The sequence below is a fragment of the Salarias fasciatus genome, chromosome 16, assembly GCF_902148845.1.
Source record: "Salarias fasciatus chromosome 16, fSalaFa1.1, whole genome shotgun sequence".
Lineage (NCBI taxonomy): Eukaryota > Metazoa > Chordata > Actinopteri > Blenniiformes > Blenniidae > Salarias > Salarias fasciatus.
Window position 1 is genome coordinate 32,891,502 of NC_043760.1, and position 141,458 is coordinate 33,032,959.

Genomic DNA, 141,458 nt, shown 5'->3' on the forward strand with positions numbered 1-141,458 from the left:
CGCTGAGGAGGCGTCCTCCCGGGGAGCAGCGGAGGAGATGACGGGCCACACCGTGGAGGACATACCTGGTGAGAGCGCCGCACATAGCAAACGTGCAGCACCGCGTATTTATTATTATTAGTTTATTTTCCGTCCTGTGGGCCGTTTGTCGGTAAGTTGTTTCTATTCCTGTCCGCCCGGTAAACCGCCTGAGACCTGGCGGCAGGTTGCGGTGGATTTATCCCGGTAAGTCAGAAAGCTGCAGCAGGAGAGAGGCGGCGCAGATCGGACAGTCCGTGGTTCTGCATGGAGTGTCTGTCCAGGAGACATCGCACTGTTTTCATGAGGAAACGTGTTTATGATAATGTTTTTTGCCCCCCCCCCCAAGAAAAAAAAACTGCAATGTTTTATTTATTCTTTTATTTTGGTTTTTGGCGTATCTCTTTCTATCTCTGTGGTAGTTTTGCATTTTGTGTGCTTAATTTCTTAAACAGGCTTGTGTAAATTTTTGTTTGGATGTATTTTGGATTATTTTTATGTCCTTGTATTTTCATTTTGTACTTCTTTGCATGCAGTGATTTAAAATAGCCATGATGTTCCTCATTATACTATATTTGCATTTTATAGTGTCTCTACTGCAAATGTGTTTGTTTGCTATTGTTACATATCTTTCAAGTGATTTCATATTTTTGTGCCTGTTTTGCGTCTTTGTTGTGCCAGTACATATGTTTTTGTTGTAATTTCAGACCTTTGTGTAGTTGTTGTTTTTGTGACTTTTTTTTTAATTCTACTGGATGCATGATTGTAAATTGCATGGTTGTGTTTGACATTTCTAAGTTTTCAGTAAATTGTCAATCTTTGATTTTTGAAATGAATTAGATTTTTTATTTTTTATTTAGTGTTATTAAAAAGTTGTACAAATTCTGACATGTTAATCCGTCTAAATATCTCCTTGTTGTTGTTTTGTGCATCTTTTCGGTCAATATTGAGTCATTTCTTGTTGGTTTAATCTGTGGTTGTTTTGAGGGTTGATTTGTCTCGTTTTCTGTTGTTTGCGACTTGTTGAGGTTGCTTCGTGCCATGTTGGGGCTCCGTTGCTCCAGAAACTGTGGCTGAATGCAGATGAATGTCTCTGCTGTTTGCAGATACAGGAGCCGTCTTCACGTTCGGGAGGAGCAGCTTTGCCCTGAATGTGCCAAGCAAATTCTGGCTGAAGAATGACCGTCCAGGGCAGATTTCCTGCGGGGCAGAGCACACTGCCGTCGTCACAGGTACACACGTCATGAAGGCTCAGGCAGAGAAGGTGAAAGCAAACGTGAGAATCCAACTTTCAGTTTCTGTCGTGGTTCTACAGAAAACGGGCGGCTGGTCGTGTTTGGTAGTAATACACACGGCCAACTGGGACTGGGATTCAAACCGGCCACCAGCAAACCCGCTTCTGTTAAAGGTAAAGTATTCCACTGCTCACAAGGCTGCAATTAATGCTTTAGTATTTGTTTATTGTCATTCATGATAAAAAAAATTGCATAATTTGTGTTTAGCTCAAATGAATTAACACTATTGATTAATGTTCTGTGAATTTATAAATCAACTCACTAAATCCTTTTGTTTTCAGCCTTCAGGTCTGAGAAAGTGAAGCTGGTGGCTTGTGGGAGAGATCACACAATAATTTGCACATGTAAGATTAAATGAAAAAACCGAATCAAACCGTCAGTGTTATGAGCAGAGGTCCCCACTCTTGTTGTTTTTCTTGCATTTGCTTTTGCGTGCTTGCAGATGGAGGCGGTGTGTACGGCGCGGGCAGTAACCGGGACGGCCAGCTGGGTCTGGGCCACTGCAGCAGCACCTCGTCCTTTCACCCGCTGCGCCCTTTCTGTGGCCGGACCCCCATCAAAATGCTCTCTGCAGGATGCAGCACCTCGGCCGCCTTAACGGGTCTGAGCCCAGACGGCGTCACGGGATCGTCTGCTCATCAGCGTCCTGCAGCCGGGGTCACGGCTGTGTTTTGTGTGTGTGTGTGTGTGTGTGTGTGTGTGTGTGTAGAGGATGGTCGGCTGTTCATGTGGGGAGACAACTCGGCGGGCCAGATTGGTTTAGGAGGCGAGGGCTTCGCGGCAGAACCCAGACAGGTGGACGTTGGCGAGGCGGTGACGTGGGTCTCCTGTGGGTATCGCCACTCGGCTCTGGTCACAGGTACGACGCCGGAGGCAGCGCTGGTGTTGATTCAGTCGCTCTCCAGACGCCGCTCATGTCTGGCACTCTGTTGGCTCTGCTCCAGCGACGGGCCACCTCTACACATTCGGAGAGAGTGCGAATGGAAGACTCGGTCTCCGGGAGGAGCAGCTGTCTCTTCACAGGGTCCCTCAGCAGGTGCAGGGCATTGTGGGTCGTGTCAGCCGGGTGTGCTGCGGAGGGGCGCACACCGTGGCGCTCACTGGTACGCCACCTGCATGAGAACAGTGAAGTTTCTCCAAGCGGAGAGATGAAACCTCGGAAACCTTTTGCCGTTGTGCTTCTGCATGTCAGTGAGCCTGTGTGCCTCTCCGCTCCAGGCTCAGACCTGTACACGTTCGGCAGGGGTCAGTACGGCCAGCTGGGCCACGGGACCTTCCTGTTTGAGGTTGATTCGCCAAAAGCCCTGGAGCACTTTGGCGACGGCAGCGTCAGGCATGTGGCGTGTGGAGAGAACCACACGGCCGTGATCACACGTAAGCAGCCGTGGTCGTTCATTACATCCATTTCACAAACCTGTCTCCATTTCTTTATTTATTTTGACCTTTGTTGGTTTGTTTGTTAAACTCGGCTGATTCAACATGGCTGTCATGCTTGTTTGGGCAGAAGGTTAAAGCTGGAAGCTCCTGGTAGAAAGTGACTGACGTCCAGCCTGTGTCTGACGGCGGCTGCTCTTCCTCCAGACGGCGGACTGCTCTACACCTTTGGAGACGGACGTCATGGAAAACTGGGGTTCGGAGAGGAAAACTTCATCAACCAGTTCAGCCCGACGCTCTGCACTCGTTTTCTCCAGTACGACGTTCAGGCAGTGAGTGAATCTAATCTCTCTCACTTCCAACACCTGAAGACCTTCTGTATCAGCCTGTCTTGTTTGTGCCCTAACATGCGGCCGGTAAGCGTTTTCCTCTCGGTTTTCCTCAGGTGTCCTGCGGCGGTCACCACATGCTGGTCGTGGCTGCACCCCGACGTCCACACAGTGGGGACGTGGTGCCGGAGAAAGACGTCCTGATCACAGACCGTCTCTTAGAGCCGGGGCTCTCAGAACTGCTCTGGAGGGAAACTTTGATCGATCCGTCTTCACTGGTCTCAGCTGTTTCTGCTCGAGCTCGCCGCAGAGAAAAAGTAAGAAAGTTTTTCGTTTCAACAGACGGCAGCTGCGTGCAGTCAGACTTCAGAGAGCGGCGTTTCCTTCAGTCTTTATGCCATCAACCAGCTTTGGTCTCAGTTTCTGCAAAAATGAAATATTAAAAATGACAAATCATTTGCAGCCAGAAATAATACTTTCATCTTTTTTTTATTTATCTCTGATTGTGAAAAGTGTCTAACAGCAAAGAACATTTCAAAGGTTTTAAAATCTCATCATGAAAATAATTAATTCTAATTAGGATCTATTGAAGCTTTTCAACATCAAGCCTCAACAAACGGAAAAATAACAAGAGAACTCTGAAGGACGCTCCTCCTCACGAACCTGTGCCGTGAAAACCGTCTTTGAGCTGCATGCAGCTGAGCAACCAGAAAATAGTCCTAGAATATTTACCTGTGCTGCTCGGTGTACCTTCCATGCTTTTATATAAACACACACACATACGTTATGTCATTGATGGGTCCCGAAGCAAAAGCCCTTAATCCCCAAATACACAGGCCGTGCTGGGAGGAGCCAGATCAAACCAGTGTGAAAACTCGCTTTACTGCCGTCCTTGCATAAAAGAAAACGACTGGATTGCTTCTAAATGACAATAGAGATTGTGAAGATTGTGAACGTCAGCTTCTGGTTACACTTATTTAACGATCATTACACATTTTGTAATGTTTTTTTGGGAAATGCTTTCTGGTGCATATGCAGATGTTATTGTATTGTGATTATCAATCTTGCATTAACTTATTTTTTATAATGTTTTGAACCTGAAGTTTAAAATGTATCTTGTGAAGCACCAGGATAATGCAGCGTTTCTGGTTTGTCGTCAGTTCACGTCTGTCATCGTGGGACATCCTCAGCTAAAATATTTGTGTCATTTTCACAGTTAACCTTACTTTTCATCCCTAACCTGCTTCTCTAACCTCAGGCCAGCACTGCTCCAGATGTTTTCCTTCTTTTTAATTGGCTCTGAGTTGCCTGTAGGTGTGTGTCACTGTCTGGATGGGTTCTTGTAATCACTGTCAAGCTCCACTAGAGGGCAGTGTTACACCGGCCCACCGGATCCCTCACTCCTGAGTGAACGGATCTCCATCGTCCAGCTCCCTGAGGTCGTTTTTCTTCTGTTTTCCAGGAGAGCGCCGTGCAGCTCTTCAGGGAGGCGTTTCAGAGTCTCCCACGTCTTCACTCCGACTTCCTCAGCACCTCGTGGCAAACGTCCAGAAACGTCCTGACCCCCAAAAGCCTCTCCAAGGACGTTTCTGTCGCTTCGTCGTCCCCCAGACCACGATCAGAGGCAACAGCGAGTCCGCTTCTCTCCCCCAGATCGCGCTCCATATCCCCTCAGAGCCCTGCGTTATCCTCTAAGCCACCGAGTCCGCGGTCACTGTCATCCAGCCGCCTCAGTAAAGCCTCCGCTACTTCCTCAAAGTCCAGTTTCAAAGAGGTGCCTTCTCCTCTGCTGTCACCTAAATCTGTCCCATTGTCTACTAAGAAGACGGCAAAGAGGAGAGCACATCAAGTATCAACCTCCCAAAAGGCCTTAAGTGACAAAGTATGGTCTTCTTTGGCCCCTGAAAAGCCCCGCAGCCCAGCCGGACCCCCCACTCCCGTCCTCGCAGAGAGGACGGATGCCGAGTCACCGCAGTCAGGTATTCTGAACGCGAGGCTCTTTATATGCGACTAATGTTGCGTACTTTGTCTGATGAATCTTTTTCTCTCAGGGCCACAAACGCCTCAGAAACACACCGAGTCTGTGGCTGAAGATGTGGAGGAGAAAGCACTGGAGCCTGACACGGTGAGGCCGCTGATTCTAAATGCTCCTGACGCTGCATTTTCAGCCAGATGAAGTAGATCAATACAGTATATCACCCGCAGAGCCACAAACTGTGAGTCACTTCAGTGTTATTTTCCCCCAGCTGGCGTCTTCCTTGTGGTCTAGATTTGGCACTTCGGGGCAGGAAGCAGTAATGTTGAACACTCGCTAAGTTTTCCAGGAAATGTGCATACCTCAGCACACACACTGTATGTGTGTGTGTGTGTGTGTGTGTGTGTGTGTGTGTGTGTGTGTGTGTGTGTGTGTGTGTGTGTGTGTGTGTGTGTGTGTGTGCATACAGTTTCCACGCCGAGTCAAAGTATGAAAGGGAATCTAGTGCTTTAATCTCTCAACTTCAAACATTGGACATGTCCTTTCTCTCTGCAGTGTTGCTCAGGAATCTCTCCCAGGCAGATTTAGATATTTGGAGAGCTTCTATCAATACACAAATGAGTTTGGACTCCAGCCTCCTGACACACAAACACACAAATACAAACGCTCATGCAGCGCTTGGGAAGAGTTGGCAGGAAGCTTTCCACATCTCATCAGTGTTTCCACAGCCAGCGATGAAGCAAGCTGTGGATCAACCTCCTGCGTTTCTGTGTGTGACGGATGAATGCAACATGTGTGGCGCAGCAGCTCTGTGTGTTCCAGTGTGACTCTGGGAGTGTGTGTCGTCGTGTGTGAGCCTCCAGTGTTCGACTGTCAGTGAAAAAAAACTTCAGCCAGGCTCATGGCGAAGAATGTTAATTAGTTATTGAACTTGTATTTACTGCTGCCAGAAACGCTGCTGTGCGATTAAATAACACCTCACTGACCTGCAATTAACCGCCATCTGCTGATATCGCAGAAAGATAGGGGTTGCTCGTGTTTCCTCTGTGATTCTCCTCCTTAAACTAACATCCAGACTGTAGCCATGTTATAAATTTCTTTAAAGGGGCCATTGTACCATATGTCTTGTAATATTATTAGTACAGCGTGACAACAACAGGCGTCTGTTCGACACCCGAGTCTTTAATTTTAGATGTTTTACTGTTACGATTCACATATAAACCCTGTTTGTTTCACTCCTTATGTTTATAAAACCAACCTTTTGTGTTCCTCTTACCATCAGTTTGTGTTTCGTTTGATTAGAGTTCATACAGTTGAACTATGTTTCGTAGCTTTTTTTTTAAGTTATCAATATGTGGTCTCGGAGGTGCGGCACAGTTCAGCACCACGTCTCCCTCTGTGCTCCACATGCTGCAGACATAAACAGACAAACTGAGTGGAATAATTGCAGATCCATCCCCTGTCGTATATCATTGTTTGGGGTTACTCCAGCAGCTGTCCCTCGCTCTGGATGCCGCATAATTATGATGTCTGTCTGCTCTCCGTTTCGCAGGAGGCTTATGTTGTTCAAATGGAAGGATGATCTCTCTCCCACACAGTGGATCAGAGCCACTGCACAGCACAACAACAAGAACAGTATCGATCTGATATTAAATAGGGCTCTCTTAGATCAGCTAAAACTTATCAACAAAAAGTGGCACATGAAACTCCCTGCATATGTGTTTCTAATTCTCTCTTTGGGTTGTTTAAAGTGTTACAAGAACAACTATACAGTATATATGGAGACACCGATTTAAGCTCTGCTGCTGTGACTGTGTGACGTTCTTTTTTACAGCGTAGTGCTATCCAGTATTTGACCTTCTTCCCTCTATTTTCATCGCGCTGTTTGACTAAATCTGTTTGATTTATTACAGGAAAAGAAAAAGGGCAGACGGACCAGGACCAAGCAGGCAGAGACCTTTTCAGAACAGTTCAGTGGGACGACAGACCAAATCTCTCTTCAGGCCTTACCCAGAAAGCTCCTGAAGGGCTCCGGCTCCTTCAGCACACAGGTTTCTCCACTGAGAAATACTAAGAAGAGCCACAAAGTCACATCTGAAGGCAAAGAAAACATCACCGAGGGGCCCAAAACAATCCAAACTCCAAAACACAAAAAGAATCTTTCTTATTTTAAGCTATCGAAGCATGACAACAACAAGCTGTCACAGTATGATCCAGAAACACAAGCGTCTGTCCAGAAGAGTGCTGATGCACAGCCGAGCCCGACGGATGTCAACAAAAAGGCAGAGGAAAATAATATTAACCTAGAAAACATGATGGACATGGTGGGTAGTCCAAAAGGAGAATCAGTGAAAACACCGACCTCACGCCAAAGGTCTCCTATTATTACAGTTACCAGAGGAAATGAGACGTCTCATTCGATATCCGCTGAAGATTCTGCTAAAGAAGATGAAGCAGATGAGAGTGAGAGCAGCGATATCAACCCTGCGGAGGCCAGGATGCAACAGGAGACAGAGCGAGTCAAATCAGCTGTAATGAAGGATCTGCACAAGTCTAAATCACACAAAGGTCAAAGCACAGCAGAGGATGTTAAATCAAAAACCGCCCCTGCCAACGCGCCTTCGAAAGACAGAAAGAAATCTCCGAGTGTGAAATCGACCCCAGTGAGAAGTAAAGGGACGTCTCCAGAGCTCACGCCGGACAGAGACAGAAGTGCAGCGAACACTCCTGTGAAAGGTCGAGACAAAGACGAGGATGAGGAGAACAGACTTATCCTCAACAAGAACAAAGGTGCAAAACACAAGAGTGGAAGCAGAGATATGCACAAGTCAAAAGCAACGGACACGATGAAGGCGAGAGAATCTGACGAAGAACTGAAAACAAAATCAAAAGCCGAGGGAGGAGGAGGAGACGAAGATAAAGGAGTTGATGCTGCGGTTCAGGACAACAGGAAGGCAGATTTAAAGAACAAGGCGGCTGATCGGTGTAGCCCTTCTTCACCGCAGCAGGAACCACAACCTCAACTTATGATGGACCCCACTTTGTCACGAGACCCAGTGAGAGCAGTCAGTTTACTGAGATCGCCACAGAGATCTGAACATGTTGGGACTGGATTGAGCATCTCTGAAACAACAAACGTGGAGAACCTTCAGAGAACAAGTGAGGAGAAGTCAAAGTCGGGGGCGATGCTGAGCACCGCGGCGTGCGCTCTTCCTGCTGTGGGGATGGCGGCTGCAGCCATGGAGGCGCTGCGTGATGCCGTGACGAGCGAGGGCGGTCTGCAGTCTGACGCTGACGGGGCTTCACCTGCACCACCTCAAAGAGCGGCAAGACCAAGGCAGTTCAGAAAGCAGAGCGCTGTCACGCTGTCTTCCTCCTCCTCGGCGCCGTCACGTCCCTCATCAGCGGAGGCATCAAACGAATTCCAAGAGAGCGCAAAGAAAGAAGCTCAAATCAGCATCCAGTCAGAGTCAGACCCGGAGAAGCAAGGCAGCGATACCACTCAGGATCCGTCAGAACGGGAGGCAGCGAGAAGTGTCACGTCAGAGCAGATCAGAGAGGAAGACATGAAGGCTCATTCACAGGAAGAGGGAGAAACCCTCGATGCTTCTGAAGAGGATGTGGATAACAGGGGAGATCAAACAGATGCTGAGGATGAGGAGCGAACAAGGGCTGATGAAGAAGAGAGTGAAAGTGATGTGAAAGGTGAGGAGAGTGAAAAGAGGAGTGAGAAAGATGAGAATGTGAGTGTTTCTGGAGAGGGTGAGGAAGAGGAAGAAAATGAGTCAGTGGAAGAAGAGGGTGAGGAGGGAGGGAACATTCAAAAAGAAGATGAAGAGGAGGATCAAAGTGACGCTGAGGAGGAGGAAGGAGAAAGCAGTAAGGAAGCAAGTGAAGAGGAGAGTGGTTCTGCCATAAGTGAAACAGAGGAGGGAGAAAGTGAATCAGGTGAAGAGGAGAACAATGAAGAGGAAGGAAGTGAGGTGAAGGATGAAGAAGAGGAAGGAAGTGAGCTGAAGGATGAAGAAGAGGAAGGAAGTGAGGATGAAGAAGAGGAAGGAAGTGAGGTGAAGGATGAAGAAGAGGAAGGAAGTGAGGTGAAGGATGAAGAAGAGGAAGGAAGTGAGGTGAAGGATGAAGAAGAGGAAAGTTCTGCTGGATCAAAGAGTGCTGACAGCAAAAGCGAGGAAGAGGAGGACGAGCAGGGAAGTGATACTTCTGAGTCTGAAAACAGTACTAGCAATGATGATGATGATGATGAAGAAGAGTCAGAAGAGAGTGAGAATGAAGAAGAGAGTGAGGCTCATGAAAAGGGGGGCGAGCAAGATGATGAAAGTGAAGAAGAGGAAAAAAGTGAGGAAGAAGAGGAATCCACAGAAGATGAGGAGGAAGCTGCAGAGAGCGATGACAAGGAAAGTAGTGATGAGGAAGAGGAGGAGGAGGAGGAGGGCGGCACGGGAGATGAAGATGAAGACCAAGATGCCGAGGAAGAGAGTGAAGAAGACGAGGCTGAGGAAGATTCTGAAGAAGACGAAGGGGAAGATGATGAGGATGAAGGGGAAGAACAGGAGGCTGAGGAAGATAAAGAAGAGGAAGAGAATGAAGAAGAGGAGGCTGAGGAAGATGATGAAGAGGGCGAGGACGAAGATGAAGAGGAGGGAAATGAAGAGGAGGAGGCTGAGGAGGATGACGAAGACAAAGGGGAGGAAAATGATGAAGAGGAGGAAGAAGGTGAAGAGGAGGAAAATGAAGAAGAGGAGGCTGAGGAAGATGAAGAGGAAGAGGAGGAGGAAGGGGGTGCGGAGGAAGATGAAGATTCAAAAGTTCAAAAGCAACAAAAACAGGCACGAACTGAAAGCAGTGAAGATGAGGAAGATGAGGAAGAGGAAGTCAGTGATGAAGAAGAGGAAAGTAAGGAAAACACTGAGGAGGAAGAGGAGGAGGAAGAGGAGAAGGTCAGGCCGGACAGAGCAGCGCAGCAGAGCAGGCAGAAGGCTGCTCTGGACGCCGCTCCCACGCCGGCGCCGAGGACCAAGCCGCGGCCGGCGGGTCGGAGCCGGGCCGGCGGACCGCAGCAGTTCTGGAACGACGTGCTGCCGCAGTACCTGGACCTGCAGTGAGGAGACGCCCACAGCTGGGACGCCTGAACCAAACGCTGACGCTGTCTCAGCTCACACTGTCTGAGCACAAACCAAAACACACACTCCGATAGTTCAGCGTTTCTGCTTCGACAGTTTCCCCCAGACGACTCCCTGCAGGACGCCAGCAGCTCGGGGTTGGTCGAGGTTGTTGACGATCGCTCAGGCAAACTCAAACAGATTTTCCTACTTGTAGTTGGAGTTCATGCAAGAGACATGGCTTCCAACACATGATATTATGTTCATGTTCACAATGTGTTTATTTATTTTAAATGAAGAGGAAAAAGCGCTGGTCCTGTTTGAGAGGCTGGTTGTGTCCATGACCACAGGTCTCTGACACCGTGTCTCTGGATTCGTCCCATTGTGGCCCTGGAGCCTCTGAAGTGATAGATTCATTTGAAATTAGTGTGTTTTTGCTCTCTGTGAACCGCTGAAGGAACAGCGGCGTCCTGTGAGGCTAAACGCCGCTCTGCGTCCAGCGGCCTCGTCCCTCTGCTGGACGCTGAGTGAAAGCTGTGTCTTAGAAGTTTGTCTTTCTTCACTGGAGACTTTCATCTGCCGTCACTGAAAACTGCTCTCAGAGGAATGAAAAGAAAAGCAAAACAGGAAAATTAGAGACCCAGCAGCGAAACTTCAAAGTTAAACTCCCTGCAAATCTCCAGCAGTCAGTGGAGTTCTGGGAGGCTGGCTGTTGGTTTATTACAACACGCCAAATCTCTCACTTTGTTCCAAGGTTCTCCAGAATATGTGATTGTTTATTCAGATCAGAGTGGGCTTCAGAGGATTTTTACTGTTTCCATTTTAAATCTGCAGAAACGCTGTTTGAGCGAGAAGAATCAGGTTTTCGGGTTCTCGCTTCATGGCTTGATAGAAGTAATGATTACTCCAGCCAGGGTGTAATCGGAGCACATGGTCGTTATGGTGAAGGTGTTTGTTACCCATACATAAGTGCCTCCTTTAATACTTTCTCAAAAACATGGGAAAACCCATCATTTCAGTTTGAATTCCTCAGCATCCCAGGATAAAGTTGATACGTTGCAGTAGTTCGAGATAAACCGTTCAGAGTTTCAGAGACTCCAGCTCCTTCTATTTGGCCGTTGGTATTTGATACAGTCACAAACAGAGCTGCTTCCTTTCAGATAAGAGCAGGTATTACCATCAGGAAGCCGAAGAATTATTTAAAACCAGGGGTGTGACCTTCCTGGGACTCGATAGAAAAGGCTTAACTGAGGCCCATCTTCGTGTCACTTGTTTTTTCTTTCACATGACCCTCAGTTATTTAAAGAATCCCAGCTGATTCTGTCAGTGTCATTATCTCCTTGTTTCAGCTGCAATAATGGGAAACTGGCCTGTAATTAAGGTGATTTAAGCCCGAGAAACTGTAGCATGGTCTACTGCATTGGGTTCAAAGGTCACGGATGTGTGCGTGCGTGATTGGCTCTCTTCACAGTGACAACATTCCTGCAGTAATTACACAGTGCACCACTGCTTCGTGTTTGTGCTGTAGGACTTTTCTCGAACAGGAACAATACTTTCTAATGCCAAGTCTGGCATTTCATGAGAAGATCAGCCAGATGTAACCACCAGTTCAACCAAGTATGTCGACTCTTAACTCTCAGAGTGCGATCCCTCCCCTGATTCAGGCCAGTGCAGATGGAGTGTGTTTCCCGTCGTGACCTGAGAGGGGTCATCTCAGCCCGAGTGGGCCTCAGCGCTCGGCTGGACAGACGTGTGATTACAGCTCTGGAAGTGGCTTCGCCGCACGCTTCCCATCGAGACGAGGAGCAACTTCAACACCTCCGTGTGGCCCCGCCTCCTCGCGCTCGGCACCAGGTCTGGAACCAGACCTCAGCCAGTCTCTCAACACCTCTCTATGTTCCTCTGGGTTGGGAAACACTGCATTAATTAAATATAAGGAGTGAATCTAATGCAAATGTCAAGCCTGAAAAAAAAAAAAACAGACTGATTTCTATGTTTGTTTCTACTTTAGGAAGCAAAATCCTGGATGTTGATCATAGAGTTATCGTGGAGGTTTTCATCCGACAGTGTTGCTAGGAAACAGCTCACATGCATAAAATGTCCACGGCATTAACAAAGTAAACTTAAGCCCATGTTATACCACTGTTGTCCCTGCAGCTTTTTCTTAGTGGTGTGTGTGTGTGTGTGTGTGTGTGTGTGTGTGTGTGTGTGTGTGTGTGTGTGTGTATGTGTGTGTATGTGTGTGTGTGTGCAGCAGAAGGTCAGTGATGCAGGACCTGGTGGTCCTGGAGGGCCGCAGTCCTCCGTCTCTTCCTGCTTTAACTCACCTGAATTGAATGAATGAAAATGTCATAATGAAGCAGTAACAGCGAGCCACTCCCACTGTCACCACGTGTCAAGGCAGAGCAGTCCCGGCCTCGCAGGACTCACCTCAAGGTTAGAAATGAAAACCTGCATCGACCCGACACCGGAGTGAAATGACATCCTGATGATTCCCACCACAGGCGACTTTAATCACTTCACTGTGAGTTTTTCTGCAGTGGCTGAAACTCATTCTTCTTCCAAAAAACAGTAATAATAGGGGAGATTTTTTCATCATAACATGTAATCAACCAACAGGCACTCTAGTCTCACAACAGTAAAACCCTGGCTGGAGTCCAGGCTTGGGGTCCTCCCACAGTCCAGAAACACATTTGAGTTTAATTGGTGGCTCTAAATTGCCGTAGCTGTTAAGTGTATGTTTTTAGAAGCGTCTTGTCCTGTGATGGACAAACAGCCTGCTACCTATTTGCTATTTGTTATCTTGAACTGGATAAAGCAGTTTAGATGGATGTTTTTTTGGAAGCAGTGAAGCAGAGGTTCATGCTGCAGCCTTACATGGAGCTCACAAGTACAACAGTTAAACAGCTACTTTAGAATTCCACTACTAACACATACACCAGGATTTTCTTTATATAGTTAAAGGGGCTGTATCCTGCTTTTTTAGCTCGTCCAAACCCTAGAAATGGCATTAACATGGTAATAGTTTATTTTTGGCGCTAAGGAAAAGTCATTTTGTGTGAAATAAAAGATTTTCTGGGGCTAATTCTGAAACCCGGAAGAGAAAACGCTCTGTTTCACTGAAATCCCGCCTCTCCCCCTGTGGACTTTGACTGACAGCTACTTCAACCAATCAGAGCTTCAAAACAAATACGCTAGCTAGCTTTAGCTCTTTAGCTCTAGCTTCTCCACACGCGAAAACGTCTTTTCCTGTGAGAAACTCACCAAGCGCAGACCCTTCAGACCCTCCAGACCCTCCAGACCCTTCAGACCCTCCAGACCCTCCAGACCCTTCAGACCCTCCAGACCCTCCAGACCCTTCAGACCCTCCAGACCCTCCAGACCCTTCAGACCCTCCAGACCCTCCAGACCCTCCAGACCCTTCAGACCCTCCAGACCCTCCAGACCCTCCAGACCCTTCAGACCCTCCAGACCCTCCAGACCCTTCAGACCCTCCAGACCCTCCAGACCCTCCAGACCCTTCAGACCCTCCAGACCCTTCAGACCCTCCAGACCCTCCAGACCCTTCAGACCCTCCAGACCCTTCAGACCCTCCAGACCCTCCAGACCCTTCAGACCCTCCAGACCCTTCAGACCCTTCAGACCCTTCAGACTCTTGCTCTTGCTTGATTGTTGCTTTCAGACGATGGTTAAAGTTTATCTCCGTAATCAGAGTTAGAAAAAATCCGCAACGCTGATTGCCGAGGGCCTGCGGGAGGGAGGGGGGCTCAGAGGAGCCATCTTCACCGTGTGACGTCAACGGGGGAAACAGAGCGTTTTCACGGTGTGGGAGGGGCTGCCTCTCTGAGCAGCAGGAACACCAGGAAAGCTTAAACACACAGGCACCAAGGAAAAAAATGTTTGGGGTGTTTTTGGTGAGAACATAACTATATAACAAGGTTTAAACATACAAACAGTGAATTTTGCATGATACAGCCACTTTAAAATAGGCCCAGTGTTCCTTTGACAGAATCTTAAATGTGAATTTGGGCCATTGTTTGTGCCATTATTTATGATAATTAATCACAATTAATTTACAGAAATTGTAGAATCAACAGCCATAGAAATCAGTGATGAATTGACTGAAGTTTCTTGTAATTCTTCATAAACACAGTTGGAGAGGTTTTTTTCCTCAGTTAACTGAAGCATTAGGCCAAAGCTGCTGATTTCATAGTTTTTGTCTCCTGGGGTAGGAGCTCCTCGTTTATCCTGAACTCTCTAAATCCTCTTGACATAAAGGTCCTCCTGTAAGCATCATGTCCCGTCAAGCAGTGATGAGGAACAGTCATGTCCTACTTATCTGATTTTATCAGAAGGGAAGCTCAAGTGAAAGCTTTGATTAATACAATTGACTTTCGCAAGAAAAAAAACCACCAAAAAAAGAAAAACACATGAGAATATGACCAGCAGAGTTTCATCCCAAAGTTAAAGGTGCATTAAGGAGTTTTACAACCTTAAAAATACTTATTTTCCACCATAAATATGTTACACATTTTTAATGATGTGTCCAATGTGCCCTGACATATTCATTACCAGTACCTCTAACAGCGCTAAATTGTCACTTGAAAGTCACAGTGCCGGTCCGGCACCAGAATTTTTTTGGGGAGAATTTGAAAGGAATGACGTAATGCACGCTCCGGCTTGTTCAGTTTCGCTTTGTCCGCCATTACTCCGCCAGATGCTTAGTGAGCAACAACTGAGCAGGATCTTCCAGAAAGTCAGAACAGACTGGCTTCTAGCACTGCCACAGCTCCACACAGACTCCACCAGGGAGAAGAAACCTAAATCTTACTTGAGCGCTACTAAACGAGCGAAGACGGAGTCCCCCTCTTCCGTGCACGCGAGCCACAGGGACGAGTTTTTCACTAAGCTGCATTACGCCCAAGGCCTGCAGGGGGCGCTGTTTCGCATAAAACGTGTAAACTCCTTAAGGCACCTTTAAAGTCTTTGGTTGGGCTGCAGCTATCACTCATTTTACTAATAACGTATTTTTCTGGCAATTTATTAAATGTGTGAGGTACGTAAAGCACCGATTAGATAAAGAACCTGATTAGAGTAATATAGAATATGCCTACGTCTTGCTGGCCACAGTGTCCTGCCGTCTCGCTACACTGACTGCTCAAACACTCTGTGCCCACTTTGAATTTTTCCATAGAACAGGAAAGGCCGTTCAACCCTATCAAATCCTTAATGAATCCAACGATAAGAGGCCTTCTACCTCCCCGTCACTGGACAGCTGTATGATGTTCAGAAATCTTCTAATGTTGTTAGAGGAACAACTTCCTTTAATAAAGCCTCTAAAAATTAATAAAACCCAAAATGTGATGAGTGATCAATAATATAACAAGATGTGGAACCCAAAACATGGAATCTTTTTACCTAAAATGTAACTAATTACATCTTGGGTTTGTTATTACATTATGAGAAGTCTGACATCTAACGGTCAGGCACAGGTGAAGACATCAGGAACAGCAATCTACACGAGGAGACGGAGACGCACAAACATCAGAAACGCCGACAGGACAAAACTTACTTGTGATGCAACGACTTTTCAAAATGGCTTACAGATAGGATGCCCAGATCCAAGTGTTCTCGATAAAGTTTGACAAACCGAGCAGTTTAAATCTGTAGTATTAATAACTTTACTGGGGAACTGATCTACATGATGAAAGAATGGATTTGATCTGAATTCAATTTTCCAGAAAACGTCCTACATTCACTTCAGTAAAAACACCGTAAGTGCAGACAAAGCTATGTTTTCTATTCCAGTAGTAGTAGACCAGTGTTTAGTAGGTCGTTCCAGGAGTTTCCACTCTATTTGAACTCTTGAAAACTGTTCTTTTTTGTCAACCCTCACAAAATCTTTCAAGTTGATGGTTCACTCTACATTCAGTCAGTAAAAACAACATATATAACATGAGAATAACACCCTGAGGGATATGCTGCTTCATGGTGGTGCTGCAGGAGAAGAGCAATCCAACAAGAGTCTTATTTAGATTGAAACCATAAAGTTTCAGGGATTTTGCTGCACTAAATTCAAACATGAAAAAAAAATCTAAATGCAATAATTGGCAATGAAACTTCATTGGAACAGTAGTTGCTATAAAATGTTAGGGATAGAATTTACTTAGTATTCGAATTCTATTGCAACAACCTGATTCAGTGAACTTGGAACCCTTCTGTGTGTTTTCTCCAGAGGCTCCAAATTTTATTTTATTTTTTTTAAATATGTCCCAAAACATGGTGACTTGAAAATTGCTTCACACCCTAAAAAATGAATGGTAAAATTTTTACCCACCACTGGGTAAAAAGCAGGGGCGGATCTAGGTTTCTAGGAGATCAGGGGCTTAGCCCTGAGGGTGCAGATGCTGATTTATTTTTTCCGGCATTTTTTGTGCCACGCATACTAAACTATCTTTATCTATTTTTTTTAACATCAACTTACCACCAATTGAAAGCTGAGAAAGGCACAGAGAACACTTAAAAATCAGACCCTTTAATGATTCAAACGTCTCACCACCAGCAGCCTTGAAGTCATTGTTTTATGCCTCATGTACACTGAAAGAAAAAAATCTAAAATACAAAAGTTATTCAGACTGATCATAAACTAAAGAAATAAAACACCTTACAGTATTTCCTTACTGCAGGCTATCTGTGATGCTGGCTGGCAGCTCTGCTGTCCTTTACTGCTCTGTTCTTCAACCCTGTCCTCAAATCCTGTCTTCAACCCTCCTGTCTCTTCTCTCTTGCTTTCTCTGCATTTTTATGACTTCCTGTTCATTTCCCCCTCACTCTTTCACTCCGTCCTCTCTTCTGTCTCTGTTACTCTTTAAATACAATATTTCAGAGCTGCTCTCATGTCTTGTCATGCCTTTTTTTAATGTTAAATGTGGGTCATCTCCTGTCTTCCTCTTCACTCACACATGAACCAAAATAGATAAAAATATTTAGAAATAAAACCTATGAAACATACTGATATATTGAGTTTAAATGTTTGAAATGTTTCTTGATGAGATTAGAAAATTCTCCCTCTTCTTTAAATAAATGAACTGTTTTAAACTCCCTTGGATTAGCTGAAAAATACATCATTAATAACTGTTGATTGAACCACTCAAAAGTGTACATATTAGCTACAATTAGGACAAGCTTAAACATCTGCAGTAGTACAGTAAAATAATCCAAAAACTTAATGGCAAAGCACTGACAGGGAGCACTTTCCTGCACAATGAATACTTTAATCATTTTGTTCGTAATACTTTTCATTCATATTTCATAAAGGCTTTTTAGTCTAATCCTGAAATGGAACATTGATCTAGCTGTCTTTCATTTTCAGTGCGGTTGTGTTGTTGGTATTAGCTGATAATACTGATAACCAGCCAGCAGAATCAGTCAGTTTCACAAACCGGGAACATCAGTCTGTGTTGCAGCAGCTGCTGCTGGTGGCGACGTCCGCTTTTTGAAAAAGCTTCAGATATCCATTACCTGAGTCGACTCTGGTCAGCAGAAGAATCAAGGAGCAGCGACTAGCACGCATAGACGTGAAGGCTTCTTCTTCTGGACAGGCGGCAGACTGCTGGCTGCTCTCCAGCGCATGCTGCCACTCTCTGGTGAATTCCAGTACTGCACATTATACTCAGATTAGCTCGGATCCGCGATCCGGGGCTCTTGACAAAACATCCGGGGCTTGAGCCCAAGTAGCCACCCCCTAGATCCGCATATGGTAAAAAACAACCCAGATTGGGTTATTTTTTAACCCAACAGTTAATCAACATTGAACCAGCCCAACAGTGGTTATTTTTACCCAACAAAATGGGCTGGTCTTTTTAACCCAACAGATGGGTTCACGGATTTAAAGGTATACTGGAGGATTCTCCACCGATTTCATACAACATGGCCGATTTGCCATTTTTGGAGCGCTGCCATACGCGACTCCCTCCATTAGGACTGTGGGAGCGCGCACGTCAGCCGCATGTCACTTTGTTTACATCCGCGCAGCTGGAGCATCGTCTTTCCGCATAGGATTTTAAAACACATTTGTAATCATGTCGGACTCTTCTTCCAATCATACATAAGAATACGATCCGTAAAGTAGTTTCTTACGTGTTTATGCAACCGAAACACATTTGAATGGGATAATAAGCATGTTACCTGTCCAGCAGAAACTTCCCCACGTCGTGATCAGTCCTAAACCCCGTTTGTGCTTTGAATGTCCGCCACCTCGTAAAGGAATCTCCGAGTAAAACACGCGTTTTGTCCTTCTTTTGTATGGCCTTTCTTCTATCCTCCGGGAACTTCGTTTGGAGACCCGTTTTATCCGATAATATGAGGAGAGGGGGAGGGAGGGAGAGGGAGGGAGGGAGGGGGGGTGCTCATGCTTCAACTCGCAGACCGGGAGCGAACGCGCACACAGGCCGTGAGGGGGGGGGGGGCTTGTGGCTGCCGGGACGGAACACACTGGCCGTTCAGGAAACCTCCCGAACCTCCCAATGGCCACCCCGCCCCTGTTCGGAGGTGTTCGCGGGAGGAACAAGCCGCTTCTGCGGCTTCTGCTTCTGCGATGGTCGCTCCACTGCATGTCACTTCCTAAACAATGCTCTGTGTATGCGCGGCTCGAAACAAGCGCGCACACAGAGGCGGCGACTCGACATGATACGTCATCACGCAAACGCGTTCCCACATTGACTGGCATTATGACTGCCCAATCACGAGTTGGAACCATACCATTCTGATTGGTTCTAAGGATCCTCCAGTATACCTTTAATCCAATCATTGGGTCAAATCAGTTTTAGTCCGGGTCGATTCTACCTTATGATTGGGTTGAATATTGTGCTCATTTTTAACCCAAATGTTGCATCAAATCAATTTCAGCCCTGGGTCAATTTTACCATGTATACTGGTTGAATGTGCCCAAATTCTGGGTCAAATTAACTACAAATTCAACTAAACTCACTCAAACAAGTTTTTCTGTGGATGACATGCCATGATGACATGCTGATTTACATTACATATCTAATTCACAGGACATGACGTCGCACAGTCATGTGAATTAGATATTTAATGTAAATAAGCACAACCCTGCACTGCATCAGAGAGCCAGAGGAACACTTCTGTTCTGTGTTGCAGAGAGAGAAGAATGAAGTGACACTCGGACCCGTTGACAACCCAGCAGTGATCAAAACGACCCATATGCTGAGTTTAAAAATCTATGAGGGGGGACCCAAAAGTTCCTGGAATTTAACTTTTTGTTTCTGACATTTCAAAATAAAACATCACTGTCGCCTTCAAAATAATCTCCATCCGCATTAATGCAGCGCTCCAGCCGTGTCTCCCACTTCACCAATGTGTCGTGACACCCGTGCGTAATTGAGTCATTCTGGGCCGTCTGCGATTTTTCTGTCACCTCCTCCACATCTGCAAACCGCTGTCCCTTCAGCTCCTTCTTCAACTTGGGGAACAAGAAAAAGTCACTGGAGGCTTCATCTGGAGAATCAGGCGGATGGGAGAGGAGATTCATCTCATTCTTCTCCAGAAACTGCGTGAGGCGCAGCGCCGTGTCCGCTGGCGCTCTGTGGTGGTGGATCAACCGGCTCCACTCCGCCACGACGCTCTGCTTCCTCCTCACATCCTCACGGAGCGTCTGAGGACTTCCTGTAGTAGTCCTGGTTTACAGTCTGACCTGGAGGGACAGACTCGCTGTGGACGAGACCCTGGACAGCCAAGAAGCAGCTCAGCATTGTTTTCACGGCTGAGCGGACCTGACGCGCCGACATCTGGCCCTTCTCAGACCCCCGGACCACTCATGGACCTGAGTCTTCCCCAGAGCAGCATCCTTGTAGGCTTGCTGCAACAAGCTGAGTGTTTCTGCTGCTGTTTTTCCAGCAAAAAGCAGAATTTAATGTTTGCGCTGCTCTGGCTTCACAGTCAATGTCGCCATTTTGGAAAAATCGCAGACCTCCTCTGCACTCTGTTGCTATAAATAGCGGCTGACAGACATCAGTGTAACTCTGGGAGCTCAGATTTTTCACAGACATGCACGAGGCTTACCTGTAACACATCTGACGGCCAGAAGTCGAAACTCATTATTATTAGTATTTTATGACCAAATTCCGGGAACTTTTGGGTACCCCCTCGTATGTTGGGTCTGATGGACTCTAACCCAACACAAGAGTTGCAACAAATAACTCCAAACGGATTCTAATAGCCCAAACTGGGTTACTGATTTTATAACCCAGCGATTGGGTTAACAAAACAACCCAACATTTTTTCGTGTGCAGGTGTGAATGTCGTGCATGTAAGCCTCTGCTGGACGGTGAGGGGACACCCTCATCCTGGCTTCCTCAGCTCCAGTCCCGTTCTGACTTTGGATGAAACGGTTTAGAAGCTTGTCTCTTGGTATCCACAGTTCTCTGCTCCTGCAAACCAACTCAGATGATTTGGAGTTGTTGTGTGTAGCCACTGTTCTGCTCTCCAGTGATCTGGCTGGGTCTTATGATAGACGAATATTTAAACTTCGAATGTGAATTTCTGAAAAAAATTAGTTCAGAAGTTTAGGTTTTTAGGAGGTAATCTGTGCTTTTGTTTGGAATTACACCCAGAATGTGCAGTGTGCGTGAGGAAAAGCAGTCCTGTGCGCCCTGCCTGCGTGTGACCGTTTTACGCGCAGGGTCCCCCGGCCGGCGGCCGGCCTGCCTGCAGAGGAGAATCCTCCCTTGTTTCTGGAGCGAGAGGCGGGCCTTTCGGAAAAGCAGGAATGCGCTGGAAGTTTTCCTGCTGAAAAAGCTCCCCTTCACATGCTGAGCTGCGTCCGTCCCGCGTCCCGACATGGACATGTGGCCGCTGGTGCTCCTGTTCGTCCAGCTCTGCTCCTGCTCCGGGCACGAAGGTAAGGACGCTCACCGGGGCTGAAACCTCACGGGGGGAGACGCACATCGTCCGGTGTGGCGGGGGAGGGCTTGAAGGGCTTCCTGGAGGATTTCTCCCGCTCCGCGGTGTTTGAGGTCTCTGCGCCCCGCAGGCGCGCGCCTGGTGAACCGCGGTGTGTTTACGTGGAGGGGGGCGTGAAGCGGGGGGAGGCCAGTGCGCGTCTGGGGGACGTTTCTCTGCTGCTGCTGCTGCTGCTGCTGCTCTGCACGCAAACTTTCAACTTCTTCTTACTGTCTTTCCTTTCCTTTTCTTTTTTTACCCGTGCGTCCACGCCAGGCTGCCGCAGGGGGACACTTCTGTCCTCAGCTGAAATGTGAACACAGGACATTCAAACGTTTGATTGCAAACAAATACGTTGTGTTTTCACCTCGTGTTGAGTGAAAAGTGGCTTGTTTCCCATGATCGCGCCCTTGAGAGTGGCAGGCTGCATCCAGGGGACACTAATGGATGTTTTATCTGCTTTCCTCCAAACAGCCATCCCACAATGACAGTGATTGTTGCAGCGTGAGAAAACAGACAGTGCAGCCTGCAGCGAAGACTTGAAGTGACTTCAAAGCTCCTGACTGGATGGAAGAATATTATATGTGCGCGTGTGTGTAGTTAGAATGGCTTCGTGCCTGCAGACGGTCGGTGATCATACAGGCTGAAACATGAACGCAGGGCTGCACAGCAGATTCACGCTGACAAACCTAAAAATGCTTGTCAGACTCCGGTCTGTACTCGCGTGCGTTTTACGAGCAGTTTATTTTACAAGGGCCTGTTTGTCTTCGGTCCAGTGGTCAATTAGCTGCTCTGATGGTTGAGTGTGAGTTCTCTACAGGAAGTGGCAGCTCTCCAAAGTGAAATGCTTGAGATTTGTTGAGTTAAAGGACCTGCTTCTGCCCTTCTTGGCTTGTCGTTTAGAGGTTGTTTATATAGTTTGCTGGTTTGGCCCATGCTCTACTTTTAATACTATTTCGAGCAAAATTGTTTTAACAGCCTGATCACATTTTCCATGATGAAAGTCTTCTGGCAGTGTGAGTCCGGGAGGAAGATTCTCTTCAAGCGAGGAATCTCCTGGGAAAAGGCCAGCAAGTGTCTTCTATGAAAAACTCTGCTTGCAGAAAAAGGAGGGAACTCTTTATGGTTTGACCAAACTAACACCGGAAGAGCTGACCAGAAAAACATTCACTTGAGATCGACGGCATGCAGACAGGAACAGGAAGATCGATGTTTTAAAGCTCCGTACAGGCCGATGCTGATGTTACACCCATCCAGTGTATCGCTGTCTGGAGGACTGAGCTTCTCCTCCTACAGTCAACAGGAGTTTGGTGAAATTGTAACAGATTTGGATAATGCTAATGCTAACAGTTAGCTCAGTGAATAAAACAGCAGCTGGTCAGATGTCGTCCTCCATTCATACTCATCCACCTATCCATATACGCCTTAATTAGCTTATTGAGGGTAAAATGTGTTTTCTAAGTGTTATTAAGTGTTGTAATATAACGGGATAGGCTACAGGCTTCACTGCGCCTTGTTGTCATGCTGTTAATGAAGATAGAGCCAAAGAACTTTGCAGCTGGGGCTCACAAATCGTTGATGTGTTGGAAAGCAGCGGCAGGCGTGTTAAAAACAATGTAAATTAGATTGAAGTCATTACCACCACTAAAGGAAATGACGCTGGTGTGTAATCAGGGTCTGTTTAGTTGAGAGATAAAGGAATTACATGTCATTTTGCGGTCCTGTTTTTGTTAGCCTGCAGCCGTGCGTCAGCATCGACAGCTCCCTCCTAATGGCAGTCAGCGCCGCGGCTCCACATTAGACACATAATTGTAGTATTAATCTGCGTGGGCTGTCGGGAAGGCCCGCTCCTGCAGCTCCGCCACTATTAAGGCTGCGAACTTGTTTGAAGTGCGAGACGCAGACAGGAAGACGGCGCTGGCTGCCGATCCTCTTCTCATCGCGCTGACAGGTTTATTCGATGCGAGTGCAGAGGCGCTTCAATCCCACATACCTGCCTGGGAACTCTTTGGATATGCAGAACGTTCGTCAACAAGCACAAACAAGTCAGTTAATCCAGCTCCGGAGCTGCGATGTCAGGAGGTGCAGAGTCAGGCAGACCTGGGCCGACTGCAGGCAGCAGGGTCATTAACAGCTCCAGCTGCTCTGGGTTCATTAATGAGATTTAATCTGGCTGTGCATACCGCGAGCTGGTTAAATTTCCACAAGCTTGTTTGACAAATATCAGTCGGTTAAACCAATTTGTGTTTTATTCAAGGCTGCTTAACTGTCATGCAGCCTCCTGCCATCAGTTGGCGCTACAGAAAAAGACAAAAAAACAGCTTTATCAGCTCAACTTTATTTATAGAGCACATTTAAAGACGGCTTAGCTGCGCCAAAGTGCTTCACATAGTGCTAGAGAGCTTTATAGTCGCTCCAATATTGTGAAACCAGACTGAACTCAGCTATCTGCTTAGAAACCTGATGCTGCTCACCACACCTGAAAACGCAGTCTCAGGTCAACAGGACACTTTGAATCTGAATATACAGTGTGAAATTTATTAATGTTAATGTGAAGTTAACAGGGCATAAACAGTATTTAGTCTTGCTGCTTTCATAATGTCGACGCCAAAGATCAAGACAGAAGCAAACAAGCGAAACAAAACATATAAAAACAAAAGAATGCTTTTTTTCTCTCTTTCTTCTGTCCACAGTTTTAAATTGTGCTAAACGTAGACTATAGTTAAGCTAAGCTTTTGGGACATTATGCCTGAAAATGATGCGCACTTCTACTTTCATACCTGTGTAATTTTTGCTTTCATTTGTCGTGTAATTTGTGTCTGTGGAATAAAGTTGCAAAGCACTAATTTGAGCAAAATGAGGCAAGTGGGTTGATGAAATAATGCAACAAAGCAAAGCAACAGAGCCTGCTTTCATCGAGATTTAAAACATTGTCTTCACCACTGTTTGAAACTGTGGTTATAGATTTTCACGCTGATTTGCGGAGTGGAGGTTCTTTCTCAGCGGCGTGTGGGGAGGCATGAACTGTTTTACGGTCCGATTTCAGTACATGAACCCAGTAGAACAGCTGAAATTCAGTCAGCAGTCGGCACACTGACTGCTGAGTGTGTTTCTATTGTATTCTGACACACATCTGGCGCATTAGCTTTGCATCCACCCAGAGAAACAGCTGTGTGTATCACAATTCTGCTGTGGCCATTAACATTGTTTAATGTCCCTTAATATGTACATAAAAAAAAAGATGTCAGGAAAAGCTAAATAAAACTTAATCATTGGTTCTGTTTGAAGTCTTTTGTTTTAAAAATATTAATAATGAAAATCAATTTGGAAAATAGAAATTCAGTATGTTTGATGAAGAGACCTTGTGACTTTTGTCTCATGCTGTAATCAAAACAAACGACAGGATACTTTTGCTCTGCACTGCCCCCTTCAGCACGGCAGTGGTACTGACGGATTCACTTCCTGCCTTCTCAAGGCAGTTTTATGGCCAATCGGCAATAAAATCTTCTTTAGACACATCATGACACACATTACCTCTCCTATGCAAACTGGAGGTTTTGATAAAAGTGTCTACAAACATTGTGCTGATGAGGAACAGAAAGGATTCAGGAGATAACCCTTCACAGTCTGAGGTGAAGCGATAACTTTTCCGCAAAAAGAAGAAACCAAAAGAAACCAGCGAATCGACTGTGACGTAAAACGAAAGCACGCCTTGCAGCGGACACCTTCCAGAGAGATCACAAGTCATTCCAGGTGTTAAGGCTATTTGTGTACATACAATTCTATACTAGGAGTCTGAGATGGCTGCGCACACACACACACACCAACACACACTCATACCTGTAATTAGTTTTCCGTACCTTTCCCCGCCTGCCTCCCTCGCCCCATTTATAAGCAGACAGTAAAGTTTTCCCATCAGACGGCTAAATGTGACTCACTCAGTATGTGGGTTTGCTCTGTAAGGCCGCGCTGTGGATCTGACAGCCCAAACCTCAAAGGTTGTCGAGTGTGTGTGTGTGTGTGTGTTGTGATGACTCGCAGCAGTTTGATCCAGACAGTCTTTATTGAACTGACAGAGCCCTGGTGAGGAATGGGGGGCAGTAGTTCTGGGAGATTTGCCGGCTGCTGCCTGAAACTGAAGGAGGGCGGGACACTCCTCCCTTGTGGGTCCTGAACAGAGGACACATTCACACCGGGGTTCATAACATCCCCGAGCCAAGGAGGAATACCCTTCCCCCGACTTTAACCCTTTCCCTGTGCCGGGTTTCTCTGAAGTTTATTACCTCCAGACCTTCTTTCTTCCCTTCTTTCCTGAAACAATCCTCCTGCTCATCGCGATTGGCCTCGCGCTCGCCCGTCACTGCTGCCACTCAGCGGCGTCTTGGGAAACACTGCAGCCATCGCAGCGCTCCAGCTCCACACATCTTCCTCTCACTTTGAAAATACTTCAACTGTGCTCCGTCCGAACACAGCGGGGGGCAGCGGAATGAATCTCTCTGTGTTAAGCAGATTGATTTTTCCAGCACAGCTGAAAACAATTGGACCTTCTGAGATTTCTCTCCGCATGCCTTCTGTCCGAGAGATCCAGCTCACCCCCACCCGAGAAAAGCTCAGCAATGTCTTCAAACTTGGTCCTGAAGCTGTTCCACAGCCGCAGAGGTCAGCTCAGGACGAAGCTTTCCAACACTGCCTAACTACTAACGTAGATCGAGCTTTTCTTGGTATTAGTTTGTTCTTTTTCTTTCCTCCCCCCCCCCGCAGGGTCAGGACAGTATGCCTACGGAGACGATGAAGACTGGTATTCTCGTAGATACAAAGGTAACTACACTTATTGTTGTCTGGAGTGCACACACACACACACACACACACACACACACACACACACACACACACACTGTGATCTAATTCAAACAAACCAAATGGGAATTTTGTAAGAACATTGTAAATCAGATCCGTATGATTTCCTTCAGTTGGGTTTATTAACATCAGTCGTCTCTTGGCAAACTCACTGCTGAAGGCTCAGCGTTTCATAAATGTGGGTTTTTGGGTCACTATTTATGCCGGATTGTCTTGAGCTTTATAGAGCAGTAGCTTTATACTTAAAGGTGCATTAAGGAGTTTTTCAACTTTAAAAATACTTATTTTCCACCATAAATATGTTACAAGTATTCAATGATGTGTACAATGTGCCCTGACATATTCATTGTAAGTACCTCTAACAGCGCTAAATTGTCTCTTGAAAGTTGCAGTGCCGGTCCGGCACCAGAAATTTTTTGGGGAGAATTTGAGAGGAATGACGTAATGCGCCTCCCACTGGCCTGACTTCCTTAGGTTTCGTTTTGTCCGCCATTACTCCGCCAGATGCTTAGTGAGCAACAACTGAGCAGTATTGAGGAAGGAGCTTCCAGAAAGTAAGAACAGACCAGCTTCTAGCGCTGCCTCAGCTCCAGCACAGACCCACCAGGTAGAAGAAACTTAAATTTTACTCGAGCGCTACTAAAAGAGTGAGGAAGGAGTTCCCCTCTTCCGTGCACGTACATGGACACAAGCCACATGCACGAGTGTTTCACTAAGCTGCAGTTAAGCCCAAGGCCTGCAGGGGCCGCTGTTTCGCATAAAACATGCAACCTCCTTAAAGGCCAACTCCGGTTTTTTGACACCTGGACCTTATTTCTAGGTGAGTCATGCTCATATACTCACTCAGACAAACATCGTGCAGCTCGGAGTCCTCCAGAAGTTATTTAGATCCAACAGATTTTAGCAGGGGCCACGGCAAGGGAGCTTCAGCGCGGGACATAATCTCTGCAAAATCGCTCATTTCGGCTATATTTCTTCATCCATCGCCAGTGTTATCATAAAGTCAGCTCGTCTACTGTCTTCAGGCCTCTCTGCTGGGGAGAGGAGCTCTAACGTTCCCATCTGAGCTAATTGTGGCTAAGTTAGCGAAAACTGTCAGCTGACCCACCTGAAGATGGTAGAAAGTAAATCTTAAATTAACTTTTATTTTCATATTTTAAAATCCTATCTGGTCCGTGACGTAAATATTGATAGCTGCTGTGTTTAAGGACCTTGTTTCAGTTGAGGACTTAGTTGGTTGACTCTTAAATATTTTCTCCAGTAGATTAGTAAGCACATAACATTTTAAATAAGAACCTAAATTGATTGTGAAAACTACTAATTTTGGATAAATGTATTTTTAAATTTTCTGTGCGTCTTCAGGAAGGCGTAATTAGAAGCCAGTCTCTTGAGCCGCTTTTATAAACTGACATGGTTTGGTCAAAGGAGCTTCCAGCTTTGAATTCGGGGTCAGTTAGACACCGAACATTACTGCACTGGCCAAACCACACTCTCTTCTTGTGTAAGAGCTCAAATGTAATATAATTTTCTCTTGCTCAGCGGTTGTGGAAACTTCTGCCAACACACACATGCACAGAGAGAGAGAGAGAGAGAGAGAGTGAGAGAGAGAGAGAGAGAGAGAGAGAGAGAGAGAGAGAGAGAGAGAGAGAGAGAGAGAGAGATGGCTGTATGATGAATGCTCATTCTAACTCCAACTGGAAATGAGCCTGAGCTGGTGTGCATCCGGCTCTTTGTGTGTGTGTGTGTGTGTGTGTGTGTGTGTGTGTGTGTGTGTGTGTGTGTGTGATGACCCACACACGGTCGAGTGTTCGTCCTGAGCCGACAGGTTTTGATTTCACTGTGTGGGAGTTCGAGCCCTTGGCCCCTCAGACCTGGAATCACTGGAGGAAGTTTCACACAAACCGTCTGGCTTCCAGAGAAGATACTTTCAGTGTCGAACCCCTTCTTAGTTCTTGCCATCTTGATCACTTCCTCCATCAAGGCGTCAACTTCCTGGTATCACATCTGATCACTTCAGATCAAACACAAGCAAACTGAAATGGCGGGGTTTCCCAGCAGATCGTGAAGCTGTGACTGCCGTCAAGCACCCAGGGCTTCGTGGCATCGGTGTTCCGATGGAGGAAGTTATCTAACATGTTGGAAATTTACAGCAATAAAAAAAAACAAAAACAATCGAGGAGCTGATTGCTCATAAAGTTAAATTATAATCCACAACATATAAAATATGGAGTCCGCAAACAAAAGTCACGAGGAGCCAGCTGAGGAAATGCTTCTTTTCACATTACCAGCACCTTTCCAAATATGGTGGAAACAGATCCAGTCAAAAACCACACAGGCTTGTGCTTAATAAATGGTGTGTGTTATTTTACATGTCAGTCAGACTTGTTCTGATTGAACCAGTTTTTATGGAACTGTGTAGTGACCAGGCCCCAAATGTTCAGTTGCTCCTCAATATCTCCCACCCGCAGACTGATGCCAGGATAAAGGAATAACGGCAGTTTGTTATGGCTGCTCAGTGTATTTCGACTCTTTGACATTCATATGGGAAAATGCTTTGCTTATGCAATAATTCAGAAGTGTGCAGTCCTTTAAAATGTGACAGTTGTTTTATTTAGCAGCTGTTGGAGGTTTTCTTCCTTTAGGATCGTCACTAACTTGTTTTGAACAAACTGAATCTTGAAACAATTGACTGGAGCAACAGAAATGAGCGTCTATAATTAGTTGCACTTTTTGTCTGGGTAATGAGTTTTACGCTCTGTAACACACGCACACACACACACACACACACAAAGTGCTCCCTGCATATTAAAATCGTTCTTTCCCCAAGTGAAGATATCTTGGTCTCCTCCTGAGACGCAGTGGGAGAATGGCGAGTTGCAGATAAGGTAATGAGAAATCCCCGGTATCTGCCTGGACGCGAGGCGACCGGTGGGTTTTTCTTTTGCATTTTGACTCTAATAAAGGCAGCCTCTCTCACTTTACCTTCAGGTAAGTGTTTATCGAGCGTCTCCCGCTTTGAGGCCGCACCGTAGCAACAGGTAACGGACTCCATGCTGCAGCCGAAAGGTCAGTGTGTTCTGTGTCTCCGGCCGGCAGGCACCCCGTGGTGCGCGCCCATCAAGGTGAAGCATGGCGACGTGAGCTGCCGCACACCCAGAGGGGAGCACTTCAGGAACGTGATGGGCACCCGCTGCAAGATCCGCTGCAAGCAGGGCTACGAGGTGCAGAGCCCGGAGGTGGTGTGCATGGCCAGCAAGCACTGGTCCTCCAACTACGCCTGCAGGGGTGAGCAGCGCACGGAGAGACGCCGCCGCTACACGCTGTTTAACCATCAAACAAGCACTTTGTTTTCATGCACTCTGACCTCTCCAGACCCTCCGCGGTGGCTCAGGTTAAGAGTTCGTGTAGACAGTTGTGCAAATGGAAAAACAAAAGAAACTCTTGTATCAACGTGGTTTTATGGTGTGTGTGTGAGCGCGCTAACCCAGACCTCTTCCCCTCACAGAGATCCGTTGTCCCAAGCTCGACATGCCCATAAACGGCGGCTACAAGTGCTCAGATGGCTCCTACTTCAACTCCCGCTGCGAGTTCTTCTGCTCCCCCGGGTTCAGCCTGAAGGGCCACAAGACGGCGACCTGCCAGCACAACAAGGCCTGGAGCATCGGGCTGCCCACGTGTGTCGGTGAGACTCCGTCTAAACTCTCACTGAAGACCCGGGCCTGCAGACCACTTGGAACTGATTAGTAGCTTCAGGCTGTCGGCTTCTGTAGCCGTTGAATCCGCCAGTGGAAACACGAGATGAATATTGTTGTCAGCAGTTGAAGGATTTTCCTAAAGCTGCTGTTTGTGGCCTAAAGTCTAGTGTGCTCCTGCTTTGAAGGACACGCTGCGAGGTTTGGCCTTGGTGACGTGTTTCTGTGCTTTCAGATCTGATTGTTGATTTTATTTTATTTAGATAACACCCAATGCATCTTAGCTACCTCACATAAAATACAGAGAAAAAAAGGAATAATTCCAAATGAGCAGCTCTGGTTTTAGCACTCTGGTAGAAGGAGGAATATATCATGTCAACTGTGCTTCATAAACAATGAATAGAATGAAATCCATGACTGTTTTCTCTCTGCAGACATCGAACCTCCCAAAATCAAGTGTCCTAATGTGAAGGACAAATGGGCGGAGCCAGGAAAGCTGACAGCGAGGGTGACCTGGGACACGCCGGAGGGCGTGGACACGGCAGACGGCATCCTCACCGAGTCAGTCTCAGCCCACTTCAGCATGCCGGGCCTCGAAACACAGAGAAATATGAGTGTTTTGTTTTTCAGCGTCATTCTGAAAGGAAAACCCCCGAAGTCAGACTTCCCAGAGGGCCTCCACAAGATGTCCTACACCGTGTTCGACCGCGCCGGCAACAAAGGCTCCTGCCGTTTCTCCGTCAGAGTACGAGGTGAGCCTGTGAAAGCTGAGCGAGAGGGTTTTTATCACCGCCGTGGAGCTGGCTGTTTGGTAATGCTTCATCTCATGAGGTTGTTTTTCAAGAAAGTTCCTGGGACTACAGGAAGAATAGAGACAGAGTTTAACTGACTGACTGCTTCATCTGTCCTGTATCTGTACCTGCTTTAACCAGTACAGGGCCGGCTTCATCACGGTCCTGCTCAATGCTCTGTTTATAATAAGGGATTTCTGGGAAACTGTGTTGCTTCTGTCTTGGATGTCCTAATAGAGAAAGTTATCAGACATCACCAAGCACTTTAAAGCTGTAGTGCGTAACTTTAAATGTCTCTGAATGACCGTTTTAGCCAGGCCACTGCTAGTGGAGATGACAGAATGCAGATGAAGCCGATCGCCTCCTCTAACATGTCGTAGGATTTTTCAATATATAGAATTCTTGCTTTGCTTGTCGACCGGCGACATTCCTGCACTGGCGCGCAGGAAATTACGCATTTTACGTCACAACAAGAAGGGAGGGGGAGGCCTCCCCCCCTTTCTTTTCCAGCAGGAAACACTGTAGTGTGTAACACTTAATTTTTCATCAAGAAGCAGCTACTGGAGACCAATGGACAAGAAATGATTTCTGCTGACGACCACTGGGTCTTTTCATCCTCTGACCTGTCGGTTACAGACCAGCAGGCACCTTGTCTCCCATTTGTAATAAGCTGTTTGCGTTTCTGTGGCAAAAAAAAGAAAACAATAATTACCTCTTCAGAAGAGTCCATCTTTATTTCACCAGCTGTCCTTATTCACACAGAATAAAAACCGCTTCCAGCGGTGATTCGCGCTGTGGAAACGCGAATCACCGTGGCAGGTTGGGGGAAGAGGGGGAGGGGGGACACCGGGGACACCGGGGCGTTCGTCATGTGGAAGCGCCGCTTTATTGTTGTAAGAACACAGAATTCCGCCAGAGGGCGACCGAAGTTACGCACTGTAGCTTTAAGTCTGAACTTGGAGGAGAGAAAAAGTGAAAAATCGAACACCTGAGATGATCTGTCACAAAGTCAGAATTTGAAGTCCATGTAGAATATCTTAGGAAGAAAAAGAACAATACCAGCAGCGTTTCTGCTGAGGACGCCGCCAGTTGCCTCTCATGTGTGTCTCCCTGCATGCAGTGCGCCGCTGCAGCCCTCTCTTTCCTCCCGACAACGGCTACATGAAGTGCAACGGCGACGGGGACAACTACGGCGCCACCTGCGATTTCACCTGCACCGGCGGCTTCGAGCTGCAGGGCAGCGCCGCCCGGGTCTGCCAGTACGGCCTCACCTGGTCCGGCTCCGACACCACCTGCACAGGTACCAGCGTCGCTCGCTCTCGGCCGCGCTCATGCTGCTCAGTCGACGTGACGTCTGGGAGGACTGACGCAGCTCTTTGGCCTGGCCGTGCGCTCCTTGTCTGTGCAGCCATGAACATCAACGTGGGAGTGCGCACGGCCGCCGCGCTGCTGGATCAGTTCTACGAGAAGCGACGGCTCCTCATCATCTCAGCGCCGACCGCCGCCAATCACAACTACCGCTTCCAGATGACGAACCTGCAGGTGAGCTGGAGGGATGGAGGGAGGGGAGGAGGGGTGGGGGGGAGGCGTCCCCCGCTGTCTGCTCCCATGATGCTCAGGACGAGCGTCTCGGCTGCCTAAACGGGACAAACCGATGAGATGAGCAGGAAGCGTCACGGCGGTGAAGAGACGGCCGTCACACCGGCTCCGATGAAGCTATTCTGGGCTGCATGTTTTCACAGAGCGTCGGGAAACATTAAGTCTGAGCTGCTTTAAACTCCTGACCTCTGACCTCTCAGAGTGAACAACATGACGGATCAGTTCTTCAGTCTGTCCCGTTATTATTGATCATTTTTAAACTCTGCTCTTTAGATTTTGTGTGAATCAGATTCACTTTTTGAAACATTTCTAACTTCTCTCAAATATTAGAATCTGCTGCTGTTATGATTCCAGAGGAATTCAACTGGAGTGTTGGTTTTGTAAAAATGTTTTCAATCAAATAAAGAATTTGATCAAGACTCCCTCTGTAAAATAACACATATCTTAATAATTCAGTGACATGTATGATTATGGATCATTAAAAAACAGTTCTCATTATAATATTCTAATTATAATATTTTCCCATTTTAATTACTTGAAAAAAGTTGAAAATTTCAGATATTACTTATAAATTTAACTTGAAATGATAATATTTCATAATGTACTGATCCAAAAGGAATCTCAGTGACAGTTAAACACTTTTCTACTAAAACTACTTGTCCTAAACATTGAGGCAATGAAAAAGTGGCAGAATTATTGTGAGAATTAACTTGTCACAAGTATTTTTTATCATGCAGACTTTAAATGTTTATAGAATTGAAATGTCTGCTGAAATGTCTTGCTTTTCTTTTCTTTTTCTCCAGTGTGTTTTTTTTTCTTTTTCAAAGTCTCCTAAATGACCTTTCCATAGTAATTATTTCCTGGCTTTTATATGGACACCTCCCCGGTGTAAACAGCCTGTCTCCTGTGTTTATAGGATTGAAGGAAGCTGCACAAATCTCCCTCTGTTACTTTATTTTCTGAATTTATTGAGTGAAAATAGATGTAGATATGAAATATTCACTGGGCAGCAGTCACATGTATTGGCAGAATTAAGATGAAATGAGGATGATCACCGGGTGCTGCTGGTGGCAGGCCTGGTTTTCCTTCTTGGCTCCATCGATCGATTCTGTCAGTCTGAATCTTTTTTACAAATCCAGAGTGAGACGATTCAAACTGAGGCTGTGAATTAATGATTTGAAGTCCTCCTCGTATGTCGACAAAGCTCAGATCATTTGAACATAGGAGAGAAAGTGACGACGGGTGAGGAAGATACAAACGCTGAACCTGAACACTAAAAACTGATGGAATTATTTATGAAAACGGACTCAAACATGTTCAGGACAACATGTCTCCTAAGGAACGTCTGATACCTTCTCAGTTCTAACTAATGATGTGAAATAATATGCAGTTTACAATCTATAACATTGAGCTGAGGAATTTAAGGATCGATAGTTTATTTTCCACTGTGATACTGACAATATGTGCACATAACAGTTACACACTTAGAATAAAAGCTCTGTGATTTAAAACGCTATGCGGGAAGATACTCAGCCGTCTGCTCTCTCAAAGCCAGACTTTCTGAAAAGAAAGGAAAAGGTTAACTGCTTCCTCGTCTGTGGTTAGGCGAGTAAGAATCCCATTGGATCCCTAAAATTATTCAAGACATTTAAATATGACTTTTATGTCAGGATGTTAAAATGTCTCAGGTCCATCGTTCCGCAGGAGCAGCAGTAACAAGAGATTTACTTCACTTTTATTTCATAACATTGTGACTGTTTCCTTCAGTTTTGGTGGTAATAAATGTTAAATATGCACATTAAATACATGCAGATTCTTGAAAAAAGGATGTTTTAGCTCACATTGGTGTAATGACACCTGAGCACTATTTGAAGTGGAATGTGAGAAGAATTTATGTGAAGCAGCAATAGGCACAGCAGCTTTCTTTTCATTTACATCTTTCACAGAATATGTTGTGCTTATTTTATTCTGTGTGCACAATGAAAGTCACCGGCAGAGCGGCGGATTCCCGTCTCTCACCGTGTCTCGTCCCTACAGCACGCCCAGTGCGGCCTGGACCTCAGACACATGACGGTCATCGAGCTGGTCGGGACGTATCCTGCCCAGGTCGGCCGGATCCGGCACAGACTGCTGCCCCCGGGCCTGGCTCTGCAGCTCCGGTACACACACACACACACACACACACACACACACACACACACTCCCAGAAACACGTGTTGATCGCAGCAGAAACAAGTGAAAACGGGGGAAGGCCCTCCTGACGGGCCGCTCTGCTCTCCAGGCTGCTCCTCCAGATCCCCCAGCGCTCTTTCCAGATGGTTCTGCTGGACAAGCAGGGCATCGACAAGCAGCGCTACCCGTTCCCCATCACCGCCGCCGAGCTGTTCACCACCGTCGACACCTTCCCCCTCCGCAAGGACGAGATGGTGCTGCAGCAGCAGGCGGGCCAGACCTGCCAGTCGTGAACGCCCGGCGGCCATCTTTGATCCGTTTCCTCGTCCTTCAGCTGACCAGCGACAAGGCCGCCTCAGATCCCCCGTTTGTGACTCCACGCCTCATCCACACTCCTGCGTTAAGTCATTGTGTGTGTGTGTGTGTGTGTGTGTGTGTGTGTGTGTGTGTGTGTGTGTGTGTGGCGTTGCTGATCTGAGGCCGATCTAACTGAAATGGGTCACTCATTACAGTCACATTGATTCCTGTGTCTTGTCTCTCTCTCTTTATATATTTTATATGATTGTCTCACAGCAGAAATACGTCTCACTGTTTTCTACAACAAACTGTTTTTACTGTATGAACTGGAAAACTTTCTCGCCTGTCTGATATTTATGTCTCACTCCTTGGGTGCGTGTGTGTGTGCGCGTGTGTGTGTGATGAACAGAGCATCTGTACGTCTACGTCTGAATTCACAAACACTGATTAAAGCTGTGCAGTGCGGAGGAAGGTGTGTGTGTGTGGTGTGTGTCCCTGATGAGGACGGACTGAAGCGGATGAACATTCACAGCACAAAACCTCCTCATGGAGGTAATTTAATATAAATGATCATTTTCTTTCAAGAAAAACCTGTCCTTGCGTCTGGTGGGAAGGCAGCGCAGCGCTCGGGGGAGCAAAGGATCCTGTGAAGGACTGAGACGATCCGCTGGCTGCAGCGCTCCTCCGTCCAGCGGAGGAGGATTTCCAGCATCGTCCAGAATCCCCGAGCGAGCGTCCTCTGCCGCGTCTCCACGCAGTCCACACTCTATGAAGCCACTGAGACAACTTTTCTGACAGCCTTCCCCGGGCGCCGCTCGTATCAGACAGTAGAGGCTCTGACCCTCGGTAGATATATTTCATGAAGGACGGAGCTGCAAGCAGCAGTGTGGAAAGGATCAACGATCATATAGAAGACCGTTTGAAAAGATACGACTGAAACAGTCTGGGTACTGGAGTACTGGAGGCCAAAAAATAGGTAAAGAAACCCCCCCCGTGTGATCACGGCTCTCTTCTCCCACCACAACAAAAACAAAGTCGACATCCAGTCTATGGAAAGATGTGTTTATTTCAAAATATTCTCGTTACACATTTGGGACAAAATATGCTTGAAAAATGTGATATTGATGCTTTGAAACCAGACACAACAGAGAAAGTACATGCTGCACACCAAGAGCTCCTTCAGTGATCGGGCATCGCTGCAGCTCGTCGGACACGCGGCGCCGCACCGCCGCCGCCGCCGCCGCTTTGGGCGGCTCGCAGCACACCGCTTTGCCAAGGACCAAACATTGGCATTCCACAGGAAAACTGGTCGGTTCGACTGGAGAACTGCTTCTGTGAAGTGATTCATCTCAGGACGGAGTCTGGCGGAGCGCCCCCTCCAGGCCACAGAGGCCAGGTCGCTGTCTGACTCTCTCCCGCTCATTACTGGAGGGATGGGAAGGGGTCACCCCCCCCCCCGAGATGAAGGCAGCGCGCCTCGGAGCCCCGACACTCTTCAACATGCAGGACTTCTTCACATCACACCTTCCTCTACAGGTGAAGGGATGTCAGTATCAGTGCTTTATCGTCACCTCTTTTTTTTTGTTCTTCTACCTCGGGTTCGTCTAATACCATGCAGTTTCTAGGACCACACTGATACAGTGTTAGGCTCATTTACATTGAAGCTAGTCTAAGTTTGCACTTTGTCTAGTTTTTGTGCTACAGTTTGTTTTTTTTTTTATTCCTATGAAACCAAGGGTGGAAAATAACTTTATCCGAGTACTGTTCTTTTCATGTCACGGAGGATCCATGCAATCTAACAGTACATGTGAATGTGTTTCTTCTTTTTCTTTTTTTAAGTTAAAAATAACCAATTTTAAAGAAATCCACTGAAGTTACCAACCGAGAAAAAGCTCAATTAACATCTGCAATACCACTTTCAACCACAAGATGGTGCAGTGAGTCATTCTACACACTTCTTAGTTTCAATTAGTTCATAAAAACACAAAGTAGCAACAGATCTGAACACAAATTGCTATACCTTTAACAAGGAAGTGCAGGAATAAACACAAAATTAATCAAAAAGTCAAATTGAAATTTCACAGTATCAGCAGAAATCCACACAAGCAAATGCAAGTTTATAGAAAATGTCAAAAATTGTCTTTTATGCCCCTCCGGTTATCTCGAAGGAAATCCTCCAACCTTTGAGGAGAAGTTGGAGGATCGTCAGCTGATACAGCCCAATTCAAGTCCTCCTTAACCTTTAAAAGTCACTCACTAAAATTCTCAAAAGGGAACCTTTTAAAGGGTAATTCAAAGATTTAAAGCTGAAAAATAACAAATGTCACACTAATTATGACACATTTGTTTATCATCAAATCAACTTTAAAACTAAGGAATATCAGGTCTATTTCATGGTTTATAGTTAAAAAAATGATGTCTAAATTTTGTGTTATTTGCAGCACATTTGTCACATTGTGCGCTAACCGAGCAAGAGGAGCTTTTTCCAGGCAAAGCGGCAAACCTTATGCTAACATGAGAAGGTTAACAGGAGGCGTTTCGTGGTAAATCATTGTTTACATCATTTCTAAGAATCCCACAACAGCAGCACAAATTTCAATGCGCTTCAGTTCCTGGCAGTTTGCAATCAGGAAGCAATCGGCGACGCCCTGTTCTGACGTTTGTATTGAATGTTGGTTTTTTCCTCACGGCACCATCTTATTGTAGAAAGTGGTATCATGATGCTGGAGGGGCTAGGACGAAAAGAAATGAACAGGATGGTTTAGTTTTTGGCAGTTTGGTTAGTTCGAGTCGATTTCGGTGCATTAATCGACAATGACACAAATCACACCTTCGATAAGTGACTTCACCAAATTTACTCAATATTTCTAACGTCCTGCTGCTTCTATGAGTTGTAATGATTGTCTCATTATCATTTTTTTCTAGAGAGGCCAGTAATGACAGTTTCATTACAATCAGGAAGGTTTAGGCAGAAAGAAAAGATCATCAGAGGCTTTGTAATGTTCTGAAGTGAATAGAAAAGCTGCCTCTTCAGTGATTATACAGCATGTGAGTCCTCCCAGCGCCAGAATGGGAGCAGTACAAGGAGCGGTCACTTTCCACCTCGGGACTCTACTCTTCATGAGGAGACGGGTCTCAGCGTCACATGTGCTTCACGTCGCTCGCTAATAAAGGGAATGTTCGCACGTCGCTGACGGCGGCGCAGGGCCGCGGCTACATGCAGAAACGGCCCTCGGAGACGAGGACGGACGCGCCGGGAGCCGGCGTGTGCTCGCGGGGCGGTACAACACGTGGCTTCCATTAACGGCGGAGGGCCACACGTGGATGAGCGTAAGGCATGACTGGCTGCTGCAGACAGAAGGATCGAGCGGGAAAGAAGAGGGCAGGTTTTTTTTTTTCCTTCCTCTTCTCTATTTTCCTTGGCCCCTCCAACTCCCACTTCTTTCCCATATCTCTTCCCCCCTCTGTTATTCTCCTCTGTCCCGCCGCCGGCCTGCGCCGCGTCCGTCCGGCTCATGTGCTGCGCCTGCGCATGCTGGACCGCAGCATCAGCGTGCACTCGTGAGGGACTTCTGGGTTCTCGATCATGCGCTGCCACAGCCGCTGCTCTTCCCCGTACGAGTCCATCCAGTCCACCTCGTTCCCGTAGCTCTTGCCTGCAGCCGAGGAGACACGGACACAAAGTGAACACCAGTCCTCTCAGTCGTGTTGATCGTATTTCATGATCTCTCGATGCTCCAGACGTCCAAACCACTCCGCTGTTTGCCTCAACCTTCTTGGGGTTTTGTGAGGAATTTCATGGAAAAAAAAAAATCACACTCCTAAATAATGGAAAGATGTTCCAAAGCAGAGAAGTGGGCCCCACTTTCCATCGTTCACTCAGTGTGTTTTTCTTTAAAATATGGTTTAGCTTTGTCATGTGGAGGAGGAATCAGCTCTGTTACGCCGCTGCAGCAGTTTGGCTGAAACAGCGTCAGCTTCACCAGGCCAGAAGCTAATTTCACCTCGTTTCCTCCATGCCGTCGATTCAACAAGGTGCTGGAAACATTCCTCAGAGGCTTCGATCGATACTGACATGACGGCACGGTGCAGCTGCAGTTTGAGCCCGCCCCAGCGGAGACGTAATGGATTATGATGGGCTGACTGTGGGGGCGCTGGGAGTCCAGCATCGTCGTCATGTTGGCTTTGAGTGATTGGAGCTTTGTGGCACGATGCATTATCCTGCAGGAAGCAGCCTTCAGACACTCACATGCTCTCAGTTGGTACTTAGAGAATATCTAAAACACCATCACACTGTAAGGAGGGTGGGGGTTAACCCTGACCCCAACCCCGAGGGTTTGGCTGTCATAAACCTGGCTTCAGTTTCCTGTTTCAAGCTGACATAAGAGATGACCTTTTGTTGCAAAGTCCAGCTCCGCTGTGCATTCACAAGTGATCTGCACATGGAGCGGTTACTGTTTCCTCTCCAGTCTGCTCGTTCAGCATCATAAACGAATCACCGCTTTCCCATAAACCTCCAGGAACACACACCTCAGCACGTCATTCTGATCACATCGGCAACATTTGACTTTGTTCAGATGTGACAAGATTTTAGTTTTTAACTCTGAAAGTCCAGATAAAGTTTAGTTAGAAGGAAAAAAACTCAATGATGAATTCTTCCTCCAGATACACAGCTCAGCATCCTCCCTGCAGCCTGAGCAAAGCTCTTCAGCCCTTCAAGGACCGAGCAGCATTTCAGAGGTTTTAGCTCCTCATTTGAAATTCTGAGCGTCGCATTGACCTTTAAAGTGAAGAAAATGTGTGTGTGTGTGTGTGTGTGTGTGTGTGTGTGTGTGTGTGTGTGTTGTTTTTCTGTGTGTTCTCACCCGTGCCGGCCCCCAGCCGGACCCCCCCCAGGAAGACGTTGCTGGCCAGAGCCTCTTTGTCCCACACGGTGAGCTCCAGGCAGACGTTGTTGAGGTCGCCGGGCTGCAGGCCGCAGTAGGTGAAGGTGTGGTTCCACTGCGGGTTGACGGTGCGACGCTCCACCGCCGTCTTGTGCTTGGTCGACTTGTTGCTGTCAGGCAGGAGGTACCTGGGGGAGGGGGGCACCGAAGTAAGAAGCCTCTTATGATAATGACAAAACGAAACACAAAAACACAAAAGGTACAGAGATGCTTTGAAAATGAGAAAGAAACACAAAACAAACCAAAAATAGACATGAAACCATCATGAAAAGACAAAATAACTACACACACACACACACACACAACAAACCATCACAAAACTACAATAAAGGGCAGTTAAAAAAAAAAAACCTCACAAATGTAAAAATTGAGACTAAGAGGAAAACAGTAAAAACTTATGAAACCAAAACCACAAAAACAAATCTATAGTGTACGGATAGATTACATTGTAAGCAACAAAAAAAGAAATAAGCCAAATAAAAAAAACCAAAAAACAATTTAACTACAAATACAAAGATGTAACAACAGCTTATGCAATACCATATATAATTATATTCTATGTGAGCCATAAATATCACAAAATGAGCCTTTTGAAGTGGTCAGAATATCAAATCCAGTATTGATGATGTGGAACTATTTTTTTTTCTGCAAAAATGTCTAGAAATGACTGTGTTGGGTTTAAATAAAGCTGAATTGAATTGAATTGACAGAATGAGAGGAGAGCGTCACCCTTTGACGAACGGGTCCGAGGTTCCTCCGGACTTGACAGCCGTCAGGTTTTTGGCTCCTTTGACCAGCAGCTCCACCATGCCCCCTTTAGGCAGGGTGAAGCTGCTCGTCTTCTTCCCTCTCAGGAAACTCTTCTTCACTGTGGCGACGAGGCGGAGAAACACATCAGAATCACTGCCAGTGCAGGTTCAGCCTCGTTACGGCCTCTACGCCGCATCGTATTGTTTCAGTGAGGAGTTTAATAAAATCATCCCAAATTCTAACGTGAACAGACCCCAGAAGTTGTTTTCTTTAGCTCATTTTTATCTCACAGGATCTTATAATCCTTCCTGAATGTGTGTGTTTTCCCCCTGAATAAAACGGAGCAGCCATGACTGGTGTGCTTCACTCTTCACATTCATCCGGTAACTCGTATCGACTTCCAGACCTGACAACCAATTACATTCAGAATAATGAAAATAATCGCGGCACCACACGTGAGTGCTTTAATTAAGAAGAGCCACACACGACGAGCCGTCTCTCCGAGGAGCACAGACAGTGTGAAATATCTCCTCTGTGATCTCCTGCTGCGGTTATTAACTCTGAACTCCGCTCAAGACGTCAAACGAAGCTCAAATCGCCTCTAAATGAAGTTGCAGGTATGTTGATGCCTTCTAGATTTCAGCGGTGACCTTTTAACTCGCAGTGGCGAGGGGGAAATCTGTCAGCATTAATGAATCAAAGGGCGCCGTGAGGGTCAGAGCGGCATCATGTGCATACTAAAAAAAAACAAAAAAACAAGAAAATCCCTGTAACTGAGCTGAATCTATTTTATAATAAGCTCAGACTGAGCAGAAGAATCCAAAATGAATTTATTATTTCTGGCTACCTTTGCTGGATGATTTATCCTTTAATCTGCATCATGGTCAGGAGTCTGAGCTGGCAAATATTATACAGCAGCTCATAAAACCAAAGAAAGACACAACCGCTTCCTGACAGGAGTTACAGGCTCCAGGTTGCACCGCAGTTCGCATTAATGTCTGAATCACTGAATAAATGTCCGGGACGGTGGAGGGGTGCAGTGAAAGGTATTAGAAATATGTTTTGTGAACAGAAGAGCAGAATTACACAGCTTCAGGGTTGGTGGTTTAATCCCATTTGCAGTGCTGTGCACAACAGTACTGACAAATCATGTTTTCAGGGGGGCTCATGTCTCATCAAGGGGGGCTGAGACCCCCCTGGCCCCTGGCCCCCCCATAGTTCGCATCCTGAGTGAAAGTATCTAATCGCTCGGGCGCCGCCCCGAGATTCGGAAACAGAAAAAAAAGGCTAAATAAACTCTGATACTAAATGATAACGTCCTGACAATGTCTGTGCCTCATTTCCTATAAATAACCTGAAATAAAGGAGCAGATAAACAGTCTAGAGAGCCGGAGAAGCTTCTGGAGGATGCGTGGATCAGTGCGGCTGCCTGGAACGAACACAGCTGAGCCCAAATGTAGCAGGAGAGAAGAGCGTTGGCATCGTGATGAGCCGCACAGCCGACACAGACAGGCGGACACGGGAGGCATGGACAACAACAAGAACACTGAGGTTTTGCATTTTGTTCCCTACTGTATCGAAACCGAACCGAACCGTGACCTCAGAACCGAGGTACGTATCCAACCCAGATTTTTGTGTATCGTTACACCCCTAATATCTATATACATATATATATATATATGTATATAGATATACATATATATATATATATATATATATATATATATATATATATATATATATATATATATATATATATATATATATATATATATATATATATATGTGTGTATATGTATATGTATATATGTAAAGCATTTTAAAAAGTTTGAATTTATAAAAAAAATGAGGCTAAATAAGTGTCAACACCACGGTATTTTCAGTGTGCCAGATAACGGTGACATGAGCTTCGTTTTCCAGCTGAATTACACTGAGTTACATCACATATATTATATGACACATTATATGACATTATTGCCACCAAGGAGCACTGCAGAGCGTCGGCGCAGATCCCTCCTGTGGCCGTCACCGTCACACTCCTCTGTATCACTCTGCTTTGTGAAAAGTGTTGCGTTTCCTGTCGAGCTCTTCTACTAGGAGCCTGACTGTCAGCCCAGTAAGGTTAATGAACTCAGTTCATCCAGGTTTACTGCAGGGAAGCGCGTTACTCTGTTCCTGTGATGAACCCTGATTATCAGCGTGAAGATACTGTGGGCCAATGGCTGGAATCTGGCGGCCCACGGGCCGGTGATTTTTGTGATGTTTACGCTGCCATCTCTCATTTCTTTAATTTAACTGAACTGGATTATGCAGGTATGATGTGCAGTAGAGGTGAGCGTGCAGCTTCTTGCACACAGAGCTGATCGGTTCACAACCAAAAAGACGAAGACGATCTTAATGTCCTCTCTCTAACAGCTGGACTGCAGTCCAACAGCAGCAGCTTTTGCAGTAATTGGGGAAAAAAATCGGGGAAAGTCTGAAAGTGTTTTAGCCTCTCTGCAGTCAGATGGTTTGAGAAAGTATTTAATTTTAGATATAACTGGGTTGGAAGCTGTTAAAAATGTCCCCGTTAGCAATCAGCCAGTCAATGGTGGGTCAGTCATTACACCAAACCCACGCTGTGGAGACAAATGCTGTTGAAACGTTTCGAATTTACTGAGGATGCTTCCAAAACCACGGTTTTGGACTTCCTTTTTTTTATTTATTTATTTATTTTTTTTTAATTTTAACTAAACTTCACATACTCCTTCATATCACGGCTGCTATGATCAATCACCTGTCTCCATTTCACCTTGACATTTCACCTAAATAAGGAGTGGAGAGGAATTACAGCGCAATAAGGTCGATATTAAAGCACCTTGTACTTGGTCCAGAGGCAGCATGAGGTTCTTCTCTGCAGGAATGTACTTCAGCACCACCGTCAGCTCCCCTTTGTACTGCATGGTGGAGTCCATACAGCTCTCCATCTGCAGCCAACAGGTGAACAACAGGAAGAAACAAATGACGCTGTGTTGATCTCTGCAGGCTTCCTGCCCCGTGCAGACCTGTCAGCCATGTTTAGCAGCAGAAAAAAACCCAACATCCTCAAAAAGAAGAACAGTAAGTCATGCTGATTCTGGCTCTCACCTTCGGCTGCAGAGTGTACCAGTCCTCCATCTGGGAATCAAACTCCCAGGAGTCAAAGGTCAGCTCCACCTCCCCCAGGAAGCTGTTGTGTCCGAAGCGGTCGTGGTGCCACACGGACACCTGCAGGGTTCGTGTCTCCAGCTGCGAGTGGCTGATCACATACTACAAATGAGAATAATCAAAAACAAAAAAACTCATCAAATGATCCAACGGTGTGTTCGGATCGCTCAACAATCTGATGTTTTCTTGATGCACGAACCCTCAGATTCTCATTGAAGACGGGGTTGATGGTGTTGGCCTTGATGCTGGTCTTCCTCTTGCTCTGCCGGGACGTGTCCGGCAGCAGGTACGTCTTCACGTAGCTGCCGAATGAAACACACAGTGACCCAGTTCAGCAGGACGGGAACACTCACTATTCTCCCTCACTCCTCCTAACAGACTGCAAAACAACAATGAAGACAAAACATCTGACGATAACTGGCTTTGATGTGTGTGTGTGTGTGTGTGTGTGTGTGTGAGTGTGTGTGAGAGAGAGAGAGACGCAGACGTGTGTTTTCCAGTGGTGTGTTTGCGCTCGCTCTCACGCGTCTGTGCGTTGCCGCCTCTCGTCCCCGGTTGCCAGGTTGTGGCACTCCTTCACCAGGACGTTGAGGGCGCCGGTTTTGTAGCTGTAGCTGATGTTGAGCAGGATCTCGCCGCTCACCCTGGCGTTGCCATAGTCACCGGTCTCGCTGTACATGCTCATCATGCTGTTTATGCTGCTCTGTGAGGCCGAAGCCGGAGACGTGGAGGTGGGGGAGGAGGAGGAGGAGGAGGAGGAGGGCGGGGGGGGAAACAGAGGCCGGGACGATGAAGAGGGCGACACAAAGCTGATGAAATACGGCAGAAATAAAGCTGCTCTTCACGGACAATAAAATGTGGCGGCGGCGGCCAAGGCTTCTCACTGAGGTTTGTGTCATGCCGTTACAAAATGAAATGCATTCTGTCGGCTGTCAGGACATGAAGTATCATTTGTGTTCCAGCGAACAGGGATCACCAGACTGTAAATTACCGCCCCGAGTGAGAAGACGAATTCCTTTCAGGAGTGACTCACAAACGTTATCAGATGAGAAACGGCACAGCTTTCCCGCTTTTTGAAGAATAAAAACTTGATTTCCATCAGGGATGAATGGACTGAGGCATAAAGGAAAGCATGAAGTGACACTGAAGACACATGGAATTATATTCAGAACGTTCTCGCTTTTCAAAGAAGTTCCTTTTAGAACTGTAAAAAAAAGGCAGGATGTGAAAATGAAGTAATTCCACTCTTGAGCATTAGGTGGCAGTAGTGAGATACTTCTCGACTGTTTTGATATTTACAGCTCTCTTTACTCGTCAGTCTGATAGACTAGGTGCTGCGGTCAGTTTTATTGATGGCAAAACGCGTCAAAATTAATAGAATGAGGTCCGTTTTCAAATCAAAGCCAATTGCTTTTGCGAATTTGTTTCAGAAAAGTTTTGGATTGACATCAACGTTTTGAAAATGTCTGCTTACAACAGAAATGGCAGAAACATTGAAAACAATGCAGTTAGCATGCAGTGCCACTAGGAGGTGCTGTTGTTTGTTTTACCAGCTAATGAAGCAAACTGAACTGTTCTTCCAGGGGAGTTTCAACTTTAAAACTCTTGCAACAAAATGAAAAACACTTAAAGCTGGTGTCCGGAGTTTCCGTTCGTTTCCAATGTATGAATTGTTTTTTAACAGAGCTTCAATGTGTCAGTCTGGTTCGATACTATAGTATAATATTAGCATAAAGCAATATAAAAATGTATTTATGAGCCCCGCCTTCGTCTCATAGACCCCCATGTTATCCGAAAAAGCGCCGGTCAGCTTCAGCCAATAGATTTCGAGCTTCCGCCTTGTCCTGCTGTCAATCAAAGTGTGGAGCAGCCAGAGAGCACGGCCGCTCGCCCAGCAGAGGAGAGTTAGCTCTGCAGCAGCCGCCGCGCTCGCCCTCGGATATATCCACTGTCTGCTGAACATCCACCGTAAACAGCTCAACATGGAGGATGCTGTAGGACTCGGAGGCTCTCATTTTCACCCAACAGATAATGCGCGTGCACAATTAAAGGGGCGTGGCTTGGTCGCTCATGAAAGCAGAGGGAGGGGGACCTGAGACATTGGATTAAAAAAACCTCTCTCTCTCAAAACTCCGGACACGAGCTTTTAAAGCTGCATTAAGGAGTTTTTCAACTTTAAAATACTTATTTTCCACCATAAATATGTTACAAATATTCAATGATGTGTAGAATGTGCCCTGACATATTCATTGCTCGTACCGCTAACAGCGCTAAATTGTCACTTAAAAGTCACAGTGCCGGTCCGGCACCAGAATTTTTTGACGTAATGTGCTCTCCCGCTGGCCTGAATTTTAGCTTTCGTTTTGTCCGCCATTACTCCGCCAGATGCTTAACGAGCAACAACTGAGCAGTATTGAGGATGGCTCTTCCAGAAAGTGAGAACAGACTGGCTTCTAGCACTGCAGCTCCAGCACAGACCCACCAGGCAGAAGACACTTACATTTTACTCGAGCGCTACTAAAAGAGCGAGGAAGGAGTTCCCCTCTTCCGTGCACATACATGGATGCAAGCCACAGGCACGAGTGTTTCACTAAGCTGCAGTTATGCCCAAGGCCTGCAGGGGGTGCTGTTTTGCATGGAACATGCAAACTCCTTAATGCAGCGTTGCGTAAACACGGCCTCTATTTGGGTGTGCACTTTTTTTTTTGTATGTTTTTTTTATTGCAACCATAAATCCTTTCAACTCACTTTCAACCTGACTAACTTTTATGCCAGTTGTCTGCTCCCAGGATTATAACCTGAGTTCTCAGACTCTGCAGCACTTCATCCTAAAGAATTTATTTCATAACTTACCTAAAAGAAAGTTCCAAACGAGAAAATATTACATACATGTAAGTATATTTTTATGCGACTTCCATTGAAAGTCATTGAGAAAGGAAAGCATCAATATTAAACCTGTGTTCTTTGGGTTATTTATGCCTGTGGTTTACTTTGTTAATCTGAACTTTTCCTTTTTATTATTATGATGAAACACCAGCTGGTTGCAGCAGATGTTCTCCACCTCTGAATCAGCTGGTGAGATAAAGGTTTCCTGTGCCTCCACATGCTGGACGGTTCTGGTCCTTGCTCGACATGCTTTTTAAATGTCTTAAAAATAATGATGTTGTTGTGCCTAAAAACCGAATCAAAGGGAAATTCAGCCTTTGAATCTGGAAGAAAATACCCATGAGAGCTGTCAAAGTGCTTCAAACAGCTTATTTTAACAGACTAATGGCTCAAACTGTTAAAAAAAAGAAAAATTGAATGCATGAGTGCTTCACTCAGAAAAACATCATAACATTATTAATCCCTTTTCATTTCTACCACGAAACAGAGAAAAATGAAGGCTACTTCTGTCAAAAAGCAAGCAGAGTGAATGAAATGGACATGGAACACAAAAACAGGAACATTAATAAAATCCTAAAAAGCCACCAAGCAAAATGAAGCTGCGATTCATGCAAACTTTTTATACGTTACTATGAAACTTATAAAGCGCAGGCCACATTTTACTGCCTCCCATCGTGCACCTGCAAAACCTATTTCACCAAGAAAAGGCTTTAAATCTTTTAAAACCACTGCAGGTAATTAGGTCTGGCAGGAAGCAGGGAGACATGAAAGCTGCAGCTCAGGACTGTAAATAAAACAACAACAAGCCGTAATCCGGCGATAATAACAAGGCCGTACAGGAAGCCACCAGTCCAGCCATGCCGTGCTGTTCATCACTGGAAAGTCTGCTGTCGCTCATTTCCTGCGTTATGAGTGGCGGGTTTAATGCGAGGAGCCACATTAAAGAGATTAGTGCACAAACACATCCTCAACATGCAGATATATTCACATGCTGGAATATTCAGCATCAATCTGGATATATAATTGAATGTTTCATGGATTATTGATGCTCCGGCGCGTTGCCGCTGCTGCACCTCCACTCCTTCATGGCGTAGAGGTGAATATAAATGCATGCACAAAGGCCCAGAGATGGGAGACTTACAGTCTCAGCGTCCGAGTCGGGGACGTTGAGGTACCCCCACCGCCGCTCTGAGCCGGGGGTCGACGACTGGATTCGTTTCAGAGACAGAGACACGAAGCAGTGATGAGAAGAAGCAGAAGAAGAAAGAGAGACGGAGGGCTTTTTGAAGTGTTATCGATGGAGGCAGACCCTCGGCGCGGGCCCCGACTCCAGCAGGAAACCCCATTACACACGGTTGCCATGGCGATTATCAGAGGAAACCACAGCGATTACAACTCATCTGGAATCAGCTGTGAAATCAACATGGAGGCAGTCGACATGCGAGGAGCGTGGCGAATCCCGCCTCTCTCCTGCTGTTTCACTGCTTCTGGACGGTGATCAATCCATCATCAAATTTTCTTAATATCCAGGAGCTCCTTTCATGCAGGTCGGTACAATTCCAACTTTTAAGAGAGGCCCACGAGGAAAGACGAGAAAAAAAACTGATAATTACAGCCAGATAAAGGTGAAATCAGGAGTATAACAGCATACATCTAAAGATACTCATTAGAGAGGAAACAGACAATACTGTAACGGTGACAACCACACACACTCATACTCACATGGACACACAATTTAAAGCCAAATAACCTGAAAAGCATGTTTTCGCACAGCGGGAAGAAACCAGAGGATCTGGAGGCAACACGCTCATGGAGAACATGCAAACTCCTCAGAAAGGCTCATGAAACAGGATTTACAGACTGGCGTGAGAGCTCCGACCCAGTAGATGAAATCAGTGTCAAGATGGAAAACAGTTCAGTTAAAACTCTAGAAAAGAGGTTTGCATTGGAAGTTCAACATTCGTCTATCACGTGTCTCCTTTCCATCGACGTTCACGCTGCTCTGATTCTCTTCCTCTGTGGTTTACGGCTGACGCTCCGACCGCACTTCACTGAGCTTCTGTCCACGATAATGCCGTCGATACGGAACGTGGAGTCACTACTCTGACTTCAAGCCACTTTCAACGGCGTGTTGAAGGATTTTCAGCATCACGGATTTTAACCATCGAACGTTTCAGCCTGAATCATTTTGACTCAGTGTTTTGCAGAGGATCAGCTGTTTTTCCTTCATTTAAAAGCTCTACGGAGCTTTGAGTGTCAACCTGAAAAATTGTCCAGTTTACTGGATAACCTGCTTGCTCAAGTGGAAAGTGCATGTTTATTTAATATTATTTAATATTATTTAATATTATTTAATATTATTTAATATTATTTAATATCCCTAATGTTACTATTGCACAGCAGTGTAAGAGTGCAGTGTGTCACTTCATTAGTCGAGTTAATTGGATCCTACCTGATCTTGTTTAGTGGCGACAGGTGAACAGAAAAATGACTAAATATTGCAGCCGGCTTATAACCCACAACTGATAAAACAGAGGGTTACGCTCTAGTGAAGAGTCTCAGCCGCTCTGTTGACAGTTCCACAGATTTGTCTGTTCAGAGACGAGAGTTCACTCATCAACGTACGATCACCAAGACGATCAAATGACGTATGAAACACAGCAGAGCATAAACTGCATATAAATGAAACAGGAAAGAACACGAGCTCAATGAAACCCTTGAAAAATAACCAACAGATAATGAAAGCAGCACCGATAAGTAAACGCCATTAACGCCACGCTATCTGTGCTGCCATTATCGACGCCCGCCGCCACACCGTGATTCATACCACAATGAGCAGAGTGCATTAAAGAGAAAAAAAAAAAAAGAGTGAAAGGCTGGACGGTCTGCATAATCACGGCCTCCCTCCGCTCCCATTCGCCGCCATGACGGACGCTCGCCTGGTCTCAGATTACTCTCTCATTAAGGCTCAGGCGCAGCCAGCGGGGAAACACGATCGGAGGCCTGACGTCGGCCTGGAGTAAGCACTGCTGCTATTTGAATAACTGGATTAACCAGAGAGCTGCTCTCTCGTCGGCTGAGGGGGACGTTTCAGGAAACACTTCACCGAGTCACGAGTAAACACGGGAATTCAGGTCAAAGGGAAAAAAAAGGGTCACAAGTTTTGTTCAAATAACTGATAATTAGTACTTTATTTATTGTTCTAAAGAAGCAGAGTTGCTTCTCCAGTTCGTTCGGTCTGTGTGCAGCAACTGCACTGTTTTGTTATTGAAATGTGGTGAATCAGTGGAGATCACTCATTAAGTTCAGCTGTAGTCACAGCGGATTGGCGGAAGATGCTCTATAATCTAAATGTGACTTATTCATGAAGAAAACGGAGTCACGATCAGGATTCAGAGAAGCTCAGATTAAAGGAGATGCTACTCCAGCAAACATCAGCTGTTTAGAATTATATAATGCTGTCAGTTTTAATCACATTAATCCTGATTACTACATGGAGGGCTGTCCATTAGTTTTTTAAATTGCGAGGGTTAGACATGGGCTCAAAGTAAAGAAACAGGACAGAAAACTCTTGTTTTTTCATCCCTGTGGAGTGCAGGTGAATTATGAGGAGTAGATTCTTCATTTGAAACTTGAAAATGTCACAAACATCCTCCTGTGTCCGTCTACGTTCTGGACTGTTCGACACAGAAGGAGGAAATGGGACAGAGGAGTTACTTCAGAAAAAGAGGGAACCCTCAGAATGAAACAGTGTTTGCTCAGAAGCTGGATTATCCTGCGTCAGAGCGGAGCTCTGAAAAGACACATTGCTGATAGAAAACGCAGCTTCTTGCCGTGGAGGACTTATGAATGGGTTTCTTTGACTGTGACCATCTGCTCCATAATAAACATCGGAGAATCCAAAGCAAAGCAGCACAGAAACATGTGGGAAAGCTGGATGGCTGGCAGCACAACCATCTGCAAACAAAAAGATGGCCTTTTCTGAAGACTTTGAGGTAAATATGTTCCGTATTTACAGAGAGCGGGATGAGCAGACACGCCGAGAAATCCAACACTCTGGCGGCGTTCAGTTTGATCTAAAGCCAATAAGCGGAGAACAACACCGAATCCATTTACGGCTTGATTTGGCGTCTAAATGTGCCTCATTCTTCTGCTTCTAATCCTCATTTTATCCGTTTATCACAGCTCATCCCTCACTTAAACTGAATTAATAAAATGTGTCCTAATAGCTAACCTGATTCACGCCTCCCTGATGAAAACACAGCCAACTGCGCTTCAGAGGAAGAAGAACATATAAACGTCCAAAAAGACAAGGAGTGGAGTTTAGTTGGTCAAGTCTTTCTCTGAGACTTTCTGATGAAATACAGCCTTGTTCTCATCACGCTCCACCTCTCGCTCCACCTCCATCACATCCGGACCGGGTGTTTTTTACAGACGGAGAACGTGTCTGAGATGAGAAGATGTTCCTTTGTGAGCTGAATGTGTGTGTGTGTGTGTGTGTGTGTGTGTGTGTGTGTGTGTGTGTGTGTGTGAGAAAGGGCAGCGCCGGATAATATCTGCAGGTCTGTGTCTGGCTTTAAGTTAATACAGGTGAATAATGTATGAGGGAGAGATCTCAAAATCTGCCCGAAAAACCGCAACGCTTCAAATCTCACCATCGGAATCAATATTACAGATTTATTTTCTGCACAGAACCCGAGACATTTGCTTCATTAACTCACACAAAGCAACATTATGCTCACTGACAAAAACCAAAAACCAGAAGCTCTTCTCTTCACATCACCTTACTACAGCTGAGCGAAGTCAGTTTATGTAAATGTTTCACGGCGCTCGAGGCGTTCGTGACCCGACGCCTCACAACATATTTACACTGTCAACACTGAAACACACACTCCTGCATCAGGAGGTGACTTTATGTGTGTGTGTGTGTGTGTGTGTGCAGGAGGCATGCAGTCCTCTATACGAGCACGTGGACTTCTGGGTAAATGTGGGTGCGGACCTCACCGTGGACACGGCGCTGCTGAGGCGCCGGCCGGGGGACTGGCTGTGGGCCGACATCAGGGCGTCGATGTCTTCCTCGGCGTCGTCGTCAGAAAACTCCTGCAGGTGAAAACCGTCTCGTCTGAGTAAACACTGGACTACCGACCGGGGATTTCAATCTGCTCTGCAAACTGAACCACGAGTGGAGTTCAGTCAGAATCGTAGAGGGGAAACAAACAAACAAACAGAGACGAGGCAGCGCCGCCTGTTCCCAGCCCACAGGCGTTTAGATGGTCGTCATGCTCTTTGAAGTGAGCTCTGAAGAGGAATTAACATTCAGGCCCACATCTGACACCTCCTGTCCACTTCACCACTTCACCAGCCCACAGATCCACGGATGCCGGGCCTCATGCAGTCACACCCGACGCCGACGTGGATTTACAGGAGGTGAAAGCACACTCCCAGTTTTCAGAGCCATCAGGGTGAATTTGCTGCAGAAGTGAAGCACTGGAGCAGCGGAGGCAGCAGCGGAGGCGGGAGGCGGGGGGCGGACGGAGGGGTGGGTGGTGCTCTTACCGTTTCGTTGAGTCCGGGAACGGAGCGGCTTCTGAGGCTGAGGGCGTCGTCGCTGGGCTCAGACCCGGGGGCGGACAGGTCCATCTCCGAGCGGCTGTGATCTGGAGCAGGAAGTGAAGGAAAAGCCTCGTCTTTAGTTTTGTGCCACATAGGAGCAGACGGGCTGGAACACCGAGCACGGCGACGAACTACAACTTTCTGAGACTTTTCTCTCTTCTACTTCCTGTTGTGGCTTCCTGGAAGCGATGAGGGATTTCACAGCAGGATCGAGCCACAGAGGTTTGGCTGGACGCTCGACTTGGCACATGTTTCACATTGGATACAGCTCCTGAACCTGAACCTGAACCTGAACCTGAACCTGAACCTGAACCTGAACCTGAACCTGAACCTGAACCTGAGCCTGAACCTGAACCTGAACCTGAACCTGAACCTGAACCTGAGCCTGAACCTGCACCTGAGCCTGAACCTGAGCACTGACTGTCTACCCGACTGCTACACAAACAAGCAGCGAGCGATTCATTAAAAAACTCCCTGCTGGGACGCAGAGCTTGTTTCTCGGGGCCTGATTTACTAAGAATCTGTAGATTGCACACACACACATGCACACACACACACACACACACACACACACCATGCTTTCACTTTGTGTGCATTTTGCGAATGATGCACGCAAATATATATATTAATCTATTAGCATAACTCCCACCAGTATTTTTGCGCGATCTGGAACACACACCAAATATTCATGAGGGAAATGTGTGAAACAAGACAGTGTGTTATTTTCAGCATCCGTCCAGTTCTCAGCGTAACCTTTTGGCTGATCACCTTCAAGTGTGTGTGTGTGTGTGTGTGTGTGTGTGTGTGTGTAATATCACATTGCTTTCAGTGCATCAGGCTCTTGGGGTTCATATGTCATCTGTGCTTATTAGCAGCGCTCCAGGCGCTTCTGTTTCCTGTTCTCAACAGGAAACAGAAGAAATGGTGCCGTTTCCACTAAAATATAACATGATATGATAAAGTACAGTAAACGTTTAAATTTAATGATAAAATAACATGAAACTGTGTGTACGAGTGGGGAAAATTCAGCTAATAATGTTTCTTTTCATTTTCTAAACACATCTTGATTTGTAAACGTTTGAGAAAGTGTCTGTGACCTGTGAATGTTTTCACCGTTAATATGTGTATGTTTGATCGCTTCTGTGTGTGTGTGTGTGTGTGTGTGTGTGTGTGTGTGTGTGTGTGTGTGTGTGTGTCTAAATGTACCACAGTGTGAAACAACCAGATGCAGGAGAAGGTAACCATCAGAAAGTGGTGAAAATCAGCGGGAATCAGCCGAGGACTCAAATAAAGCCATTATTTTATATTAAAGCCCTTGATTTCACATTTCCGTCCCCGTTTCAGTGTCTCATGAACTGCACGGTGGAGATGTGGAGCTGGATGGAGCTCAGGTATCTCTGGATCTCGTTCATGAGTGATGGGAGGAATCGACTGGAGGAGATTCAGACAGGAAGCTGCAGTCTGAAACAGCATTCTCCTGATCGTCCGTCACACCGGTTAGAGAGACGAGCAGCAGTGAATCGGGGCTGCCGCTGTCACTCCTTCACTTCACTTTTCCCCCTAAACTCATCCCTCTAAAGCTGTACGATGCAGCGATGCACTTTGGATGATGCTGTTGTTGTTTTCCTGATGGCTGCACGGCGCTGGGTTTGTTGTTTTTGCGCAACACAAAAAATGTCATCTTACTTAAAAGACAGACAAAAAGTCTCCACATTACTGGCCGTGTGTCTGGCAGCTGCTCAACAGCTGATGATGCTAATCAAAGCTCCTCCAGCGTCGCTTCTCAGAAGCGGTTCCGGGCAGGGATAATCGATCCGACACCGGGAAGGACGGCGCGCAGAGCAACATGCTTAAAGAATGAGGAGAGGTCAGCAGATGAACGAGGCGGTCAACAGCGGTGAGGGAGTTACGACGTGAACAGAAGCAGCAGCTCCCCTCTTTGTGAGGTGCTTCGCAGGCGGAGCTGCTGAGTGTTGTTTCATCGGCCCACAGAGGCGACGCTCCACTGCTGAGCGTCGCCTCTGATGTGATCCGCCGCCTCTAACACTTCCTGAAACTGTGAGTCAGACGCCCAAATGTTTGTGTGTGAACTGCCAAGCTGTGAAACCGCACTCAGCCACTTCACCGTGGGAGGAGGGCAAAAGAAAAAACAGGAGCGACAGACCCGATGAGACGGAGGCCCGGGACACCGAGATGGACGGGGCGCCGCCGTCTTTCCTCTCAGACGCGCCGTCGCTGGAGCGTAAGCTGGCCACGCTCTCCGCGCCGTCGGGCTGCGTCCACAAACAGTCCCGTGTTAGTCTGTGGTGTTCTGACGCCCGGGGCCGGTGTGTGTGTGTGTGTGTGTGTGTGTGTGTGGGTCGCTGACCCTGACCCTCCGGCTGCTGCTGGGAGTGGACGGCTTGTCCGGGGTTTGGGCTCGCAGGTTGTTGGGCACCGCGGGCAAACCGGAGGACTCCAGAGCCGCCGCCCCACCTCTGCAGGCAGACGAAACCCAGAGAACAGCGTCAGCCTCCTCCCGTCCGACGCACCCTGCAGGTAAAGGCCGCGCTCTGCTCCGACACCTGTTGGAACGAGGACTCGGAGCGGAGCGAGCGCTCCGGAGGCTTCCGCCGTCTCCGTCGGAGGCAGACTTCACGCTGACGCCGTCCACTCCGTTCTGCGGCTTCAGGTTTGGCCGGCTGGCCTTTTTATCCATCTTCATCCTTCTGCACACACACACACACACACACACACACACACACACACACACACACACACACACACAGTCTCGTATTTCTATCCTTGTGGGGACCTTCCATTGACTCCCATTCATGTCTAGCCCCTAACCCTGACCCTTACCCTAACCCTAACCCACACCAAAACAAAGCGTAGCCCTAAAGAAATGTTTTTGACCTTTGACTTTTTTCAGTAACAACAACATGGCCAAGAAAACACTGTTTCCCCTCATTAGGACCCAAAAAATGTCCCCACGATGCACATCGTGCCAGGCTTTCCTATCCTTGTGGGGACATTTGGTCCCCACAAGCATAGAAAAACCCATACACACACACACACACACACACACACACACACACACACACACAAGCTGCCGTCCGCCGTGGTGAAGACAGACCTTCTCGGTCAGGACCGTCAGTGCGGCTCTGCCGGGAGCCGCTCGGTCGCTACAGGAGCATCTTACTGCTGAGACAACACTGAAATGATCTGTACCGGATATTTTACGTGAGGGGTTTGTGTCAATAAAATAAGTAGCAAGACTTTCAATCATTGTTGGTTTGTTGGTCAGAAATGCTGAAACATCTAGAAGAGTCAAGAAGGGTAAAAAATACCAAAACAGCCAATATGAGCAGCAGCTGTGAGCCTCTGTGACGGTCGTGTAACTTCAGCATTCCCGCTGTGGCCGCTGGATTTGTGTTGTGGCTGAGCTGGTCGAGTGGGGGTTGAATGGACAGACTGGACGTGTTGCATGGCGGAAATCACTGTGAGTGTGACTGCAATCGCAAACTCACGCTGCTGAAGCCTCGGAAAAGTCAAATGCATCTGTACTCCTGATCAGACTTTTGTATTCATGTTGTGGGTTTTGTATTTTCTACTTCATTGTGTCTTTTTCCATTTGTGCTGTGATTTCTAAAGTTGTATTTTTTGGAGGTGTTGAATCTGCACCAGTCATTTTGTGACTTTTCAAAATGTGTGTTCAAATATTCAACTTCAGAGCATCAAAACAAAAAGAACTGTACAAATATTCACAGCTGGACTATAAAAGTCTGATGACTTCCAGGGCTCAGCAGGCAGTGATCCCATCAAACAATAACAGCTTCCTGTGAAGCTGAAGCTGAAGCAGCGGGATGAAAGTCTTTCAGCCCTCCTGACATCTGCAGATGAGCAGAGCTGCGCTGTTTTTGTCTTGAGCAGCCGTCAGACGGAAGCTGAGATGAGGTGTGATGTTACAGCCACAGTCCAATTACTGTGATACCAAATGTCTTCAGGCTCCATGAAAAAGAACGGCAAAGCAGCCTCCTCTTGATCTGTACAACACTCTCACTCAGAATCACGCTGATGATTCCCCGTCCTCAGCTTCCTGCACATTTCACCACCAGCAGCTCAGCAGGTAAACGGCCGCTGCGGCGCCGCCGTCAGTTATCTGCTCACCCTTTCCTGCGGGCGCCGTCGATGACGCTGTGCAGCGCGCTCCTGGTGGATCGCGGCGCTTCGGGTTTCTCTGGCTCAGACAGAGCTGGCTGGTCCTCCGGCGGCTTCTCTTCTGGGGCTTTTGTTCAAAAAACATGAGAAATGTAAGAAAATATTTCCAGCTGCACTGATGCAGTAGATGATGGTGCGCTGTATCATTAAATATCAAACCTGGAAACACAGTCCCAGGGTGGTTCATCAGAATCAGAGCTACCGGCTCGTCGGTTTCAGTCCTGCTCAATACTTTGCATTGTTTGGGAGTCAATTTTGAAATGATTCTCAAAAATCTTGAGCTGACATAGGGGACCAGGATGTGATTCAGGAATTCAATTTTATGCTTTTAAATCATCAATTTGAAAATTATAAGGGAAAACGAGCTGCTCCCAGCATTGTACCCAATGTTAGCTTCAATTATCTGCAGCTCCTCCCCTGGATGGAGTGAGTATGGAGGGATTAACGAGAAAGGAAAAATTCAGCGCGTTTCCTGCGCCGTAATGTCCCTGACATGCCGTTATCCCAGCGTTTGTGATGGCGGCCGTGCAGCCCCTGCGGCGTGGAACACATTAGCGGTCTGACTCACGCAGGGGGCTGCTGAGGATGGTCTGCTTGATCACGTCGCCGCTCGGCACCTTCTGCTCGAAGCGCTTGGACCGCTCCTCCAGGAACCACTCTCCGGTCACCACCTTCAGCTCCCTGCGGCACACACACACACACACACACACACACACACACACACACACACACACACACACACACACACACACACACACACACACACACACACACACACACACACACTCAGCGTCCTTCTCTACGAGAGCTGCAGTACCTCTGGTGCAGTTTGCGGTTTGAGGTAGAGGTTCTATGTTTTATGGTGGCCGTCAAATTAACAAAAACATAAAACCAGCATCGTAGTTCTGGAGCTGCAGAGACGAGATTAAAGAGCAGTGATCATGGAGTCTGAGCAGCTGCAATAAAACAATCAGAGACAGTTTATTATCAGTCGTCTAAAGAACATAAGGATTAAAGGACTAATGTCTTCACAGGATTTAGAGAAGCTAATCCGGGCGCTTGTCTTGACTACTGTAAAGCTGCCGTTATGGTTTCCCCTCAATATATCAGAGAGCTCCAGCGGATTCACAACACTGCAGGAGTGCATCGTCCTGAGTTATTCCATGATTAAAAAGTTTCATGCATCTCCTCCTGCTTGTGTTTCAGTTAGTTTTTCTGCAGGTGAAGGGTCCAACATGTGGGAGGGAAGAGAGCAGCTGGCAGAAGTTTCACTCTGCTCACACTTCAATGTGGCCTCAGTCACATTATCACCAGTCAGTCAACCAAAACTTTCTTTACTCGTATAATTGATTTATTTCTTGTCTAAAACAGGAACAATGCTTGTGGGCAAAAATGGAGAAAGTTTCGAGTCCGCTCCGACCAACTGAACCGAAGAAAATCAATACATGTAAACTGGCTATATGTGAACTTTTAAAGTCACAAGAACTGATAAAAATGTTAGAAAAAACTTTCTCAATACTGAAGCCGACCTCACGACCTCCGTGAAGACAGGTTTCTATAAGACGCTCCTTTAATTCAAATTCAGGGTTCCTGTTGTAATCGTCCAAATCTAGAGGAAAAGAAAAAAGGTCCTTGGTTCATGTTTAGTTTGAACTGAAGCTGTGGCAGTGTGGCTGCTTGGTTTCGTGGTATTTCCAGCAGCTGTTCGCTGAGAGCAGCTCATCATGGACACGGAGCAGGAAGCCACCCCTGAACTATCGGCTCAAGTCTGTCCTCACATCTGCTGTTGTTCTCAGTCTCTCTGGTGATTTCGTCCTCCAGTCATAAATGCATGTTTGTGAGGATGTACTTTATTACATTACATTCACTTCATTGTTTTATGCTTCTTAAATTTTGCATTTTTGTGGTGCTGGGAGTTTGTTTTACATCCTCTCTGTGTTTTTTGTGTTACTTTATTATCTGTTTATTGTCCTTGTGGTCATTTTGTGCCTATCTGGGGTAAATTTATGCTTCTTTGTGATCAATTTCATGTCACATTGAAGTTCATTTCTGCCTCCCGTTCAGTTTGTGCCTGCTGTGTTTTTCTTTTATTGTCTATTCTGCGTCTCTTTGTTGCTGTTTTCTTTTACTCTGTGGTCATTTTGTGGTTGCATTGTGTCACTGTTAGTCACTGATTGTGGCTTTCTGTCTCATCTTCTGTTTTTGCTGCCTTGTGGTCATTTTGTGATTCAGTCAGGTTAACTCTGGTCCTCTGCGCGTCTCTGTGCCGGGATTTGTTTCTTCTTTATGGTGATTTTTGATGTTTGTGGTTGTTTTGTAAGCCACTTATAGCTATCTTCATTGATCAAACTGTGTCTTCTTTGTGGTTCATTATGGTTGCTTTGTGTCTTTTATGGTGACGTGATGTCTCCTCCTCATCATTTTGTTGGCACATTATGCCAGATAAATGATATGAAGTTACATTAGACATGAATCGTATTTTATTATTGTGCTGTAAAGTGAAATCAACAGGACTCATATTAAAGGCTCGGGGCTATAAATGCCATCACAAAGCACTGCGGCTGAGGATGACGGCTCACGCTTGGTGGTTGTCATCGTAACTTATCGCAGATGCACGGTGGTCAGAAATAGCCTCGGTCAGAGAGGAGAGATGCATCACGGCGCGGCGCTGATAAATCACACCGCAGCCGGAGACGACCACGGGACGCGAAACCAGACCGAGAGGCGAGATCTGGCAAATCCAACGCTCTTTGGCTGGAGCTAATTTTACTTTTGAAAACGATCATTCATTGATATTACACTCCTTGGATTCCTGTTTCAGCACCTTTCCATGTGGAGTTTGCATGTTCTCCCTGTTTGCTTCGACTTTATTCAGTTTCCTCCCACAGTGGAAAGACATGCATTTCTATAAGTGTGTGAATGTTTTATCATTGTACGCTGAGATGAGCTGGTTGTTTTTGTGTGCCACAGATCACAGCGAGGCCAGGAGCTCCATCTGCTCTCAGGCTGCCAAAATTAGATCAGCAAATGTCAAAGAAAGCCATAATAAGATCCGCCGAGGAGCCAGAGAAGACCTGGGAGACTGAACGCTTCACCAACATCTGGCGGGATACACTGAGTGAGAGCTCTCAGTGCGTGAACAGGTGTGGAAAATGCAGACAGATGCGGCGCTATCAATCCCACTAGGAGCCCGTCTGGAGTTCAGCCCTCCGATCCGGCGCCACACTCACGAGATCTTGGCGCAGACGCTGCACCTCCACTGGCGTGAGCCGGGGTTGGAGACGCGGCACTCGCCGCAGACGCGCAGCTGGCACTCCTCACAGACATCCCCCCGGTCGAAGAGCAGGCCCAGGGTCTTGAGGCAGCGAGCGCACTGCCGCTCGCCGCGCTCCGCCCGCTCCTGAGTCCGGCGGGAGCCTTTCCGTTTGATCTCCAGCAGCTCATTCTTCAGCTTCCTGCGGGGACGGAACACGGGGAGAGGACGAGAAGGACGCTGAAGACAAGAGGAGACAAACTGGAGCCTGGACGGAGATGAAGAAGTCCTCACCGTATCCTCTTCTCCTCTCGCTTCCTCAGCTTCTCGTCTTTTTGCAGCACCTTCAGGATGGTTTCCCTCTCGTGCTCCAGCAGGAAGGAGAGGTTCAGGTCCTCCTCCGCCTGCTCCATTGCTTCCTCAGTCCACACTCAGCCAAGTAAATCAGTGGGATGAAGGGAGCCAATAACAACTACATCATGCTGCAAAGTGCGCCTCCTTCTCGGACGTCCTGCTGAGCTGTTCTCTTAACGTCGGCATCGTCCGTCCTTAAGCTCTCCGGTGGCTGTCTGATGTTTCCTCCTCTGATCTCCCCTCCGAGGAAACCTGGACAAGGTCAGAGACACCAGAGAAGAGTCAATTACAAACATCTGACATTAGTATTCACAGGTCGGAGGTAAAAATTCGACTAGATCCTGGTCTTCTAGGAGGCATTAATTAAAATAAGACAGAGATTTTCAGTATTACAAGAGGAAGCGGGAATAATTGCTGGACATTTGACAGCTCTGCAGCAGCTTAACAACCACCCAATTAGACTCCCGGCCTGACATTCACAGCACAACACCCACATTTCTCAGCCTCCATTAGCGAAGCTCAGCCTCTCCCTGAAATATATGACAAGCGTGGCGCTAATTATCAGCACACCTGCGAGTCCGTCCGGCCTGGCGTACGAGCCTCCTGCCTTCACAGAGCGCCACGAGCCTGGAGCTGCACCCAGGACCCGCCTGCAGCCACGGCGTCCGCCATATCAGGAGCAGGGAGACGCTGAACTGAGACTTCTCTCTAACAGTCCCTGGTTTTATGACATTTGTAAACCTTTTGCATGAACTACCAAAAAAAAGATCTGTGGTCAGAAAATATGGTAAAAACAGTCAAACCTCAGTTCTGACGTGTTTTGATGATTCATTTCCCTTTAAATGATATTGTATTTATTTATAAAAGAGATTTATAGACTAATAGACCAGGAAAACCACCATATTGGACCCCAAAGACACTGATTTGGCTTAATTTTTTGTCAGTATATTTAAAAGCTTTTAAAACCACATGTGTTATTTAAATTAATTCATAAAGTATTCTGCTGGCTGCCTTAATTTATTTTTAATGGCCTTAAAATGTGGTGTGTGTTTGTCTGGATGACTCCAGTGGAGGAAACACATAAATTAACGAGTAAAACTCCACAATTATGTTTCGTGAAAAAACTAATTGGATGTATTTGGCCTCTAGTTAAAAAATGTGAAAAACGTCAGCTCAGTTACACTGTATAATTGAAATTATGAGGAAAACAATTGTATTATATTCCATATTTTTTCAATACATTATTCCAAAAAAGAAAGAAAGACATTAATTATAAAAAAGACAAATCATACATATCAGAATACCTGTGAGTTTAAAATAAAAGAACAAACCTTTCCTCTTACTTTACTGTATGAAAAGGACAATAAATGGAGAATCTGTCATGAATGTGTAGCTGTATCACCTGAACTCCAGAATATGAATTACTGGCCGCAGGAACCGACACAAAACCAGGAAAATATCACATTTTCACAAGCGGCGGAAACACTGAGTGACTCCTGTTTCTCGTGGTTTTGGTCGCCACGTTGAAATGATGATTTCTGTCATAAACGAACACACACGCACCGACTTATCAAACTACGTGCTGAGAATAATTCGCACATAAGTTTCCACACTGTGAATAAAACCAGGCACAAAGATCAGGGACTAATATCTGTGAGGTGAAATGAACCACAGAGGACAAAACTCCGGCAGCGCGTGAGAAAATGAAGCCGAGAAATAAAAATGGAATGGAGCGGAGTGAATCTGCATAAGCTCGCACCAGCCTCCTTCAGCCTTTATTCATTACAGACTCTTTCATCCTCGGCCTTTTCTTCTGCTGCCTCTTCCCTTCACTTTACATGAATTAGCACTAATGAAGCGGCAGACATGCTCCCGGCTCGGCTGGCAGCCAGAGGCGCATCCTGACTTCTCTGATTATCGCTCTTTAGGATGAACTGCACCTGTATTGTTCAGATTTTACTTCACTTTTTCAATGTGAAGCAGTAATTTAACATTTTAAGGAGGAAAAAAGACAATGAATATGTATGTAAGTACTGGGGGATTTGTATTTTTTTTAAATTACAGATTTTTTGTTAAAACATTATTTCTTATCTTTTTTTTCACTGATAGAATAAAGTAGACTTTTGGAGTAATAATAATGTGATTATAAAACGCACTTTTGGAACTGGAGATGGATTTGATCCGCCCCAGGGGTGAAGATAATTCAGCAGAAGAGGGGCTGCGGCGATCAGATGATTTCCATCTCCGATGTGAATCACAGCCTGGTTACAAGAAACTGCGGCCGGTTCCAGCTGCCTGAGGATGAAAACCAGAGCTTACCCGAGAAAGGTTGTCCTGTCCACAACAGTGCAAACACACCTGAAGTGGAGATTACAGCATGTGCAGGGAGAACATGCGAACTCACAGGAAACCTGGGGTGACCATCTCATTATGCATTTATTAGTATAGATCAGTCAGAGCAGCAGGAGCTGGATCAATTTTTTCATTAAATATCTTAAATTCTGTGAGAACATACGGTATATATTTAAGGAGTTTCACATCGGACTGTGTCGGTTTCATCTCGGTGGACATAAGAAGACACAACAGAAAGCTGTGAAGCCAGGAGTCAATGATTCAAACAGGAGAAGAGTCGGGCGCCACATGCTCCTCCTGATGGACGGGAAGCACATGACTCACGCTCGGTCAACAGCAGCAGGTGAGTCAATCCAGTATTTATCTGAGCTTCTTTCACATTTTAGCTGCACTATGAGCACAACACTGCCTCTGTGTGTGTGTGTGTGTGTGTGTGTGTGTGTGTGTGTGTGTGTGTGTGTGTGTGTGTGTGTGTGTGTGTGTGTCCTGACGCAGCCCTCCCTGAGTACACAGTGCATTCCCGCTGCCGTTCTCTCTGCCCTGAGCAAACAGGAACGAGGAGGCGTCTGAGAGCAGGTGAAGCTCAGAAGAAGCAGCGACTCACCGTGTGTCTCCACACTGGAGTGTTTTATGTTTCTTTTTGGTCGGGAAAAATAAAAAATAGAATTTTCGTATTTGCAAAACCAGAATCCCTTAGAAAGACGTCTGCCTCTCTGCCGGGCTGATTAGTCTGATTAGTCGCATGCGGCTCCAGACCTGCAGGTCACGACCCCACGCCAAAGGCCAGTGAGGTTTCAGCTGTCTGGAAGAACAAAAGAAACAGACACAACTTGACAGACCTTCAGAAACGCTGTAGGAGACGGCAGATCGGCCGTATCGACAGAACGGTCAGTCCTGTCCACAATGGACAGGCTGGCGTCCAGCTAACTGCTCAGTCACTGCTTCACTCCTGGCTTCTGAGAACAATTCCACAGTTCATTTCATAACTGCTCCAGAGTTTGCATGTTGTGCAAGTGTAGGATTTCACAATCTAAACCTCATAAATCATACATACTGTACATACTAAAGACTAATGTTCAAGTAAGTGTGTGACTGTTTCAAAAGTCAAAGACTCCTCTCGTCATGGAAATCACAGTTTGTGTTTAACAAAAAACACTTTGGGCCAATTTTAGTCCGACTAAAACAGTTGAAAAAGCTCCACATGAGATGTTCTTCCAATAAAATTAAAACTGGCTCAGTTGTAGTCAAGATGTTGACACAGAACTCACAATTTACTCAGGAACAGTAAAAGTTAGCTGCTTTAGGCACTTCCTGTTTGACGCAGTCGTCATAAAACCAGCAGAACAAGGCCAGTGTCATGAGACTATAAGAAAAGATAAAAAAACAAGTTCAACTCTGTACCATAGTGGTTTACACAGCGGGTGGGTCAGTCGTCCCTTACTCACCAGTTACACTCTTTTGAAATATTTGGAAATGATGAGAAACCTTATTCAGCCTCACTGAGCCTTTATCGCCTGTTTGTGATTGACTTTCTAAAGAAAAACAAGTACAATGTGTATCTTTCTGCAACCTGTCAATAACTGTAAAACTGATCAAACCCACTCGTTTTTGTTTTCTTTTACTGGATAAATGTTAAATATGCACTCATCCTATAAACCAGGAAACAACTAAATTTTTAAAAGTCATTCGATGGACATTTAAAAATGTCATTGCACGAGATTAACATGCAGAGTCGAGTCAACACAAACACTGACAGGGAGGATCTCAGCAGCTGCTTTCATGGTCAGGTGATTGTGGAATCATCTGTATCCCAGGAGTTTTGTTTGTCTGAAAGTGAAAGTTCACATTATTCTCACCTGTTTAGGTCATGAAGTGTCTTAAAAAATGCTTTTTGAAGTTTGTTTCATTCTATATTCTGTCTAGGTTTCTTCATATTTTGTCAATTTTTGTATATCAACTAATTTTTGCTTCATGTGGAAAGCATTTATTTTGGAAATTTGAAAAGCTTGATTAAACTCAACGCATTGCTTCTTGAATCACAGGAATAGAGTGATTAGATTGTTATTTTTGTGGGTTTAATAGCAACTCTTGCTCGGTCCCATGTGATTGGAGTTGGATGGAGTGATTGAGGGGAGACTGGGAGCTGATTGCAGAGCTTCCGCCTGATTGGCCAAATAACAACGGTGATTTCTCTGAGTCGCTCTTCTTATCCTCGAACATAACAGAGACATCAGGTGGTGACGTTTCTCACAGCTGGAAGACATGTGACATTCACATGGACTGTAAATGGATCAACACCACTGTTAAATAGAAAAAGAAAAAGTTGTAAGATTCTAAATATGCTCACTTGCCCAGTAAAGGTCTAACACTGTCTCTGTATTTCTGTCAAACATGCAATAGATTCAGTTTTCCTCTACAATGTCAAAAGTTTTTTCATAAATGGCTTCAGGGTTGTTCTTTTTCCTTAAAATCAACCATTAAACTTTTGGTTTTATGTTTGTTATGTGAAATAAAAAAGAAATACATTCTTGCTCAGCCTTCAGCGGCCAGACGTGCGAATATGTGAGACGTTCGATAAGAGAGAAACCAAGGCCGTGGTGGCGTCGCAGTCCCTCGGGCTGAGTCACATATTAGCGTCATATATTCCCCTGAAGGACGACCTTCCCATGTGAATCCTCTGAAGCAGAGCACAACGAGCCGTTTCAGGGTTCCAGGCTTGAGCTTCACACAACAGGTGACGTCTGACTGGATGAAAACAGTCTGCAAACTGCAGTCTTGTTAAAGCGGCAGCGCTGTGGGCTCCTGAACGACAAACCGGTGGACATAGAATTCTTCCCCTTATTGTCACAGAATCCTTTCAGAGAACTGAAGCCAACAATCCACTAATCCTGCTCACACGTGTGGCGAGCGCCGGCTCCTTTCTGTCGCCACACAGCTCCACTGTTGTGTGAAAGGTATTGAAAACGCGCCGGGGAGCCGCGCTGTTTTTCTTTGTTGTGATGAACGTGAACAATGCAGATTATCTGCAGTGGATCTCACACAGACCAGCCCGCTGAGGTAAAACATGCACGACTCGTCCGATCTCTGCCAACTATTCACTCATGATGGAGTAACGTCTCTGAAACTGCAGCAGACAGATGTTTAAAACGCTTAATGAGCTCGTTCTCTCCAGAAGGAATCCGGGTGCGAGTTGTCTTTGAATTATGACGCAGGAGGCAGGGAAACATGGGAACCATGGGAGAAGCCTGGCAGATTACCACCCTGGTGGTTTTAATGTTTGCTCTCAGACGCTTATTTCCCCCTCAGGCTGCGTTGTTTTACCCATCACTCCTGCTGTAATTAAAACAAACTCACATCTGCTTTCTCCAGGTGTTTGGCTGAAAATGCATTTTGAGCTGAGGGAAGCTGACGATGACGGAAGAGTAAACTCCCGCAGTCAGTCCTGGTCCAGGAGATCCAGGGATCTGGAACCAGTCAGGAAAGCTTCTGCCTCCATGCTGTCGTTGCAAACTCCAGTTGAGTCGTCTGCTTCCCGCCTCCTGTTCTGACCAGCCTTCCCTATCTGGTCTGACGGAGTCTGGCGGCCATGAATGACTTCTTCAGCATTTCCCTCTTTTTAAGTCTTGCCTCCAAATGTAGTTTGCCAAATACTCACTTATTCCATTGTCTTTTCTTTTCAGCTAAAACAATATGTAAAAATAAATAAATAAACAAACAAACGAGACAACTACCTGAAACGCCTGGTTTTCTACACTTGAAATAAATAAGAGCAATTCAGGGAGCAAGAGCCTTTTGGGGTAAGTTCAGTTCCTATCAGCTCCACCATTCATCCGGACCACCCAAAGACACCAGAGTCTCCTCGCGAAGCTCCAAATTCAATAAACACTAATCCGTTCTCTACTTCATCTCACATTACCGGAACAAGATGAGGTGATTCTGCTGGACTTGTTCTCTGTGGCTCAGCGCTGTGAGGCACCTCTGTCTCAGCCAGGTAACATCCCCATCATTTACCACCAGGAAACATTATTGGTGGACGACCAGATTATTTGTGGCTCTGCCGGGAAAGACAGCAGGTCACCGAACACCCAGGTGGGAAGTGGGTTCGTCTGTATTTTATCAGCAATAAGACGATTAATCTGCGACCTGCAGGCTGAATTACAGCACATTCTGGTAAATATCCTGAATAAATGCTCCCACTCTGATCCATGAAGAATCAATGCACTTAGTAATTTGTATCATGATGGAGTTGTGTTCTGATCCACAAGTCCAGAGCTGACAGTTAAAGGTCTGGGCTGTTGAAAACAGTGAAAATCATCAAGAGCACAATATAAAACCTGCAGGAAACAGAGTCTTGCTGATAAAAGCCTGAGCAGAGCGGCTTGTTTTAATAACACCCACCGCCGACCGCGCCATAACCTCGCAGCTCAAGAAGAAAACACAAGCTGACCTTCTGTCCTTGGGACATTTGAGAAGCCGGTTTGCTCGAGTTTGAAGCACAAGTGGGCACAAATCAAAGATCCAAGGTTCAAAGGTCAGCAAAATGAGAGGGTGCAATGCCACGTGGTATTTTATAAGTTCAACAGCACATTAACCCTTTAGAGCGTAGAAATGAAAACATGTATAACGTGAAAACTTTAACCCAAAGGCAATGTTAGAGGGTATTTTCTATAGTTCAAGAGCAGACTTAATGCGGTTTGCACAGAAAATGACCAAAGTCACACACATTTCACCATCTCTTTAGTTCTCCTTAAAGAATGCCTCTACATTTTTAGTATTGTTTACAAATTAGGCTGCACAATATATTGCAAATGTATATTTATGACAATATCAATAGATGCATTATACAATCCACAAAAGACGGACTGCACTGTGATGAATTAATTTAGATGTACGGTGAATTCATGCTCTGCAAACTGAAAATGGCAGAAAATGAAATATGAAAGAAAGGACTGCTTAACGCGATAAATGCAAGGGAGCCCAGCAAGACTGTGTTAATGCTATTATGAGAGAAACTACAAAAATATCACCCCTTTAACGTAACCATTCTTTCTTTACTGCAGTGCTCACATTTACTAATCGAAGAAGAAAACATACGAAGTTGCACACCCGTTACCCAATACGGTCGCTTGCTGGATAAAAGCTAAAGATTTGCCCAGAACTGTGGCGACGTGCTGATAGTCAACCCTCCAGGCAGAACAAGAACTGAAGCCACAATAATCCCAGATATGACTTTTACTGCAGCTTGATCAATAATTGATTGGTGTAATTGTTGAAAGGAAGATTAAACACAGTCTTTTTCCCCTGATGTCTCCCTCTTCAGTCTGAATCCAGCTCCGTTTGTCTGTCCGGACCGGCGTCATGAACCCGGTGGAAAAACCATTTCTGTAAGACATGAAGTCTGAAGAGCGGGGTCCACAGGATATGACATGGTGTGTGTGTGTGTGTGTGTGTGTGTGTGTGTTTTAACTGAAATGTGGGTCATAACGACCTCTTCAAACTGAAAATTCATTGGCTTCGATTTCAGCTTTAGCCTTCTAAAGGCAGCGAGCGGCGGCTCAGATCTTTGGCTCCAGAAATCGAGTTTGCCGTTAAAGAAAATAAATCTTACAGCGACTCCTTCGTCTTGCTTCGGCAGATTCTTGGTCTCGTGGGAGGCTGAATGTTTTTCTAGGTAACTTCCCAGGAGCCAGGTTTTCCTGGAGGAACCAGATGATAAAGTCTAATGCTCGCAAGATGCCGACATAGATCATGAATAAATTACACAAATGAACAGTTTTACGTAGCAGACAGCTGCTTTATTTAATGGTTGTTCCCTCTCGGTGGTTTTCCTTCAGCATATAAAGCGTAGAGTCACTAAAGCCCGCAGCGGTAATTGACAGGATGCTGAATCATTAATACTACCGAGACGTCATCTGGTGGTGATGAAGAACAGCAGAGAGCGTCTTCTGCCATCATTTAACTGAAGATCAGCAACAGGCCAACTTCAGAGAGCTGCATGCAGACAACACAGGCTTTTATCTGGCACACACACACATTCATGTGTACATTTTCTATACTTACAATAGTTGTGACATTTCTGAAGTTTCATCACTGCACTTTAGGATGTTGGAAAATATTTCTTACATACATTTGTTTGTTGTTTCATTGCATCTGTTAGGACATTTTTGACATTCTGAACCTTTTAGATGCATTTATTTCAGCAATTATAGTTATTTAAGGGGCATGTTTTTTCACTGTTTCAGCAGTTTTTCCTCGTAGCCCCTTTTGAAAACGACTCTGGTGTGAACACACACATGCATGAAAACAAAACACATCCACATACGAGCAATCAGTCAATTGTAGACTCCCTGTATGTGTAGGAAGCATCAATAATTCATCAGTAAAGGCCAATAATAACACACTTCACAGCTGCTTACACTGATCCCTAAACAATCACCAGACGACGAAACGCACTGACACCTCGCATCTCCGCATTTTCACATTAACGCTTGTGGACACCAGGTACGTCACGCCGGTTTAGTCACCCGTGTTCACACACATTCAGTCGTCAGCCGCCGTGTGTCACGCTGGTGCCACATCGGAGCTGCGGCAGCAACACTGGTAAGGCCTGCAAACGCCGCTGATGTTGAACCACAGTCAGAACGACGACTGGGAGAATCAGACTTCTGCAGATGTGAACACCCTGAACAAAGGACGACAGCAGGAGCCTGAAATCAATCTGAAAACAATAACTCAAGGAAAGATTTCAGCTTGAATTTATAGAATAGATTTGTAAAGTCAACACTGAATGGATTTTTTTTTCATGGCCTGTATGTGCTACATGTCAATAAAAGCAGCATTTTATTCCTCATCAACTCTGCTCTCATTCTGCTATCACAGTGTAAAAAAGGTCATTTATTTAAAAGAGCATGATCTGTTTGCCTTTTGAAAGATAAAGTCGTCTCAACAGCTTCCAGGTTATGTTTGTGATATTCTCATCTGGTACTAGATAGAACCACAACACTGACAGATGTAAGATCCACGGAGAGAAAGGCTCGTTGCTTTTATAGGTAACTAAAAAAGCTGAAGCACAAAGCTCTTGAGATACATTTCTGCATATGAAGTCCAGATCAGGGCCGATCTCACAGAGCAGACATGTTTTCATAGGGCTTCTCTGCTGCTTCTCGCTTTGTGACAAAGATCTGTGCTCAAAATGGTTTCCAGCTCACACACTTATCTGGAACTTAAGGGAAACGAAGCAAATAAGATTTGTGCGTCTATCTCAGGCGTGCATCTCGCTGCGTGTAATCCACTTCCTGCGATCGGATGCGAAGCTCTCCTCGCAGCGAGGTGGAATCAATACGCAATCGTTTGTCTCTGCAGAAAGCTGCAGATGAGATCCGGGACGCCGGAGGAGACGGGAGAGGTTTGGAGACGGGGGACGCCACGCGGGACGGACTGGCACGATGGATGGCGGGCGACGAGCTCGCTGGGGCGGAAAGTGTCGCCGCCTCTCGCTTCAACGACGGATTCTCTGACTGTCTCTCTGTCTCACGATCTTTGTTTTTGTCTCTTTGTCTCCTTTTCACACACACACACACACACACACACACACACACACACACACACAATAACCTCGGGGTAGATACGATATCTGCAGCACTGCAGTGCACTAATGACCCCTCCCTCCGCTGCAGACCTGTCAGACACACTGTTCATGTCACTGTCAGGGGGAATCGCCGTCACTCCTCCTCTTCCTCCGAAGTCTCTGTAAGTCAGCAGCTGTAAAAAACACGGCCCATCACGATTTGTCAATCAAAAACCAATTTAAAAGCTTAATGACTCGGTGGGCTCGAAGGGAGCGAAGCAGCATCAGACACTGATCTGAATAAGTCACCTCTGACCGGCCTGACGCTCTGCAGACTGCCGGGCAGCACTCTGTCCCTGCCAGATTTGGCCTTTTGTCTCTAATTATGAGTCTGCTGGCAGGAGGCCGACGCCAGATTGCGGCGGAAGGAGGAATCACACGAGTGCCGACGGTCCTTGTGATTTCATTTCATGATCCTAGACGTCTACATGTCTTGGTGTGCGGATGGAGGATGAGCGTCACCACAGGAGGGGCGACTCTGCAGGTCGTCAACGGGGAGAAACTGTTGATTTGTCTGGGGGGCAGAAATTGTGTGCGACCTCTCCAAAAGCTGAGGTGCTGTCATGGAGGGGAGAGACAGATAAAGAAAACACTCCCTGACAGTCTCCTCAAAGGCCTTCCTGATATTGCTCCAATTTTTAAACATAAAATGTGACGGGAGTGGAAAACAGGGAACGTTTTCGCCGGTGACACAGATTAATCATCTGGCCTCCACTCGGTCGATGGCTGTGTGGAGGGACGGGGGTGCTGGAGTCTGGCTGCTTCACAAAACCACTGAATGAATGCAACGATGCAACGATGCGAGCCTGCCTCATTCCAGGTGCTTTTCACGACCAGATGTCGTCTGAACTCATCATCCAGCGCCGTCTTTCAAATGACTGAATGAGGAGACGGTTTCTGAGCCCACTTAAACAAGGGCAGAAGAATGAAAAAAACCCCAGTGTATTTCCACTACGATGGTAACAATAAACATGCGGCTGCATCGTGGATCATCGGCTCTGTGAGCTAATGGACCGCTTAGACTTTGAAAATAAAAGCAAACATATACAGTGGGTAAGCTGCTTGTTGTCTGCTCTGAACTTTGTCACCCAGTTTTGTTCTTTAATGTAATTATCACTCAAATCACATCGATTAATTCAAATTACATCCCTCTACACAAGGGCAAAAGCAGAAAAGAGAGTGGAACAGAGGCGCACGGTCTCCATGTGGGTGAAGGAGTCTTCTCAAAGTACAATACTTTCTAAAATGTGACACAGACATTGAAGGTTAACCTTTACGTTTGTCTAGAAGCCAGGTCACCTGCTTCCCAATTGGATGAAAACAAAAGAAAAGAAAGCAGTCATTTTGACATTTTCTCGTTAGTAGAGCCTGGTGGACAGTTGCTGCATTTCACTGCCAGACTGTACGTCTGTGTGATGAATAAGAATCCAATCCACTTTAATCAAATCCAGTATGGTGACGAGATATGGATTCACAAGTTTATATTGTTTGTTTCTTTGTTTTTTTTATTTGGATATAAACTCCCCAAACACTGGCTCTATTTTTGTATAATCTCACAAATATACTCAGATTACCAGAAGAAGAACTTAATGAAATATACATATACATACATACATATATATATATATATATATATATATATATATATATATATATATATATATATATATATATATATATATATATATATATATATATATATATATATATATATATATGTGTGTGTGTGTGTGTGTGTGTGTGTGTGTGTGTGTGTCCTTGTTGTTTGTTATGATCAGCATCAATTTATAATATCCGTTTGGTAGAAAGTGGAGTCAGACACCTGAGAGTCAACAATCAACCTCATATGAATGTTTTCAGTGTAGGAGAAATCCAGAGCACTCAGAGAAAACCCACACCTGCACAGGGAGAACATGCAAACAGCTCTGCACTGATGAACATCTCCCTAGGAGGACAGTGCTAACCACTGCACCACTGCACCACTCTCATCACTGAATGCATCAGGATATTTCTCTGCCTCTCAGATTTACTTTCTTTGTTTTCTTGAGGCACGCAGCCCAAACACTGTTCACGGCGATTCCAGTACGAACTGCTGGCCTCACCGAAACGGAGCGCACACACGTCACACGAGACGCAACATCACGACCCGCCGCTCCCTCAGCAGCAGCCTACCAAGCCCGCAGGCCGCCGCAGCTTCCTGCCGGGTTCGATGGAGCAGAAAATAGGAAAAACAAACAGCAGACGGGTGAAGACGGAGCCTCTGAAAAGCTCCTCCTGACCCTCACTGTCCTGGTGGCTGTCCTCGCCTGTGGACCCCCCCAAAGACTCCCCCCACCTCGTCATTTCTTATCACCTTGACTGAACTCTGGGACGTCGGCCTGTTCTGGACGCTGCTTGTTGTCGCTGCATTGATGGGCTGTTTGTGTCTTTTCATCCGTTAATTAAGAGGGAAGGGCGGCGTGGTGCGGGGGGAGGCGGCCACTCCTCTGAACACACCAGCAGGGGGACGGCGGAAATGAACCATGGGTGAATGCTTCACAGGATTTTGCAGAATCGAAAAAGATCAGAGTCCGAACGAAGGTGTCCGAGTGCATGGAAAATGTTATATAGCGCGTTCCCGCTGCTTCAGAGGCCCATAATGCAAACACCCACACACCCAGGAACACAGCAGACAGGGCGATCCATCCATTACCATTAGTGATCAGGGGTTCAATGTTTGGCTACAGGACACTCAGGAAAGTGAGGATCGAACCTGCAACCTTCAATGTTCTGTCGTCACTGCACAACACTTAAGGTTTTCCACAAAAACATGCAAGACATTAACAGGTACTTTGGGGAAAATCACTGAATCGCTGCACGGTGCACTCAAGCTGAAAACATCCCATAATGTCAAGACGGCTTTAGTACCGATGAAATGACCTTCCAGTCTTTATTGGGGTGAATCACAAACCAAAATACTCTTTATTTTTCAGAGAAATGTGACTCACTTCAACCCAAATAACAAGCAATGACGACATTTTATTTTTCCATTCATTCATTTTGTTGATTCAACCGATCAGAAATTTTAACGCCGTTTCTTTTTTCTAACTTTGAGTTGAGTTGAACGACCAGCTGGGGATCAAATGTCGTTCTCAACTGTGCAATAAATTACAAACAAAGGAATTGCCAACTGACTTCATCAACCTCTTTTATTCAAATGAAGTTTTATTTCTATAAATGTAATCAATTAAACAGTTTTTCATATAATTATTGGAATATAATACTATATCTCTTGTGTAACTTGGTTCATAATATTTGAAATAGATGAAGGCTTCACTGATAAGAAAAGTAAACAAATAAAAGCTATGAAATGACTGTAATCATTTTCACAAGGAGGGATTTATGATCAAAGCAGATGTTTTTGGTTCAGAGATGTGAAAACAGTAATATTATATAATAAACTGAATAATAAATGTGATGATGTAAAGTAGAGAAAAGGACGCACACAGATCATTTTGTGTTTTGATTGCAGCGTTTTTACTGTCAAATTAAAGCACCTAACAATTACCAATGTCCATCTCTGAAGTCATTTAGATCCTGAGATATGTTCACTTGATGTCTTTTATCTGATCAGTGGCCGAATTAGAGTTTCCTGCTGTAAGAATGATTAAGCATCGAGGAGATATGAAGACCAGAGAGAGAATATCCCTTAATCCTTTACCAGTAAATCACATTTACACACAAAGACATTTTAGAGTGGGAAGAAAACTGGAGAAAACCCAAAAGAGATGATACCACACAGACTCTACACAGGAAAAGCCCCCAGACAAGACTGGAATGCTCACCGCTACACCCTCGTGAAACTTCTCCTCTTTTCAGCCCTTGATCTGTTAACCTTATAGCTGATGAGCTCCAACAATCAAACATCTGAATCATGATGATAAATCTCTGCATGAATGACAAGACCGAACAACGAGTCTACAGTGACTTTGATGCATCAACCAAACGCAGTATTTTAGATACCAGCAACTTCTTTTCTCATCAGGACTGATGAAAATAAAACCCTGCTGTATCACCTCAAGACCTGGAAGTTATTATCTGTAAAATATCCTCACACTGAAGGACCCCCGTTGAGTTTGTCATTACTGAACTTCCTGTCCGTCTGACAGGCAGGGAGCCTTTCTCTTTCCATCCTCGCTGCAATCTGCAGCATGAAGCAGCCAAAGCAGAAAACACCAGAGACGAGGTCCAGATCTGAAGGCTCAGTCTGCTGTCTGCTCCTCAGATCTGGCTCAAGACACACAAACTGTGAGACGGTTCAACACTCTGCTGGATAAACAAACATTTCCTCAGCACTTCTCCTTTTAGTCCTTGTAGATGTTTTTTGTTATTCGTTCTTTTTTTAAAGCATATCAGAGTAGGAGGCATGTGTCTTTAGGAAGACATCACTCCTGTTTGTCTGCCTGATACGAGGAAGATTTGCATGCAGCTGCCGTGTGAGCACTTAAAGAACAAGAGACGGAGCGTTCTCGGATCCAGGCGGGATCTTATTAACCCAGTTTCAGCCTCTGCTGCAGCTTCTGCACAGACAGAGCAGGAGGCAGGAGAGGGATGCTGGGGTTAGAACCATCTCTCCCTCCGTTCACCAACACGCCTGAATATTTCATAGCGCTTCGCTCCTGCCACACTGCGCTGAGCTTCGTCTTCCTCACACTCTAATGGAGGGAGTGGAATCCTTCAGGGTTACCATTAATCACACAGAAACAAACGAGCTGCAGTTTAAGGCTCGGTGGATGCTAATGGGTCAGAATTGGGTTTTTATGAAGAGCTATGTGTCATTTGCGCTTCACTATTCTATAGCGGGGGGTAATCGGTTTTCCCGAGGGGGCCTCATGAAATACTGGGAAAACCGAGGAGGGCGAAGCTCAATATGAACACATCTCTTCTGAGTTACAGCTTTCCTGTTCTGCATCAGTCTTTTGTTTGGAAACAGCTGGTTCAACTCAAAATATCAAATGAAGTAAAGCAGAGTGGATGAATAAAGCCGCCATGTTCAGAATGAAGAGCCGCGGTTGTGTTGCATCGTCATGTCCTTTAAGGTGTAGTTTTCATGGTGTCTTGCTGGCAGCTCTGATCAGAGTGAAGAGCTGCATGTGGCCCACAGGGAAACTGTTTTCATCAAGACAGCATTAAAAAGCAAAGTGAGCTTCAGAAACGAGATAAAGGGAAACCACAAGCCTGGATTATCTTTGTGATCAAGAGAAACAGCTGATCAAGCTTCTCGTGCGTCTGTACATACAGTATATCCTGAATGTGTGTTTATGATTTATTTTTCTCACTGGCAGTCAATCAGCGGCACTTAGCCCAAGGGACGAGTCACGATTCATGAAGACACAACTATACATTCATCGTTACAGCTGGATGGATAAAAGATCGACTACAGCAAAAAGAGAAGAAGAAATGGTGAAAACAGCAGTTGTATGCACACAAGTGTTTATTTAACCATCATCTGTCATTAGCGCCTCACGGGACACCGACAGTCAAAAAAAGACACAGAGAGACTGAGAGCTCGGGGCGAGTCTGGGCTGGACGGACAGACCGAGGAGGACACATCTTTCAGCCGCTGCTTCAGACAGACAGGTCAGCCTTCAACCCTCTCAGTTTAAGAGCGAACTTTGATATTAAAACCATCACTTTCTCTTAATTTCTCTTTACAGACGGAGGATGGCTTTGTGTGCTCTGCATGTGAATTTGAGGAGGCGGCAACACTCGTTCACCTCCAGCAGTGTAAGACAGCGCTTCCACTTCCACAGCATCCCACACCATTCAGAAAAAATCCAGGCAAAGAGCCAGAACAACTGCAACTGTTAAATATTCAGCAGGCGGCGCCCGATATGTGGAGCACAAAACATTCTGACCGAGAGGACAGTTTCATCAGTCTCCCAGGACGATGACTGGACTCTCACACAGAGGGGGAAAAGTGTCATTCTGAAGCTCAGAGACGCTCCAACAACTCACAATTAGCTCGCTCCCCTTGGAGGCTGTTTCCCCCAGTGAGATCATGAAAGATTTATGGGGGGCTTCATTGTGCAGAGTTTCCTCAAGAGTGCTGTGAGTACGAGCGGCCCCGCCGGGTCTTTTAGACTACAGTTACAGTGCCGTGGATACAAACAGAAAAGATCCTCATTATGCTAAGGAATGCTCTTCTTTTTTTAGCTAACAGTGACTTAAGGTGATCATGACTGATTTCTGATGTTGCATCACCCGCCATTTCCTCTGAACGCAAACATCAAGTCGTCTGTGTTTTGATTTCTGCTGCTTGGCGGTGACGCCTCTGGACCTGTCCCCAGGCAGAAACAGGACCTGCTGTCCTTCACAGGGCTGCCGGGGAGAGGCTGCAGGTGTCAGGTCTGGAAATGTTTGAACAGACAAGACGTCCATCGAACTCTCAAGTGGGCAGTCCGCCTGCTCAGGCTGACAGGATGTGCTTTTACTTTATCCAGTGATTTACTGAGAATAAAACCAAGGAGTTTCCAAATCATCCATCAGGTCTGATCGCACCAGAGGCAACGCTTCCTGGGTCATTTGCTTGTGTTCAGTGTGTGATTGAGCTAAATCCCCTCTGGGGTTAATTAAGAATTTCTGTTCTTGGAAGAACAAGTCCAATATTTCACTGTTGTAGTTTAGCTTCGCAACTGATTCTCATAAATGTAAGTACGTTAGCCATTTAAACTTTGAGAAAACTTTGATTAATAGAAGAAAAGACTGGAGGACTGCAATGTGACGCAGCTTTTGGACAGATTTAGTAAATCCACCTAAATATTTTGGCCACATTACTGTGCCTCTGAGTCATTTGTGTTTGCAGCACATGAATTCAACACAACTCTGAAACAACAAGAGAAGCACACCATGGAGAAATGCTCCACTGAAAGATAAAACAACGTTTTCTCACAGAATCAATAATGAATAAGAATAAACGACACAAAGTAAGTTATGTGCTCAAGAAAAACCTGACCCTGTGCAGGGATGACAACATACTTTGACCTTTACAGCAAATACAGGCGAGGCTGGAAAGTTCAACAGTTCATCACAGAACAAACACACACACACACACACACACACACACACACACACACACACACACACACAGTCAGGTTCACAGAAAGAGGAAATTTACTCACATCTCAAGGACCAAAGCAGTTAAAGGTGCTGTAGGCAGGATTCCGCATCTCCGCCATCTTGCTTAGGGTTACCTAAGCAAGATGGCGATTTGACCCATCTAAGATGGCGATTTGAAACCCAGCACAGCCAATCCTGTCCTGTTTTCTCTGACATCACGCCCTTACGCAAGTTAAGCCCCTCCCACAAGAACATGCGACGAACGCCCCTCGACCAATCACGGTTAGAGCCTCAGGGGCTCTTCTGATTGGTCAAAGATACCTGGAGCTGTCGAGATTCCTTTTCAGCTCAGAACAGAGACAGATGGAAATGCTGCACCTTCGCGGTAGTGCAGTTATGTTACACTCCTAAAGGATTATCAATGGATACTCTAACATTTAATCCAAAGAAAACACAGAAAAATTAGCATTGACTAGCAAAATCCTGCCTACAGCAGCTTTAAACAGTCACGAGTTGAATGAATTCAAAGACATGCATTAAAAGAATCAGAGACACGGTGCTGTAACCAGCCTGACGAGAACAGAAACAACATGAACTGAATCCAGTGAAGCACAGACGATCTGGATGTTCAATGAGATGAATCTTCTTCTTTCTCTTGGTTATTAATCACAGTTCACTCCGTTTTGTGTTTTATTTACTGTATATTGTGCATGTAGAAGTTGCATAAAGAAATTATTTGCAGTATATTGTGCAGAACGTTTATATATTGTTGTGACTCTACTGTTTCTTGGACAATTTGTCAATCTATTGAAAAAAAAAAAAAGTCAAATTCCACCCTGATCCGATCAGGACATCCTGAGTTTCTTCTTCGTGGTATCAGTAATCACTCCTTTCTGATTTCTTGTTACTTTCACTTTCCCCTCATGACCTTGTTTATTCAGTAGAAGTGCAGTGTTTGACTCCAGGCCTCCCGCCCTCCCATGTCCTCACAGCCGGCCTCCATCTGTATTGATTAAAGCACCTGAATGTGTTTAACCTGCCAACAATGAATCTTACTAATGCCTTGTTTGATGTGCTCTGTTGACTTTTCCAAGCTGCACATCCTGGTCAGCGCGCTGGATGCTGCTAAACACAGACGTACCATAAATACAGATGTGACTTTTTAGTAAAGGTTGAAATCCTGAAAGCGTTGGGAGTCCAGAGAGGTGGATCTCAGCGTCAGCTCCGAGAGGCCGGACTGCTCACACGAGGAGTGACAGAAGGCCTTCGCTTCAGCTGGGAGATTTTCTCGCAGCACTGCCTCCAAATTACATCCCAGCTTTTTTTTCTTTTTCCTTTTTTTCCCCTGCGTGGTGTTGTGATGTTGTCCCCTCCCACATCAGCGGGCTTGTTGTGCGGACAGGTTTCCCGCTGATTGCCTGGCTGCCGCCGTGATTGAGCGGGGATGCGGCGCATCTCTGGGGCCGCACGAGGCCACCGGCTGCACACCAAGTTCGGGGCGTGAGTGGCAGTGAGGAGGGGAGGGAGACCAGACGCCGTGTAATGCAGCCTGGTCTCTGCAGCCCGGGGTAACTGCACAGTTAATCTGGGTATAATCAGGTAATAATGGGCCGAAATTCAATGGCAGCAGGATGCGGAACCTCACTGCTCTGGACATATAACACACTGAGGACAACAGAGTTGTGGATAAAGGCAGAAAGCAGAAAATTCCAGAGGAGATTCGCTGTTCATAAGGCTCAACGAGCTGCACAACACATGCAAATGCTTTATGTGTTTTCAGGCCAATTACTTTTCTATAAAAAGCCTCATCTGCACTGAAATGCAGGATGAATGTAATGCCTACCAACAAGATGCATTATCTTCATTTGTGTGCGCTTGTTCAGAGGATTTAAATTCATCTCCAGTGAAAATAAACTATTTAAGGCTTGTAAATATGTGATTCAGGTAGCTGGGCTCCCCTCATGTTATTTTAACTCTGTTTACAAGCAGCTGAATCAGACAAAGCGCTGATGCCGACTCAGACTTGCAATTCTCAGTCTGGGAAAGAATTTTCAAACAGACAGAAGGAGCACAAATAGCAAAAAGAAAAAAGAAAAACTCTGCAAATGTTTCCACTGGCTCAGGAAAACACATGAATACCAAGGTGTGGGAATCACCTGGACCTCACCGGACGACCGCATCGCAGTCGGCTGCTCAATTCAGGCCATGGCTGCACCCTAAAAAATGAATGGTAAAAAACAACCCAAATTGGTTTATTTTTTAACCCAACAGTTAATCAACATTGGACCAGCCCAACAGTAGTTATTTTTACCCAACAAAATGGGTTGGTCTTTTTAACCCAACAGATGGGTTCACAGATTTAATCCAATCATTGGGTCAAATCAGTTTTAGTCCGGGTCGATTCTACCTTATGATAGGGTTGAATATTGTGCTCATTTTTAACCCAAATGTTGCATCAAATTAATTTCAGCCCTGGGTCAATTTTACCATATATATTGGTTGAATGTGCCCAAATTCTGGGTCAAATTAGGGTCAGGATCAGGATAGCTTTATTGTCATCGCAACAAGTTCAAGTGCAACGAAATTACATGGGTTTTCAAGACGCCCAGGCAGCCAATTATGGCGCTCCGTCTACATTAACTACAATTCTATGTTAATTCAACTAAACACATTGGTTTAGTCTTCTCAAAATTTTGATTCATAGATAAATTAAAATAACACAGCCGGCAGATCCCCCTCCTCAGCCTCGCCGGTAGTGTCCAGCAGAAGGGACAGGCTCTTGCAGTTGGTACCAGCTTGGCCACAGGAGTTGCTGGAAGGTGCCACAATGCGAGGACCAACTACCTTCAGGGCTCCACTCCAGATTTTTCTGTAGGGTCTCCCTCAGCCTGTGTCACTCCTGTGACGACCACAAGGCAGTGGTGCTATTTTACCCATAGCTGGGGGATTCAGTTGTGACATGCAGAGACAGGAGTCGAACCAACAACCTCCCGATTGTAAGACTCCCCACTAAACCACAGCCGCCCCGACAGCTCGTAATCGTTATACATAGTGTCGCTAGCGAGCTACACACGTTAGCTAGCTATTTGGTTAACGCTAACTACATGGAGGGCGCTCGCTCAAGCAAGTTTTTCTGTGGATGACATGACATGATGACATGCTGATTTACATTACATATCTAATTCTCAGGACGTGACGTCGCACAGTCATGTCAATTAGACATTTAATGTAAATAAGCACAACCCTGCACTGCATCAGAGAGCCAGAGGAACACTTCTGTTCTGTGTTGCAGAGAGAGAAGATGGAAGTGACACACAGACCCGTTGACAACCCAACAGTGATCAAAACAACCCATGTGCTGAGTTTAAAAATCTGTGTTGTGTCTGATGGACTCTAACCCAACACAAGAGTTGCAACAAATAACTCCAAATGTATCATAAAAGCCCAAACTGGGTTACTGATTTCATAACTCAGTGACTGGGTTAACTAAATGACCCAACATTTTTTAGTGTGTGTGATTTTAGACATTTCAGGGAAACAGGGGTCAAAACACACCATCTATCATCCATTATTGATCATGTGACTGATCCAGCCATGCACTGAAACAACTCATGAAAAATATTCTGGTATTTAAACTATTTGTGCCTTGAGAGCAAACGAGCTGATTCATTATAAGCAGAAGGGTCCGAACTCTTTTCTCGTCACGCTACTCACAGAAAACTTAGATCGTGGGCGAAACATTTCTGTTGTTGTTGCTGTTGTTGTTGTTGCTGTTGTTGTTGTTGTGATCTCTTGTTATCTTGCGTTGCTTTTGGTCTTTTTGCTCTGTGGCACCAACATTTTCCATCAGTTAGCACGGTTGTTTTTTTAAGTAAAGCTACTTTGTTCCAGGCTGTACTGAAAATTGAACTTATTAATTAACTTATCAAAATTAGTTTGTATCTAGTCTAACCTGAAACAAGAAAAAATTCTACTTTAGGATGTTGCTAAATTCATAATTTCATTCTAGTAGTGGCTAACCTTCTGTTGTGAACTATCTTAATAACAATAGTGTTAATAATAATTTCATGTTTTCCAGTTCCAGTAACAATCCTGTCAGCAGTGCTAAAACCGCTTTATTATTCTGTTGAAGAACACTCAAAATGTGATTAATTTAATCATTTTATTACTTTCTACTATAAGTTTTCATACATGTGATTGCTATTCCTTATTAAATGTGTGGACTGTTATTCTGTGTGGTGCGATTCACATTGTTAGTGGCGGCAAGATGAAGCATGTGGAAAGCTTCAAACCACAATTTTAAACCTAGTTTTTTAGATAATAACCACACGAAAATCTAATGGAGTGCTTCACTAAAGCACTAATTGTATGACTACAGTGTACTATGCTAACATGATATATTGCAATTGCAACACGTATCGATATCAAGCTGTCAAGATTTGAAATATTGTAAAACATATCACAGAGGACTGTGTGAACTGAGATGAATTATGCTTTCATGCAACAAACACTCACACTGTTCATGTCAAGATATCAAATGGAGGCCTGCTGCCTGGCAAGGTGTTGATTAAAGATCATATTTCACTTCCTAATTTCAACATTATATCCTCCGTACGTTAAATTGGGACCAAGATGAACTTCAGTACTGATGAAAAGCACTTTTGGTCAACCTGAGCGATCTAGTGATTGGGTGAAGGACCATTATTTATGCAAAGATCCGTCGATCGTACTACGCATTCTGTCAATACGAAACATCATGCAATGATCACTCAGGTTTATACCTGAGCAATCTACTGAACTTGCACACTTTGATTTTACATAGATGAAATGTCCCCTAACTTTAAACCTAACCCTAAGTCTAACCCAAGTATGGATCCATTATTTGTGTAGTGCAACTGGTGGTTCGCGCCCATCACCCAAATGCACTGGACATTTATCTATCACAGCTCATATCATGACTGTGATGCTCATCAACATGATATCTCATGTTCAGCTCTACTGTGCATCTTCATAGCATAAAATATGGTGTTGTTGCATTAATGCACTTTACCTTCTTCTCCTTACTGATCAGAATCAGCTGGTTTACGGTTAAAAGCTTCAAGCTGGATCACACTTCTCTTAACAAAAACCAGCCAACATGTAAAATCCACTGGAGTGGTTTAATCATCTGTCTTTTGGTCTCATAGGAACTGTTTCTTGCTATTGTCTTTATTTCACCGTATCTTTAGCTCAGGATTTCCAGGACACGGCGTGAGAACTGCAGCCTGTAATGCCTGCCGTATAGACGGATGTATATGTGGACCTATACGCACACACACACACACACGCACACACACACACACACGCCTCTATTCTGTCGTGTCACATCTCGGAGCCGTGGACCTTTAATTCTGCGTGGCTGCCCTCCCCTGGGCTTCGCTCTGCTGCCTGCGTGGAGAGAAAGCAGGGAATCCCTCCGTTCTCTGGCTTCTCTCCAGCTCTCTTCACCCATTTGTTCCCTCCATCCTCCAGTGTGCGTGTGCTGCATGAAGGCTCGGTTATCACGGCGAATGCATTCCTCTTGTGACAGAGATAAAAAAGCTTCGGCAGCCGCTGCATCTTTGCTTAAAGGAGCAAAATGAACCAATTTAGGAAAGCGTCACGATGACAGATGACTGTAGAGTAGTAAATCTGACACAGCACACATCTGATGTTCAAGAAAACTGAAGAAAAATGTTAATTTTCTGAAGGTTGTTGGAGTCTTTGCTGAAACACAAGCTCACACACACAGAGTTCTTCATTATGAAACTAACATAAAGCTGGACTGGATGTTGGTTCAGCAGTTTGCTTTTAATTTACATTTGGTTACAACCTTATACACACAAACACGCCTGACAGATGAGAAACGTCGGCTGAATACGGTCTGACTGTCAGGAGCCTCAGTGGTCACTTCAGAAGGACGAATTCAGTCCGTTTGAAGCTAAATCTGGCTGCAGATAAACACTGGTTACCAAATCACAGGACTGAATCATGGATGTTTACTTCAGCTGCTTTCTGAACGCCGTCATTTCGAAAAGCAGAAAATGACCAAATTATGTCAAAATCATTTCACATTGGAAAGGTTTTTTTTTTTTTAAATCACAACAGAGATGTATCAGCATATGCTCCAAATACACTCAAAATACTTAAAAAATGGTCTTTTAGAAACATTTATGTCTCATTAAAGCATTATTAAATAATTGATTGTAACCCAGACCAGCTCATCATAGGCGTCTGTTGGTAATCTTGTGTTCAGGTTGCAGATTTGGACTGTTGATAAGGCATTAAATACTATAAAACATAAATGGAAAGTGTATTTCACACAGTGTATTGCAGATGTTGAAATTGTGATAACTACGTATTTATAATATATTGTGCAGTTCTGTTCTTAAGCTGATAAACTATAAATCCAAAAGCAATAATGCGGAATGCATCCCAGGAAGACAGAGAAACAATAACCCAAATGGCTTAAAATGGATATAAAATGATGATACTCAAGCACCACTGGCAGCAGAGAGATGCAAAATGAGGAAAACAAGACACGGCGCGATGGAAATGGGGTATAAAATGGTCCATGAGGTATAAAGCTGCTATATCCAGACATAGCACAGCAATGATCAGATGTGAAATTACCAGGAAAACTATCTTGGGCAGCATAACAACCACAGAGAGATGCTGGATGAGTAAAACAGGAGAGGAGCATCAGCTCATTTATCAGGTTTCACATCCATCATCGTTCTGAAGAGGCTGAGTGGTCTGAGGGTCTGCAGGACCGGAGGACCGGAGGACCGGAGGACCGGAGGACCGGGGTCAGTCTGTTCCTTCATCAGACCTGCCAGGACGCCAGACATCCAGCCGTCTGACACCTCTCCATCACCGCCGGTCATCCCGGAACAGCCCCGGGATATCCCGGTGACTCCCCGCACAAGGTCACGCGCAATTAGCGAGCCGGGATCCGCGCAACCTGTTACAGACACACCGGAGCCCGCCTCCTGAGTCCCGCACACCCCGGCGGACCGCCGGAGCAACTTCAGCCCCCTGGATGCTTCAGCGTGGGGGGGTTGAGGGTTGGATCCCCGTGCAGGTGCAATGAGCAAAGCACCGGGAAGCGGAGCGGTTTGCTGCATTGCACCTGCACGGAACGCGCCTAAGTTTGGGTCGCAAAGTGGACTGTCTGGTCCCGGAGGATGGGAGCCGAGTCCTCCGGGGTGCTGGTCGTGATGGAGGACTGACAGCAGCCCAGCCCCCGTCCCTCCCTCCTCCCATCACACACACACACACACACACACACACACACACACACACACACACACACACACACACACACACACACACACACACAGATAAACCCCAGATGACCATATGTGTCATCTGGCAGGAGGGGATCAGTGTCCCGGGCGGCTTCCAGCGGATCTCATGTATTAATGAGGTGAGCCACGGTCTTACCTGATGCCCGGAGACAGCGGCGAGGAACCGGCGGATGTGGGGGGAGGAAGCGGGGCAGGCTGCGGTGCGGTCCCGGGAGCCGAGAGCCGTGGTGCCGGTGCGCCTCAGCTGCACCGTCTGAAGGCAGGAAGGCTGAGCTCCACAGCCAGGGTGTTCCCGACAGGAGGGGGCGTGGTGTGTGCGTGCGTGCGTGCGTGTGTGTGTGCGTGCGTGTGTGTGTGTGTGTGTGTGTGTGCGTGTGTGTGTGTGTGTGTCCTTCCAATCAGGCTCGTTGTGACAATGCGTCAGTGGTCTGAAGGTGTGATTGTGGAGCTGGTGGCAGCACCGACACTGCGGCGGCTGAGGGGAAACTCCCCGCTGTCTGGGGCCACGCTACGGATGCTGGATGCTGGATGATGGATTTTCTCTGCCTCTGGGAGAGGGATCCAGCGGTGTCCTGCTGCACACTGACTGATTCTTTAATAGTCTGCAAGAAGAAGAAAATGTCTGGGGCTTTCAGTAAACCTGCTTACAAACACATGGAGAGAATTAACATATAAACAAGTTGTTTTCCCCTTTGTGTACTTGACCTAATATTGTTTATCACAGCCTTTTTCTTTCTTTTCATTTTTTTTTTTCCATTTCTCCTCAGTTGCCATATTTTTGACTGTGGCACGCAGTTTAGTTTTTAAGCCATGTTTCATTTGTCAGGATTGATCTATGGCAGTTTATTGGGGGAGAACAGGTGGAAAACGGTCTCTGTGTAACTCTGACTCCTCTGTCAAACAAGCTTTAGTGAAAGTTAATCTAACAAACTGAAGCCTATCATCACTCAAACTTCACGAAAATCACTGAACCGATAAGGTGCTTGGTTTAGAATGCAAATATTGACTGAAAAATATCACATTTCCTTATTTTCAAAATGTTTTTCAGATATTTTCCTGAGTAGTACTAATATTCCTTCAAAGTCTCCAAGTATAAAATGTTGAGGCAGTGTTTGTGTCTATTTGGCAATTCACTGTTAAATCGTCAATGGGATTGGATTTGGATTACATGAAATTAATTAAATTAGTTACAACTTTATTGATCCATGTGGGCAGGTTCTCTGCAAACAGTGCAAAATACTAGAAATCTGAAGAAAAATACATGTTTAGAAAAACAAAAAATAAAAATGAAGGAATAAATGATACAAGAGACAAAGCAAACATGACTCACCGACTCATAAAAACACATACGATCTTATAAATGATCAAAATAATACAAGACTAAAATGAACAACAAAAAATATGCTCAACTGCACAAAACAAGCGTACAATGAGGGAGAGACTCACAGACAAATTCAGAATGACAACAAATAGAATAAAAACGAGTAAACGCGGTTAAAAGGCAGGGAACGGGTTAAACAGCAGGCTTGATGTGGTTTCGTGGTTTTGTCGTGTCTGTGTTGAGCCACAGCGAGGCGACACGCCGGAGAGCGGACAGCCGGAGAGGAGCAGCCGAGCCGGGAAGGCCTCTTGACCAAACTCCTTGACTCGGAACACAAACAACAACAACACAAAGACCACGGCCGGTTGGCAGCTTCCCCCGCTCTGTCAGGTGTCACCATGGAGGAGTACAGCTCTGGAGACGAGGTGACTTTATTGTCCTCTCAACACCTCGAATCACTTACATTAAACTAGATGTTAGCCTGTTAGCTTAGCGTTAGCTGCGAGCTTTAGCTGTTAGCCGGTTAGCCTACAGTTAGCCGTAAGCGTTAGCCTCGAAGCTAGTTAGCTTAGCCAGTTAGCTCAGCGTTTTTCTAACCCGGGTGTGGTCAGTGTCAATAAATTAGCAGCATATTTTGTCACATTTAATGTTAATAATTATCGTGATAGTCAGTTCAATTTTGGGATCACACTGATGCATTCAATAAGTATGATTGAATGACTGCAGACATTTACTGTTCTTATTAAGATATCCTTCATAAGATGAATGTTTCGAATTAAAAATGAGTTTCAAAACAATCGTGATATCTTTAGAGATATTGTTTAATCACAGGTGGAATTGAGCCTGTAAATCTGACACTATAACTAAGACAATTAAATCCAATTCCTCATGTAGCGCAAGTGCAATTTTAGGACACTGATATAATAAAAATCAGCTTTATCAGACGGAAACCCTTTTTTGTTGCTTAAAATGTTAACAGGATGTCCAATATGTTAATCCTGTAATATAATCTTGCAGACTCATTTTATCACAGTGATCACATTCAAATATAGTTTTAATCAATACAAATAACAGATATCTAGTTAAGGCGAGAGTGTAAATCACTATTTGTCTCATTGAAAACTTTCTACTGTTCAGTATGGAACAAGGTAAAGAAATTAGGAAGTTAGCAGATATGATCAAAACATCAACATGAAACATATGTTCCACAGCAAATAGTTTGAGTATTGATTATTTCTACTGAAATAAATAATCTATTTGTAATTCTTAAATATTACCACCATGTGGAATACATGTTTTTCTATTTTCTTTACCCTACAGGTCATCTTCAATCCTGATGAAAGCAGCAGTTTGGTCAAAGAGGTATGTTTCAACCAAGGAAGTATTACTATAAACTTACTTTGTTTTTGTTTTAATTGAACTCAACTGAGATGACTCACTGTTGTTGTTAAATCACATAAACCCCATCAGATCGGTCATCCTGTTTTCAACGTAATGCAAGATATTTAATGACTAGTGGAGACACAGAACTAAAGCAACAGTCTATAGGTACAGAAGTACCACCTTATTTATGCACAGAGAGTGTGTTAAACTACAGATGAAGTGAGGTGTGTATCTACTGAGAGTGAGCAGAGTGTTTCATTGAAAACAGCAGTCAGTCAACAGATAAGACGACAGAAGCAGCTTGAACACAGGGAGTCAAGTAGTGGGTTTAATGTTGAAGGCGTTCTGAACATCATGGCTCATATATCAGATGTTTCTTTGTTGTTTTTCCTCAGTGCATTGAAGGCGTCATCGGTGGAACCGATTATAACCAGAACAAAGTGAACCAGTGGACGGCCAGTATAGTGGAGCACTCTCTGACTCACCTGGTCAAACAGGGACGGCCCTTTAAATACATCTGTGAGCTGATTTCTCTTATGGTTCAGTAAAACAGTGCTCACCATGCTCCTCAATCTAAAAGCTTCTTTTTTTTTTTTTTTTTGGCTGCGTTGCAGTGAACTGTGCCATCATGCAGAAGAGCGGCGCCGGCCTCCACACAGCCAACTCCTGCTACTGGGACACCGCCACCGACGGTGAGACGCAGAAACAGTACCAGCAGACCCAGACTGCACCACACAACATTCCAGTTCTCTTCAATCTGGGACCAAAAAATGATTTTTAGCTGGCATTTTAACCTCAGGAATTGTTTTTAGCTTCTATTCAGAGTGGTTTGGCTGCACTCTTCAGATATCATGTGTTCCGCTGGTTTGATATGGTGCCAGTTCCATGTCGGTTGTGTTTACTGAGCGGTCGTGGATGAAGGCAGTTGTTCTGTCAGCAGTGGGATTCAGTCCACTGGGCTTCTGGTGAAAAGCTTGCTTTCCTAACCTACAGGAGCAAAACTTGATCAAAATTATCAGTTATAACTGATAACGTTCACTCAGTGTCTGGAAAAAGTGAAACTCTTTTCTGGTCCTGCAGTTATTTTTAAATATCCAGGTATCCAGAGGATGGAACAATGTGCAGTGGAGCTGCTAAGTGGTAGCACTCTTTGAGTGGAGATGAAAGAATTACAACACATTTCATTCACAAGAACAGCGTGACTTCAGTTTTAGTTCAAAATGAAACAGTTGAAAATGTGAGAGCAGCACGGATCCTGAACCGCCCACCGCCATGCTGAAAATGAATCCGGACCTGAAGGCGGAGGGTTATTTCTGACTGCAGCTGGATCAGCAGCATCGGGTGGGCGGATGTCTAACGGGAGCCTTCAGGTCAGACCACGATGTAGAGGGGAAGGATCTGTCAGTCAGCACACCGCAGCCCTACATGATCGGCCGGAACATTAGGACCACCTGCCTCGTGCGCAGCTCCACATGAAGCCTGATTCCTGCTGTGTGTTTCAGGGAGCTGCACTGTTCGATGGGAGAACCGCACCATGTACTGCGTGGTCAGTGTGTTTGCTGTGGCGCTGTAAAAGCAGCACGGAGCTGATCTGTCCTGATGAACGCCGCCATGTCTGAAGCTGCGCTTGAAGTACCCGCCATGAGCAAGACGCCACAAAGATCCTGTGACGATCTCCAGGTTCCTGATAAGTAGCTTTTTTCCCCTGGCAGGCTAGAACAACAAAACTTCAGCTGTGGTTCTCCAGTCGGAATCTGTCGGACTAAAGTTACGGTCATCCACTTGAAATAACTTCTTCCTTAAATATCCCACAAGCATAGTCATTCATAGTCCATGTAGTTATAGCCATGCTGAACAAGGCAGCGTTCTTCTGGGAGAAGTAAGATTTGTGGTTCTGAGTGAGATATTGTGATATCTGTTGGATGAAGTATAGCAAAAAACATTCATGTTTCCTTTCAGGATCTTGTTATGTGAAACGGTGTAATATTTCCATGAATGACCAAATATCTGAGACATTGTAAGCTTCCCATCAGCCTCAACTGTGCTTTGTGTTTACTGCAGCATTTTGTCCTTCTTGACATTCCCAGACTAAACTGACTGAACTGTTACTGTCGTTGGAGTAAGAACGTGTCGCTGTTATTTCTTTGTTTTAAATACAGTAACTTATCTACCTGCGTCGAGTGTTACTACTACTCTGTGTTGATAATTTAATGAATTGACAGTCTGTTTCGTCATCCTGGAATTCATTTGTAAAACGGTTTGTTAAATAAACCTTTTTTCCTTTTTAATGCCATCTTATTTGTTTCATTGAAGTAAGAATATGGTCACGTAACAAACATGCAGTGACAGAATTTTTCCACTAGATGTCAGCATAACACTGAAGAGAACAACAACAAGACAACCCAGACAGTTTTCACATATAAATATATATTTAGTTTCATTTTTTTAAAGTGGAATTGTTCTCATTTAAATGCCTTTTATTTTGTGTAGTAGACTGATATTCATAGAAAGTCATCTTTTTTTTATTTTTTGGCTTGAAAGATTTCTTGTATAATTTGTATAAACTGGAGCATTCACATGATTCTCGAGGTCGTCGATCCTCTGTTGATACATTGGAAAAAGTTAGTGCAAAATCAAGCACACTGACATTCTCTCACTCTCACACATGATACACATTAAAGGAAATCTATTATGATCAGATCTGTAAAGTTACATTTTCTTGTGTTCATTTTGAAGTGATGCCACATTGTTGCAGTCTTTTTATATTTTAACTATCATCCCTTTTGGATAATGAGGCTGGTCTCAAACGTGAAGACTATGATGCAGGTAGTAGCACACACTTTAAAATACAAGGATTTTAAGTGCTTCCTCTTCTGAACTGTCACCTTATGGTGGGGAAGTTTGAGTGCCTGCATGATCCCGGGGGGCATTATAGTCTCCCATGGCAAACAGGTCCTGGGTGACAGGCCAGACTAAGAGCAGGTCAAAAGCCCCTATGACTAGAATACAGTCAAGGACCAGGACATCACCCAGTATGGCACAGCTGGTGCCCCCCACAGAGCTAGGTCTGGGTTTGGGACTCGCATGCGAGCACCTGGTGACCAGGCCTCTGCTCAATGTGGGCCCGACCTTCGGTGTACTCACAACCCACTGAGGGAACCGTAGGGGCCGGGTGCAGTGTGGACTGGGTGGCAGCTGATGGCAGAGTGCCCAGCGACCCGATCCCCGAACAGACTAGATCCTGGGACATGGAATTTCATTTTGTTGAGGAAAGGAGCCGGAGCTTTTGAGGGAGGTTGGGAGGTACCGACTAGATAAAGTCGGGCTCACCTCCACACAGCCGAGGCTCTGGAATCCAGAGAGCCACTTGAGAAGGGATAGACTCTCCACTTTCCTGGCATTGCTCGTGGTGCGAGGCAGCAGGTCTGGTGTGGGTTTGCTTATAGCCCCTCACGTGTTGGAGTTCACCGGTGAACGAGAGGGTCCTGCCCCTGCGCCTTCGGGTCGGGGACAGGTGCCTCACTGTTGTTTCGGTTTAAGGGCTGAACAGCAGTGCAGAGTACCCGGCCTCCTTGAAGTCCCTAAGGAGGGGTGCTGGACAGTGCTCCGGCTAGGGACTCCATTGTTCTACGGGGGGACGTGACCTCTGCTGTTGAGGCAGCTGCTTGGAGCTCAGAACAAAATCTCCAGTGCCTGCCGTGGTGGCAGCCCCTGAACCCGGTGGTGGACACTGGAAGCAAGGGCTGCCGTCAAGCTGAAGGAGTCCCATCGAGCCTTGTTGGCTCATGGGACACCAGAAGCAGCTGACAGGTACCGGCAGGCCAAGTGAACTGCAGCCCGAGTGGTTGTGGAAGCAAAAACTTGGGTGGGATCAGTTCAGGGAGGCCATGGAGGAGGACAATCGGTCGCCCTTGAAGAAAGTCTGGCAAACCGTCCAGTGCCTCAGGAGGGGAAAGCAGGTCTCCTCCAACACTTTTTACAGTGGAGGTCAGGAGCTGGGGATATTATCAGATGGCGGAAGGAATACTTTGAGAACCTCCTCAATCCTGTTGCCACGTCTTCCGGTTCTTTCTGGGTGTTGTTCACGAGTGGGGGAAGGATGGAGCGTGAGATTGACAGGTGGATCGGTCCATCGTGGTTAAGAGGGAGCTGAGACGAAAGGCAAAGCTCTCGATTTACTGGTCAAGCTACGTTCCCACCCTCAGCTATGGTCATGAACTTTGGGTCATGACCGAAAGGAAAAATCCAGATGCAGGCGGCTGAAATGAGCTTCCTCCGTAGGGTTGCCTGGGCACTCCCTTAATGATGGGGTGAGGAGCTACATCACCAGGGAGGAGCTCAGAGTAGAGCTGCTACTCCTCCACATCCAGAGGTGGAGCTGCGGTGGTTTGGGAGTCTGTTTAGGATGTCTACTGGCCGCCCCCCTGGGGAGGTGTTCCGGGCATGTCCCACCGGGAGGAGACCCCGGGGAAGACCCAGGACACGCTGGAGAGACTATGTGTCTTTTCTGGTCTGGGAACGCCTTGGGATCCTCCCAGAGGAGCTGGAGGAAGAGTCTGGGGACAGGGAAGTCTGGACATCCCTGTTTACACTGCTGCCCACGTAACCTGGTCCTGAATAAGCAGTAGAAAATAGATGGTTGGATGGATTTGAAGGGAAGTTATACCTGTTAATATAACATCACACAGATAATGCATAATGCTCTGTTCTTAACTAAATCAGATCTTTTTTCTTTTAAATTAGCAAATCCTCAATGAATGACTGTGGAACAAATGATGAGCAACCTCAGATGCAAGCAGAATAGATCTCCTTTAAAAGTTTTGAAATAAGCAAAATGTTACCACTTCAAACACTGACGCTTGGTCAGCTGGATATTATCAGACTTGGTGTGTTAGATATAGTAAGTGATGAGACATACAGACATAGAGCTGACAGACGGTAACCTGCATGAATCAGAAAAATGCAAATACATCCAGATGAAGCGTTTCACTTCACGACAGCTGCTGCTGCTCGACGGTTTAACACCTAAAAGCCACTTTAAAAAATCCTTTTTGTTGTTTTTGTAAACGTGCAAAAAACATCCGTGCTTTACAGTAGCGTGTATGGTGATGGACCGATGTGTGGAGATGAAACATCTCATCATCAAGCACAAGTACACCACAGAAGCAGCGCGGTATTGTCCATAAAGCTTTTATCAAGGAGTAAAAAAGCTGATTGCTCGCAGCCAGAAAACTAGTAAGGAAAAGGGGTTATTTAGCAAACTGAAGAGATTCGTCATCCCCTCTCTCCGGCTCCGCCTCAGCCTCACCCGAGGCTCCACACATGCACACTCCCATGCCAAAGACAGACAAATACAATCACTTAAAATTCATGGATCCATGTGATCAGTAATGCAGCATAAAAGTGGACAGCGTCTCAGCGTCCATCACTGTCTGTGATGGAAACAGCAGTGACCACCTCTGCATGCTCGCAGGTGTCAGGAGCTGAGATGGATTTATGAGGCCAAAGGAGCGTGAACTCTCAGAGGGATCCATGTGGCACTTCGAGGGTTACACAAAGTATGAGTTTCTCAATCAGCACAAATGTGACGCTTTAAGCATTGCAGGTCATGCTGTGGGGAATGTCACCATTGATTTCCCCTCCGCCGTTGTTGGTGTCGTTGGGAGTGTCGCAGATTGTGTCGTTAAGCATGTCGTACGTCGTGTCGTTGGGCATGTCGTACGTGCTGTCGCTGGCCGTCTCCTGGGCCCGCCGCTCGGCCGGCTCCTTGCCCTCGGAGGGGCTCGGCGGCTCCAGGACGGTCTTTCTCACCGGCCTGTTGGGAGCCGAAGCAGAGCTGCACACCAGGCAGAGCAGAGAGGAGCAGTCCCAGCAGCCCTGCGTCATGTTGGAGGAGAACAGCCTCCTGCACGGGTGACAGAACTGGTAGAAGACCAGCATGAAGAAGATGGCGATGGCGTAGGCGACCAGCAGCTGCAGCACCAGCAGCGGGGCGCAGATGAACTCGTAGAAGTCCGTTTTGTAGATGTACCACAGCAGGAGGAGCGAGGCGTTCTCCACGAAGCGCAGCATGTAGTACACGGCCATGCGGTACCAGTTCTGGGACTTGTTGATGAGGTCCGGGTCGCTGAGTTTCACCTGCACCGCCGACCAGCAGAACATGTTGATTCCGGCGTAGAGGAAGGTGAGCAGGCAGAGCACGATGGTGGTTCCCACCCTGGTCAGAGTCTTTTCGATATTCTCGGGGAACGGCGAGTGGCTCTGCCAGAACAGGATCCAGGGGTAGAGGAAGAAAAGCAGGAAGTTCAGCAGGACCACCGGCAGCACCCAGAGCTGCAGCACGGAGCTGAAGAGGACCAGGACCACCACGCGGGTGGCGATCTCAAAGCTCCTCCACAGGAAGATGCACAGATACGCCAGAGGCTGCACGTCCACTTCATAGTCGTCGTATTTGATCTTAATCGCCAGGATGTTGCAGCGCAGAGCTCCGTACACGATGGACAGGAGGGAGATCACCATCAGTGTGCCTGACGTGGAGAATGAGAGACAAACAGAAGCTGGTTAAAGGAAAAAAGATCTCTTACTCCAACCCAGATCCACACCACACAGCTTCACGCCACAGTGACAACGACCACTCTGCCTCTTCAAACCAGGACGACGAAGCCCTTTTAGAGATATGGGGGGAAAGAAAAGCATCTGGGCGAAATAGCAAATCAAATATCCACAACGGTCTTGAATAACACCTGTGCAGCTGTTGTATGACAAGCGTGTGTCATTTGCAAGGCAGTCGCTGGAATCAAACGTTCATGATTCAGATATTTTCTTCCTATCTCTTTTCCTCCAAGCTGTCGGCGCCCAGTGAAACAGCTTTTATAGCTTCGACACTTCTCCTCAGTGGGACTCGTTATTTCATTACCTCCCGAGTAAAACCGGCAGCTGACATAATGCAGTCAGACAGGTACCGCTCACCGAGCCCTCAGCCAGAGCAGCGGTCCAGGTCACAGTCTGGGTTTCCTCCGCTTCACAGTCCAGCAGCATGATGCACATCGCTTCATCCTGAGCTGTTCGGCCATTTAAATCAATACGGCGAAGCTCCCGGTCGCTCTCCACGCTCCAGCACTCACTGACCGCATGCTGTAAATTAAAGTGGTCTGCCCTGAGCTGCCGAGGTTCCTGCGAGCATCGACTTTACAGTAACACCACTCAGTGCAGTGCAGATTATCTTCCAGGGACGAGACTTCTACTTTCAGCAGCAGTTTCATCCTATTAGAAGAATCCATGTACTCTCATGAGCTCTTTAAAGCTTTAGACTGACACTGAGGAATGTCTGAACAGGCAGACTGCCACACCAGCTGCATTTATGAACATGAAGTATGTCACTGTAGTGCACTTCTATCCTCCAGCACTGAGGCAAACATAAAATCTACTGTGGGTTTTGTTTTAAGGACGACTGACGGAGCTTTTTGGATCACAACTAAAATGTATATCATGACTAAAGTGGGTAAAGAGGTTCTGAACGTAAAGAGCCTCTAAACCCATGAAAAATGAGCATTTATGCCACATCATGATGTACCTGCATGTTTTCCCCCCAAGTGCTCTGCTGTTGTCTCACAGTCTAAAAACAAGCAATTAAGACTGACTAGTATCTCAAGCTTCCTGTATGTATGAGTGTGTGTGTGTGTGTGTGTGTGTGTGTGTGTGTGTGTGTGGTTGCTTCTGTTTTTGTTTTGGTGAAGGACTGCTGACCCGTTTGACCCCCCCACTTTCGCCGACAGTCAGCTGGGATCAGCCCCTGTGACCCTGACATGGATACAGCAGTGTAAGTACACTTTACTGATCTCTACTGGGGAAATTAATTCTCTACATTTAACACATCCTACCTTTAATTACACATAAAAACAGGCTGTTCAGGGACCCACTGTGGGACACTGTCAGCTGTGGGAGTCAAACAGCTGAATCTGCCATTAAGAGCTAAATGTGTGTATAAAAAAATGTAAACATTTGACTGAGGAGTTCATCTCTCATCAGGTGTACTGCTGTATGTAGAAGTGTGAGCTGGACCAATAATTATAGCAAAACACTTATCTTTTCTATCTTTTGCAGTGAGAGAAACTTGACTAGTGCTGGAGGCATTGTGTGTGGCTGGAAGCAGCTCTCAGTCAGGTCATTACATTAGTGTGGGTGAGCAGCAGAAGGGGTAAAAAAAAGTCTGTCACATGACATCCTTTTTTTCTTTGTCCTAATTTGATGAGCTGATGTCCTAGTTTGACTGTGTGAACTGTTTTCGAGATATCTCAGAGGAACCGACTCTTGTGCATGCACGCACACACACACACACACACACACACACACACACACACACACACACACACACACACACACACACGCTCAGTCTTGTATTTCTATCCTTGTGGGGACCGTCCATTGACTCCCATTCATGTCTAGCCCCTAACCCTGACCCTTACCCTAACCCTAACCCACACCACAACAAAGCCTAACCCTAAAGAAATGTTTTTGCACTTTTACTTTTTTCAGTAACAACAACATGGTCAAGAAAACACTGTTTCTCCTACTTAGGACCGGAAAAAGGTCCCCACAAGGCACGTCGTTCCACGTTTTGCTATCCTTGTGGGGACATTTGGCCCCGACAAGGATAGAAATACGAGAACACACACACACACACACACACACACACACGCACACGCACACACACACACTTTTCATGCCTTCTGGGTATTGCATTGACTTACATGAGTTTCTTGCAGAAAAGCAGTCCAGGACAACAGAATAAAGTCAGCCGTCATGAACAGACAGGAAGTCAAACACTGACCAATGCTAACAAAGATCGATCTTGCATCTGGAAATCTGACATTCAGTCACTTGGTTTGCGACAAACTGGGGCATTAAAATAGTGTGGTCAAAGCTGTGGCGACCACTTGTCTGACCTTTGTCCTGAACTGGAGATATAGTCTAGCTTTAGAAAGAATCTGAAAGACTGATGATCCACAAGGCTACATGTGAATTTTGAGGACATTGCACTGACAGGAGTGACTTTCCTGTCGGCGTACTGCAACTGTTGGAGGAGGCCAGCAGGGAAGTCCTTCATGTTAGAAGCCTGACATTTTGACACCAGAGGGCAATATGTCTGAGCTACTGACAACAGAAAGCCTCAAATACAAAGAATAGTATTTTGGGTTGAGATTTATTGGCTTTTATTCCTTAGCTGCCCTCTAGTCTTCAGAAAAGCTGCTTTCTTTGAGTGAACTGACGAGGAGGAAGAAGGAAATACAGAAAATCCTCTGCAGAGAAAATTGATTGAAACTTGAGGATTCAAAATGAGAACAGTCACAGTCACAAACTCACAAACGCTCACATTCACAGCTAGGGGTCATTTAGGGTCTTTTTCTGTGTGTTGTGGGAGAAGAACAGCATAATGCACTTGACTCCATTGTTGTTTCTGATTGACTTCTACAGCTGGGCAGGTATTCAGTGTGTTCTGTGTTTACCTGAGTTGAGTGTTTTCAGAAGGTGACCACGGTGTTGAAATGTAGCTGCTGCATTCTGTCTCTTCACTGAGTCTCCTGAACATCAGCGGTTCCAGACACAGTTATATTTTCTTCATTATGAATCATTGTTTAGAGCCTCTGACGGATAAAATCAGAGTGACACCACACTCCTTACAAGCATCTTCCTCTATTATTGGTTATAATGGGATTATTCAGCGAAGTTATATTTATCTGCTCCTAGGAATCATCCCAGATATACACAAACTTTTATCATTGTTGTTTCAATCAGAAGGAACAAATTAATTAAAGCATAAATATATATCAAATAAAAAAAGGAGTTAATCAAAATCTGTTATGTTTAATTTCTTTTCACATTTCACATAGGATGAGAGTCATTTGGAAAGACAGTTTGGTCTGCAAATAAAATGTAAATGAGAAAAAAATGTTGAAGCCAGGAAGCTTCAGGGAGCCGCTGCAGGTTTCACACCCAGACCTGACGGCCGCTGTGAATCATGGTCTGAATGTAAAACCTCAGGGTCCCCACAAGGACGACAGGGCCCCACACACACACACACACACACACACACACACACACACACACACACACAGTCTGACCTCGTATCTGCATGAGTTGGCAAAGAGAATGGTCGTTTTCCGCCCTCGGTTACATAACACCACTTTGACTCATGAAAACACGTCCTCTCATTTCCAATATGGCTCTTTCAGCTGATCGGCCCACGCCGTGGTGGACGGGCGACAGACTGAGCTCTCAGCAGGATCCCCGCGGACTCCAAACCACACAGCACCCCCCCCTCACCTCTTCCGATGGAAACCCCCCGCTGCAGCACGCAGATGTAGAGCTGCAGGGTGAGCTGGGGGGCCGACCCGAGGAAGGCCTGAATGACAGAGGTGCGGGCGAAGGCCGCTCGGTGCGTGAAGAGTTTCCCCTCCGCCTGCCCCACCTGCCGCTCCACCTCCTCAGACTGGCCCCCGCGGGGCATCTGCTTCTTCCTGGTGATGCTGACGTACGGCTCCTCCACGCGGCCCACGCTGCCATAGATGCAGAACGCCTCCAGACACCTGAAACGGCAGGAGGAGCGCGGAGCATGAGGAGCTGCTTCATCTGCACGGAACATTTCTAAAAAGTGAATCCTGTCTGAGTGGTTCACTGTCACAGGACTGGCTGGAGCTCGCCAGCCATCAGCTCTCTTTAATAGGAGCATCCTAATAGTCAGTGAGGAGTTTGCCTGCGTGCCAGTAAAAACACTTGGAGCACAGAGGGCGGGCAGAGGGCCAGAGGTCGAGACGGCGCTGATCCGCCGCCAGTGAAACCGCAAGGCAGGGGGATTTAATCTACAGGAGGGATCAGCGGGAAACACACTGGGGCAAGACGCAGTGGAGCAGGCATCCACCACTCACTGGACAGAAATGAAACGAAGGGACATCTCAGGCACCAGGGAAGTGAGGAAGGTCTGTCTCACACAAAATATGCTGCCCGCAGATACAATCAGGAGTGAAGCATCTGCCCCATCATCAGTCATCTAACCAGCTCATCGTGTTCCCATTCAGGAAAAGAATCAACTCCAGATTTTGGGAAAAAAAACAACTTTTTTATTGAATATTTGTGACTGACTTAAGCTTTTCTCAGTGTAGTTTGCATGTTCTCCCTTGGCATGGGTTTGTCTCTGAGCAACACAGCAGTGCTAAGCTCTACACCTCAGGGCCACATGAGAACGTCCAGAGCGCCACTCTGCCACAGAGAGAATGAGCGCTCAGCAGGCCAGTCGTGTTAGGATGAGCCACACCCTAAAAGCAACGTATACAACATGATTTCAGGGAAAAAGAAGACATTTATTTTTTATTTTACAGTTTCAATAAAGCAAAATGAGGAGCTGCATTACAAAAGAGGCAGTAAACGTATTCAGACCTTTTCTTTACAGCCTGCTGGCTACATTACGCCCTGTCCTTGTTCGTGGCCCCCGGTGCACTGAGTTCAAGCTCACAGCCTTATGTGACCCTGTGTGACTGTGTCTCGTCTCTGTCGGCTCCTGAGGGAAATGTCTGCTGCAGCAGAGAATAGAGAGACGCTGAAAGACAGAGGTGATCAATAAAACGATTAAACTGCAGCCTGGAAGCCGAGCGGAGCTGACACTGATCATATTCTCTTTAGCTTCAACACTATAAAGGACATCGACAAGAACAAATGAATGGTGTTTTAAGATTATTGAAATATCTGATAAGGACATGTTTACACGTTGACAGTAACTTATGTGTTGCTTTCAATATTTGCCCATTTATTAAATCATGATCTCTAATTCATTTTTATATTTATGGAAGATATTCCACTATTTTAATATGTAAAAATTGACATTTAAACAGCACTGACTGACTGGTTTGTGAATGAACTGAGAGTCAATACATTAATTTCCCATAAATTAAAGTTGTCTGAACTAATCGGAGCTGCAGCAGCGACTGGAGCTCACAGCTCAAAACCACTCAACAGCGATAAGGAATTATCTGTTAGTGGAGGTTTGAAAATAATCACACTACTTTTAAAACATCTTCCTGTCCAGATGTTACCCTAACTGAAAAAAACGATACATAACTTTGGCTTCATTTCATTTATTTAATGAGAATTAAACTTTAGGTACCAGTTCTGGTAATAAAAAAACAAACAGCCAGCCTGCTGCCTCACTGAAAGCACCACATTAATGGAAACAAGGTTAAGCTCTCTAGAAGGCTCTGAAATGTGTTCCATTATTTAGTCTGACCACTGTTCTGCTGCCTTTTCAGGAGAGATAAACAGACTACAGTCGGCTTCAGATTAGAGCAGAAAGAAAAGGAGAAATGGGAACTCAGAACCGTTTCTGCCAGACAGAAACGATGGCGAATCCAACAAACAGAGCAGTGTTTTCCAACCAGCGATCAGCTGTGAGACTAACAGGCCAAGACGCCCTCCGACAGTCTGAAGCCTCTCAGTGGCAGATCTCTGCAGCTCTCACCAAATCCAGGAATTCTCCTGCACAGCAAGACATCTTATCAAAGTCCAACAATGACTTACTGACCACATGTTTACAGTGATTATGATTAAAACTTTACCGATATTATTTAACATTCTTCAGAATCAGTGACATTCAACAGGTTTGAAACTCCTACATTTTACCTATAACAACAATATAACCTAATCATAGTCCAAATGCTTGGTACTTGGTAAAAGGCGATGAAAAAATTCATTATCAATCATAAGTTTTGTAGAAGAAGAAGTTCTATAAGAGGTGATCACAGCATTGGAATAGACCTCGACTTGTCTAAAGCTTTTGATACCGTCAAACATGACATCCTGATTACAAAACTCCACCACTTGTTCACAAGTTACCTGTCTGGAAGATACCAATACATGTCAATGACCACAATTCTGTATGTAAATCCATGAGTCATGGTGTCCCCCAGGGTTCTATATTAGGACCACTACTCTTCAACCAGTACATAAATGACTTTGTCAATTCCTCTTCTGTACTACACAGAGTATTATTCGCTGATGACACAAACTTACTCTTCTCTCATAAGAAGCTGGACATACTTGAACAAACCATAAATAATGAACTTGTGAAAAGAGACATCTGGTTAAGATGCAACAAACTTTCTGTCAACGTCAACGAAACGAACAGCGCTGTGTTTCATACCCCCAATAAAACTGACACAAGGTAAGTTTGTCTTAACATAAATGGAAACAATACTGTCAGAGTCAGCCGAATTTCTGGGGATCTTTATTGAGGAATTTCTTTATTTTGAATGTCATATTGTCAATTTAACAAAAAAAAAAATCAAAAAACTGTCTAAATATGCTGCTTTGTAGCTCTGAAGTATGCATAAGAGTCCGGAAGTGTTGTTTCTGTGCGAACGAGGCAGGAAAGGCAGCAGAGACGGACATCCCTCCTCCCTGCTTGTGTTGTTTAAGATAAGGAAGCGACAGCGACACGTGCTATTCTTAGATCTGCTCTTCACGGAGGAGACATGTAGAGCTCTGAGCGTTAATCGTTCGAACGCACACGCTGGAGAGGAAGCAGGAGAGCAGGTCAGGAGGCCACTCCTGGGAAATCAACAGGCCGTTAAGACAGAGGCACCAGTGTGGACGTCAAGGGGGGCAGAAACTTGACTGTGGCGGTCGAAGCGGTAGCGCCATGAGTCGAAGAGCCATTCTGCTGGACTGAGAGCGCTCTATAAGTAAAGGTCGATTGATCACTGCATGTATATATAACTGCAAATAGCTCTCAGTGCGTCATTCTAGAACACGTTTATCGATTTGTTGGGAAAAAAATTTGGCCCATTAATGCAATGAACTGTAAGAAAAGGGTTGAAAATTACATTATCATACTGAATTAATTATCACAGGACTCAAAGAGTCAGTTAAATAAAAACATCTGTCAATTTATGTGGTATTTATGTAAGAGTTATAAACAGCTCTCACTTGAAAAGGAAAACGTGTCTCAACCACATCATTATAAATGGAGGTCAGATAAGAAAAATTAGGACATTTCTTTAATTTGCTTGAAAACAACCTGAAATGAAACAATTCTTCACTATGAGTCAATCGTCAGTAGATTAAAGAAGTCCTGCAATAAATTTAGCCTCCTTTCAACTGTGAATCTTCGTTAGGAAAAAACTCAAGACGTATCCTGACTCATATCATCATTTCTAGATGTGAATATTTTGAGCTCAGCTGATTATATACCTGATGTTACATGATATGTAACAGTTTCCAGAAAACCGTTTATTATGTATTCTTTCAAAATGAAGAAAAATATGTACATTTTCATCTAAATAAGACAATCCATTGAATTATACTTGAACTAGATTTTCATAGCTTCCCAAACATTAATTCTGTTTTTATGATATTCGAGCTGATCTTTAGAATCTACAAAAAGCAGCAACGCTTCCCATTTTATCAGCATGACTGAGACCTGAGGCTGCATGGCGGAGCGGAGAAGCACTCTGGCCTTGCTTTCTATATGAGGTCTGCATGTTCTCCCTATGCATAATTCATGACTAATACAGCTGTACCTCCAGCAACCCTCAGACGTCTCCCTTTTTTATTTATTCCTGCAAACAAGTCGTTAAATGTTTTGATCTCTGTGACCTGTTAAAAACAATCTTTGAGTCTGACGGAATTATGGGGTGCTCTACAGATAATCCTCTTATAGCTGACCTCTTCTGCTCATGTTGACAGATTCTTTTAAGACGTATTTTCTTTCTTCTCAAGGTTTTCTCACACTGTCCAAAACCTGCATTCAGCTGGTGACTGTACAATCAGCAGATACTGATACAGAGGTGTATTGAGAACAGTTCATAGATCCAGATTGCTTTGTGTTCATCTGCCCATCGATTACTCTTCCAGCTGTGGCAGCTGCAGCTCTTGTTCCTGGAGATCAGTGGGTTTTAATGGTTTTACCAGCAGTCTGATCTCTTGCTGTGTGTATTTTTCACATTAGTGTCACGTCTGTGTGTGGACAGCATGAGCGGGATTAGACTCCGGGTTCTACATCTGAGGCAGATGGTCCAGTCAAGACCAGAGAGCTCACAGAGCAGAGACCAGCCTGATCCCGGTTCCTCCTTCAGAGAGGGGCAGAGGTGACCCGCTCCACGAGCTCCAGCTGGGTCTCACTCTGGGGGTTTGATGTCCACTAAATGAATCAGGCTCAGCTGGAGGTGAGAGATCAGGGCTGAGGATGAGAGGCAGGTTCAGCCCTGCGGCCGCGGCTGTGAGCAGACATGAACAGGACTGCACTGATCAGTGTTCTACTCCATCAGCCTGCAGGCAGCCCAGCGCAGACAAAAGGCCACGGAGAATAACAGCAGCATGCCCCCCCGCCAGCCCCCCCTGCGCCCCCCTTCCCCCCCCCCCTTCCCCCCCCCCCCCCCCCGCCCCAGCCAGCCCCCCAGCCCCCCAGCCCCGACAGGCCGCTGTTAACACACACACTCCCACACCTGTGGGTCGCAAACAGAGCGGCCGCTGCGGGGGGTGTGAAGGCATCCGGGGCTCCAGCAGTGGGACTCGAACACGGCGTCCACTGACCTGACGACGGGTCCGAGCTGCAGGATGTGCAGCAGCAGCACGAGCGGCCGGTCCCGGCTCAGGTCCCGGTGGATGAAGGTGAGGGTCAGCTGCACCAGCACGGACGGCACGAGCGTGAAGAGCAGCGTCAGCCCCTGCCAGATCTGGTCCCCGGCGGAGCGGTACGTGGAGCTGAGGTACAGCGCCGCCGTGGTCTCGGCCGTGAACAGAGACACCGACACAAAGATGGAGCTGGGGAGGCGCATCCTCGCTCACTCCGCCATGGGGGGCCGCCGGCGCGCAGCTTGGCTCGGGGTCCGCACGTCCATACCGAAACCGACGAGCCGTCAGTCGGGGGCCCCGCCGCGCGCGGACGGACGGCTTTGCGTCGGAGGCACGCGGCCGCTGCAGCAGCAGCTCGTCCGCGACGTGAGGCGGCCGGGACGCTGCAGTTCCGAGGGCTGGCCTGGAGGGGGCGCTGTGGGGTTCACACATTGTATTTACTGATTGACTGTGTGATTTGTTTTTAATTATTTATTATTCAGAGACACTGTTAATCTATCTATCAGTTTCTACTTTTAGCTAATTCTTGTTTGTCATCTACATAAGAATTAATAAAAAATAAATACCAGTAATGTTTCGATGAAGTCATTTTCTCTCTGGAGTAAGACTGATTTTGCTGTGCGACTGTAGCTGTTTTGTTTATTTCCTTTGTGTCTTCATACAGTTCATGTTCACCATTTTTCATCGCCTTGTTATTGACCTGCAGTTAAAATAGAAATCAAATTATATGAAAAATGCAGCAATTACAGTTTTTGTCTTTTTGATAAATTTTAAATGAAAGAAGTCACATTCCTTCGGTTGGTGCTTCACAGAGAAACCAAAAAAATACAGAAAAAATTTACATGAACTGCCATCAATTTTTATTTTGTACATTGCTGAGCAATTTTTGTTGAACTTGTATTGTGTCAGTTTGCTCAATTTGTGAACTTGTGTCAGTTTGTGTTGCGACTATTTTTTGCTATTTTTAAGCTATGGACTGTATAAAGATAGAACAAAAACTGCACACATACAGAAAATTGATGTGTTCTGTGCAAACACGCTTTAACGGTTAATTTTGGTTTAATTTTCCTCTGACATTCAGATGCTTTAAATGTGTCAACAAAGAAGAACAAAATATGCTGCGTTGCACAGTGAAAACTTTTCGTATTGTTAGTTCTTCTTTACACTCATCTTTGTTTCCATGTTTACAGAGAAATGTGCAAAAGTTTTGTGTGAAAATAATGTTAATTTAGTTAATCCTTTGTTGACACTTTTTCAAGCTTCAGTGTTTTTGGGGGCAAGTTTCACTGGTTTACTGTGCAAACATGGAGAAAGCCAGCTCAGACGTTTTAAATAAGTCGATGAAGTTCAGAAACTTAACTTGGAAACACTTGGAACACACTAAGAAGAAAAAAAAATCCATATTCTTATTTAATTTGGACAGTTTATTATATGAACAATAATAATCCTGTAGACATCGTATTGATCAGCTTTTTTTGCAAATGCACAAACAGCATGTGCACACTCACACACACACCCTTACACACACTCATGCACGCACACACAGACAGGTTACAGATGTTCCACTACAGGCACGGTAAGTTTTGGGAAGCTGCTTTGGTTTGCTGTTTTACAGGCCTTTCCATGTATAGAGAGATTGCCCAAAGCATTTTCAGTTTCCAACATTCTTTCTCACTCTGAGACAAACATGTTGTTCATATCCAAATGCTAGAAATCTATTTTTAAGGCCTCATTTTCTGACATTTATGGAAGGAAATACATCACTGACTCACAAAACTGAGCAGCAAAAAAAAAAAAAAAGCAAACTGAACTGAAGGAAAACAATAATCCTGACAATAATGAAAACTTTTACACTTTTGTTTGTCTCGGTCACAAATGAACTGACTAACAGTGTTTTGTTTTGTTTTGTTTGTTTTTACACAGGGGCAAATCACAACTGATTGAACACTTAAAGAATCCCCACAAAGCAACACAGTTCAAAACATCAAATACGATATACTGTAACCTTGGGTCCAACAGAAGACCCATTTCATGACACAAAGAGGGACAAGGACAAGAATTATTCATAAACGTTTACTGGCTGTGCCTCTCTACACATTTCTCTCATGTTAAACGTTCTGTGGTAAATTCCCTCATTTCAAGGTTGTGACAGCGGCAATTTGAGAGATTACGTCGCCTAAAGACGTGAAGTGGAGGGTCTGACTGCGATGTGCGATGCTGAGCTGGTGAAGTGGTAGAAAACTCTCAAGGCATTATGTGACACTTGCTTTGTTTTTTTTTAATGTGTGTCTGTATGCACGTGTGTGCGTGTGTGTGTTGTGTGTCTTCAGGGGTTAATAGTCTTCATGATGTTTTTGACCTGAGAGCAATACACCGGTAGAATATGCTGATGTCTCAAAGAGCAGAGGCATCTTTTTAAGCTTGCAATACTTGAGCACACAGAATCATATTAGTGGAGATAGTCATGGCCGAAAGCAACGTTTTCCAACCTTTTTTTTGTCATTGGATTCAGCCCTACAGATTCCATCAAACAGAGTGGACCCCTCCTCTCATATCTCACATCTTCATTATCATCAAGTCAGACTCACTGATTCTCACCAACCTTAAAAAAGCGTCAGCCTTCAGTCTAAAAGCAAGCAGCAGTTTCTCAAGCCTGCTTTACATTCTAGAAAATGCCTCACTGTGGCTTTCTTATGCATATACATGATTATAGCCACCGTTTCTGCCATAAGTACTTCAGCTGATAGAGGTCACCTTGTGCTCTGTTATTATGACCAATAAATAGGGAGAAAAGAGAAGTACTGAAACTATCACTTGCATAAACTGAGACTGAAGCAAATCTTATTATTCTCAGTTTTGGAGATGCATTTCTTTTATTTCATTGCAGATCTGTTGCTGTTTCACTAGTAATGGACATTATAAATCTACTCTACGTCTTTACGGAAAGTCTCCTCCACAGCTCAGCGCTGCTTCAGCTTTAGTGCAACTGACCAGTAAATTTAAACGGGCCACGTTCCGGCGAGCGAAGTGATTCTGATAAAGCCTGAACATTTCCTCTCCTCTAACGCAGCTGGCCTCCAAAGTGGATTTCTAAAATCAGTCCCAGGTCTAAAGTCCTTGAGGGATTTCACGGGGAAAGGAGCGAGTCCTGCCGGGTCCGCTCACGCTCACACAAACACAGTGAACAGGGGGAACTCGGACTGATCGGGCTGCAGCAGGTCCACCAGGAAGCAGACGGTCCCCGACAGGCCTTCAAACAGGCTGTAGATGCTGGTGACTGAGTGGGAGCCCGACTTAAACTCCTCAGTGAAGAGGAACTCTGCAAACCTGTGGAGGAAAACAAACAAAAAACAGTCATCTGAGCTGCTGAACTGGAGCTGGACCGAAAATAGGAACACTAAAGCCAAAACAAAGTAGGGGAGCTGCAGAAACCCCCTTGGGGGTTTATCTCCAACTAGCTATTAAAGATGAAAGAATATAGGTGTGTATTATACATTCACTGTTTGGTTTTAATATTCTTTGAAAAACTTGTGATCAAGACTGTCCAGCTGATTATGTTACAGTCACTGTAGACTAGTTTCATCTGATACTATTTTTATTTTTCTGCTTTTAAAATTGCCTCCCCTGATTAATTTGATTATAAATCCAAAAAGTAATGTTCTACTGCTTAAATCACACATCTGGCATGCTATCATTCACTACACTGTGCAGGAAGAGTTGTTTGGCTTGATAAGAAAGACATGTTGAAGATCTCCTGGGATGATAAAACAGCAGAGCAGACGTGGTCGGTGAAGCAGTGTCTCTCTGCAGGATGTGACCTGCCTTCACCCCCAGCCGGCCCGGATCGGCTCCAGCGCCTCACAGACCTCCCATGAATAAGGATGGATGGAACAGGAGGAGTCGCTTGCCTCTGAGCGCGGTAGATATATTTGGAGTTTCCAGTCAGGCGGTACAGCAGCAGGAAGACGTAGGCGCTGCCCGCCACCCCGTGACAGATGCCGGGTCCTTTCTTCAGCAGGCCTTTCTGCCAGACCAGCTCCCCGCAGCGGATGCAGGTGTCCAGGTACTGAGGCTTCTTGTTGATCAGATAGGCTTTGGCGAAAAGGTACGCCACACCTGCACGAGAGGACGGACGTTAATCTGCAGCTGATCACTTGGACCGTTCGGAGATCTGAGCCGGTGGCTGGGTGTACCCGGGGCTCCGTGGCACCAGTGCACCAGCTCGTTCTCCCTCTCGATGATGGCTCCCAGCTCCGCCGGCCAGTTGCAGTTCTGCTCCTGGTTCATGAGGAAGTCGACGCTCTGCCACACCAGGTCTTTCTCCGCCCCGCTCAGCGCGTCCTGGTAGCTCAGCAGCATCTGCAGCACGGAGGAGAGGCCGTGCGCCGCGCCTGGCAGGAGGCGGGGAGTCAAACTCACACCAAGCAAACCAAACGCATGCAAGCAGGCACGACGCAGGGCGACCACACGGGGCAGGCACGAGATCAGTCAGCAGCATGAACTTGGTAAATACCACAACAGACGAAACACGAGTTCAATGATAATAACCGGTAAACACCGGAGTGTCTTTATAATCGTCCAAACAAAAGTCAAAATCAGGACTAACGCCACAGGAACTTGCTTTGCTGCATCAAGGCTTTCCATGGTGGAATACTGGATATGACAAGTTAAGCTCACTGGAAAAAGGTGGAAACGTGAAGTTGCACTTAGTGGTAAACACTTTCCCTTCATAGCAAGAAGATTTCCGAGCTTCACTGATTTCTCTGTGGAGTTTGCATGTTCTCCCTGATCCTGGGTGGCTTTTCTTCCACAGTCAAAAAAAAAGCATGCATTGGATATGAACAGGAGACTCTCAGTTGCCTGGAAGTCTGAATCTGTGACTGTCTGAACCATTTTTGTTTGCTCTGTGATGAACTAGCCGCCTGTCCTTTCACTGAGTGTCAGCTGGGCTCAGGTCGAGCTCCTCGTGACCTTTAGCAGGCACTGAAGACGGACAGCTGGATGTGCACACTGTACAGCTCATTGCTGGTGAGACATGTTTATAGGCCACTACGAACAAGCTCTAAGTCAACACAAAACTTGACCATTTAAATAGTTGTAATTATAATCCATACAGGGTTCAGAAAAGAGACCGTTTGTTAATTTTGGGGAAAGTTTTGCTGCATTGCTGCATAATAACGACCTCTAACAGGTCAAAGACCGTCAACACTGACAGAATTTACTCTGTAGAGGTTGCAACAGTCACCTTCTTTTCCTGCATTGATTATTTTATCATTTCATGCCAAACATTTCCATTTCTTTCCATGAAATCTAACACACTCAAGAAAAGGAACTTCTCCACATGAGTTTCTGCTTCATGTTGTCTTAAGTTTTCCTGCACTGGCAATGAATGTAGATCAGAAGAACTATCCAGTGTAAATAGATCAAAGATGATGCTTCAGCTCTTCCCAGTTATTGCTGATCACATGCAAACCGCCGCTCTCTCAGGTAAGTCAGTGAATTCAGTCCAAATCCAAAAATTATTGAAAAACATCAAATCAAATAAGAACTCATCCGTATGCAAGTCTTTCAGGACAGGAAAACTGTAAGACATGCACCGCTCTCAAACACTGAGCTCACTTCACCTCCAGATGTTAATCTGAGTGTTATTTAGTTGATAACAATATCGCCCTCAGAGCAGTCGTATCCATGCAGAGGTGTCCAGCAGGGCTGCTTACTAGGAGCTCTGTGTTGTGTTGAGTGACTGAGGATCTCCAACCCTGACGGGTTTCTTCATCTGGTGCAGTCAAGAGAAAGACAGTTAGATGGACACACGACTGCTGTGAGATTCAGGAGATTCAGGAGATCCTCTGACCCTGAACTGCAGCTCTGAAAGTCACAACAATTCACAGCCCTAACCTTACAGACGTACAGAGAAATGTGTAAGCTGGTCTTCTTACCAAGATACTCTGTTCCATAGTATGAATACATGAGAGGAAAAGGCTTCCTCTTCCTCCGGGCGTATTGTTTTCCTGATTCGATAATGGCTTGGCAAATGTATGTGATCTGGTCTTTGCTCAGAATCTGCAGAACAAAGTGAAAACTACAATTACTTGCATGCACAAACACACGACAAACAGGACATAGGAAAGGATAAAAAGCCTGTTAAAGGATGCGAGCCCCCACTCACTGACCCCAAACCCAACTGAGGGTCGAGTCAGGAAAACAGCTTTTAAGGTGAAATGCGTGCCAAGTCAAGCACGTGGATCAAATGACCCACTGTGTTAAACCCTGCAGCGAGGAGCCGAATTATAATCTCACAGTGACACATTATGATGCCAGCAGTCATGAAATCTCAGGGCTTAAAGCTCAACCAGCTCATGGAGTCAAAGTCAGTGGGGAAAGTGGTGGAACTAAAGTGTTTGCTCAGTCATTCTTTTCACGTGTCTAAATCACAGCATCTCTCTGGAGACCTGTTACTGAGCAAACTGATTAACAGATAATAAGATCCCAGGCTCAGTGAATTCACTTGAGACTAATTTTCCAATTCCATACAGCTCCCTGGTGTGAAGTCAGAGAAGACCTGATGCAGTCTTTTCCTCCTTAATAACCCTCCCTTCAACCAACTTTACATCACCAGGTAAAAGAAACACAGGTGATGCATCGAAAATACTGTAGCTCAAAGGATTCCAGACAGAAAAAAAAAGATGTTAAGAGTTTAGATCATAATTTTGTCAAAACAAAAATCTGTCCTGCAGCCTCAAGATCTGCAAGGTTACATGTAAATTAAAATTTCGCTCAAAAGTGCTTTACATTTATTTATGTTCAGACTATTATATAAAATAGAGACAGAGAGCTCTGTTTGTATCTGGAGATGCACCTGTGTGTCCCCTGAGAGGTCCGGCCTGCGCTCACCTCCATCCCCAGCCTCTGCTTCAGCACCAGGGCGGCGCACAGGTACCCCGCGCGCCCCACGAACAGCTCGTCCGAGCCGCACTCCAGGAAGCTGATGGGCGCGCACACCTCCCACAGGTTCCGGAATTTGGTCAGCGGCTTGACGAAGTCAGCCGAGCCCAGGGACTTGTATATGAGCGCGGCCACCGCGTAGATGCCCGCCCCGCCCAGCAGGAAGGCTGCGCGCATGTTCTTGTCCGGCTCCGCGTCCACGTACCGGACCGACACGTCGATGATGCGCTTGGCCGCCTGCAGGTAGAGCTCGCGCTGCTCGGAGAAGAGCGGACACTCGCTGACATGGTACAGCATGTAGGCCACCCCGGCCGGCCCGTCGTACAGCCCGCCGTCACAGTCGTCGACGGGGACCTTCTTGAGGATCTTGTCGATCGTGGCGCGCACCGCGGGCACGGCGTCCTGCGCGCTCTGCCCCGGCAGCAGCGCGCCTTTGTAGTCGGAGAAGCGGTTGGCGAAGCAGCGGGTGTTTTCCATCACCGATGCAACAGACGGGTCCGGGGAGGGAAAGGCAGCTCTGCGCTTCAGGTGTCCAGGGTGTGTGAGCGCAGCGACACTTCGGTTGTCGGTCCAATCCCGTCCGGCCGCAGCTGATTGGATGCGGCAGTGACGGCTCGGCCTCACACTGGCTGATCGGACCAATGAAAAAAAGAACAATCGTGAATTCATTGTCATGGTGGCAGTTTCCAGAATCCGTGTTCAGGCCCACCTGCAGCCTGAAAGATTTTCAGTCCAAATCACATGAAGTGGTGCAGAAATGCACACTCAGATGATCAGGTGTGTTGGCAAACCGTCCTCCAAAACTATCATTTCTCAAAATATGATCCGTTACTTCAAATATTTATACTTTTTAATAAACAAAAACTGAAAGAGCAGATCTTTATCTCAATTTTAACTATCTGAAGCCAATGAGCCAAAAATCAAGTTGGTACTTTTACCTGGTAACACACCTGCAGTACTTTTTCAGATTCAAGTTAAGTACATATCAATATTTCTGGTGCAAATAGTTTTTAAAACCAACATCTTTTTCGAATACCAAAGCAAATAGTCTGCTTTTTCTGCTGCTTTGTAATTGTCTGTCTTTATGCACATTCTGTCCTCCCTGGACAAACTCACTTGGTCTGTTTTGACTGGTTTTAAAGCATGGGATGGAAAACAAACAAAACACACATTTTGCTTCACTACTTCAGAATTTATTTGAAACACTTTGGCATAATGTTTTACACGAAAGCCCTAATTATAATAAAGCTACACGTAATTCCATAGAACAAAGCAGACTTTCTGAAATGTAGAGGAGTTTTGATCAGATGCAAACAAGTTAGTGCATTAAGTTAGTAAGTTAGTTAAATATGACACAAAGTTTGATCTGGAGATGTTGAAACTGATTTTTATGGCAGAAAATTACAATTTCTTTCTAAAAACACGCATAACTCAGCAGATATTATCATAATGAATGAGTCACAAAGGGAACAATTAATTTAATTTTCAGAGAATGAGATAACTATAGTTTTTTTGAAATAATTACTCATTTTGAAATTAGGCAAAACTGAGGGTTAACACAATAAAGTTTGCAGAAAAAAAACCTGATATTTCAGCCATAGCTATCAGGCTGTGTCATTTATGTTTTATTTGAAAAAGAAAAAAAGGAAAAAGAATAAACTGGCAACTTAAATCGCAACATTGTGAAAAACGCTGGAATCATATTGCTTCAGTCCCTCATCTTCACCAGTAGGTGGCGACAAAATGCCACTGGATTCTGCGGCCGCTGTCCATGGTGCTGAAAAATCTGTCGTTTGTGTTGCTGTTTATACACGTTACTTGATGGGAATTTAAGTCTTTTTGAGACATGAATTGACTGACTTGACCCCAGACTGCCTCTGGGTAATCCAGTACTTCAGGCTTTGTCCTGCTACATGTTGCAATATCTGTGCAAATACACACAACTGACCCAAACCATTTTGTATAGGTTTGTAAGCTTGGACTAGTTTCATGTGTCTAGTGCTTTGCTCACATGCAGGAATTCATGGTTTATTTATTATATTTTTTATTTTAAATGGCACAATCGGGTGAACTAACAGGAAGCAAAGGATGTTATGTAGCTCCTATCTCGAACATAACGTTCAATTATTCCCAGTCAGGGAATTGAACTGGAACCCTTCCTCCAACAACTGAGCTGCTCCAGAACTGAGCCACAGCTGCCTTAACAGATAACACACGTTTATTCATTTTGACAGTTAAATATGTTTCACTGTTCAGGAAAAATTGAATTTAATTATTATTGTCAACACAATCATTTCATCTTGAAACCAGTTTATTTCTAAAGCGACAGATGGAACACTGCAGATATACTAATTTTATGTATGGAACATTCTATAGCTGTCATATCTAGATATTGTTTTACTTTAAAAAAAAACAGCACTTCAGTGGCTCCCAGTAATAACATGATGCAAAATAAAATTAAATTGAAAATGGCTCTTCTGTGCACTTTTCTTCAAACAGTGAGTGAGCGGTGGATGGAGAAGAGGCATGAACACAAGTGGAAAGCAACATGTTTATATCTTTGGAAACAAATTATTCAGTCCATCTCGTTATTAATGGAAAGAGCAGGGAGTGAAGTCAGCACCAGCCTGATTCAAATGCAAGAAGACATTTTTCTTTGATGGCTTTTTTGCCTCACTTTTTTTTCGACAAGTGCCATAGAAAACGCAGCATTTATGAAAGGAATTTACGGTTGAGAATCAGCAGAGTTGCGGCAATTTCTTTCCCTGTCAAACCATTTGTCAGAGATGAGAGAAAATTCAGACTCTTGCAAATCCAAATCGTTCAAGTCAAATCTGAGAATGTTTATGTGCCTTTTATTTGCAGTATTGATAGAAGAAAACTCAATTTGCATCTATATTAAAATGGCTGTGATGCTTTTCGGTTCTTATCTGATGCAGCAGAAAATAATGGCTCCATATGTCGTGGGAGAGGAAAAAAAAAGCTTTTGAGGAGCAGCTGGAGCTCTGACCTCCAGCACAATGTGTAGGGAAACAAATCAAGGTTATCTGGTCCACAAGTGACAATACCAGGTCTCCTCCAGTCATTTCCCCTTTTTTCCTAAATTAAATACAGTAATAGATTCTGCTCACAAACTGTTTCTCTTTTCACACTGATGACTCACGGTACACAGTTTTTTTTTTCATTGAAGGCTATAATACTGTCCCAAAGACTAATCAGTTCTTGTTTGTACAAATAGAGACTCAAATAAACAGCAGGCATTAATATGAGCTGAACAGGTGAAGTGAAGCCTGAGAGGGTAAAAAAAAAAAACAAAAAAAAAAAACCATGATATACCATATGAACTATAAGGACAGCGATTTTTACACTAAAAACTGGGAAACTAAAATCAGAAAACTCAAACAACATTCGAAAAACATCAGAAGCAAATCAAAAAGCAGCACTGCGACTAAATCCGTGTATCATTCGTTCAATTGATATTCAATTTAGAATCAAAAAACAAAATATTGAAAAATGAGTCGTTTTTCCTTTTTTCGTTTTTAAAATGAAAACAAATAAATGAAAATTGGTTTGTTTTTCAATATCCCGTTTGTTAAGACAGATCAAATAAAGGAAAGTTGAAATACGGCCACAGAGCAGACTTTAATGTGATTTTTCAATTTCTTCGATCTCCGTGACCCGGAAGTTCTATCGTCTGTGTTTTGGTTTTTGTCGGCGGGAAGGTGGGCGGGTCACGGGACCCTGTCGGTCAGTTTAAGGCCAGCACACACTACTATACACTACTACAGAAGGATCAGGCCGAATTTTGCCCCGATCTTCTCCTCCCGACCGAAGCCGACAAGGTCCGACTGTCGGGAGTGTGATAATGATCTCGGGTCTGAACTTCGTGTAGTGTTCGGGGGGTTCAGAGAGATGTTTTCCGGTCGGAGCCTCTCGGGAGGCGTCGGAAGGGGAGATCGTAAATAATGAACATGTTTAATATTTCTGATCGCAAATCCTGTGGTGCGTGGAGCTCTGAGAGGCGCTGATCAGCTCCGAGTAGACCTGTCCACTCCCTCGAAATAAAGCTCCCTGATTGGCTGGTGCTGCTGCTTAAAAAAATCCCCTCTCAGCTGTCAGAGATGGAGACATATGTGAAATATATTCACTATATGACAGTGAAAGAGAAAAGTCAGAACTCCTAAACTCAGCAGTGAAGAAAGTGAGAGGTTAATCCTCAATACCTGGATCGCTCCTGGATAAACTGTATTTCCTCCATTCAGACCCAAACTACGATCTGCATCGCAAGTCCTACATTAACCATCACGGAAGAATGAGGAAAAAAATAAATGAAAAAAAAAAAACAACAACTTTAATATCCTGACTCCGTGCCTTCAGAGAGACGAGCGACGCATCATGAAATTTACCAAATCAAAGCTCAACGAGATTTTATTCTGGTGTAAACTATCCAATCTGGGGACAAAAAGAATGATTTAAGATATATGGTGATTTAAAAAAGTAGCTTTGTCAGAGTCTGCTACTGCTCTTAAGCGATTAGGTAAATTTCGTCTCTCTGAAGGCAGGGAAAGTTGTTTTTTTTTCCATGATGGTTAATAGTGGACATGAATTCAAACATCGGGATTATTGCAGGACTGGCGATGCAGATGAATGAGCAGATCGGAGTTTGGGTCTGAATGGAGTTCTGACTTTTCTCTTTCACTGTCATATAGTGAATATATTTCACATATGTCTCCATCTCTGACAGCTGAGAGGGGATTTTTTTTAAGCAGCAGCACCAGCCAATCAGGGAGCTTTATTTCGAGGGTGTGGACAGCTCTACTCGGAGCTGATCAGCGCCTCTCAGAGCTCCACGCACCACAGGATTTGCGATCAGAAATATTAAACATGTTCATTATTTACGATCTCCCCTTCCGACGCCTCCCGAGAGGCTCCGACCGGAAAACATCTCTCTGAACCCCCCGAACACTACACGAAGATCGGACCCGAGATCATTATCATACTCCCGACAGTCGGACCTTGTCGGCTTCGGTCGGGAGGAGAAGATCGGGGCAAAATTCGGCCTGATCCTTCTGTAGTAGTGTATAGTAGTGTGTGCTGGCCTTAAACTGACCGACAGGGTCCCGTGACCCGCCCACCTTCCCGCCGACAAAAACCAAAACACAGACGATAGAACTTCCGGGTCACGGAGATCAAAGAAATTGAAAAATCACATTAAAGTCTGCTCTGTGGCCGCATTTCAACTTTCCTTTATTTGATCTGTCTTAACAAACGGGATATTGAAAAATGAACCAATTTTCATTTATTTGTTTTCATTTTAAAAACGAAAAAAGGAAAAACGACTCATTTTTCAATATTTTGTTTTTTGATTCTAAATTGAATATCAATTGAACGAATGATACACGGATTGCGACAGCTGCCACCATGTATTGGTGAAAGAAATTCTATTTCAGACCTGAAAGGAATTTGATTTGACTTTGTCACTTCATGTGTTTCATTGTGAAAAAGGAAATAAATGTGTGTTAATGTCAAACCTGTGTTGTTGTTTTAAAAAATTAAAAATTACTCTGGATTTTAATGATGACAACAGTTTAACTAAAATAATCCAACCTGTGATAAAGATCCAATCCATTGACAATATGAGACTTGTAATACCATAAACATGAATGAGTTGAATTAATGATTATATGATACATGAAACATTCACTCAAACTCCACAAACTATCAAAGCAATCAGCTACATTATGTTATTATTCAAAACAAAGACAAGTGCATCTACACAGACCAGGCTTTACTGCCACTATTTCTAATGTCTGGTGTAATAAGGACCACATAATAACACACAAATTAATAGTCTGACATTTCTGAACGGTTTTGACCGTCTCTGTGTTTTTTTTGAAAAGTAAATAAATCAAAGATAAATAGTGAACTAATCCAACAAAAGCAGGATGCCCCCTCTTGGCACCCCTCGTGCCCTCCACCTGTGCATTTTCTGGATCCACCTCTGGTCTAGAGATCGTCATTTCTAGCACAAAGAAGCTTTTTTAAACTTATGTTATTTATGATAATAATATATGTTTGAAAGCATTTATTAAACATGCAGACAGAGGGAGCGAGGCTTGGTTTCTGCAGATCTGGATTTGGCACTTGAGGAGTGAGAATGTTTGAGCAGACTGGAGACCCGGGGGGGGGGGGGGGGGGGGGGGGGGGGGGGGGGGGGTGCTGTGCGTTCCATCACATCAGCCTCAACACATCCCCGACTCATCTTCACCTCCGCCGTTTGGGTCTGTGGTCCATCACATGACGCGCGCCAGGCGCGCGCAGAGTTCACAAACCCGTCCGGCAAAGCGCACCAGACCTCTCTCTCCCCCTCTCTCTCCAACATGTCTCTGGAGGACCCGTTCATTCCGTCCCCGGAGGACAGCAGGGGGCTTCCCCGGAATGTCTCCAGACTGCTCAGGAATGCAACAGGAGGGCAGCAGCCGTACGGCGTCTGGACCCCCGGGATCGGGATCGCCGCGGTGTACGGGCTCCTCATCGCGGTGGGACTGGTGGGAAACGTGACCCTGATGAGGACGTGCCTGCTGGTCAAGTCCATGCGCACCGTGCCCAACCTGTTCCTGTCCAGCCTGGCCCTGGGCGACGTGCTGCTGCTGCTCACCTGCGCCCCGGTGGACGCCAGCCGCTACCTGGTGGACCGGTGGCTGTTCGGGCGCGTGGGGTGCAAACTGATCCCGTTCGTGCAGCTGACCTCGGTGGGAGTCTCCGTGTTCACCCTGACCGCGCTCTCCGCAGACCGGTACCGGACTCACGCTCTCAGCACCATGACGGTTTTAATGCGTAAAGATATTTTATTTTAAATGTTTGGCTGCAGCAGCACTTTCAATTATTTTGATTCCCTGTTTTCTTAAAAAGGGTTTTAGTGCAATAATGGTTTCGTTTTTCATTAGGAAACCACAGACCACCAAATTAAACTGTATTTTGAAGCAGATTTCCTGTATAAAGTTCATCCTCATTGGTGCAGTGGTTTGCACTAACAGTGAGACTCCAGCAGATTTGATCCCTTTTTATTTTCCCTGTATAGATGTGAGGTTTTTGATGCTATAAAACTGAACCATAGCTGCACTGGCTCAATCTAAATGCACACTTTTATTTTATTTTTTTCTATGTACTTGTCTCTAATTGAATGATGTGAAGATTATATGTAATATTGAAAACACTGCTGATAATGGAGCTTCCCTGCTGTGGGATTAATTAGGTTTCATCCTATCTTCATTTTTTTCTTCCTTTTCATGCCTGATAAGACAAATCCGTTGTGGCAAAAAAAAAAAAAAATCTCTACTTACAGGAGTGTGAAGAAAGGCTGTGTGTGTAACTTTGCCACAGTTCTGTTTGAGTTTTGTTTATATTGTTAGATAAAACATGGTATTTTACAGATTCCTCACCAGAAAGCCTGGCGCGTATGTGTGTGTGTGTGTGTGTGTGTGTGTGTGTGTGTGCGTTCTTGTATTTCTATCCTTGTTGGGGCCAAATGTCCCCACAAGGATAGCAAAACGTGGAACGACGTGCCTTGTGGGACCTTTTTCCGGTCCTAAGTAGGAGAAACAGTGTTTTCTTGACCATGTTGTTGTTACTGAAAAAAGTAAAAGTGCAAAAACATTTCTTTAGGGTTAGGCTTTGTTGTGGTGTGGGTTAGGGTTAGGGTAAGGGTCAGGGTTAGGGGCTAGACATGAATGGCAGTCAATGGACGGTCCCCACAAGGATAGAAATACAAGACTGTGTGTGTGTGTGTGTGTGTGTGTGTGTGTGTGTGTGTGTGTGTGGATAGATAGATAGATAGATAGGTCTTTAGTATCCCGTGAAGGGAAATTTGTTTCCACAGCCTTCATGTCAGTTCCAGATGTTATGGACTCCATCACACACACCACAAGTAAGACAGTAAGACAATTACAGAAACAGAGAATACACAACAAAGAACAACAAACAGCAGTTAACACAGATTGGCAGTAAGTCAGCGAGGCACCCTGCTCAGTACAGCAATAGCAGATGGAACAAAGCTCTTGTTAAAACGGCCCGTCTACATTTAAGAGTCCGATATCTGCACCCCGAGGGAGGAGCTGGAAGAAGTTATGAAGAGGGTGATCTGTGTCTGAAACTACTGATTTAAGCCGGGTCATTGCTCTGTCATTCAGCTCTGAAATGTTTGGTGTGGGCGAGCAGAGTATTTTAGATGCTGTGAGTTTGTTTCTATTGGAGACTATTGGTGTAAAACCAGGAAGAACAATACAGCAGAATGGACTGAATGATGCTCTGATACAGCAGCAGCAGACGATGAGGAGCAGCATGCAGAGCACTGAGTGTACGGAGAACAGGAAGTCTTTGTTGTGAGCGTTTATGAACGTCCATGATGTGGTGCTCGAAGGTGACGTTACTGTCCAGGGCGATTCCAAGATATTTAAATGTGTTCACCTGTTCTGTAGCGCTGCTGTTGATGGAGATGGTTCAGGCTGGGAGGGGGGGAGTAAAGACCACTTCCTTTGTTTTATCAGGGTTAATGTGAAGATGATTGTGCATGCACCATTGTGTGAAGTGGGTGACTGAGCTGTGGTAGGCAGTGATGCAGTGCTGATTATTGAGGAGAGCCAAGATTACAGTGTCATCAGAGTGTGTGTAGCATGCAGTGATAGGTGTGGGGCTTGTACAGTCATTAGCGTGTAGAGAGAGGGGCTGAGGACACAGCCCTGTGGGGCTCCAGTGTTGCTAATGGTGGTGTCAGATATGGCAGTTCCTATCCTGTGTGTGTGTGTGTGTGTGTGTGTGTGTGTGCCTTCATTCCTCTTACTGCATACAGTGATGACAGAGTCTAAATATCACTTTCATCATCTCAGGTACAAAGCCATCGTCAAACCACTGGACCGGTCCGGTGCGCCCCTCAGCGTCGGCCTGAGAGCCGGAGCCATCTGGTTGCTCTCCGGCACGCTGGCGGTCCCCGAGGCGGTCTTCTCCGACCTGGACACCTTCACCACCCGCCACACCAACGAGACATTTGTCACCTGTGCGCCGTACCCCCACACCGGGGACCTGCACCCCAAGATCCACTCCACCGCCTCCTTCCTCATCTTCTACGTCGTCCCGCTGCTCATCATCTCGGTCTACTACTGCTTCATCGCCCACAGCCTGGTGAGGAGCTCTGAGGACTTTGCAGCTGAGGGCCGGCTGCATCTCCACAGACAGGTCTGACTCCTCCGTTTCTGTGCATCGCTCTGCTTTATTAGATAGATTCAGTGTTCCAGGTGAGACTAAACTGTCTACTGTCTGCTGTTCTCAGCATCACACAGGTTTATCCAGCAATTATTTACTTTTTAAATGTGCTTTTTGACATGAAGATGAATTTATTACCTAAACAACTCATCACATAAAACACAAATTTAAAATTGTATCCCAAAAAAAACACAGACGCAGAGGTTTTTGCTCAAGGGAACAGATGCAAATGCACACACACACACACACACACACACACACACACACACACACACACACACACACACACACACACACACACACACACACACACACACACACACACGTTTGCCTTTTTGTTCTCCTGACAAGAACAAGAATACAAGGAAACATGAAGAAAAAGATCTGCCCTGCAAATACAGCCATGTGATTTAACATGCATGTGTCGGTGCTCAGAGTGGGAGTCGCGACACAAGCAGAAGCACAGACGTGTAAAAATCAAAGGGAATCATGGAAACAAACAGCTAATAGTGTGAATAGAATAAAACACAACGCTTCAGAATGTGTGTGTTGGTAAAGGTGAGTGTAATGAAAGTAAACATGTGGTGAATGCAGGACCATAATGAGCATTAGAGGACTGTCAGTTTCACAGACTTAAGCCAAGACAACACCTCCAAAACTCCTCTGCAGCCTGGATGTGCACTCTGTTCTGTTTCTGTTTCTGTTTCTGTTTTTCATCTGTGGAGCTACAGTTGGTATCCTGTAATGAGGATTTCTGACAACAATATGATAAAAAAAGAAACAATAGAAGAAGCAACTCTTCCATGTTATAATGAATGTGGACCCGGATCGGGACCAGGACCAGGAGAATCTGGACTGGCAGTCATGACACCCTGGAGGGAAACGTTCTTCTGCATTTGCAGGAGAACAGCGGCCGTGGAGCGCAGTACCAGCGAAGCCGTCAGGACGAAGGCGATCGTTTCCAGAAAGAGCTGTTTTCGCCCGTTTACACAGTGAAGGAGCCCAGTCATTTTGGAGAAGCTCCACCTTGGGTGCGATTTTCAAAACGTGTTTGCAGTGACTGTGACCATTTTCTTTTTTTTGTGTGTAAACAAACCTGGAAATATAAGCAAAGTTGATCTTTTTCCCTGGGGCCCAGTGTCTGAGCCAGGCTCTGCTTCAACGTTTCAGGAGCTGGAGAAACCACGTCGACCCGCCTCAGCTCCAGTACTCTGCCAGAAAGGAGCCAGAGAGCAGAGCTGGATGTGAGCGTGGCTGACGCTGTCAGCTGTGGGTGCAGAGGCTTCAGAGCAGTTCAGGTGAAGCTGGAGGACATAATGAGCCTCTAAGGTGGACAGGATTAGGTCCATTAACACAGTGAGCCAGCGGCGGGAAGTGACAAGCGTAAGCACTACACTCTGACAGACTGTCAGGTGGTTTTACAGTCATTTTCTTGATGCTTGTCAAAAACCCGCAAAAGCTAAAAAGCTATACAATCAGTTCAGTAAATCAAGTTTCACGGCAGTATTTTTTTCTTCTTTTCTCCGCTATGTTTCAGTTGGTGGAGAAGGTCATCTCCGATTCTTAAAGGGGACATATGATGCTATTTTTCAGTCTCGTCATATCGGTCTCAGAAGCCCAAAAACATAATATTTAAGTTTGTTCTCCCCAAATTCATCCTTTGTTCGGAGTTTCAGCGACAGGGAGGAAGAAGACCATTTTGAAATTTGAACGTCATAATAAGGCTACGGCGACACACTACTATGAAAAACTCTACACAAAGTGAAAAAAGCATAATATGTCCCCTTTAAGATTGCAGGTTCAATCTCCTATGTGGCCAGATGTCCTTTAGCTGAACCCTGAACCCTGAATTGCTCCCAATGGATGGATTTGCCAAATCAATGAAACAGCACTAGAAAAGAGAAAATCCATTCTCTAATAATTAGTAATTTCTTGTGGCGTCAGTGTCAGATATATGAAACAAAGGGTGTGAAACCATCCAATACCGACAGAACCAGAAACAACACTTTCAGTTTGAATGTTGTGAACCAGAGTTAGAATCACGGCTCTGGTTTAGTTCCTCCTGTTCTCCGTATGGTGAAAAACTCTTCACAGCTCATCTGTTTGTGTTGGTATTTCTTGGAGTTCGTGTCTGTGGTGTTTCTCTGCCGTCTCGTCCTAAGAGTCCGGTGTCTCTGCTCTTCTGTACTTCCGCTCTTATTGGACGTGAAGTGTTTCCACCTGCGTCTCTTCAAGCCCGTCCTCATCGGTTTGTGTGCAAAGGTCTCAGTCTGTCCGTTTGTCTTCATTGGTTAATGTTCTGTCTCTGAGTTTCCATCCCCAAACACCTCTCCGTGTTTCCTTTTGTAATCTCCAATCACCAGCTCCATCTCCATAAACTATGCGTTAGTTTCGACCTGGCCGTGCATTTGTGTCCTACAGAGATTAAGATACATTTCAGCGAAGCTCAAAGATGTGGCGGAGATATTGGGTTTATGATCAGAAGTTCATTGGTTCGAATCCCACAGGAATAGGTCACCACCGTGAGTCCATGAGCAACACTCGTCCTCCCCAGCTGCGTACTGAGTGGCGTGTAACTGCTCCTGTAGATCAGATCAACTATGAATAGAGTGGGTTCAGTACAGAAAGAGATTCTCACCAAAGCGATCAATAAATGACCTGCCATCTTTCTTTTCTCATTTTATCCAGACATTGAAGCAAAACAAGCTGCTGACCATTAAAAATAAACGATCAGATATCATTTAGTACATGGTGATAATGAGTTCAAGCTTCCATCCATCTTCTGCCGATGATTTCAAACAAATGCCTTTAACTTGTCATTGCACTCATCTCAACGGAGGATTGATTCCAGATAACGATCAGCAGGCCGAGGACTCCTTCCTGCTCCACTGTCACACAGAGACAAGTGGTAGAGATAACCGTTCTTAGCATCTTTAACGTTAATAACCTGGATATGAACAGCAGATCTCTGCATGCGTGGTTCTACACTACTTTCAAGGTTGTCTGCATCCCAGAACCTTCGGTCTGGTACCAAAGCCTCCCCTTGAGGTTTGTTCAGTAGCTGCTCATCTGCCTCAGCCTCCATCAGCTGCTGGACATGTCCGGGTGTCTAAACTCATTTGTGGATTACTGTCTGAGAAAGTTTTCCTCTTTTGTCTGCCGTCAGATGGAGTCCCGGAAGCGTCTGGCCAGAACCGTGCTGGTGTTCGTCGGCCTGTTCGCCGTCTGCTGGCTCCCCAGCCACATCATCTACCTGTACCGCTCCTACCACTACGGCCAGGCCGACACCTCGCTGGGCCACTTCATCGCCAGCGTGTGCGCCCGCATCCTGGCCTTCACCAACTCCTGCGTCAACCCCTTCGCCCTGTACCTGATGAGCAAGAGCTTCAGCAAGCACTTCAGCAGGCAGCTGCTGTTCTGCTTCTCGTCCACAAGTCTTCACAGCCAGAACAGTGGAAGAACGCATGTGACGTCAGTGTGAGGGGAGCTTCAGCAGTTAACACGGTTTAAAAGGACCTGCTGGTGTGAGGATGCTATAATTGGCCTCTCATACTAAAATACTAAGTTTTAGTGAGACGAGCTTCAGTCACAGTCTCATCTCAGAGACAGTTTAATGATGTGCAAAAGTCTGAAGTTTTCCGGACTCGCCCCACCTGTTTTGTCTTGCAGTACAATTTTGACCACTAGGTGGTGCATTGAGTCATTTAACAAAACAGCAGGTGTGAGAGGAGCTTCAGGCTTTCACACAGTTCAGGAGGCTTACACCATTTACTCTCTGGACTCTAATCTGGACTCTAATCTGAACAGCTGTGACCGCCACATAAAGCACCGAGCCGATCAAACCCGAAATGTCCAATAAACATGAGGAGGCGTAGATAATGGAGCAAGAATGTAATGTTTATGGAAATGAATCCTGAGCTGTAAAGATAAAGAAGAAGAAGATGTATTTAAGATAGAAGCTTCAGAGGAAGTGATCAGAGCACTGCAGGGATTCAGAAGATTCAGAAGTTCAAAAAAAGAGACGTTTATCTGCCTGAATGAAATCAAACACACGTTTTCTTTTTACGTCTGAAGGTACAGTAAGACGCACAGTTATTAGAGCCAAAGTATGATGTTTATCTTTGGCAAGTATTTTTATTTTTTGGTGCCTGGACTGAATCAGAAGCAACTGCATGGCGGCGAGAACAGCTCCTGTAATGTTACCATGGTAACAGATGGATAGGTAGCATAATGACATTAAATTTGTCATGTTTCCAGGATGAAGACGGTTGTGTGGTGTAGAAAGTCATCAAGTGTTTTTATGTTAGTTGTGCCTTTTTCTTTTACCTCATTACTCATTAGAGCACATGTTTTTGTTCGTAATGCTACTTTTTACATTCTGTATGAAATCTTTAACTACATGTTCAGCAGGTTATGGTCTTTATGTGTGTTATGATTTTATAAAAAAAGGGAATCTCAGGAGCCATCTGAAGCAGAAGAAACACAGGAAAGTAAATCAAACGCAATGTGCTTGTTTTGAGAGCTGATGGGTCTTTTCTTGTGAATGTTTATTGATGGTTAAATGTAACAGTAAAATATGTGCTGAAAGTCTGTGTATCTGTGGTAATGTGAAACATCATTTTAGATTTAAAAAAATAACAAGAAGTGCTCACTGTGCCTGAAAAAGCTGAATGTTTTCATTGTTGTGTTCATTTTTATCTGTGAAATGAAGATATTAACAGAAATATGAGAGCGGAGCAGAGCCGATACAAAACCCCGAAACATTCAAGCTGAACAGTGTCTCTTCAGGAATGTTGATTTCTTGTTGGTAATATGTAAAAATCAACGACAACAAAAGTGTTTGTGATTTTCTATCAATCTTTGTTTACTTTTCATTTTTATTTTTACTTTTAAATTTTATTGCAAGTGCCAGAACTTTCTTTTCCTCACATCTGCTTCAGATGAAAGTAAATGAATTGCTTTTCTTTTTCCAAAATACATCCTGGTGATTTTATTGATAATTTTCTGTCAATTTCAGAAACTGTACTTTGCTTGCTGTTACTTAAATGAAGTTGATTCTTTCCTTTGTGTAAAAGTTATGATTCACTGTTACACTGTGACGGGATGAGATTTTTTTCTCTTTGCTTGTTTTTGACATTTTAATTTTAGCTGCTGTTTGCTGATCATCAATGTTTTTCAGAATAATGCAAGTGGAACACGTCAATATAATTTTAGTATTTATTGATCTGTTAATGTTTTGTTTTTCCCACTGTGTCAGTTTCTTAAAATGTTGATGTTTCCAATAAAATAAAGAACCTTGTAGCATTTGTACCAGTGATAAGTGTTTAACTACTGAAACTTTCCGTCGTGGTGAATGAATCTTCAGGATTCATGTGGTCACAATGTGCATGAGATGTAAAAACGTGCTGGATCGTCTGGAGGATTCTTTTCGTTGCTCGTCCCTTTCAGATGCTGATTGTTGTTGTTAACCCCTGACAGTGAATAAAAATGTGAAGTCTCTGGAGAACTGATCTGCATGAAAGACCTTTATTGTGCGGCTGGTGTGACCTTTTCCAAGAGGGAAACGCAACTCAATACAGCTCTGAAGGTTTTGATTGCAGGATTAGTGAGAATCTGAGCGAGCGGACCTTGTTTCTGTGGAGCAGGATCCTCAGTTCAGTCCCAGAGTCTTATTTCTCAGGGATGAGCAGCAGGAAATCCATCAACAGGGACAGACGCACACCCAAACACACACAGCCCTCTTTCAGGAGTTTTTGCTGAGGGCTCAGGCAGTTCTCTGATCTTTAGGTAATAAAATGTCAAGTTCAGTCGGCTCGGATGATATCTCTCGGGTCCGCGCAGACGTGACCTTTCTGGGTGGCATTTGAATACAGCAGATTTATTTCCCTTCAGCAGTTTGAGCCACATAAACACACTTCTTGCTCCGGTTCGAGCCCCGGATCTCACTGCTGCTTTTATCCAATCCAACCGTTGATAATGACTTCCAACTCCCTCACACACGGACCTCGCTCAGAGTTATGCTCAGTGTCACAGGCTTCATAACAACAGCGCACGATGCTCCTCAGAGCCATTTGTGTCCAGCAGAGACAGAAAGCTCGCGCTCCGTCCACATCGCAGGCTTTGTTGGCACTGCAGAGGAGAGATATTCGTATCAAAATAGAAACAGACTCGGTACAGGAAGGCAGTCAGAGGCTCAGGCCTCCTCCGTCTTACTCTTTTTTTCCCCCATAAAACAGCTGAAATGGTCCAAAGCCTCCTGGTGGCGGGCCATGGCAGCTGGAGCAGGCTGGGGGGGGATGATTATTCATCTCTCCCTCCTCCCCTACGCAGGGATTTAAAAGGAATATTTTGAGTTTTAAACTATTTAGACGCATTACCATTACAAGCTGTGGGCATCAAAATATCTTAAATTCATTAGAAAAACTCTCATCAAACAACAATGTCCAGCTGAGCATGATTTTAGAATTACTGAGACACTTCACTCTTGGTACGTTGATTGGAATAATCAGCTCTGCTCCTCTTGGATTTTATAGTCTGTTTTATTTCTGATGACAAATTAGCAGAATGTCTTTGAAACGATGAGCTCTGGACGAGCAGCGGTATAATCCAGGAGTGGGGGTGCATCAGGCGGAGGTGGTCCGTCTGAACATGTGTGGATTCTGTATGTCTGTAAAGAACATTATTGAAAAGAAAGCTCCTCAACTGAACAGTTCAATCTGGTTTTTAACATCCGTTTTTGTCGGGATAGCCATCGTAATCTTTTCTAAGGTTTTGACAGCTTCTTCTCTTTATTTATTTTAATAATTACTCTTCAAATTATTTTTTCCATTCATGTATCTTCATGTTTCGTCAAATTGCATCAATCCTGCTGTGAAGTATTTAAAATCCCAACAAGAATTTTCAGAGTGAAAACAGCTAAATGAACAAAGACTGACTGATGACGACTGGAGAGTATTTTCAGTTCATTGTTGAATTGTGATTGTTGGTTGATAATGAAGCGTCTGTGCTTGTTGGAGCAGCACACTGATGGTCAAAGTATGTTTGTTTCTATAAAAAAAAATCAACAAAAGCAAAAATATTTTTACAAAATGTGAAACTTGCTCTTCTTTGCAGGAACAGAGCTTCACCTATTTTTGCTCCTGTATTTTCAGTGCATACATTTTAATTTACATTATTTTATCTTTAAAAAAATCCTTTGACTCTTGATCATCAAAGTGAAGGCCAACATTACCCACAATGCACCTTGACATGCAGGCAGCATCTTCTGTAACCTTGTGGAAAGAGGCACAGCTGATAGCATCACTTGTGTTTGATTCCTCATCCGGGGGGAACTGTGAGCTTTTCTCCAGCAGCAGCTCTGGCCTGTAAACACACAGCGTTCCATCTGAGCAGCTCCTACAATATTCAAAGAAATGCTCTGAATCCTGACTTTGCCCTCGCATCAGTGAGGGAAACATGCAGGTTTCAGTCAACCTGTCCAGCCGGGCGGCGGCTCCTCTCTGCAGCGGCCGATTGCAGCTGATTGGCTCCGAGGCTGCGGGGAGAGAACAGACGGAGCGACCGTTAAAACTTCGAAAAGGCAAAACAATCAGGCGAGTGAATGATGGAAGTACAGCTGTCTGTTCCCACACGCCTCTCCTCACGGCGCTGCATTCCGCCGACAGGTCCGGGGGGGTCTGTCCGTCTTCATTCCTGCAACACTCGTCGGCCCCAAAGTCCAGCAGGAGCGTGACGATCTGTGCGGCGCCGCCTCGGACGGCGGCGTGCAGAGGACCGTCCTGCCCACATCCCAGCCTCACGTCTGCCCCCGCAGGACACAACAGGAGCGGTTCAAAGGCCTGAATCCAGTCTGTCCCCCAGGACACCGAGCCTCGCCAACACAGCTGCAGAAGACGCTCGGAGGATTGACTCTGGCTTCGACTCCCCTGCTTGCAGCAGAACCTGTGCGCAGGCCGCTGCCATGCAGGCGCAGTCGAGCGGCGTTCCCCCCAGCGGCAGCTCCAGGTCAACCTGCGCCCCCCAGGACAGCAGCAGCTGCAGACGCTCCTGATGATCTGGAGCGAGAAGCGGCGCCGCGGTCAGAATCACATCGATGCCGAGCAGCTGTGGTTTCCACGTGAACGTGTTTCAGCAGCACTCTTCTTGGCAGCCTCGTGGATGGGGGAGGCCCGACGCCGGCCGGCGTGCGGAGACGAGCCGCGCTCCAAGATGAGCTGAACGCAAGCGGCGTTCCCGCTGCTGCAGGCGTAGAAGAGAGGCGTTCCTCCAGCCAGCGTGACTCTGTCCGGCTGTGGACGAGCCGGAGAGCAAACATCAGTCATGCACATCTGGCCAAGTGTCTGACGAGAGCTTCAAGAGAAGCTGTCGTCCAAATCTACCCAGGAAAGCACTGAATGGATCCGTCTCTCCGGAGGAAGATCCTCTAAAGCTGCTACCTTTCAGAACTGCTTTCTTTTTATAAGACATGCATATTGAACCACACTCAAATAAGAACAAATGAAAATACAAACTGATTAAGTGATTGTTCCCACATCTGCACCGTTCTCCAGCAGCAGCTTGGCACTCTCGTAGTGCCCGCTGAGACAGGCCTCGTGGAGAGCGGAGACATTGTCCACGGTGACCGTGTCCACATCCGCTCCCTAGAGACACGGCACAGGGCGAAAAACGCCAGTGAGTCACAACCTGTGAGTCCAGAGTGAGACAGCCGGTCAGAGTCAGGCTCACGGGCGAGGAGGTCATGCCGGAGGAGCAGTCGGCCCTCGAAGGCCGCCACGTGAAGAGCAGATCTGTCCAAACAGTTGTCTGGAACACAGCAGGAGACCATCACCAATTGGTTTACGCTCATTTCGTCTACTCTGAAATTCCCGTTCCGTCTACTGCTATTCCGTCTACCTCCAGTTCGTCTACTACCTTTTTGGCAAACATTCCCATTTTGTCTACTTTTCCACTTCAACATTAAACCACCAAAATAACATTAATTATGAAAGTTTTGGAAACACTTTACTTGAAGCACCCGGTCTAACACATTATAAGTAGTTATAAACACTCTTAAATGATCACAATGCTTTATAACCCACTATACAGCTTAGGGTTAGGGTCAGGTCCTGATGTTATAGAGCATTGTGATCATTTATGAGTGTTTATAACTATAGTTACACAGTGCTATAATGTACTTATGAGTTATACAGGGGTGCTTTCAGTAAAGTGTTACCAAAGTTATTTAAGAAACAGGATATTTACTATGAAAACTGCAACAACAGCTATTTATTTCAGATATATTTAATTATTAACCTTAAAATCGGCCTTCTGTAACACATTTTTATTTTGTGTACTTTTGTCTACTGTATTTTTATCCCACCAAAATGCCAATAACTCTTAAAGTTAGCATATTCATGATAATAAAATGATTTAAGTCAGATACAAAGGGAGAAGGTGTCTCAGAATTCAAGATTCTGCAGCTGCAGAGTGATGGATTCCCATTTGAGAAGAGGAACAAGTGGCAGAAGCACCACAGGCGGCTCAAGCGTCTTCAAGAAAAGTTTGTAGCTGGCAAACTGACTGTTGCTGACTTCATGGACTCTGCCTGCCACTTGACTGGCTTGTAAAGTAGCTTGTAAATTTTCCATTATGCATTTGTAATTGTCAATGTAAACTGATAAAGTGAGTTGATCAGTTTGTCAATGTGAACTGTGATAAAGTGAAATGTTGAAAAAAAACTGGTGTTTTGTGTTGAAGTTTAGTATTTGAAAGGGTAAGAGTAGGTCAAAATATTACAGCAAAACCTGCGGAAAAGTAGTGAAACGTTGGAAAACTACACTGTAGACGAAAGTAGACGAAATGGGAATATGTGTCAGAAACAGAGTCGACGAAGTGGAAGCAGACCAAATGGAAAGTTACCGTCTCCATCACACCTGTTTTGTGTTCTCAGGCAGGATCAAACAAAGAAGCTTATTTCAGCATTCATGCACAAAGCGACGGCTGCAACTGTGAACGCCTTCATGCTGAGGAGCTTAAACACAGGAGAAAGGTGAAGGGTGATCTCCCTTTATCTTTCTCCAAAAATGATTGATTTTAACATGTTGTCTGCGACCAGCGGCTCCTCAGCTCCTTCCTGGTGGCTCCCTGCAGCTTTCACACGTTTCTAAAGGAGAGTAAATAAGCATTTATTCAACTTTGTTTTGTTGCACTTATGTTCCACGGTGAAGTGACAAAGTACCAAATGCATTTTATTCATAAGAGAACAGTCCTGGAGCCGCAGCAGTTAAGACCCCAACCAACAACAAAAAGATGGTGAAAGCACGTAACCACCGGCTGATACAACAATTAACAAAACTGCTGACAGGCAATACGTCATGAAACCAAATAAAACTTCCAAAACTATGCTGAGTAAAGACATGAAATGTCTAGAACACATTAGTACTTCTTAAATGAAGTTTCTAAATGCAGTAAGTGTAGCTGTAGGTCAAAAGTTTCCACTGGTTTTCTGATCTCTGTGAGGCTGAAGGAGAAAAAAAAGACCTGTCTTGTATGTTGCACATATCCACTTACTGGGTGATCATTTCTGTGTGTTTTCTACTTTGCTGGGTTTTTTTTTGAGTGAATACATGATTTCCAGTGAGACTGTGTGTCTTGCATCTGCAGTAGTGACCGTAGTGAAGCAGGAAGTCTCCATTTTCATGCATAGTTACGGTGCTGCTGAACTCTGTTCACACCCGATGCAAATCCTCATTCAGCCCAGAAAACACAGAACAGTCTCACCTCGACTCGGTCTGGGCCGACACTCTGACCCCTCCCTCCCCTGTGAGGCGAAACTTAAAGGATAAGTTCGGTTTAAACAGTTTTCATGTTGTTTATAGAACAAAGTAGAACAATATCCTCACCCAGAAGGGTTTTCTGATCCGAAAAGTGGTTCAAGAGAACGTTAGATCCATAGTCGAGCTGCAGACCTCCGTATGCTGTTAGCCAATGGGGCATGTGTGGCGCCGGCTCCCAAAACGGCTTTAATCGTCCAAAACTCATTAGTTTCACCAACATTTCCTCCTGGTCCCTCAGCCTCTCCTCCTCCACAGCCCGGGGTCGCAAAATACCTGCTGTTGTGGTTTTACAGATCTCTGAAGTGAATACGGTGATCTGGAAATAAACTGAAGTACATTCACCAAGAGACACAGTAGGTGGCGCTGTGCACCCAAGTTGTTGGTCGCCACCCGCTCCAAAGAAGAAGAAGATGATGTTTGCAGTTCAGAGATCTGTTTTTGTCACACTCATTTTGAAGAAAAATTCCAGGTTTCTGATAAATATGCAACAACTGAAGCAACTGAGTGGCAGAAACACAAAATACACAACTTCACAAATACATCCGTTTCTCAAAGTAAGTGCAGTATCATCAAAAAGGTAAATGTTTATTTTCCATTTTTCCTTTTCATATTGCATTTTTGACACAAGAACTGTTAAAAAAAGAACAAATGAAAAGACTGAATAAATCAGTTTATTAAAAATAAATCTCAGACACATGGACGTTTCACAGTTTTGATGAAATCATGTCCATTGTATTCCGTTTGCTTAAAAAACCCAGAGGTATATGTTAAAAGTTCAAGTCAGTGGTACATTCCCGTTTTAGTCCTGCTCAGTGGAACAAACGCTCACCGTCCAAAACATCAGGTAGTTTTTACACAAAACCAAAAAAATCAATAAATGGCAGCGTCATGGTGGAGTACTTGAAAGATCAAGCTGCTGAAGTTCCTCCAGAGAACCAGGCCTTCAGAGTTCAGTCTAGTAGACAAGCGCCTCTTCCTGTTCAGTATCATAATGCCTCTAATGCCGAGGCCGCGGAGTGTCGCTGTGTGAGTCTCAGAAATAAGATCTGGTACGATAAAAACATCAAATATATTCCTCAAACTCGCATCAGGCTGTGTTCATGGTATTTAAAATATAAACTATCATGATAAAACCCAAAGGAGGCTGAGCTTCACCGTCGGAGCAGCATCGCTGTGGAATGGGAGCTTCTCCCTTCACTTTAAAGACTCGGTGATGCAGAAATGTCCAACTCTTGCTCTCTTTGACCTTTTAATTTTTCAAACTGCCTTAATTTTAGTTATTTACTATTAATTATCAGTCACTGTGGAACTCCATAATCTGTGTGTGTTTTAGGGCTGCAAGATATTAGATGAGCAGGTAATAAAGAAAGGTTTAATATTGTGATAATGATATAATTTGAGATAAATACACTTTAGTAGAACACTGTAATCTCTGTGCACGGACAACTGTTCCTTCAAGTAACAGTTCTGTCATTTGAAAATGTTTTAAGTAGTAAAACAAACATTTTGCATGAATTAATAATCAAAATTCCTTCCCTGTCAGTCTGCAGAGCGTGAACGCTCACTGTGTGGAAACCACTGATTACAGTTGACTCAGTCTGCTGAGATACGGATAGTTTACATGTTGATATCAAGATAACAACACATTTGAGATTGTGCAGCCGTCAGTCCGCCCACTGGGAGCAGTCTGGGTTCAGCGTCTTGCTCAAAGACACTGATACCACCAAGAGAATGTGATCAAACCGTTAAAGATGGGAGTACTGAATGCAATGCCCAAACATGATGGTTTTCTGCAAGACGGATCAGATTTCTCATCTCACCTACATGTATTTGTTCCCGACTCCCATCAAAAGAGAAAAAGTGCCTTCAGATCCTCCAGAAGCCTCCATTTAAATATTCCCTATGAAAACCCGGGAGCAGCCTGGTTAGGACGCTTTCGCACAAGATCCTTTAAGTAAAAACAGAAATGTAAACATTGCTTTCAGTGACCATGAGCTCGTTCACACATGTCCGTCGGCACCACGAGTGCAGAGGCGAGAGGAGACGGTTCATGTTTCACTGCTTCGCTTCTCTGCATGTTTGGAATGAGTCTCAGTTTCTACCGTCCACAGCCCGCCGGGCCCGGTGGCGTCGACCGCCACGTCCATGCTGTGGTCGGGTACCAACCACCGCAGGAGCAGCAGGAACAGGAAGTCCAACACCGCCACGAAGGCAAAGATGGAGCCGGCCACGGCGCCGCAGTGGGACCTCAGCCTCCGTAACCGTCTGTCCAGGGGAAGGACGTCCTCTGTGTGGACCCGGTCGTACACCTGAACAGGGAAGCGGTGACATGATTGACTGGAACCTGCTGCGACATGAAACCAGCCAGACGCACAGAAACAGCCTCAGGCACGTCCACCAGCCTATCCGCTCCCATCACGCCAGTAATCCCACCCCTCGTCTTACTCCTCAAGATGTTGGTGCTTCACGGTGCGGTGACGGGAGAAACACTTCTTTTGGAAAAACACGGAGAGCAGACAGAAACGTTGTCAGTGGAATTAAGTGTGCACTCTGTGGAAGAAGTTCTATTTACTTCCAAGCACTGAGTGCTACAAACACTCCGGAATCCATCGTCATTATCAAATTATTTGTGCAAGTACTACAAGTTTCAAACACACAGGAAGTGGAAGTGGTTTTCAAAAAGTGCTGTTTTCAGAGATTCATCAGGCTGTTGTTTTGTAAGAAATCACAGGACAAGCTTCCTATTTTCACTTGTAATCAAACGTCATCTCAACCCGCAGACAGAAGGCGCTTCTTCTGATCTGTGCTGATAAACTAAAGGACTGTGTGAAGATGAAAATAAGGTAATAGGGGTGTAACGGTACACAAAAGCCACGGTACGGTACGTACCTCGGTGTAAGGGTCACGGTTCGGTACGTTTCTCGATACAGTGGGGAAAAAGTAAAAAAAAGCTCACAAATGTACCAATTTTTTTTTTTTACTCACTGGTGTATTCGTCGTGTGATTGTGTGTGCCGAACCGTGACCCCCGTACCGTGACGGTACGGGACGAATACAAATACCGTTACACTCCTATAAGGTAATAAAACTTGCTGTGTGTGAGGAAGAGATCATTCAGCCGATCTGCAGCGACTCCAAACTGTCTTTAACGCTTCCTACTGGGCCACTCCCACGTGAGAAAAGGTAGTATTGTCTCTAAATAAATAAACATTTAGGTCGCCACGCCACAAGAAAACATGTACGATTCACAGCTGGAACGTGAGACTGGGCCAGACTGCGTCAGTCACTGTCAATTATCAGCAGTTATCAAGAATAACGGAATCCATCAAAAGCCAAAGCATGTGAGTAAAATAAGTTATCAAGGCCCCGGGGTCACGCTCCAGCTACGCTTTGAGGTTTGCAGAATCTGCATGCGGGATGGTGAAGGAGTTCCCCTTTTCCCTCCTTTCTGCAGGTCGTACTGCACCTCATAAACATCAGGTCCTTCAACAGGCTGTTTATACAGCTGTCCAAAGAAGTGCAGGAGGTGACGGTGTAGGTTTAACCTGCATCGACAAAAAGCTGAAAAAGACATCGACCTGCATCAAATCCACTGGGAACATTTGGGGAATGAAGCGGCAGGTTTTGGTCGGCCTACTTTTTCAGTTCTCTCTGCCACGTTCTTCCAGGTGTAGAGGTTTCGGACTCGGGCGTGGACGGAGGCCGGAGGGGGGGCGGAGCCGGACCGCTGCCGGGCGATCACCGCCTCCAGGCCGGCGCACAGCGAGCGCACCGTGGGCTCGCAGAGCATGATCAGGTCCTCGGGCAGCACCTCGGGAATGCCCCCAACGCGAGTGCTCACAACCTGAGACGGAAGACAAACAAAGCATGAAAGCATTTCAGTAAGAAAGAATCACATTTCCAACGATCAGGATCTCTGTGAGGCTGTTTAACAAAGACACTCTGATTCAAAATGGGTGAAAATTAATAAATAAATACAAATCTACCACCACTCTTCTCCAACATCTTCAAACTTTACAACTACGGTAAAACATTTTTACTTTTGTACATGGGTATGCCTCAGACTGTGCTAGTTTTGAGTTTGAAGGTTTATTCATCATCTTCCTAGTTACTAGTTTATTTGACTACCTGGAGAAAGCAACGAAAACATCCTGTAGCTTTTTAAATCCATAAAACATCAGTGTGTTTGCAGGATTTGTTATAAACATTATTTATACTGGGCGTGAGTGGAGATCTTTGTATAACTAGGCCTGAACAGGAAGTGTCAGTCCCGGGCACATCCATCAGTAACGCCCTGAAGCGTCTGACCTCCAGCTCATCCATCACCACGGCCTTGTGTAAAACGGTCCCAGTCTTGGTCAAAGATTCATCGAGTCGTGCACATTAAAATGTGAAGCGATGGCTCCGGATAAAGCTTAAAGCCCGCAGTTCTGAACACTCTGCTCAATTATCTGTGATTAAAAGGTTATATTTCAATAAAGTGTTTTCGAAATTCCACGTCCAGCAAACGGTGAAGCTGCGTCTACGGTCTCCACTCCGCTGGTCTGATGAACGCGCGACAAACAAGATATCAACCTCCTGAAGAGAAAACTTCATTTTCTTGTATTCAGCTGTTGTACTGTTTCTAGGAAGGCTGATGTGACTCAAGGATCAGCCACAACATTATAACCACCAACAGGTGGAGTAAATAACACTAAATCGCTGTGAAGACTCAAAGTGCTTCGCAGTTTATTGTCCCTGTGACTGTAATACAGGAAACTGACAAAATCAGGTGAGAGGTCACGATGTTATAACAGATCAGTGTATCATTAATTTCATGATTGCAAAAAAGAAAAGAGCGGAGTAAGGCACCGGACAAGCTTTTCTCTTCCTGCCTCACTCGCCTGCTGTTTGGATGAACTCCACTGCACAGATCTGGCAACCCTGTGACCTGCTGTCAAGCTTAGGAGGATAAAAATAACTCTTTCTGATAATAAGCTACAATCGACACGCAACGTTTCAGATTTAGTTTTCAGTCTAAATCACTGCAAACATTTGTCTTGCAAAGTAAACTCTCAGGATCGAACGCTGAGCAGCCGGCTTTGTTTCCTTTGTATTGCGAGCAGTTTGTTTTGGTTTCAAAGTCTTTTTTTGTGAGCAGAATAAATGTTCAGCTGCATTTATCCATCCCACAGTTTATTTTACTGTCCCGTGTGTGTATTTTCCACAGTTAAACATGGCGGAGGTCTCCCAGTCTCGATAAGAGGGTTTTTTTTCCCTCTCTCTGCAGAGACAGACCAGACCTGTGGACACGCACGCACGCACGCACGCACGCACGCACGCACGCACGCTTCCAACATACAACAGTATGTTACAGTCCTCGTTTAAAGGTGCATTAAGGAGTTTGCACGTTTTATGTGAAACAGTGCCCCCTGCAGGCCTTGGGCGTAATGCAGCTTAGTGAAAAACTCGTCCCTGTGGCTCGCGTGCACGGAAGAGGGAGACTCCTTCCTCACTCTTTTAGTAGCGCTCAAGTAAGATTGAAGTGTCTTCCACCTGGTGGAGTCTGTGTGGAGCTGTGGCAGTGCTAGAAGCCAGTCTGTTCTGACTTTCTGGAAGATCCTGCTCAGTTGTTGCTCACTAAGCATCTGGCGGAGTAATGGCGAACAAAATGAAACCTAACCAGCTGGAGCGCGCATTACGTCATTCCTTTCAAATTCTCCCCAAAAAAACTCTGGTGCCGGACCGGCACTGTGACTTTCAAGTGACAGTTTAGCGCCGTTAGAGGTACTGGTAATGAATATGTCAGGGCACATTGTACACATCATTAAAAATGTGTAACATATTTATGGTGGAAAATAAGTATTTTTAAAGTTGAAAAACTCCTTAATGCACCTTTAAGATGTGGCAAGTCATTTTAACGTTCTATGTCAAACAAAAAGAAAAGATGCTTTTAGTCTGTTGCTGCAGCAGACGGTGCATCGAGTCAGAAGAGTTAATGGGAAAATGACCAAAACTAGTACACAATAAACACGAGCAGGTATACACCCCTCACCCACTCTACCAAATCTGGACCACTGCAGCTACTGACCGGGAGAGATTAGCGCCAAAATGGACTCAACAGCATCACTGACTATTTAAGCAAGCTTGAATTCTGGAGGCAAATAGTCACTGCAGGTCTGCATCAGATGCAGTTTCACAGTTTTTCTAACTCAAACTTAATCTGCCTACTTAAAATCATCACAACAAAGTCATTTCTGTGATTGAAATTTCATGCGCGTGACAAATGAAATTGTTATGAACATTCATTTTGCTGTGTGAGAAAACGTCACACACTCGGCCAGTGGACGAGAACAAGTTATGTAAACTCAATTGTTGTGCAGCTCCGTTCATGTGTGAACACGCCTCATTGGAAAAGTACATGAAATTCACCAAAAAGGTATTTCGCAACCACTCTCCCAGTGTGTGTGTGTGAGCAGCGGTTTGCAGGTTGCAGAAGGGAAAGTTCAGCAGCCGGTTGAGCTGGTTCTTCCTGCACAGTGGAAGTGTGCAGAGCCATGGCGCTCTTCATGAACGAAGGCTGACAAACCTGCAGCCCACAGCTGGCGCCCTCCACGATGGCCATGCAGAAGGCTTCCGTCAGCGACGTGTTGAGGAAGATGTGACCCTGAACCAAAACCCCGCGCACGTCTTTATGCTCCAGAGCCCCCAGCAGTCGCACCCTGCAAACACAAAGTTAACACATGTGAGACTCAGCTACAACAACACTGCTACACACATACAACACTGAACTGCAGCAGGACGTTAATGCCTTACTTGTACACAATTCATCTATCTAGTTCAAGGTCACTGGGTGCAGAAGTCAGTCACAGGTGTCAGCATATCATTCCTACAGTTCACACCTCGACGGCCACAAGTTCAACACGCCACAAACACAAAGATCTATGGGCAGTTCACAGTCAAAGTTTAACCTTAAAGTGATGGCTTTTTTTTGGCGACGAGTATTAGAAAATGCAAACTGTGCACAGAAAAGGCTCCAAACTGGAATCCAACCAGGGATCTTGTGAGGTGAGAGCTGTAACCACTATACTAGCGTGTGACGCCAAACAAATCACAGCTCATAGAACAGCAGGGGGGAAGTCCAAGGTGTCCGGCAGCTCACAGCGTAATAACATCAAGGCAGCAATAAGAGATAAATGAGTCGTTAAGATGTAATAAAAACAATTGATTAACAAATAAGTAAAGAAGATCATTTAAGTATCATAAACATAGGCCAGGCAGTACAGGTAGCAAGGGTTTGTAAGCTAAAAAGCAAATTTATAGTGTTCGTTACAATTCCGAGTCCCATTATGAAATGGTGTGGCAGAGACTGTGTCCTGGGAAAGTTTTCAATGTTGCCTCCTGATAAAATCCCTCCAGGACATACGAGTATCCAGCGGTACCTGTCATGCAGCTGGTATTTCTCTCTCACTTCTTCCAACACGATTCTCTTCGGTCCCTCTCCACCAATCAGGAAGTGCAGATCAGGATGCTTGAGGCAGAGCTCTGGGATTATCCCACTGAGAAGATCAATTCCTGGGAGGAGAAGGAAAACGTCAACACTTCACTTCTAGGTGATTTATAAAGGTACGCATTAGGTTATGTTTGCTCATTCACTGTTTCATTAAAACCAATTCAGCCTTTAGCTTGTCTTTAGGCCAACATGTTTTTGGCTGCTGCAAACTGACATTTAACTGTAAACCTTCAGAGATTTGGAAAGTGGACAGACTGGATCCTCCAGAAAGTCACTGTCACCACACTGAACACACTTTCAATTCTTCATCATTAATATTCTGTCTTGGTGAGAATATCTGGATCTGACCAAATGTTAAATCACTTCTTCTGTGTCCTATTGTCTGTCTGTCTGTAATAAAAATAAATAAATCTAATTCAATCCACGAGTGACTGATTAATCCTGTTAACAAACAAACCAATCAACAGCAATAAACACATACACTTCTTGACAAAGGTAAAAAACTTTTGGAGTTGAATCCTTGTTGAGAAATCAAAATACACTCTTTTGCACTATAAATATAAATTGAAAGATTTTAATAGCTATGGAAAAGGCGGGGGGGGGGGGTATTTCTTACTGTTAAAGTAGAAATCTCAATTTTTTTTATAAACAATGCATAAAACAAAACTAACAAATGAACTTTTGTTCTCAACAATGTGTCAGTCATCATAGCATAAGGTAGATAGAACAAGATATAAAAACAAACTGTAGCTACATAAGAACCTTATTAAAGGAATATATAAAGTTGTCCAAAAGGCTCAATAAAGTTTTATCTAATGAAAAGGTGTTTGGTACCTTTGCGGTAGACAAGACGACTAATGACAACAATAGTGATCCTGTCATCTTGGCGCCGGGCGGGGTCAGGAGTGAAGTCTGTGGCGTCAACGGCATTGGGGATAACCGACACGATCTCTGGATTGAGGGCTGCGCGGAGGACCGTGTTCTCCTTGCTGGTGTACGACACGCACACGATGTGGTTGGTGTCGCACAACGACACGGTCAGGAGCTTGTTGGTCAGCACAGAGCTGACGTCGGCAAAGCCAAAGAGCGAGTGGTCTGTGAACACCTGTGAATGATGAAAATTTTCAGCTTTGTCTCAAGAAACAAAAGTTTCTCAGCAGATCAAAGACTGAGACTTAACTGTGGTTTTAGTGAGCAAATCTCACTTTCACTTCTAACACAGAGACACCAAACTGAATAAATGTCAAACATGGAATAAATGAGAGTGCCGTACCGTGTTCAGGCCCATAGTCTTGGCATGGAACAGTGCATCATGGGCCATGGCAGAGAAGGAGCTGTGAGCGTGCACCACAGTGATGCGCTCCCTAACAAACACACAGCGCATCAGGGGCAAACTGTGGAAGCAGGTTGTGACGGTGGACTGGTTGTACATCACCTGCAGAGGCAGGTAGTACACCTTCAGCCCGTTGGTCAGGTATCGGATACCTTTCCTCCTGCCGTAGGCGTGAGTGACAATCACCACCTTATGTCCCTTTTCAATGAGACACTGAGAAAGCTGATAAATGTGACTTTCTACTCCTCCCATGTTTGGGTAGAAGAAGTCAGACACCATGCAGATGCTGTGTTTTCTGCTGCACGCCCTGGCAGCCTCTGCAGGAGCCTCAGAGCCTGCGGGACGTGGAGATTTTGCAGCAGCAGCTCGTCGTCGGCCCATTGTTGAGGCTCGATGTGCTCACAGCTGAAACAATCACATGATTTACCAGTCAGTGAAAAGACAACAGCAGTGATTCAACAGTGAAAAGATGCATGTTACCACAGTGCGACTCAGACGGCCTCTTTTCAGCACACACCGCAACCGCGTTACGGATGAAAAGATCTGATTTTATTTGATCAACTAATCAGAAGCGTATTCTCTTATTTGACATTAGCATGAAGCTAACAGACACTGCCTGTCTTTCATACACTCAGCAAGCACAACAGCCAACCATTTCCTCATTCCAATATGTCTTACCTGTATTAAAACGTCCTGTTTATTCCACCCTCGGAAAACAACCGCAGACTTAATTGTTGGTTTCATTTTTATCCGTTAAGTCGGAGCTTTCGCTAGCAGCCCTCAAAGCTTCCTGGTTCTGTCAGACGTAATGACGTCAGACGTAAAGGTTAGCTCTGGACCAATCAGCGTCTTATTTATGACGTCACACGCGAGACGAAAACAAACTACAGTCGTTTAAATTTAATATTTATTCGATATTATTTGTTTAATTGACAAAGGTATTCGAGCTGACTTGTTGAGACTATTGTTGAGAACATTATTATTACTGTTATTATTATTATTATTATTATTATTATTATTATTATTATTATTATTACTGTAGTAGTAGTAGTAGTAGTAGTCGAAGTAGTTAATGATAATGACAATGGCAATAATGATAACAACCATCACCAGCACCACAGCATCGAATTTCTTTTACACAAAACTAGAATGCAAGCCACAAAAAATATGGATAGAACAAATAATTAAAAAAACCAGTGAGAACATCTTTAAAATTTGGGAAGGTACAACAAAATATCAGTGAACAAACAAACAAAAATCACTTGAACGACGATTTTTGATGTGTGATTTTTCTGAGAAATATTGAATCATTGTACAAATATTCTCATATGATTGTACTTTAACTGGGAAAATTCCAGTAACATCAGTTTTTCCTTCTACTGTGCAGAAAACATGTTTGTATTTTCTTCTGTAGTACATTCATCTGACCCAGAAAAAAAAGATCAAATCAGGATCAAAGTACTTTTGTTATTCTTGAAAATTTTGTCAGTAACAATCCAACGTCACTCAGTTCCTTCATAGCATTCCACGTGAAGACAAGTTGTGTAAAACATTTGGCCCTGAGAAACATGCCCACCACAGCAACCATTACAGCTGGCAGATAGATTGACATTACAAAGCATAAGAATCATTAACAAAATATAACATTTACTGTTTCATAAGATAATGACTGTTTCAACTTTATTCACTGGGATTCCCACCATCGTGTTGTTATTGTAACTGAAACAGATATATCGCAACACTGAGATCCCACACAAGATAATCATGGTCGGGCAGTTAGAGCTGGTTTACTTCCTTATGAAGATTAATGCCAACCATGAGAGTAAACGCAGAAGGCTGAAAAATTCCATAGCTCTCTAAAGTTGTGGTGTTTTTCCACCGATGGGTGCCAGTTTAGAGAAATGGTACAAGAACTAACAAGCAATCATTTCTCCAGATAAGCTCCCCTGTGAGGCTGAGCAACTCAAAATATTTCAAATAAACTCACAAAGTTTAGTAAAAACGCAACTATAGAAGAAGGATTTATCTTAAATTGTAACAATAATTTTTTTTTCAAATTGAGAGTGTGTTGAATGGTTCAACAATAAAGAGGGAAATAAGACACATGCAGTTGATTATTGAGATAGTTTTGTTTTATTAGAAAGTGGTCACAATTATAATGCACAATTAGCTAGATACAACTGTAAACCCAAAATTTTAATTCATAATGTTCAACACAGAAATATGGAGACACATGTTTTGAATGTTATTTTTGATGTCTTTTGAATTATTGGTTTTGTCTCCCAAAATAGGAAGAAAAAAAAACCCAAAGTTCTCACATTTTAAGTAACTAAAGAAAAAAACTCTCAATTTCAAAGTGGTGAGTGGCACAATAAAACAGTTTATAAAAGTGAAAACAGCGCAACAAATTAAAAGAAATAAAAGACAACAACACAGCTACAAAACAGTTCAAGAATAAACCCCTTCCCAGCTTAAAGCTCGTGTCCGGAGTTTTGAAAGAGAGGTTTTTTTTTAATCCAAAGTCTCAGGTTCCCCTCCCTCTGCTTTCATGAGCGACCAAGCCACGCCCCTTTGATTGTGCACGCGAATTACCTGTCCGGTGAAAATGAGAGCCTCCGAGTCCTACAGCATCCTCCATGTTGAGCTGTTTACGGTGGATGTTCAGCAGACAGTGGATATATCTGCTGCAGAGCTAACTCTCCTCTACCTGGGCGAGCGGCCGTGCTCTCTGGCTGCTCCACACTTTGATTGACAGCACGACAAGGCGGAAGCTTGTAATCTATTGGCTGAAGCTGACCGGTGCTTTTTCGGATAACATGGGGGTCTATGAGACGAAGGCGGGGCTCATAAATACATTTTTATATTGCTTTATGCTAATATTATATTGTAGTATCGAACCAGACTAAGACATTGAAGCTCTGTTAAAAAATGATACATACAGGGGGCGCTGGTGAGCAAGCAATGGAGTAGGCTACGAGTCGCTGAGCTCTGCGGATCATTTCGTCATTTAAGATATAAACTGGCATAAATCGAGATTAATAGTCACAATTCTCGCTGTGCTTTTCTTCACCAACCGGATGGAAAGATATATCATGGCCAGCAGAAGCACCAAAAGCCGTAACGTCTACACTCCGTCGACCGGGCCTGCTAAAGCTACGGAAGTATCGCTGCCCGCGACCTCGCGTGGCTCAGGTGCCCAGGCTACAGCAGCTCCAACTTCA

The 141,458-nt window shown here is 45.2% G+C and overlaps 9 protein-coding genes across 15 annotated transcripts; 4 read left to right on the forward strand and 5 right to left on the reverse strand.

Moving 5' to 3' along the window:
- The first annotated feature begins 31 nt into the window (after positions 1-31).
- Positions 32-10,111, forward strand: LOC115402733 (X-linked retinitis pigmentosa GTPase regulator-like). Its single transcript, XM_030111258.1, has 12 exons — positions 32-68; positions 1,125-1,250; positions 1,334-1,426; positions 1,595-1,657; positions 1,756-1,914; positions 2,023-2,172; positions 2,258-2,416; positions 2,532-2,687; positions 2,895-3,019; positions 3,133-3,213; positions 9,305-9,779; positions 9,843-10,111. The coding sequence occupies exons 1-12, from the start codon at positions 38-40 to the stop codon at positions 10,109-10,111; spliced, it is 1,887 nt and encodes a 628-aa protein (XP_029967118.1). The 5' UTR covers positions 32-37.
- A 10,748-nt stretch (positions 10,112-20,859) lies between these two features.
- Positions 20,860-34,939, forward strand: srpx (sushi-repeat containing protein X-linked). 2 transcript variants are annotated; one of them, XM_030112765.1, is made up of 10 exons: positions 20,860-21,029; positions 25,832-25,888; positions 29,024-29,212; positions 29,433-29,609; positions 30,054-30,180; positions 30,250-30,371; positions 31,531-31,710; positions 31,819-31,952; positions 34,047-34,168; positions 34,291-34,939. In XM_030112765.1, the coding sequence occupies exons 1-10, from the start codon at positions 20,969-20,971 to the stop codon at positions 34,472-34,474; spliced, it is 1,353 nt and encodes a 450-aa protein (XP_029968625.1). In that variant the 5' UTR covers positions 20,860-20,968; the 3' UTR covers positions 34,475-34,939. The 2 variants fall into 2 exon arrangements, with proteins under 2 accessions (XP_029968625.1, XP_029968626.1); XM_030112766.1 differs by lacking the exon at positions 25,832-25,888.
- A 582-nt stretch (positions 34,940-35,521) lies between these two features.
- Positions 35,522-84,360, reverse strand: sytl5 (synaptotagmin-like 5). 6 transcript variants are annotated; one of them, XM_030112552.1, is made up of 18 exons: positions 84,208-84,360; positions 59,607-59,918; positions 59,290-59,514; positions 56,628-56,740; positions 56,009-56,126; positions 54,424-54,567; positions 54,234-54,336; positions 54,024-54,132; positions 51,803-51,903; positions 51,251-51,346; positions 47,388-47,453; positions 43,885-44,063; positions 43,560-43,662; positions 43,301-43,462; positions 43,032-43,140; positions 40,154-40,292; positions 39,344-39,552; positions 35,522-38,134 (listed from the first exon to the last, which is right to left on the reverse strand). In XM_030112552.1, the coding sequence occupies exons 2-18, from the start codon at positions 59,723-59,725 to the stop codon at positions 37,992-37,994; spliced, it is 2,238 nt and encodes a 745-aa protein (XP_029968412.1). In that variant the 5' UTR covers positions 59,726-59,918; positions 84,208-84,360; the 3' UTR covers positions 35,522-37,991. The 6 variants fall into 6 exon arrangements, with proteins under 6 accessions (XP_029968412.1, XP_029968409.1, XP_029968408.1 ...); XM_030112549.1 differs by having other exon boundaries at positions 43,032-43,143; XM_030112548.1 differs by having other exon boundaries at positions 54,228-54,336.
- Positions 84,361-85,650: 1,290 nt separating this feature from the next.
- Positions 85,651-89,061, forward strand: LOC115403119 (dynein light chain Tctex-type 3). Its single transcript, XM_030111921.1, has 5 exons — positions 85,651-85,817; positions 86,713-86,754; positions 87,171-87,294; positions 87,390-87,467; positions 88,278-89,061. Exons 1-5 carry the CDS (start codon positions 85,791-85,793, stop codon positions 88,346-88,348), a joined length of 342 nt encoding a protein of 113 aa, XP_029967781.1. The 5' UTR covers positions 85,651-85,790; the 3' UTR covers positions 88,349-89,061.
- Positions 89,062-89,135: 74 nt separating this feature from the next.
- Positions 89,136-102,791, reverse strand: LOC115403180 (membrane transport protein XK-like). The gene is made up of 3 exons (XM_030112006.1): positions 102,355-102,791; positions 97,099-97,361; positions 89,136-93,302 (listed from the first exon to the last, which is right to left on the reverse strand). Exons 1-3 carry the CDS (start codon positions 102,597-102,599, stop codon positions 92,368-92,370), a joined length of 1,443 nt encoding a protein of 480 aa, XP_029967866.1. The 5' UTR covers positions 102,600-102,791; the 3' UTR covers positions 89,136-92,367.
- A 2,579-nt stretch (positions 102,792-105,370) lies between these two features.
- LOC115403181 (lanC-like protein 3) lies at positions 105,371-109,835 on the reverse strand. Its single transcript, XM_030112007.1, has 5 exons — positions 109,291-109,835; positions 108,336-108,459; positions 106,590-106,787; positions 106,305-106,512; positions 105,371-105,723 (listed from the first exon to the last, which is right to left on the reverse strand). Exons 1-5 carry the CDS (start codon positions 109,816-109,818, stop codon positions 105,564-105,566), a joined length of 1,218 nt encoding a protein of 405 aa, XP_029967867.1. The 5' UTR covers positions 109,819-109,835; the 3' UTR covers positions 105,371-105,563.
- Positions 109,836-115,721: 5,886 nt separating this feature from the next.
- Positions 115,722-122,080, forward strand: LOC115403182 (gastrin-releasing peptide receptor-like). The gene is made up of 3 exons (XM_030112008.1): positions 115,722-116,137; positions 118,227-118,572; positions 121,766-122,080. Exons 1-3 carry the CDS (start codon positions 115,722-115,724, stop codon positions 122,078-122,080), a joined length of 1,077 nt encoding a protein of 358 aa, XP_029967868.1.
- A 3,987-nt stretch (positions 122,081-126,067) lies between these two features.
- LOC115402734 (ankyrin repeat and SOCS box protein 11-like) lies at positions 126,068-127,423 on the reverse strand. The gene is made up of 6 exons (XM_030111260.1): positions 127,324-127,423; positions 127,131-127,240; positions 126,737-126,887; positions 126,541-126,653; positions 126,243-126,437; positions 126,068-126,133 (listed from the first exon to the last, which is right to left on the reverse strand). Exons 1-6 carry the CDS (start codon positions 127,421-127,423, stop codon positions 126,068-126,070), a joined length of 735 nt encoding a protein of 244 aa, XP_029967120.1.
- A 2,645-nt stretch (positions 127,424-130,068) lies between these two features.
- Positions 130,069-139,038, reverse strand: LOC115403813 (phosphatidylinositol N-acetylglucosaminyltransferase subunit A-like). The gene is made up of 7 exons (XM_030112821.1): positions 138,916-139,038; positions 138,178-138,642; positions 137,739-138,009; positions 136,834-136,966; positions 135,981-136,113; positions 133,050-133,256; positions 130,069-131,722 (listed from the first exon to the last, which is right to left on the reverse strand). Exons 2-7 carry the CDS (start codon positions 138,616-138,618, stop codon positions 131,462-131,464), a joined length of 1,446 nt encoding a protein of 481 aa, XP_029968681.1. The 5' UTR covers positions 138,619-138,642; positions 138,916-139,038; the 3' UTR covers positions 130,069-131,461.
- Positions 139,039-141,458: the final 2,420 nt, after the last annotated feature.

Coding starts and splice junctions, on each gene's coding strand:
- LOC115403813 (XM_030112821.1), bottom strand. CDS start 138,618: ATGGGCCGACGACGAGCTGCTGCTGCAAAATCTCCACGTCCCGCAGGC. Junction 138,010..138,177: donor AGACTATGGGCCTGAACACG/GTACGGCACTCT, acceptor CATCATTCACAG/GTGTTCACAGACCACTCGCT. Junction 133,257..135,980: donor GCGCCAGCTGTGGGCTGCAG/GTTTGTCAGCCT, acceptor CTTCCGTCTCAG/GTTGTGAGCACTCGCGTTGG.
- LOC115402734 (XM_030111260.1), bottom strand. CDS start 127,423: ATGGTCTCCTGCTGTGTTCCAGACAACTGTTTGGACAGATCTGCTCTT. Junction 127,241..127,323: donor CCGGCATGACCTCCTCGCCC/GTGAGCCTGACT, acceptor TGCCGTGTCTCT/AGGGAGCGGATGTGGACACG. Junction 126,654..126,736: donor CCACGAGGCTGCCAAGAAGA/GTGCTGCTGAAA, acceptor TTCTCGCTCCAG/ATCATCAGGAGCGTCTGCAG.
- LOC115403180 (XM_030112006.1), bottom strand. CDS start 102,599: ATGCGCCTCCCCAGCTCCATCTTTGTGTCGGTGTCTCTGTTCACGGCC. Junction 97,362..102,354: donor CAGCTCGGACCCGTCGTCAG/GTCAGTGGACGC, acceptor CTGCCGTTTCAG/GTGTCTGGAGGCGTTCTGCA. Junction 93,303..97,098: donor GGGGGTTTCCATCGGAAGAG/GTGAGGGGGGGG, acceptor TCTCCACGTCAG/GCACACTGATGGTGATCTCC.
- LOC115403182 (XM_030112008.1), top strand. CDS start 115,722: ATGTCTCTGGAGGACCCGTTCATTCCGTCCCCGGAGGACAGCAGGGGG. Junction 116,138..118,226: donor ACCGCGCTCTCCGCAGACCG/GTACCGGACTCA, acceptor TCATCATCTCAG/GTACAAAGCCATCGTCAAAC. Junction 118,573..121,765: donor GGCTGCATCTCCACAGACAG/GTCTGACTCCTC, acceptor GTCTGCCGTCAG/ATGGAGTCCCGGAAGCGTCT.
- srpx (XM_030112765.1), top strand. CDS start 20,969: ATGGACATGTGGCCGCTGGTGCTCCTGTTCGTCCAGCTCTGCTCCTGC. Junction 21,030..25,831: donor CTCCTGCTCCGGGCACGAAG/GTAAGGACGCTC, acceptor CCCCCCCCGCAG/GGTCAGGACAGTATGCCTAC. Junction 31,711..31,818: donor CTCCGACACCACCTGCACAG/GTACCAGCGTCG, acceptor TTGTCTGTGCAG/CCATGAACATCAACGTGGGA.
- LOC115402733 (XM_030111258.1), top strand. CDS start 38: ATGACGGGCCACACCGTGGAGGACATACCTG. Junction 2,173..2,257: donor CCACTCGGCTCTGGTCACAG/GTACGACGCCGG, acceptor GCTCTGCTCCAG/CGACGGGCCACCTCTACACA. Junction 2,417..2,531: donor GCACACCGTGGCGCTCACTG/GTACGCCACCTG, acceptor TCTCCGCTCCAG/GCTCAGACCTGTACACGTTC.
- sytl5 (XM_030112547.1), bottom strand. CDS start 59,725: ATGGAGCAGGCGGAGGAGGACCTGAACCTCTCCTTCCTGCTGGAGCAC. Junction 54,337..54,423: donor CCGAGTCCTCGTTCCAACAG/GTGTCGGAGCAG, acceptor GTCTGCCTGCAG/AGGTGGGGCGGCGGCTCTGG. Junction 47,454..51,250: donor TCAGCAGCGCCGTGTCCACG/GTGAGGTCCGCA, acceptor AAACGAATCCAG/TCGTCGACCCCCGGCTCAGA.
- LOC115403119 (XM_030111921.1), top strand. CDS start 85,791: ATGGAGGAGTACAGCTCTGGAGACGAG. Junction 85,818..86,712: donor AGTACAGCTCTGGAGACGAG/GTGACTTTATTG, acceptor TTTACCCTACAG/GTCATCTTCAATCCTGATGA. Junction 87,468..88,277: donor CTGGGACACCGCCACCGACG/GTGAGACGCAGA, acceptor TGTGTGTTTCAG/GGAGCTGCACTGTTCGATGG.
- LOC115403181 (XM_030112007.1), bottom strand. CDS start 109,818: ATGGAAAACACCCGCTGCTTCGCCAACCGCTTCTCCGACTACAAAGGC. Junction 108,460..109,290: donor AGCAGAGGCTGGGGATGGAG/GTGAGCGCAGGC, acceptor TTTGTTCTGCAG/ATTCTGAGCAAAGACCAGAT. Junction 105,724..106,304: donor TATATCTACCGCGCTCAGAG/GCAAGCGACTCC, acceptor TTTCCTCCACAG/GTTTGCAGAGTTCCTCTTCA.